Source organism: Dryobates pubescens, chromosome 7, assembly GCF_014839835.1.
Source record: "Dryobates pubescens isolate bDryPub1 chromosome 7, bDryPub1.pri, whole genome shotgun sequence".
Classification (NCBI taxonomy): Eukaryota; Metazoa; Chordata; class Aves; order Piciformes; family Picidae; genus Dryobates; species Dryobates pubescens.
This window is the reverse complement of record NC_071618.1, coordinates 43,494,759-43,635,724: the sequence shown is the minus strand read 5'-3', so window position 1 is coordinate 43,635,724 and position 140,966 is coordinate 43,494,759. Positions and strand designations below refer to the sequence as shown.

At 49.6% G+C, this 140,966-nt stretch overlaps 3 protein-coding genes across 3 annotated transcripts; 1 reads left to right on the top strand and 2 right to left on the bottom strand.

The window, feature by feature from the left end:
* Nucleotides 1-4,661: 4,661 nt before the first annotated feature.
* ARL11 (ADP ribosylation factor like GTPase 11) lies at nucleotides 4,662-5,348 on the bottom strand. Its single transcript, XM_009907100.2, has one exon. The coding sequence runs from the start codon at nucleotides 5,346-5,348 to the stop codon at nucleotides 4,743-4,745; it is 606 nt and encodes a 201-aa protein (XP_009905402.1). The 3' UTR covers nucleotides 4,662-4,742.
* A 10,628-nt stretch (nucleotides 5,349-15,976) lies between these two features.
* On the top strand, nucleotides 15,977-47,243 carry RCBTB1 (RCC1 and BTB domain containing protein 1). The gene is made up of 12 exons (XM_009907023.2): nucleotides 15,977-16,126; nucleotides 23,250-23,420; nucleotides 24,071-24,221; nucleotides 25,874-26,040; nucleotides 30,769-30,927; nucleotides 32,121-32,228; nucleotides 33,906-34,048; nucleotides 37,302-37,492; nucleotides 41,292-41,418; nucleotides 42,471-42,622; nucleotides 43,318-43,448; nucleotides 46,944-47,243. Exons 2-12 carry the CDS (start codon nucleotides 23,277-23,279, stop codon nucleotides 47,082-47,084), a joined length of 1,614 nt encoding a protein of 537 aa, XP_009905325.1. The 5' UTR covers nucleotides 15,977-16,126; nucleotides 23,250-23,276; the 3' UTR covers nucleotides 47,085-47,243.
* Nucleotides 47,244-51,578: 4,335 nt separating this feature from the next.
* Nucleotides 51,579-112,064, bottom strand: SETDB2 (SET domain bifurcated histone lysine methyltransferase 2). The gene is made up of 20 exons (XM_054162921.1): nucleotides 111,941-112,064; nucleotides 110,040-110,099; nucleotides 108,299-108,421; nucleotides 106,874-106,930; nucleotides 106,078-106,162; nucleotides 104,465-105,031; nucleotides 103,620-103,739; nucleotides 100,917-101,099; nucleotides 93,409-93,619; nucleotides 88,124-88,189; nucleotides 87,807-87,986; nucleotides 82,182-82,301; nucleotides 80,214-80,321; nucleotides 78,384-78,517; nucleotides 74,708-74,754; nucleotides 69,357-69,415; nucleotides 67,600-67,666; nucleotides 59,145-59,267; nucleotides 58,231-58,302; nucleotides 51,579-51,996 (listed from the first exon to the last, which is right to left on the bottom strand). The coding sequence occupies exons 1-20, from the start codon at nucleotides 111,954-111,956 to the stop codon at nucleotides 51,857-51,859; spliced, it is 2,538 nt and encodes an 845-aa protein (XP_054018896.1). The 5' UTR covers nucleotides 111,957-112,064; the 3' UTR covers nucleotides 51,579-51,856.
* Between the last annotated feature and the right edge of the window lie 28,902 nt (nucleotides 112,065-140,966).

Sequence of the window (140,966 nt, the reverse complement as noted above, 5' to 3'; positions counted from 1 at the left end):
ATGGCATCCTGGCCTGCATCAGGAACAGTGTGGCCAGCAGGAGCAGGGAAGTCATTGTGCCCCTGGACTCAGCACTGGTTAGGCCACACCTTGAGTCCTGTGTCCAGTTCTGGGCCCCTCAGTTTAGGAAAGATGTTGAGTTGCTGGAAGGTGTCCAGAGAAGGGCAACAAAGCTGGGGAGGGGTCTGGAGCACAGCCCTGTGAGGAGAGGCTGAGGGAGCTGGGGTTGCTTAGCCTGCAGAAGAGGAGGCTCAGGGGAGACCTTCTTGCTCTCTCCATGTCCCTGAAGGGAGGTTGTAGCCAGGTGGGGGTTGGTCTCTTCTCTCAGGCAACCAGCACCAGAACAAGAGGACACAGTCTCAAGCTGTGCCAGGGGAAGTTTGGGCTGGATGTCAAGAAGTTGTTCTTCCCAGCAAGAGAGATTGGCCATTGGGATGTGCTGCCCAGGGAGGTGGTGGAGTCACCATCCCTGGAGGTGTTTAGGAAGAGCCTGGATGAGGCACTTGGTGCCATGGTTTAGTTGATTAGATGGTGTTGGGTGCTAGGTTGGACTGGATGAACTCAAAGGTCTTTCCCAACCTGGTTAATTCTATTCTGTGTATTTCAGAAGCAACATCTAGAAAAGCCTCATTCCAGAACACAAGGGTGGTAAATCACATGCTGCCCCATGAGATGGGGTATTTTGCCAAATTACTGCTTCAGGGGAAGTGAGAACACTTTCAGTAACCAGGATGTTGCTTCACCAGTGTCAGGCATTCAGGCTTCCCACTGCCAAAACAACTCCTTCTTCTGTACCTCCTGCCTCACCATTTCAGTTTTTAATTGATGATACCTACTAAGGGGTGGTGGTTCCCTCTATTTGCTGCTATTTTTGCTCTTGAAAGGGCTTAAAAAACACTCACAGGCATTTAGTAACTGTGCCACCTTTGTGTCCTCTGTCACCAAGGCACCCACCTTGTTCAGCAGTAGGCACACTTTGCCTCTGGTGTTAGTTTTTCCTGCCATGTATTTGAAGAAGGGCTTTCTGTTATCCCTGACCTCCCATCCAAGGTTGAATTCCAAGGAGGCCTTAGCCTCCCTAGTTGCCTCCCTAAGAAGTTCTTTATAGAAAGAGAGATTGGCCATTGGGATGTGCTGCCCAGGGAGGTGGTGGAGTCACCATCCCTGGAGGTGTTTAGGAAGAGCCTGGATGAGGCACTTGGTGCCATGGTTTAGTTGATTAGATGGTGTTGGGTGATAGGTTGGACTTGATGATCTCTGAGGTCTTTTCCAACCTGGTCTGGTCTGGTCTGGTCTATATTCTGTTCTGTTCTGTTCTGTTCTGTTCTGTTCTATTCTATTCTATTCTATTCTATTCTAATATTCCTCCCAAGTGGCCTGCCCCTCCTTCCATGATCTGTAGACTCTCATCTTCCACTTGGCTTTGCTCAGCAGTTCTCTACTCAACCATGCAGGTCTCCTGGCTCTCTTTCTCGATTCCCTGCTGGTTGGAATGCTGTGATCTGGAGCTTGGAAGAAGTGGTCCTTGAATATTAACCAGCTACCATGTCCCCTTTGCCTTCTAGTACCTTGTTCCATGAGATTTCCCCTAGAAATTGCTTGACAAGGCCAGATTTCCCCTGCTGAAGTCCAAGGTTGTGATCCTGCTTGATGTTCTGTTCCTACCACACAAGATCCTGAACTCCACCATCACAACAGCCAAGGCTGCCCTCATCCTTCTCTGCTTCAACCAGACCCTCCTTGTTGGTGAGTACCAGGTCCAGTAACAGTATCACAGTACATTAGAGGTTGGAATGGACCTCCAGAGGTTATTGGGTCCAACCCCCCTGCCAAAGCTGGATCACTTAGGGTAGTCTGCACAGGAGTGCATCCAGGTGGGTTTTGAAAGTCTCCAGAGAAGAAGACTCCACACACTCCCTGGGGAGTCTGTTCCAGTGCTCCTTCACCCTCACTGTAAAGAAGTTTCTCCTCATGTTGAGCTGAAATCTTCTGTGTTCAAGCTTGAACCTGTTGTTTCTTGTCTTATTATTGCACACCACTGAAAAGAGCTTGCCCCCCTCCACTTGACACTCCCCCCTCAGATGTTTATACACATTGGTGAGATCTCCTCTCAGTCTTCTCTTCTCAAGACTAAACAGCCCCAGGTTTCTCAGCCTCTCTTCATAGGGGAGGTGCTCAAGTTCCCTAATCATCCTTGTGGCTCTCTCTTGGACTCTCTCCAGCAGGTCTCTGTCTCTCTTGAACTGGAGAGCCCATAACTGGACACAGTATTCCAGCATGGTCTCACCAGGGCAGAGCAGAGGGGCAGAAGAACCTCCCTAGAGCTGCTGGACACACTTGTCTTGATGCACCCCAGGATCCCATTGGCTCTCTTGGCCACAAGGGCACATTGTTGTCCCATGGAGAACTTGCTGTCCACCAGCACTCCAAGGTCTTTGTGGAGCTGCTTTCCAGCAGGGCAGCCCCTAGCCTGTACTGATGCCTGTTGTTAATCCTCCCCAGATGCAGGACCCTGCACTTGTCCTTATTGAACTTCTTGAGGTTCTCCTGCTCTTCTCCTAATTGGCTGCTCCACCATTTGCATCAATAAGTTATCACCAATGCACTGGAGGAACTTTCTGGACTGTGGCTGGCTGGCTGAGTCGGTATTCCAGCAAGTATCTGGTTGGTAAAAACCCCCATGAGAACCAGGGTCTGTGACTGCAAGGCTGCTGCCAGCTGCTATGAAATGTCTAGGTTTCTGAATTGTAACTCTGCAGAACAGAAGCTACACCTTCCTGTGTAGAGGAAGCCCTCAGGAACACAGGTCTTTCCAGTGGTAGGTTAAGCAGGACTGAGCAAGGACTGTCACTGCAACAAGGAACCTGGGTCATGAGCTGCCAAGAGCATTTGGCTGCCCTGGATGCAGGTGAGTGTGGAGAGCCCTTTGGTTACCAACCTGAATGTGCCCATAGGTGTCCATGGCTACCAATCATTGCCTGTAGTGTGGTCTCATCCAGTTTCAAAACATAGAATCAAGAAGGTTGGAAAAGACCTCAGAGATTAAGTCCAACCTAGCACCCAACACCTCAGGACTAACTAAACCGTGGCTTCAAGTGCCACATCCAGTCCCCTCTTGAACACCTCCAGGGATGGTGACTCCACCACCTCCCTGGGCAGCACATCCCAATGGCCAATCTCTCTTGCTGGGAAGAACTTTCTCCTCACCTCCAGCCTAAACCTCCCCTGGTGCAGCTTGAGACTGTGTCCTCTTGTTCTGGTGCTGCTTGCCTGAGGGAAGAGACCAACCCCCACCTGGCTACAACCTCCCTTCAGGGAGTTGGAGAGAGCAAGAAGGTCTCCCTTAAGCCTCCTCTTCTCCAGGCTAAGCAACCCCAGCTCCCTCAGCCTCTCCTCACAGGGCTGTGCTCCAGACCACTCCCCAGCTTTTCTGCCCTTCTCTGGACACCTTCAAGTGTCTCAATATCCTTCTTCAATTGAGGGGCCCAGAACTGGACACATCTGAGAAGTGGGGCTCTGTCTTTGCTGGTCAGACCACCACGAGGATATGCAGAGATACAGACTGGCCATGCAGATGTGTTTCCAAGCATCTAGAAGTCAGGCTGCATTACTTTATATTTAAATATAATCCAAGGAAAATGGGGTATGATTTTCACAAGATCAGTATTGGATAGAAACAATGAATGGAAAAGAAAGATCCAAACCAAGAAATGCAGAAATAAGCACATGAACATCCTTGAACCTTCATTACACCATCAAATCCTAACTGGTTTGAAGACTGTACCTGTAGATGCCAAACTATAACCAATGAGCTCCTGGCTATTCAAAGTCCTGTGCTTACACTGCTCCAGTTCAGCCACTATCCTTTAGCAGCTGCTGCTTTTTCAGCTGGTGAACATGGGAGAGAAGTGGTACAGGGCATGTTCAAACACCCCACTGTGAGGATCACTCTGTCAGGATAGCTGCATCTGGGCTAGCAGCCACAGAGAGATGAAAACCTCTTCTGTCCCAAACAGAAAGACTAGACAAGACTAGACTAGAATAGAATTAACCAGGTTGGAAAGGACCTTCGAGATCATCCAGTCCAACCTAGCACCCAACACCACCTAATCAACTAAACCATGGCACCAAGTGCCTCATCCAGGCTCTTCCTAAACACCTCCAGTGATGGTGACTCCACCACCTCCCTGGGCAGCACATTCCAATGGCCAATCTCTCTTGCTGGGAAGAATTTCTTCCTAACATCCCGCCTAAACCTCCCCTGGCACAGCTTGAGACTGTGTCCTCTTGTTCTGGTGCTGGTTGCCTGGGAGAAGAGACCAACCCCCACCTGGCTACAACCTCCCTTCAGGTAGTTGTAGCCAGCCATAAGGTCTCCCTGAGCCTCCTCTTCTCCAGGCTAAGTAACCCCAGCTCCCTCAGCCTCGCCTCACAGGGCTTGTGCACTTCTCTGTCACAATATATATTGCTGTGGCTAAAATCATCCCTGCAGAATGCAATGGACACAGACACAATGAATGAGCAGAGCCTGGTGACAGCAGTCCAAGATGCAGTCCAAGAGATGGGGCCAAAAATGCTCCAGGGTGGGAGTTCTGCTCAGGGTTCTTCCTGGTGGGTTTCAGTGAGGAGTGGCTGTGTGTTTGCCTGGTGCAACTCTGCTCCCTTTCAGGGGTACCTGGAGGCTGAGATCCTCTGCAACAAGTGGAGCTGGCAGCGATGAGTGGGCAGAGTCCGTTTCAGGTTCAGGTTTGCTCTGGAGCTTGCCTCCTCCCCGCTGCCCCTGTGAGGGGCTGCTCTTGGGGCGGGCAGCTCTGCCCCAGGTCTCGCAGCAGCTCTCCTAGGCTAGCCAGGGCTTCCTGCAGTCCCTGGCCGGTGTAAGCGCTGCACCCCTGGAGCACCCACCGGTGGTCCACCAGCCGCCCCTGCTGCAGCCGCTCCCCCAGCTCGGTGGGAGCCAGCGCTCCTGGAAGCTCCTGCTTGTTGGCCAGCAGCAGGACAGGGACGCCAGCCATGCTGGGGTGGCTCAGGGCTTCCTCCAGGGCTGCTGTCGCCTCCGGCAGCCGGGCCGTGTCTGCGCTGTCTAGCACGAAGATGAGGATGCTGATGTCTTCCAGGTAGTCGGGCCAGCTTGCCCGCAGGCTCACCTGGCCGCCAACGTCCCACAGGTTGAAGGGCAGGCGGCAGGGTGTTTGCAGAGACTCCACGTTGAAGCCCACCGTCGGGCAGGTCTCCACAGCCTGGCCTCTCTTCAGTTTGTACAGAATGGTGGACTTGCCAGCAAAGTCGAGCCCCAGCATGACAACTCGAGCATCTCTTTTGCGCTGGCCTTTGGAGATCAGCTTCCCCATCAAGATGCTGCCTCAAGCGTGGCACAAAAATTGCATCCAAGCCAAACCCCCCCCAAGCGAGCGTCGGTTCGCGTCAGTGAATCACAGCGTGCTCAGCCCTGCCTCTCCGAGACAGCACCTTAGGTCTGTTGAAGACAGACACAGGCAGCTTGCTTCTGCTTCTCCTCGTGGCTGAAGTGAGGCGAGAGCTGTTGTTCAGGAGGCGTGGAGCAGAGCCAGGGAGCGCCGCTCGGAACAACACTTGCTGTGCCCCAGCTCCGCTGCCGCTCGCTTCCAGTTGCATCTGCAACCCGAAGCGATTGGTGCAAAGGAGCAGAAACACTGTGCAGGAAGAGGTGGGGAGATGGTGGAGCAAGTTTCCTCCTCACCACGTAGAGCAATAAGTGAGCTCTTGTTCATTGGCTTCTGCAGGGGAAATCCACCCCCCAGCCGGACAGGAGAAGGAGGAACCTGGGTTTCAGAGCGGGGTTACTCTGGGAATGTGCTGAATCACAGCTTGAGGGTGTGGCTCTAAACATGGGCAACAAGACAACTGACAAGTTTCCTGCCAGTCTTATGGTAAAGGGTACAAACCCAATCTCTGTAGCATCAGCTTCCACGAGCTGCCACACAGACAGCAACGACAACAGCGTCAACAAATGCACGCAAAGCGTGGTTGGGGTTTCTTTGAGGTCTGGTTGAAATACAGCTACTCAAAAGGCCTTCCCTGGGGTGAAAATCTACAACAGTCTTCACATCAAAGTATTGACTGCACTATAACCTTTGTAAGTGAATGAAAGTCGGTTCTCTGTGGCTGAGTGGGGGGGGAAAAAAGTCCTTAAAAGAAGGAAAAAATGTTGAAGGAGACACCACCACTTGAGCTTTACACTCCAGAGGCAGAAATGTGCCTCTGAGACAGCTCACAGAGTCGCTTGTGCAAGAGCTGAAGGCAGCCAAGCACAGCCCCAGCAATGCCAGTGTTAGCCTTCTTTATTGGTTGGGGTTAGCTCCTAAAAGGCTGCTCAGAGGCAAGCAGAGCTGAACACAGCTGTAAACCGCCTGTCATGGCGTTAAAGCACAGCTGCGCTCCAGCTGCCTTTATTTGAGGCTAAAGAAGGACTTCCATGCACTCGCAGCAGGTAGAGTTTCCTCAGCAATAATCTCTGCCTAACACCTTTGTGTTGTAAGACAGCATTGCTGGGGGTGAAGCTCAGCAGGGACTGTCTGGTCAGTGACTAGGGAGCAGCATATTTCTTACCTCAGGGGTGAGGTGTGTCAATTTTCCCCTCTTTAAAAGAAAGGAAGATGAACGAGAAACAAAACTCTCTACAACTACCTGAAGGGGGGTTGTAGTGAGGCGGAGGTTGGTCTCTTCTCCCAGGCAACCAGTACCAGAACAAGAGGGCACAGTCTCAGGCTGTGCCAGGGGAGGTTTAGGCTGGAGGTTAGGAAGAAGTTCTACACAGAGAGAGTGATTGCCCATTGGAATGGGCTGCCTGAGGAGGTGGTGGGGTCGCCGGCGCTGGGGGTGTTCAGGGCGAGGCTTGACAGGGTGCTTGGTTGCATGGTTTAGTTGATTGGGTGGTGTCGGATGATAGGTTGGACACGATGATCTCGAAGGTCTCTTCCAACCTGGTTAATTCTATTCTATTCTATTCTAAAACACTGCATCCAGCCCAGACAGACTGCACAGGGTTGCAAAGGATTGCACAGGATTCTCCCAGACAACCTGTGACAGAATGAGAGGACACAGTCTCAAGGTAAGCCAGGGAAGGTTTAGGTTGGATGTTAGGAAGAAGTTCTTCCCAGCAAGAGAAACTGGCCATTGGGATGTGCTGCCCAGGGAGGTGGTGAAGTCACCATCCCTGGAGGAGACTGGATGGGGCGCTTGGTGCCATGGTTTAGTTGATCAGATGGTGTTGGGTGATAGGTTGGACTGGATGATCTCAAAGGTCCTTTCCAACCTGGTATATTCTGTATTCTGCTTCTGGAAAAGAAGAGAGAAAAAAAGAAAGCAAGAAAAAGAACTAAAGCCAGAATGAAGAACAGCACTAGGGCACAGTGTTACTGCAGACTGCATTCAGGGTTTCTGTGGCACAGAGCAGAGTAGTTAATGGGCAAATAGATGCCAGTGTGTGTATTTATATATGTATATGTATAAATGTATATACTTCTTTCCATTCTCCTCCCCTCTGTACTGAAGTGCAGCCTATCTTCTCCTCTTCCTACCAATCATTCTAAAGTTGGGGTGCAGACTGTGCCTACAGCGCCTGTTCCCCCCACGGCCACGTTATAAAAGCAGAGCCTTTCCAATACATAATACATGGGGAGCAATTGCAAGGCTGCTTGAGGAGGAATGAAAGGAAAGAAAGTAAAAGCAGATGAGATGAGCTCTGAGTGAGCCTGTTGCTGGAGCAAAGAGGCTGTCTGCTAAATAATTCAGGAATTGTGCTGAGAGACGAGCACAGCCCCTACTCCAGCTACATCTTACGTGGGCAGAACTAATGTTCCTGCCTTGTGTTTCACAGGGGCAAAGCCAGTGGCCACTAATTCCAGTTGCAATTTCACAGGATTCCAAGCTGGGGGCAGGAGTTGATCTGCTGGAGGGTAGAGAGGCTCTGCAGAGGGACCTCGACAGGCTGGGCAGATGGGCAGAGTCCAAGGGCAGGAGATTGAACACATCCAAGTGCCAGGTTCTGCACATTGGCCACAACAACCCCATGCAGTGCTACAGGCTGGGGTCAGAGTGGCTGGAGAGCAGCCAGGCAGAGAGGGACCTGGGGGTGCTGGTTGATGGTAGGCTGAACATGAGCCTGCAGTGTGCCCAGGCAGCTAAGAGGGCCAATGGCATCCTGGCCTGCATCAGGAACAGTGTGGCCAGCAGGAGCAGGGAGGTCATTCTGCCCCTGTACACTGCACTGGTTAGGCCGCACCTCGAGTACTGTGTCCAGTTCTGGGCCCCTCAGTTTAGGAAGGATGTTGACTTGCTGGAACGAGTCCAGAGAAGAGCAACAAAGTTGGTGAGGGGTTTGGAACATAAGCCCTACGAGGAGAGGCTGAGGGAGCTGGGGTTGCTTAGCCTGGAGAAGAGGAGACTCAGGGGTGACCTTATTACTCTCTACAACTACCTGAAGGGAGGTTGTAGACAGACGGATGTTGGTCTCTTCTCCCAGGCAAGCAGTACCAGAACAAGAGGACACAGTCTCAGGCTGCGCCAGGGGAGATTCAGGCTGGATGTTAGAAAAAAGTTCTATACAGAAAGAGTGATTGCACATTGGAATGGGCTGCCTGGGGAGGTGGTGGAGTCGCCATCACTGGAGGTTTTTAGGAGAAGACTTGACAGGGTGCTTGGTGCTGTGGGTTAGTTGCTTGGGCGGTGTTGGATTGGTTGATGGGTTGGACACGATGATCTTGAAGGTCTCTTCCAACCTGGTTTATTCTATGTATTCTATTCTATGTATTTGTGTCAGTTTCTTAGGCATGTTGTTCCCCTGTTTCCTAGGTATTCATCACAAAGCCTCCCTCCTCTCCATGTCCTAAATACTCCAGTAACTGGAATTTTGCCATAGTCAGCACATTCACTATCAAAGCACTGGGCTTACTCCATGGGACACAGGCAGGAAGAAGAATGAGACTTTAAACTGAAAGAAGGTAGATTTAGGGGGAAATCTTTTACAATAAAAGTGGCAAGACACTGGCAGAAGTTGCCCAGAGAAGTTGTGGGTGCCCCCTCACTGGAAGCATTCATGGCCAGGTTGCATGGGGTTTTGAGCAGCCTGATCTGGTGAAAGATATCCCTGCTGAAGGCAGAGGGGTTAGACTAGATGATCTTTAAAGGTTCCTTCCAATCCAAGCCATTGCATGACTCTATGATTCTGTGACCTGCAGCCTTTGGAGAACGAGCCAGTGGTTGATGGTTTCCTAAAGAGATCATGTCATCTCAGGGTTGGACCATGACACTTTGAGCATGGTTGTCAAGATAGTCTTCATGGCTGTGATGCCATACACCAAAACAGGGTGAGCTCTGAAACTTCTTGACCTTCCTGACCTGTCCTAATAGAACCACTCCCTTTTCTGAGACTGCTCATTACCTCCTGCTCTGATAGTTGATGTCTATCCCAGTTTAGTTGATACATCCATCTGTAGCACATACTCCATACATCCTGTTTTCATCTTAGAAACTAGTTAAAATGCAGCTTGAAAAGCCTTAGTATCCATTATTGCATTAATGTTTCCAGTTGAAAAGGAATAATAAATTCATAATAATACACCCCAAAAAGGCAAAAAATGAGTACAGTTACAAAAGTATCATAGAATCAATAAGGTTGGAAAAGACCTCAGAGAGCATCAAGTCCAACCTGACACCCAACACCTCAGGACTAAATAAACCATGGCACCAAGTGCCACCTCCAATCCCCTCTTGTACACCTCCAGGGATGGTGACTCCACCACCTCCCTGGGCAGCACATCCCAATGGCCAATCTCTCTTGCTGGGAAGAACTTTCTCCTCACTTCCAGCCTAAACTTCCCCTGGCACAGCTTGAGAATCTGTCCTCTTGTTCTGGTGCTGGTTGCCTGGGAGAAGAGACCAACCCTCACCTGGCTACAGCCTCCCTTCAGGGAGTTGTAGAGAGCAAGAAGGTTTTCCCTGAGCCTCCTCTTCTGCAGGCTAAGCAACCCCAGCTCCCTCAGCCTCTCCTCACAGGGCTGTGCTCCAAACCTCTCCCCAGCTTTGTTGCCCTTCTCTGTTATGTGTGCCAAAAAAAACAACCCCAAAACTACATTTACTCTGTCCTCTCACATATTGCAGTATTTGTTTAATGTATAAGCTTATAAAGCAAGGACTGGTTTTTGTTTGGTTGGTTGGTTACTGTTGCTTCTGTTGCTATCACAAGGAAGCCCTGCAGACGCTTAACTACACTGCCTACTCCCACTATGTGAAATATAGGTAATACCTTATCTGTTCCTTCTATGGGAAGTTAAAACTACAGCTTGGAGGTACACTGAGGAAGGTCCTATCTTCAGACTAGCCTGGATGTCGTGAGGTCTTGGGTGACAGGTTGGACTTGATGATCTTTGAGTTCTTTTCTAACCTTACTGATTCTATGATTCTTTGATTCGAAATTCTGCTTTGCAATATTGTTGCAGTTTGAGCTGGGTGCCCCCCTGGTGCATTCACTTCCTGTGTCCAGAAGTCCAGCCCAGAGGGATGGACACAGGAAATTGTGTATTCCCTACCATAATTCTTTGCACCACTATAAGATCCAGTGCGGGGTCTGGCACTCTCTCTTTCCTTCCCTCTCCGAGACTTGGTAACTGGGGGAGAGATCTCCCGGCCATGGGCCTGATTAGGCCCAAGGCCACAGGGGGATGGGCAGTCTCAGGCCTGGCCAGCTGAGACTAGCCCAGCAGAGGGAGGGGGAAGAAGGAGCCCTGGGGGTTTTGGATGCACCCTCAGGTGGGGATGGGATCTTTCTTTGTCACTGCGCTTTGGGTGTTCTGTAACATTCACTGCTTTCTATTTAAACTTTCATCACTTTTGCAATCCGTTTGCCTGAGTCGTTATTTCTGCCTGTGGTGGGGAGGGGATCTGCCCCAACCCATTACAAATATACAAACCCAGCTCCTCTTAAGGGACTTCCCCTCATTTCAGTTCCACAGGAAGAAATGGGATTACAATGACAATGTAAGCTTGGTGCTGAAAATGTGCTGTGTACAACTTGCCAAGTGGCAGAGCAACAGTGGAGCCTCACTCTTCACCCTCAGAGTCGAAGATTTTGGATGCAAGATTTTGTTTGGTTCTTTGCTCTTAGCTTTTGTCTTGGCTTACATGTTTGGGGCATTTTATAACATACATTAAATGTATTAAAAAAGATACCAGAAATTATCTCACAGCAAGAGAGATTGGCCATTGGGATGTGCTGCCCAGGGAGGTGGTGGAGTCACCATCCCTGGGGGTGTTTAGGATGAGCCTGGATGAGGCACTTGGTGCCGTGGTTTAGTTGATTAGATGGTGTTGGGTGATAGGTTGGACTTGATGAACTCAGAGGTCTTTTCCAACCTGCTTAATTCTAGTCCAGTCCAGTCTATTCTATCAACAAGAACAAAAACTACAAACTGATCTTTGCTACCTACCTGGTAAAGAGGCTTAAACCCAAGCAAATAATCGAACCCCTAAAACTAAAATAAACAAAGCCAAGCACCAAGTTGTGGCTGTTCAGAAACTGCATTTTACCTGGCTGGCCACCGAGTGTCACTCTCGCCCCGCACGTTTCTCACTGGAGAGCCTCTCTCCATGGGACTCAAACAGCCCCTGCCAAACCACACAGATCAGAGCTCCTGCTTGGATTAAGGGCAGGACTTCCCTCTGTGGAGCCCTCAGGCCTGTGGCACCCTTCTGCGGCTGGTTCGCTTTGAAACTGGTTTTGCCGAACAAGGGACCAGGGCTGTGGCTATGTTTTGTGTACCTGTTCTTTCACAACATAGAAAGCTGATGGTGAGGACTGCAGGACAGAAAGGCAATAAAATGCCTACTACTTGCAGGTGACATCTAGAATCATAGAATCAATAAGGTTGGAAAAGACCTCAGAGATCATCAAGTCCAACCTAGCACCCAACACCTCAGGACTAACTAAACCATGGCTTCAAGTGCCACATCCAATCCCCTCTTGAACACCTCCGGTGATGGTGACTCCACCACCTCCCTGGGCAGCACATGCCAATGGCTACCAACTCTTTCTGGGAAGAATTTTCTCCTCACCTCCAGCCTAAACCTCCCCTGGCACAGCTTGAGACTGTGTCCTCTTGTTCTGGTGCTGGTTGCCTGGGAGAAGAGACCAACCCCCACCTGGCTACAACCTCCCTTCAGGGAGTTGTAAAGAGCAAGAAGGTCTCCCCTTAGCCTCCTCTTCTCCAGGCTAAGCAACCCCAGCTCCCTCAGCCTCTCCTCATAGGACTTGTGCTTGAGACCTCTCCCCAGCCTCATTGCCCTTCTCTGGACACATTCAAGTGTCTCAATACCCTTCTTAAATTGAGGGGCCCAGAGCTGGACACAGGACTCAAGGTGTGGCCTAACCAGTGCTGAGTCCAGGGGCACAATGAGCTCCCTGCTCCTGCTGGGCCACACTATTCCTGATGCAGGCCAGCTCCAGATTATTGTCCTCTCAGATTTAGCTTGGATCATACCCCAGGTCTCTGCAGTTTGAATGAAAAGAGTTAGCCAAGGGATGGGAAAAATAACTCTGAATGAGGAGGAGAGAAACACTCTGAAGAGATTTCTTCTTTTACTATCCTTTAACAGGTCACTGAGAGCTGCCATCATGATTCTTCACTGTGGTCATGTGTGGAGCTGTAGATACAGAATGGACTTCAAAATCTACAATTGCCAAGACTATAAATTCTCCTGAGATTAGATTTATCTGTGGTTATACACACCTTCATTATCTCCAGCTTCAACAACCTATGCTTAGAAATGAAACTGCTGATTCAGGTTGCTGTAGGCTTTGGGGTGTAATTCCATGCCATGCTGTTGTCCATTTTGAATCTCAGATATTCCCAGCTTGAGAATAATGCTTCATTAGTCACCTGTTACTGTTATCAAAAGAGGTGCTGTCCTGGTCTGAGGCCAGGCAGATCTTCTCCTGCCCTTGAGAGGAGCGAAAGAATGACACTCACACCAAGGGATTGCAAAGTGGTGGAAAGTTTAAATGGAAAGCAGTAAGTGTTGTACAGAAGCTACAAAGCATAGTGGCAAGAGAGTCCCAAAGCTTAGAGAGGCCCCTACAGCACACCCCAAAAGCCTCCTGACACTTTCCCTTTCCCCACCTGAAGGTATACCCAAGACCCCCCAGGCCTCTTTCTTCCCCCCCTGCTTAGCCTATTTAAAGCTTTAATAGCATTTTCAGTCTCTCAGAGTTTTTTCCAGGACAGATGCAAGATTTCCTATCTCTTTTCCCTCTAGAAAAAGATGAGGAGGATTGCTTTTTGCTGTTGCTGGCTTTTGCAAAGAGCCAAACTGAAAGAAAAAAGCAATGAAACTACACAGTGCTAAGAGTACAAAATTACTTCTGCTCCACACAGAGCACTTTTAAAACTCTTTCAGCTGATTCTAAAGCTCAGGGGCAGTCTAAACTGCCTGCAACCACTGTTGAAGAATGCACTGCATGTGGCAAAAATGAATTAGTGCTAACTATTAAACTTAAATGCAGCTGGCTGGGTGCTTGTGTTCCAACACAACTACTAGGTTTCCACAGAATGTAACTAACACCAAGTCTGTTCTACTTTACTGAATGGGACCAAACTTCTGTTTGCACAGCTTCCCCTTTGCACTGTTTCCTAGCAATGCCAGGAAAGGCACTTGTCCTTGACAGATGATGCCTTTGCAGACACACAAACAACAGCTGACAATAAGTGTTGTGTATGTCCCCATTCTGGCTCTTTCAGAGCTTCCCATGGAGACTCTGATGACACTTGTCCACCTATCTTCTCATTTATGCCTTCTCTTTGTCTTGGCCCAGAATTTGCACAGCCTATTCAGCAGTCCCTTCCTGATGCCAGCTAAAGTCACTCAACAGCACAGTAAGCAGGAACTTGGCAGGGAAAAATCTCATTTTGCCCTGGACCTACTGCTGTGCTTTCCATGTCTCATATTCCAGGGGAGAATGTCTTCAGCATCATTGATTCCTTCTCAGAGCAACCCATCCAGACTTGATTCCTGGGTGCTGACATCGATGTTTCTTTCCCCCTTTTTATTCCTAAAATAGTTTTCTCCTAGATTTTACTACCCCTGAATCCAGAGTGACGCTTCCAGTGGGCTCTATGCTACTGCTTGGTTTCAGATTGATCAGCTCCTTACTTCTCTGTGCTTAGTACAAATCTCAGTTGCCTTCTGACCCTGTCCACAGCCAGGAAAAGAAGCAAATGCTAAGAAAAACGGAAGCTACTTCCTGGTAACACTGTGCAACAAAAGAGCTCTCTTGGGACTGCTGGTCTTCAATCTTCTCTTTCCTGGATCCGCCTCCACAGCGCTGTGTCCTGCTTGACCTGCAGGTACAGACGCCGAACTGGGAAGAGACAAGATTATGGCAATGCTAAACTCTTACCGAGTACTTATACACTGGCTAAACCCCTTTGAATCGAAAGCAGGCTTTATTGTGACTGTCAGAAGACCGCTAACGCAACCTCCAAGATGCAGCTGCTTTCAGACGTCTCTGGAGCCAGCCTGGAGTACATCCAGCGAGAGTCCTGCCGCAGCCCTGCGGGATTCCGTTTGGTTGCAGGCAGGGGTGGCTGCAGGGAACTTCGACGAGGACGCGGGGGCAGAACGGTGCCATCGGTCTGCCCCTGCCGCGACTCCGCCGTGCGAAGCCAGGCCGTGGAGCCGCTGGCCAGGCCCTGTCGGCCACGGCGTCCCGCCCCGAGGCCTCATGCGAGGGGGCGACGGGACAAGCCCCCGGGCGCGTTTCAGCGCCTGTGTGGACGCCAGCCGGGGCAGGGGAGCTGCGCCAGGAGAGAAGCCGCAGCTGAGGGCCTTGCGGTCAGCTGGGGGCAGCCTCGGCGGGCGGCACTGCCTCCCCAGCGCACGGGGAGGGCAGAGGCCACGCCAGCAGCGGCTCCGCCCTCTGGGCAGGCCAGAGGAGGGGATGGGGGGCGGGAAGAGGGGCAAGGGTAGGGGTGTCACCACGTGGCCCCGTTTACGGCGTCCAATAAGCGGTGAGGAAAGGGAGGGAGCGCCACCTACTGCCGGTGACGTCACGGCGCGCGCGAACGGTCAAGCGGGAGGCGGCCCTCCAGGGGCTGTGCGTCACGTGACGCAGTTCTCTGCCCCCCCCCCCCCCCCCCCCCCGCCCCCCTCCCTCCCTCGGCCTCGCCTCCTCCCGGGCTCGCCGCAGTCACGTGCGCGGGGCCGGCGCGCGCGCTGCGCCCTCCGCGCGCTCCCTCAGCCCTCTGACGCGCGGCGCGCGGCGCTCCCGACGGCCGTGCGGGCAGCGGCTCCAGCCAGCGTCCTTCGGAGGCAGCGGCAGCGCCCAGCCCGCCCGAGGACGCTGCCGCGGCTGGGTGAGGAGCGCTGGGCGCGGGTAGCTGCGTGTCCCCCGCTTCGCGCTGCGGGCTCCTCCCGCTCCTTGCGTTTCCGTTAGGCTTGCGGCTTGGCGTGGGCGGGAGCAGTCGGCAGGGGGAGCAGCTGGGCTGGGGGCACCGCTGAGACCCTGGTGAGGGCATGCGAGGCTGGGTGCTCTCCATCCCAAGGAGGAGAGGTCCTTCCCATCAGAAGGGGGCTCGGCTGGGGATCCGCACCGAGCGGCTTGGCGGAGCTTCCTCTTGGTCTGCCTGTGGATTTCTCCCCCGCAGCTGGAAGTGCCTCTTCCTGCTCGGCGTAGCTGAGTGCGCTGCTACAGTTGTTTGGGGGGTTGGTTTTGTTTGGGGTTTTTTTTTGCTGTTGTGGCTTTGTTTTGTGGCGTTTTGTTTTCTCTGATTCATGGGGGTCCGTTTCATCCTTGCCTTTGTTGTCAGCTGCCTGGGGACTGGCATCTGGCTTACCGACAAAAGAGCTCAATAAGGTTGGACTTGATCTCTGAGGTCTGTTCCATCCTTATTGATTCTATGATTCTCGGACTGTTTTCTTCTTCTTCTTCTTCTTCTTCACAGGGCTTTGTGAATAGCTTTTCTTCAGTTTTCCATACGGCTCTACGACATAAAATTAGTACATGAGTGTTTACTCTTTTAAAGGACCTTTCAGAGCTCCAGTTCGGACACTTTAAGTGAGCTCTTTGGGGAAGCACGTTGTCATCTGGTGGCTGAAGGTAAAAGGGACTTTAAGTCATTAAAGCTGGGGGAGGAGTTAGGAGGAAAAGATGCTAAACATCGGAGCACAACGTCTTTTAACAGTGTTTGGAAGAGGCAATAAGTATTTAGAGCCCCAACATGAGTGCTTTCCTTTGCTTATCTATATAGGTTTAGTAGTCATGAGGTCTTGGGTGACAGCTTGGACTTGATGATCTTTGAGCTCTTTTCCATTCTGTGAGTCTGTGTCTCAGACTGAAATACAGGTGTTGCTTTAGGAGGTATCTTTTCCTGAGTGAATTCATAAGTTTCAGTAATGGTTCTGTAATTACTGTCTTGTTATGGTTGGTGGATGATTGCATCCTGCTTTTGGGCATGCCTAAACCAGCTTTGTGTTCAATGGTATTCCTCTGTGTGGTGTGTTTTGCTTGCTTCTGTCTCTTTCAGTTGGATTCTCAAAGCAAATAGGTCTGGCTGCCAGTTCTTAGACCAGCAGGTTTCTCTTTTGCTCATAAAAGGCATCTGATAATAAATCCTGCAGGGGTTTGATCACAGATTTTGTCATAGAAATCTTGCCTCGTGTAAGGTCTAAGGAAAGTTAAGTTAAGGCATTGCAAGATCTTTTTGTTGGCAGGGGGAAAGCTGCAGAAATGCCACTTGGGTCATGCCTCTGATCAGTGTCAACAGTAGGTATTGTTCCCATGGTTTTTTTTTAGTGCTGGAATATGAGATTAAAAACCCAAAAGCTGAGGAAACATGGGGGAGATTGGTGTTATATCTAGAATGTGGGGTCTTTCTCTTGGTTGAGATGTACTTGAAAAGGGATCTAATGTGCTAGATAGCCCAGCTTTTGTGTTCTCAGGGCTGCTTATAGTTCTTGCAGGCAAATGGGAGAAATGAAGGCCTGAGCTTGCAGTTTCGTTTCTGTGTAAGTCTGCCCAGCTAGAATAAACTGCAACACTGGAGCCTGAGGAAAGAGTGAAGCAAACAACCATGTGATTGTATTCCCATTAGCCTTTGCAAATCAGGAGATAATCTTTGAGGAGCTAACTGTAGTTGTTTTGTTGCAGTGACAATTGGTGCTGTTTCCCTGGTAGGATGTTGTGTTAGGTGCTATTGTTCTCTGCAGCAAAGCTTTGTTTAGCTGAACTATAAACTCTGTGAAGCTTTGTCTAACATCATTTCACAAAACATTTTGTAAACACAGGTTGCAATTTTATTCTTATTGTTTTTTGTAGGTTATTTTCTTGGGGGGGGGTAAGGAAGGGATCCATGTTCACCTGCAAGCACTGCAGAGAGCTGGCCTGCACACTTGTTTAGAAAGCAAATTAGTGAAAAGGGAATGGAATGGAATGGAATGGAATGGAATGGAATAGAAAAGAATTAACCAGGTTGGAAGAGATCTTTGAGATCATCAAGTCCAACCTATCACCCAGCACCATCTAATCAACTAAACCATGGCACCAAGCACCCCATCCTGTCTCTTCCTAAACACCTCCAGTGATGGTGACTCCACCACCTCCCTGGGCAGCACATTCCAATGGCCAATCACCTTTCTATGAAGAACTTCTTCCTAACATCCAGCCTAAACCTCCCCTGGCACAGCTTGAGACTGTGTCCTCTTGTTCTGGTGGTGGTTGCCTGGGAGAAGAGACCAACCCCCACCTGGCTACAACCTCCCTTCAGGGAGTTGTAGAGAGCAAGAACGCCTCCTCTGAGCCTCCTCTTCTGCAGGCTAAGCAACCCCAGCTCCCTCAGCCTCTCCTCCCAGGGCTGTGCTCCAGACCCCTCCCCAGCTTTGTTGCCCTTCTCTGGACACCTTCCAGCAACTCAACATCTTTCCTAAACTGAGGGGCCCAGAACTGGACACTAGGACTAGGGAGGTTTAGGCTGGATGTTAGGAAGAAGTTCTTCCCAGCAAGAGAGATTGGCCATTGGGATGTGCTGCCCAGGGAGGTGGTGGAGTCACCATCCCTGGAGGTGTTTAGGAAGAGCCTGGATGAGGCACTTGGTTTAGTTGATCAGATGGTGCTGGGTGATAGGTTGGACTTGATGATCTCAAAGGTCTTTCCCAACCTGGTTTATTCTATTCTATTCTAAATGCTGAGCCCCAAGTTTGTGCTTATGACTTTCATACTAGTAATGAATTTGAAGTCTAAATGTTGTGTTAAGTGACAGATAATCCTTAGAAGGGCTGCTGCCCTGTTGCAGAGTGTTGTATGCAGAATGCACACAATGGCTTGAGAGGTGATGCATTGAGGCAGCTCTTGGTGTGCAGATTGAAGTAACTTCATTACCTTTGCCTCCATCTGTTCCATTTGCCACTGTGCTGCTCTTGCAAACTTTCAGTTAAGGTGCAGTGATTGCATAGTGGCAGGGGCCAGGCTTCTGTGCCATTATCAGGAAAAAGTAAACAATAACCTGAGCTCCCTTATTGATGCAGTAAAGGAAGGGAGAGTGAAGGACGCTGTTTCTTTGTGCCACTACTTGCAGTGACATGACTGAAGCTCCTGGAGCAGCCTTCCATAGCGAGGATTTGCCCAGGGGGCAGTCTGGCCACCTTTCCTCCCCATGATTAGACAAATACTACACAAGGATCAAGTTTGGAGTGTGGTTGGTGTGAGAGGTCTGCTGTTGATGGTGTCTGCTCATGTCTGGAAAGCCTTGTGTGCTTGAAAGCCTTTCTTTTATCTGCTGGTGTTAGTTTGTGTGACAAATGTACTGGGTTTGTGTGACAAGCTTTGAGGGGTGGGAGGGGGTTGCTGTAGTGGTGTAAGAAGCTGCAAGCAGCTTTCCCTGTGTCTGATAGAGCAAATGCCAGCCAGCTCCACAGCAGACCTGCAGCTGGCCAAGGCTGAGCCCTTCATCAGTGGTTGTGGTGCCTCTGTGATAACATATTTAAGAAAGAGAAAGCTCTGCATCTGTGTCCAGAAAGGAGTGAGAGTATGTGAGAAAGCAGCTCTGCAGACACCAAGGTCAAGGAAGAAGGAAGGGGAGGTGCTTCAGCCACTGGAGCAGAGAATCTCCTGCAGTCTGTGGTGAAGGCTGTGTGAGGCAGGCTGTCCCTCTGCATCCCCTGGAGGTTAACAGAGGAGCAGATCACCGTGAGCTTTTTGTTTGATTTTCTTTCCCCTGCCCAGCTGGGGAGGGGCAGTAATAGAGCAGCTTCAATGTACACCCAGCAGCCAGCCAGCCAAGATACCCAGCTGAGGTGTAGGAAAGGCAGCATAACTTGCATAGCTCTTGGAAGTGTTTGGAAAGGTTTTGTCAGAGAGGAGTGTTTAGCTGAGCCACACAGTAGTGGAAAGTAAGCCAAGTCGATTGAAGGCCTAGTGCAAAGATCAGGAAAGGAGGGGTAACTGGTTTTGTACTGGTTTTGTCTGGGCTAGAGTCAGTTTTCTTCACAGCAGGTGTTATGGGGCTGTGGTTTTTATTTGTGCTGAAAACACAGGCATGTTTTTGTTACTGCTGAGCAGTACACGGTCTGGTTCTCATAGCACCACACCAGCGAGTGGGCTGGGAGTGCACAAGAAGCTGGGAGGTGGCATGGCCAGGACAGCTGACCTCAGCTGACCACAGAGGTGCTCTGTACCATATGACATCGTGCTTAGCATATAAAGCTGGGGAAGAGGAAGAAGAAGGGCAGGGACATGCAGAGTGATGCCTTTTTTTCCTCCCAAGTAACTGTTATGCATGGTTGAGCCCTGCTTTCCTGGGGACACTCAGAATCATGGAATCACAGAATCAGGCAGGGTTGGAAGGGACCACAAGGATCATCCAGTTCCAACCCCTCTGCCATGGGCAGGGACACCCCACACTGGATCAGCCTGGCCAGAGCCTCATCCAGCCTGGGCTTAAACAGGGATGGGGCCTCAACCACCTCCCTGGACAACCCATTCCAGGGCTTCACCACTCTCCTGGGGAAGAACTTCCTCCTCACCTCCAGCCTCAATCTCCCCACCTCCAGCTTCATTCCATTCCCCCTAGTCCTACCTGAGATCCTGAGCAGTCCCTCCCCAGCCTTCTTGTAGCCCCCTTCAGATCCTGGAAGGCCACAATAAGGTCACCTGGGAGCCTTAAGGGACTCCTAATCACTGTGCTCAAAAGAACAAGTCAGTGCTCTCTCCTTTTAGTTGATTAACAGTGTCCCACGTTAAAACACTTGCCAAAGTGAGGTAACAAACTTCCCAGCTCACTAGCCTGAGTTGCTAATTGGACTAGAAATTAAGAAGGCTTGAGATGCATTCAGATCTGTTTAGCTGTGTAGAATGCTCAGTGGCCTTGGCATCAGGCAGGCTTTCAAAATCTCTTCTACAAAACAATGAATTATGGATGTGCAGTCTGGAGCCTGGATGTTTTCAAGGCCTGCTTCAAGTGTGAAACAGAGCAAAGTTAGGCTTTGAGTGAGAGAAGTGCCTGCAGAGCAGAGCTGGGTTTGTTGGAGCAAGCTTATGAAATCTGATAAGGAGACAGGTCTGGGGTTTGTCTGCATTGTTGGTACACAGGCTTGCAGTGAGACCTCAGCACTTCTGAAAACAAAACCAACCAGCCAGAAAAGCCCCCAAACAAACCAAAAACCCCAGCCAACCAAACCCCCCCTCAAAACAAAACCAAACCCCACCCAACCAACCCAACCCCCAGAACTGCTCTCCCAAAAACATCTGTGCTGAACAGCCTGTGTTTTAGCATAGACTGCTGGTCTTGAATTGCTTTTCTCTTCATAGTATTTTCATAGTATCAGTCAGGGTTGGAAGGGACCACAAGGATCATCCAGTTCCAACCCCCCTGCCATGGGCAGGGACACCCCACACTAGATCACCCTGGCCAGAGCCTCAGCCAGCCTGGGCTTAAACACCTCCAGGGATGGGGCCTCAACCACCTCCCTGGACAACCCATTCCAGGGCTTCACCACTCTCCTGGGGAAGAACTTCCTCCTCACCTCCAGCCTCAATCTCCCCACCTCCAGCTTCATTCCATTCCCCCTAGTCCTATCACTCCCTGAGAGCCTGAGCAGTCCCTCCCCAGCCTTCTTGTAGCCCCCTTCAGCTCCTGGAAGGCCACAATGAGGTCACCTGGGAGCCTTCTCTTCTCCAGACTGAACAGCCCCAACTCCTTCAGTCTGTCCTCACAGGAGAGGTGCTCCAGCCCTCTGCTCATCCTCGTGGCCCTTCTCTGGACACCTTCCAGCACCTCCAGATCCCTCTTGGAATAGGGGCTCCAGAACTGGAGGCAGGACTCCAGGTGGGGTCTCAGCAGAGCTGAGCAGAGGGGGAGAATCCCCTCCCTGGCCCTGCTGGCCACACTTCTCTTGCTGCAGCCCAGGCTCTGGTTGGCTTTCTGGGCTGCAAGTGCACACTGAGAGCTCCTGGTGAGCTTCTCCTCCCCCAGCACCCCCAAGGCTCTCTCCTCAGTGCTGCTTTCCAGCCAGTCCCTGCCCAGCCTGGATTTGTGCCTGGGGTTGCCTCCACCCAGCTGCAGGACCCTGCCCTTGGTCTTGTTGAACCTCCTGAGGTTGGCTTGTGCCCACCTCTCCAGCCTGTCCAGGTCCCTCTGGCTGGCATCCCTTCCCTCCAGCCTGTCTGCTGCACCACACAGCTTGGTGTCCTCAGCAAACTTGCTGAGGGTGCACTCATCTCTTGGTTGTCATCACAATGTTGAGAGCCAAGCATCCAAAGCAAAGGAAATAGGCTCTCCTGTGTTTTTACTCATGTCCCTACCTGATAGCCAGGCCTCATCCAGAAGAACCCTGACGTGAAAGCATCAGAGCAAATAAGGGGATGGGATAGGACTGGAGCAAACAAAGGAAAAGGAAAGAGCTGGATGCTGATGGGGAGGATGGCATCTGGAGAGAGACTACTTGTCTTACTCATTGAATGATTCCTTAGCCTTTGATTGATTGTTTTGGGGTTTATTTGGTTGGTCTTTTTGATGGTTTCCTGTGATTTGTGTGATGTCAGTGATCCTCTGTGAAATTCTCCTCCTGCTTTCTATATTTCACAAAGCCTTCTGGCATCCCTGAGCATGGATCATGGATTACGAGTGGCAGAATCCCTTCCGAGTGTGAGCAGCTTTTATGTGCAGGACTGAAGGCTTAGACAAGCTCTGCATGTTTGTGTGGAGTGTCAGCCTGGTTCTTGAGCTGGTGCAGTTGTCCTGAGGAGACTGGGAAGCAGGAGCATTGTGGAAGGATGGGGTGTGCACAGCTGTGTTCACTTGCAGGTGATGTCTAGACCCAGCCTGTTTCCAAGTAACTGATGATGACAATTTTACTGAATCACTTTGCCTCTGATGTGCTTCACTGCTTAATGTTACAAACACATGAATGGAGTGGAACAGGATAGGATGGAATAGGATAGGATGGAATAGGATAGGATGGAATAGGATAGGATGGAATAGGATAGGATGGAACAGGATAGGATGGAATAGAGTAGAGTAGAATAGAGTAGAGTAGAATAGAGTAGAGTAGAATAGAATAGGTTTAAGCAGGTTGGAAAAGACCTCAGAGATCATCAAGTCCAACCTATCACCCAGCACCATCTGATCAGCTAAACCATGGCACCAAGTGCCTCAGCCAGGCTCTTCTTAAACACCTCCAGGGATGGTGACTCCACCACCTCCCTGGGCAGCACATCCCAATGGCCAATCTCTCTTGCTGGGAAGAATTTCTTCCTCACCTCCAGCCTAAACCTCCCCTGGCACAGCTTGAGACTGTGTCCTCTTGTTCTGGTGCTGCTTGCCTGGGAGAAGAGACCAACCCCCACCTGGCTACAACCTCCCTTCAGGGAGTTGGAGATGGCAATGAGGTCTCCCCTGAGCCTCCTCTTCTGCAGGCTAAGCAACCCCAGCTCCCTCAGCCTCTCCTCACAGGGCTGTGCTCCAGACCCCTCCCCAGCTTTGTTGCCCTTCTCTGGACACATTTAAGTGTCTCAATATCCTTCTTAAACTGAGGGACCCAGGACTGCACACAGGACTCAAGGTGTGGCCTAACCAGGCTGAGTCCAGGGGCACAATGACTTCCCTGCTCCTGCTGGCCACACTGCTCCTGATGCAGGCCAGGATGCCTGGACACTATTTTGCTGCATGTTGATGAAAAGTGTATAAACAAACTTTCTAATAAACTTCTGGTGTGTTTTTTTTCCACAGCAATGCCATCTTACTGGTAGAAACATCATGACCCACAGCAGCATCATGGTGGATGTAGGCAAGTGGCCAATATTTACCTTGCTGTCCCCTCAGGAGATAGCATCCATTCGGAAAGCCTGCGTGTTTGGTACCTCAGCCAACGAAGCCATATACATTACCCACAGTGATGAGGTAAGGCTGCAGGACAGTGCAGCATGTGGTCTCCAGTCAGCTGCTTGCAGAGGCCACACTGAAGCCTTGTAAATGTGCAAGTTTAGGAAACTTGGCACGTGGCAAGGTGAGGGGGGGTTGCATGCACTTCTGAAGGCACTCAGGATTCAAATGGTGAAATTAAGAGCAAGGGTTCCAGGTATGAAGATTGAGAGGAGGTTATGCACCACACAGCTTGGTGTCATCAGCAGCCCTGCTGAGGGTGCACTCAATGCCACTGTCCCTGGCACCCACAAAGATGTTGAACAAGCCTGGTCCCAGGACTGATCCCTGAGGGACTCTGCTTGTCCCTGGCCTCCACTGGGACATGGAGCCATTGACAGCCACCCTTTGGGTGCAGCCATCAAGCCAGTTCTGTATCCATCTAGTGGATGGCTACACCTTCTGTATCCATCTAGTGGATCACCCATCACACCCATGTGTCACCAGCCTGGAGACCAGGATGTAGGGTGGGACAGTGTCGAAGGCTTTGCTCATCTCCAGGCAAATGACAGCAGTTGCTCAGAGTCCCTGGCAAAACTCTGTCCTGGCTTTATGGAGACCTGAACATTACCATCTTGGTGCATGCACAAGTTTAAATCACTTGAAATGAATATTCCTCTGTTTTCCAGGTGTTTGTTTTTGGGCTGAATTGCAGTAACTGTTTGGGAACAGGAGATAACCAGAGCACCATAGTACCAAAGAAATTAGAAGCCTTATGTGGAAAGAAGATTTCCAGCCTGAGTTATGGAAGTGGACCCCATGTTGTACTGTGCACTGAAGGTAGAAAATGCACATTTAGCACAGAAACAGCTTTTCAGTTCCACCTCCATTCAACCAGAATGGATTAAGGTGTCATTGCAGTGGGTTATGAACTGGGTGAGGTGCACTAAGAAATTCTCATCAGCCTTAAGTGGAACTAAATGTGTTCTCTAAGAGGTAAAGTCAGTTTTGACTTCCATTGTGTTGCAGCTGCAGGGTTTTACTCTTGTAATTTATACATAGAATACATAGAATACATAGAATACATAGAATAAACCAGGTTGGAAGAGACCTTCAAGATCACCGCGTCCAACCCATCAACCAATCCAACACCACCCAAACAACTAACCCACGGCACCAAGCACCCCATCAAGTCTCCTCCTGAACACCTCCAGTGATGGCGACTCCACCACCTCCCCAGGCAGCCCATTCCAATGTGCAATCACTCTTTCTGTATAGAACTTTTTCCTAACATCCAGCCTGAACCTCCCCTGGCGCAGCCTGAGACTGTGTCCTCTTGTTCTGGTACTGCTTGCCTGGGAGAAGAGACCAACATCCGTCTGTCCACAACCTCCCTTCAGGTAGTTGTAGAGAGTAATAAGGTCACCCCTGAGTCTCCTCTTCTCCAGGCTAAGCAACCCCAGCTCCCTCAGCCTCTCCTCGTAGGGCTTATGTTCCAAACCCCTCACCAGCTTTGTTGCTCTTCTCTGGACTCGTTCCAGCAAGTCAACCTCCTTCCTAAACTGAGGGGCCCAGAACTGGACACGGGACTCGAGGTGCGGCCTAACCAGTGCAGTGTACAGGGGCAGAATGACCTCCCTGCTCCTGCTGGCCACACTGTTCCTGATGCAGGCCAGGATGCCATTGGCCCTCTTAGCTGCCTGGGCACACTGCAGGCTCATGTTCAGTCTACCATCGACCAGCACCCCCAGGTCCCTCTCAGCCTGACTGCTCTCAGCCACTCTGACCCCAGCCTGTAGCTCTGCATGGGGTTGCTGTGGCCAATGTGCAGAACCCGGCACTTGGATTTGTTCAATCTCCTGCCCTTGGACTCTGCCCATCTGCCCAGCCTGTCGAGGTCCCTCTGCAGAGCCTCTCTACCCTCCAGCAGATCAACTCCTGCCCCCAGCTTGGTGTCGTCAGCAAATTTACTGATGATGGACTCAATGCCCTCGTCCAGATCATCAATAAAGATGTTAAAGAGCATGGGGCCCAGTACTGATCCCTGGGGCACACCACTGGTGCCTGGCTGCCAGCTGGCTGTGGCACCATTCACCACCACTCTCTGGGCTCAGCCTCCAGCCAGTTCCTAACCCATCTCAGTGTGCTCCCATCCAAGCCATGGGCTGACAGCTTGGCCAGGAGTTTGCTGTGGGGAACGGTGTCAAAGGCCTTGCTAAGGTCCAGGTAGACTCCATCCACAGGCCTGCTCAGTCTTACCTGTGCACCTTCAGGTATTTCCACAGCAAATCTAGAGGTTGTGCTGTGATCTGTTTATGTGAACTGCTTCAGTAGGAATGTGTGATTTCTCTTAGCATAGAGGTGATGCTTGCAACAGTTTCACCCTTTGCCCTCTCACTTTCCTGGTGCCACTTGCTGATTTCTTAGAGTTCTGTCTCAACCTCTGTGGCTTTTGCTGTGGCTTTGATCACAAACTTGACGTGTTTTTGCAGATGGTGAAGTGTATGCCTGGGGACACAATGGTTACAGCCAGCTTGGGAATGGCACAACCAACCAGGGCATTACTCCTGTTCAAGTTTGCACAAATCTGTTGGTAAAGAAAGTCGTGGAAGTCGCTTGTGGCTCTCATCACTCCATGGCGCTGGCCTTTGATGGGGATGTAAGTTGAAACCTCTTCAAATCTCTTAATCTCCTTCTTGAAGTGAATGCCACATGTGACCTTGCTAGTTCTTTCTCTGCAGTGGAGTTGCAACATAACCTTTCCTCTTGCTGCCTCAGACTGGGATGTCCTGTTCTTCAGAGCACACTTGAGAACAGCTCAGAAAAATCACTGCCTGCAAATCTCAACAAAAGGCCCTGACCAACCCAACCACATAAAGAAGGCAGTAAAACCCTGTGTCTTTCATTTCTTGGATGTCTCACAGGGAAGCTTGTGTCACTTACAGGTGGAAGAATGGTTTGTAAGGTGCACAGTGGAATGTTGTTACTGGCTTGCAGGAGTTGATCTGCTGGAGGGTAGAGAGGCTCTGCAGAGGGACCTCGACAGGCTGGACAGATGGGCAGAGTCCAAGGGCAGGAGATTGAACACATCCAAGTGCCAGGTTCTGCACATTGGCCACAACATCCCCATGCAGAGCTACAGGCTGGGGTCAGAGTGGCTGGAGAGCAGCTAGGCAGAAAGGGACCTGGGGGTGCTGGTTGATTGTAGGCTGAACATGAGCCTGCAGTGTGCCCAGGCATCCTGGCCTGCATCAGGAACAGTGTGGCCAGCAGGAGCAGGGAGGTCATTGTGCCCCTGTACACTGCACTGGTTAGGCCACACCTCGAGTACTGTGTCCAGTTCTGGGCCCCTCTCAGTTTAGGAAGGATGTTGACTTGCTGGAAGGTGTCCAGAGAAGGGCAACAAAGCTGGGGAGGGGTTTGGAGCACAGCCCTGTGAGGAGAGGCTGAGGGAGCTGGGGTTGCTTAGCCTGGAGAGGAGGAGGCTCAAGGGTGACCTTATTGCTCTCTACAACTACCTCAAGGGAGATTGTAGACAGGCTGAGGTTGGTCTCTTCTCCCAGGCAGCCAGCACCAGAACAAGAGGGCACAGTCTCAGGCTGCACCAGGAGAGGTTTAGGTTGGATGTTTGGTAGAAGTTCTACACAGAGAGAGTGATTGCCCTTTGGAATGGGCTGCCTGGGGAGGTGGTGGAGTCACCATCACTGGAGGTGTTCAGGAGGAGACTTGATGGGGTGCTTGGTGCCATGGGTTAGTTGTTTAGGTGGTGTTGGATTGGCTGATGGGTTGGACACATGGTCTTGAAGGTCTCTCCCAGCCTGGTGTATTCTACTCTATTCTTTTTACTAAGGGGTATATTGAGTTGTTTGTATTTGCTGGTTAGTGCTTAGTCTGTTTCTTGCTGTCTTCATGATTTCCACACTGCTATTATGAAAGAATGTTGCTCTGCACACCTCTAAATACCTTTGTGTGTAGCTAATGGCAGATTTGGTTTATATCCAAGCCTGCTTTGTGCTGTTTGTTTCCATGGCTTGAGGCTGTGTGCCATGGGAAGCATGTACAATTAGTTTCCAGTTAGTCAGATTTGACCAATTTGTGTGTATCTGATTTGAGTTGCATGTTACTGCGTGGGGGAAAGCCTGGATTCTGCCCTGCTTCTGCAAAAGAAGAGTTGTCATATTAAAACCTTCTGTAAGGAGAAAGTTCTTCACAGAGAGAGATGTTGGCCACTGGAATGTGCTGCCCAGGGAGGTGGTGGAGCCACCACCACTGCAGGTGTTCCAAAGGGGATTGGACGTGGCACGTGGAGCCATGGTTTAGTTAGCCATGAGGTGTTGGGTGACAGGTTGGGCTTGATGGTCTCTGAGGTCTTTTCCAACCTGATTGATTCTATAAAATGGAATGAAAATGGATACCACAATGAAAAATGGATACTACAGTGCTTTCCATCCTGATAATGTGAACAGGCCTGTGTTATGCTTCAGCAGGGAGTCATAATACCACAGGCTGGATGTTAGCAAGAAGTTCTTCATAGAAAGAGAGATTGGCCATTGGGATGTGCTGCCCTGGGGGGTGGTGGAGTCACCATGCCTGGAGGGGTTTAAGAAGAGATTGGATGAGGCACTTGGTGCCATGGTTTAGTTGATTAGATGGTGTTGGGTGATAGGTTGGACTTGATGATATCAAAGGTCTTTTCCAACCTGGTTAATTCAATTCAATTCTATTCTATTCTATTCTATTCTATTCTATTCTATTCTATTCTATTCTATTCTATTCTATTCTATTCTATTCTTTCCTATTCCTATTCCTATTCCTATTCCTATTCCTATTCCTATTCTATTCTATCCTATTCCTATTCTATTCTATTCTATTCTATTCTATTCTATTCTATTCTATTCTATTCTATTCTATTCTTTCCTATTCCTATTCCTATTCTATTCTATCCTATTCTATTCTATTCTATTCTATTCTATTCTATTCTATTCTATTCTATTCTATTCTATTCTCTGAGCCCACACTTAGGGAAGGTCTTAATGTTGTCATGTTTAGCTTGGTTGAACTCAACATCTTGCTGCCTGTGTGGGAAGGAGAGGCTGTTCATGTATTAAACCAGTGCCCAGCTGCTGCGTGTTAGCTGCCTGTCATGGTCATGCTGGCTCTTGTGATAAATGCCATGTGCTTCAAACCTCAATGGAAGCAGAGATGTTTCTTTGTGTTCCTCATGGATATATGCAGCTTGCTGGCCATTGTGGCTGGTTAATGTACTGTAAATCCATCCCTAGTGTACTCCCCAGTAGCTTACTCTCTTTGTGCTCTGGGATTTTGTCTCTAGCAGGATCAATAATGCTAAAAGCAGCAAAATTGTGTTAAGCAGAGCTTTATTTGCAGCAAGATTGGCCTGCAAAATAACATTGTGATGGTATATCTGGAGTTGAAGGGAGGCATTGAAGTTGGAAGCATTCATGGAAGTGCTTGGCATAATTGTTTTACACAGTGGGCTCAGTGTCATTTTAATGCAGTGCAATGTTAGAGAGAGAGAATAATAGACTTTAAAGGACCACAGACATTTGTGCTTCTCAGGGAGAGGGAACTGATTAGCTCTTTGGCATTTTGGTTACCTTCTGAGGTTTTCTACCTTAATTTCTCTGTGCTACTGAAATTAAGATATTTTATAGAGCATCTCCAAATATTCAGTGGGAGTCAAAGACCAGGACAACACAAGTAACAAAAAAGTACAGGACCAATGCTTCCTTTTGCTCATGTTGGGCAGAGAAAAATGTGTTGTGTTGGCTTGAGGGTTTTTTTGGTGGGGGGGGAGGTGTTTTGTTTCAAACAGCTGACTTTTGGTCAGGGATGAACAGAATGTACAGACTCTCCATTAGGGTATCTATCAGTGTGCTGTTAGTGGCTAGCATGGCTGTGGCTGGGTTGTCCAAGAAGACAAACTTTTGAACTGGGTGAAGCATCAGGGGGTAGGGTAGGGTAGGGTAGGGTAGGATAGGATAGGGTAGGGTAGGGTAGGATAGGATAGGATAGGATAGGATAGGATAGGATAGGATAGGATAGGATAGGATAGGATAGGATAGGATAGGATAGGATAGGATAGGATGGAAGAGAAGAGAAAGGAGAAGAGAGAGGAGAGGAGAGGAGAGGAGAGGAGAGGAGAGGAGAGGAGAGGAGAGGAGAGGAGACCTTCAAGATCATCAAGTCCAACCTATCACCCAACACCATCTAATCAACTAAACCATGGCACCAAGCAGCCCATCCAGTCTCCCCTTAACCACCTCCAGTGCTGGTGACTCCAGAATGAACTACCAGAAACATTTTTGTGCCAAACTGGGGGTGTGTATGCACATAACAAAAACTGAGAACACAAAAGTAGAAATATTCTTTACAGCCAACTACTTCCCTGTCTTCTGGACATCTAAATGAAAGGAGGCAGAGTTTTTTTGGTTTATTATTATCATCAGTTTGCTTCTGGCAAACCTGAGCTGTCAGAGATGGTGCTCTTTTTTTTTTGCTCAATACCATTATATAAGAAGGTTTTGCTGCTTTGGAGCAGCATCTTCTTTCTTTCAGGTGGTGGAGTCACCATCATTGGAGGTGTTCAGGAGGAGACTTGATAGGGTGCTTGGTGCCATGGGTTAGTTGTTTAGGTGGTGTTGGATTGGTTGATGGGTTGGACACGATGATCTTGAAGGTCTCTTCCAACCTGGTCTGGTCTATTCTATTCTATTCTATTCTATTCTATCCTGTTCTGTTCTGTTCTGTTCTATTCTATAGCTGTTCTGTTCTATTGCTATTCAAAGGTACAAGGAAGGTAGGATGAGTGTTCAGCTACAACCTGGTTTAGAGTTCTAGGAAGAAAGCTGATTAGCTATAAACTAGGGAGCTCAGCATCTTTGGGAAAGAAATGACATCATAGTATCACAGAATCACCAAGGTTGGAAGACAGCTCAAAGATCATCAAGTCCAACCTGTCACCACAGACCTCATGACCAGACCATGGCACCAAGTGCCACGTCCAATCCCCTCTTGAACCCCTCCAGGGAAGGTGACATCCTGGCCTGTATTCCTGTTCCCAATACCCTGAGAGTATTAAGACAGCCCAGCACTGTGCTCTTTGTCTTATGGTTTAACATAATTAATATGGAAGTGTTTGCCTTTTGTTTCCTACTGTAGTCAGGTGCTCTGATGCTGTAGCAAGCAGCTGTACCATGTGCTGTGTTCATATTTGCCTGATCAGCCCTTTTTTTCTGTGTTGAAAATGAATTTAAAGCATTTTAGCTTCTTAAGCACTGATGTTGGCTATAGCTGGATTAGCATTTCTTACCATGACTGTTATTATGGCTTCTAATGCAGTTTGTTTGTTTGTTTCTATGGACAGCTGTATGCTTGGGGCTATAACAACTGTGGTCAAGTTGGATCTGGATCTACAGCAAACCAGCCAACTCCTCGTAGAGTTTCCAACTGTCTGCAGGGGAAAGTGGTAGTTGGCATTGCTTGTGGTCAGACCTCCTCCATGGCTGTAGTGAACAATGGTGAGGTAAGCTTTGCTGCATTCTTCTGCTCTGTTCCCCATCCCTGGGAGGTTAATGTCTGAACATGGAGAAGTGTTGACATGGAGTGCTCAAGTTGCAGAATTGGACTGGTAGAGTTGTATCAGAGTTACTGATAACTTCTGTGAGATCACTTAGTAATTAACTGGAGGTGGTGGCTTACAAGCATCCCTTCTTATGGCAGAGACTGTGCTGGGAGATAATTCTTGCTGAGTCTCCAGCTGCAAGAATTCACACAGCTGTGTGAAGCATGTCTGTCTCCATGTTTCAGTGGGGTGCTCAACACATGTCTTAGTTAGATTTTTGGAAAGTGAGCCCCATTAAACATTTGTTCTGCAAGAATACACTGATTGATATGGGTTCCTAAACACACTGCTTAAGTGCCAGCAGCAAAACCAAACCAAGCTGTCAAGCATTTCCCTAGTGTTGCACAGCTGCTTCCTTTCGTCCAAGTTTATGGTGTTGTCTTGTCTCCAGGTACGAGCTGTAACCTAGATTTTACCACATTTCACTAATCTGACTACTTTTAACCAAGCATTTTCTGCTTGGTTAGGCCACACCTTGAGTCCTCTGTCCAGTTCTAGGCCCCTCAGGTCAGGAAAGATGTTGAGTTGCTGGAAGATGTCCAGAGAAGGGCAACAAAGCTGGGGAGGGGTTTGGAGCACAGCCCTGTGAGGAGAGGCTGAGGGAGCTGGGGTTGCTTAGCCTGGAGAAGAGGAGGCTCAGGGGAGACCTTCTTGCTCTCTACAGCTACCTGAAGGGAGGCTGTAGCCAGGTGGGGGTTGGTCTCTTCTCCCAGGCAACCAGCACCAGAACAAGAGGACACAGTCTCAAGCTGTGCCAGGGGAGGTTTAGGCTCAAGGTGAGGAGAAAGTTCTTCCCAGAAATAGAGATTGGCCATTGGGATGTGCTGCCCAGGGAGGTGGTGGAGTCACTGTCCCTGGAGGTGTTAAAGAGGGGACTGGATGTGGCACTTGAAGCCATGGTTTGGTTAGTCCTGAGGTGTAGGGTGCTAGGTTGGACTGGATGATCTCTGAGGCCTTTCCCAACCTTATTCCTTCTCTGAAATAGCATACTTTCTTAATAAGATTTACTTTTTGACTTGTGCTTGATGCTAAGTCTTAAGTGCTCTACACATCTGGAGAGGAGTGGCTTAATTTTGTTTTCCTTTTGCACTCAGGTTTATGGCTGGGGTTACAATGGTAATGGGCAGCTAGGACTTGGGAACAACGGCAATCAGCTAACACCCTGCAGAGTGGCAGCCTTACATGGGGTGTGTGTGCTCCAGGTATGTCTAACACAGAAATGAAACTGCAGTTGTATTCATGTGGTCAGCATCTGCTGAAGCTGTAGCTTTAGGATCTTACATCTACTTCCAGACTTCACAGTCCCAATACTGAGCTTCTTTAGCTCTTGTAAATGATATTAGGCTTGTAAAAGGTGCAGTTCAACTGTAAGATGCTTACCTTGGTAAATATTCTGATTGAGTTTAGGCAGGCTGGTGTAACTACAACTGAACTGTGCTTTGGTCACAAATGACATCTTGGTTACAAAGCTGAATGAATTCAATGCACTAGGCAAAGCCAAGAACTGAAGGGGAGTTCAAAATTGTTCTAATTAGCCCTGGAGAAGTGAGTGGAGAAGATAAAATGAGAGTCACGGCTGTGGGTTTGGCTGGTTGGTGTTAGAGGTTTGTTAGGTGGATAGTTTTTAGGTGGATAGTTTTTAGGTGGATAGTTTTTAGGTGGATAGTTTTTAGGTGGATAGTTTTTAGGGTGATAGTTTTTAGGTGGATAGTTTTTAGGTGGATAGTTTTTAGGGTGATAGTTTTTAGGGTGATAGTTTTTAGGTGGATAGTTTTTAGGGTGATAGTTTTTAGGTGGATAGTTTTTAGGTGGATAGTTTTTAGGCTGATAGTTTTTAGGTGGATAGTTTTTAGGGGGATAGTTTTTAGGGGGATAGTTTTTAGGGGGATAGTTTTTAGGGGGATAGTTTTTAGGGGGATAGTTTTTAGGGGGATAGTTTTTAGGGGGATAGTTTTTAGGCGGATAGTTTTTAGGTGGATAGTTTTTAGGTTAATAGCTTTTTCCCACCTGAGAACAAAATCAAAATGGGGGTTTTCCTGGGGTTTTAATAAGGTTGTGTGGAGTTTCTTGTGGTAACCTGAGGTAGAAAGGTGTTGGCTGCTGAATGGCAGCTCTCATAGTTTCTGTAGTACTCAAACCAGCAAACTCTGAACGTGTTTGAGAGTTGCAAGGCGTGATGACGAAATTCATTGTTCTTTGCATGGAGGATTTTCAGCTGAAAGCACACAAAGGCCTGGGCAACTTTTGCTAGGGATGCAGAACATTATTTGAGAGCAATCAACACTAACTTAACAAAGTTAATTACCTTTGTTAATTACCATTAACAAAGTTAAACACCCTGGAGGTGTTTGAGCCCAGGCTGGACGAGGATCTGGCCAGCCTGATCTAGTGTGAGGTGTCCCTGCCCATGGCAGGGGGGGTTGGAACTGGATGATCCTTGTGGTCCCTTCCAACCCTGACTGATACTATGATACTATAAAGTTGGGACTTTCCCAGGCCCTACAGATAGTGTATTTAGTGTTACCTCTAACTACTGAGAAACAGCACACTGTAGTGAAGAATGCCTGAGGTATTTAACATCAGCTAGAGTAAGGTGATGAAGAATGCCTGAGGTATTTAACATCAGCTAGAGTAAGGTGATGAAGAGGGCCTGAGGTATTTAACATCAGCTAGAGTAAGGTGATGAAGAGGGCCTGAGGTATTTAACATCAGCTAGAGTAAGGTGATGAAGAGGGCCTGAGGTATTTAACATCAGCTAGAGTAAGGTGATGAGGAATGCCTGAGGTATTTAACATCAGCCATAGCCAGGTAATATGTGGGATGGTTTTGTGCCTCACCTCTGTTTTGTTTGGTGGTAACCCTCATGCATTTGCTTACAGATTGCCTGTGGCTATGCGCACACGCTAGCACTAACAGATGAGGGTTTGCTCTATGCCTGGGGAGCTAACACTTATGGGCAGCTGGGAACTGGCAATAAGAGTAACCAGCTCAGTCCGGTGCAGATCATGATGGAAAAAGAAAGGTAATCTTGCTGAAGCTGTTTCTGGATTGATAAGTGTGTGTCATGCAGTCTCCAGCACTGGAAGCCTGTGTGTGTAGGCATTGCTGAATTGTTTTTCTCTTGTTAATGTTAAGAGCATAAGAAAGGATGGTAAGTTCTTGTTTGCTGCAGAGTGAGTGCTTTCCCATGTCTGTAATGGTTACTGAATGTGAATATACTTTGTGTGTAGCTGGTTCTGAAAGATGGTGAGTGTTATGCTGTTCTGAATGTGAGGCCTTTGATTCTGAATTTGGAGCTAGGAAATGGGTGAGCCAAGCTTTGAAACTGTGTCAAGGCCTACACTGGAGAGAAGAAAAACAGTTTAAAAAGAAAAGGTGAGGAAGGAAGCATCACCTTTGTAAGAAGTGACATGTAAGGAAAGAAAAACCCAAACATTTTCTGAAAGGCTGATAATAGCCTTCCAAGTGCAGGCCAGTGATGAGAGGAATCCCTCAGGCATCGGTGCTGGGACCAGGCTTGTTCAACAGCTTTGTGGGTGCCATGGGCAGTGGCACTGAGTGCACCCTCAGCAAGTTTGCTGAGGACACCAAGCTGTGTGGTGCAGCAGACAGGCTGGAGGGAAGGGATCCATCCAGAGGGACCTGGACAGGCTGGAGAGGTGGGCACAAGCCAACCTCAGGAGGTTCAACATGACCAAGTGCAGGGTCCTGCAGCTGGGTGGAGGCAATCCCAGGCACAAATCCAGGCTGGGCAGTGAGTGGCTGGAAAGCAGCCCTGAAGAAAAGGACTTGGGGGTGCTGGTGAATGAGAAGCTCAACAGGAGCCAGCAGTGAGCACTTGCAGCCCAGAAAGCCAACCAGATCCTAGGCTGCATCAAGGGAAGCACAGCCAGCAGGTGCTGTGGTGAGACCCCACCTGGAGTACTGCATCCAGTTCTGGAGTCCCTATTACAGGAAGGATCTGGAGGTGCTGGAAGGTGCTCAGGAAGGGCCATGAGGATGAGCAGAGGGCTGGAGCTGCTCTGCTCTGAGGACAGACTGAGGGAGTTGGGGCTGTTCAGTCTGGAGAAGATGGCTCTGAGGAGACCTTATTGTGGCCTTCCAGGATCTGAAGGTGGCCTGCAGAAAAGCTGGGGAGGGTCTTTTAAGGCTGTCAGTTAGTGATAGGACTGGGGAGAATGAAGCAAAACTAGAAGTGGGGAGATTCAGATTGGATGTCAGGAAGAAGTTCTTCACCATGAGGGTGGCGAGAGACTGGCAGAGGTTGCCCAGGGAGGTGGTGGAAGCCTCATCCCTGGAGGTGTTTAAGGCCAGGCTGGATGTGGCTGTGAGCAACCTGATGCAGTGTGAGGTGTCCCTGCCCATGGCAGGGGGCTTGGAACTAGATGATCCCTGAGGTCCCTTCCAACCCTAACAATTCTATGAGTCTAATAACCAAGCCTGCAAACAGAGCTGCATTTGCAAGTTTGCTGGAGCTGAGGGCAGGCAGTGCCACTTTTACTGCTATTACCACTTAGTAGCCTGCAGTTTCATAGTTTCCTGCTCTCATGAAAGAGTAACACCAAGTCTTGTCCACTGCATTTCAGCACCCTTCTCATTTGCATATTTGGGATGACTCTTCTGTTCTTTACCTGCAAACCTGGACCTCAGTCCCATTCCCTGGGCCCCTGTGTATCCCTACAGCTTAATGTACCTCAGTTTGGAAACCTCTTAAGTCTATAAACCTCTTAACCTGTAAATCTCTTAATATGTAATCTCCTCTTAACTGGGAGAGGCTTGAGGTTTAGATTTCTCCTCCATTTCTGAACTGTCTGGGAAGTCATTCCTCTCTTTTTGCCTATTTTTCACACTTAATAGCTGCACAGGGCTGAGATGATATAAAAATGGGTGGGGGGAAAAGGAGAAACCACTGAGGTGAGGCTGACCTGTTTGGGAGGAAACTGACACAAGCAAAGCAAAAGTAAATGTCCTTAAAGCTGCTGAAAGAGAAATGTGTGTGTTTGCAAATACAACTTTGTCTCCTGAGTGATTTAGTTCTTGAGAGAACTAAGGGCAGCTGCTGCATTTAGAGTTGTATCTGAGCTCAAGCAGAGGATTATAATGATATTGATTGTTTCTGTGTTTCACTTTGAAATAGTTCTTGCACTTGAATTTTACAGGCTGGGTGTTTAAAAAAAGCTTTTTTGCCTAAAAAGCTAAGTTTTCATGCATGTTGTTATGTAAAGGAGCAGACATTCTGCTGTGTATGTTCTCAGATTGCTTGGAAGGATACTCACTTGTCCCAGCTGATCTGTTTCTGGCACAAAAGCAAGAAACCCTCTGCTGCGTTTTTAGCATGGAGAATAAACAGGAAAGCACAGCTTTCATGTTGACCTCATGCTGGAACTTCCTCTGGTATTTGCATATTCTGTGAACTGAGACCCTGGAAGTACCCTGCTTCTTTTAATGGAAGTAGGATAGGATAGGGTAGGGTAGGATAGGATAGGATAGGATAGGATAGGATAGGATAGGATAGGATAGGATAGGATAGGATAGAGTAGAATAGAATAGAACAGAACAGAATTAACCAGGCTGGAAGAGACCTCTGAGATCATCAAGTCCAACCTATCACCCAGCACCATCTAATCAACCAAACCATAGCACCAAGCACCCCAGCCAGTCTCTTCCTAAACACCTCCAGTGATGGTGACTCCACCACCTCCCTGGGCAGCACATCCCAATGGCCAATCTCTCTCTCTATGAAGAATTTCTTCCTAACATCCAGCCTGAACCTCCCCTGGCACAGCTTGAGACTGTGTCCTCTTGTTCTGGTGCTGGTTGCCTGGGAGAAGAGACCAAGCCCCACCTGGCTACAACCTCCCTTCAGGTAGTTGCAGAGAGCAGTAAGTTCTCCCCTGAGCCTCCTCTTCTCCATGCTGAGCAATCCCAGCTCCCTCAGCCTCTCTTCTCGGTTCTTGTAATGTTTCAGCTAGCGAGATAGGGATTGTCTGAGCAGTGGGAGAATTCCTATTCCTATTCCTATTCCTATTCCTATTCCTACTCCTATTCCTATTCCTACTCCTACTCCTACTCCTATTCCTATTCCTACTCCTACTCTATGCTATTCTAATACCTGATTGCAACAGACTCTCCAAGCACTCTGCAAATGTCATTCAGCGTCACGTGCACGCAAGACGAAGCAGTACAGCGATGTAGATGCACAGCGTGTTTGGTTGTTATTTTGATGAGGCCTTGGGAAAGTCATTTTATTCTGTACCCTTGTCTTCTGTTTGCAGGGTTGTGGAGATAGCAGCCTGCCACTCAGCTCACACATCAGCTGCCAAGACCCAGAGCGGCCAGGTGTACATGTGGGGCCAGTGCCGCGGGCAGTCGGTGATCCTGCCCCACCTGACGCACTTCGCCTGCACGGACGACGTGTTCGCTTGCTTCGCTACCCCTGCTGTCATGTGGCGTCTCCTCTCAGTAGGTGAGAGCAAGGTCCAGTGTAGCAGCTGGGGCTGTAATCTCTGTGTGCTGGCCTGCATCAGGAACAGTGTGGCCAGCAGGAGCAGGGAGGTCATTCTGCCCCTGTACACTGCACTGGTTAGGCCTCACCTCGAGTCCTGTGTCCAGTTCTGGGCCCCGCAGTTTAGGAAGGAGGTTGACTTGCTGGAGCATGTCCAGAGAAGAGCAACAAAGCTGGGGAGGGGTTTGGAGCACAGCCCTGTGAGGAGAGGCTGAGGGAGCTGGGGTTGCTTAGCCTGGAGAAGAGGAGGCTCAGGGGAGACCTTCTTGCTGTCTACAACTACCTGAAGGGAGGTTGTAGACAGACGGATGTTGGTCTCTTCTCCCAGGTGGCCAGCACCAGAACAAGAGGACACAGTCTCAGGCTGTGCCAGGGGAGGTTCAGGTTGGATGTTAGGAAAAAGTTCTACACAGAGAGAGTGATTGCCCATTGGAATGGGCTGCCTGGGGAGGTGGTGGAGTCACCATCACTGGAGGTGTTCAGGAGGAGACTTGATGGGGTGCTTGGTGCCATGGGTTAGTTGTTTGGGTGGTGTTGGATTGGTTGATAGGTTGGACACGATGATCTTGAAGGTCTCTTCCAACCTGGTGTATTCTATGTATATATTCTATGTATATTCTATGTACCTTTGTGGTGATCAGTACAGAGTTCTGCTCCTGTGGCAGGATGGTTCTTGCTTTAAGGACAAGCAATGACTAAATCTAGTCCTTTTACCTAGGGTTTTTCCCTTCTTGTTAAGAAAGCAGGCTGCTTCAGCAGCTAAGAAGAGGCTGAACTAGATTGGTATGTTTACCATTGTACATCTGGAGAGAGCCCTGTTTTCCCATTGCACTGAGTGGTGTGTATTTCCTATATTTTGATGGAATAGAGTAGAATAGAATTAACCAGGTTGGAAAAGACCTCTGAGATCATCAAGTCCAACCTATCACCCAACCCCATCTCATCAACTAAACCATGGCACCAAGTGCCTCATCCAGTCTCTTCCTAAACACCTCCAGGGATGGTGACTCCACCTCCTCCCTGGGCAGCACATTCCAATGGCCAATCTCTCTTGCTGGGAAGAACTTCTTCCTCACCTCCAGCCTAAACCTCCCCTGGCACAGCTTGAGACTGTGTCCTCTTGTTCTGCTGCTGGTTGCCTGGGAGAAGAGACCAACCCCCACCTGGCTACAACCTCTCTTCAGGTAGTTGTAGAGAGCAAGGAGGTCTCCCCTGAGCCTCCTCTTCTCCAGGAGAAAGTTCTTCCCAGAAAGAGGAATTTGCCATTGGGATGTGCTGCCCAGGGAGGTGGTGGAGTCACCATCCCTGGAGGTGTTCAAGAGGGGATTGGACGTGGCACTTGGAGCCATGGTTTAGTTAGTCCTGAGGTGCTGGGTGCTAGGTTGGACTTGATGATCTCTCAGGTCTTTTCCAACCTTATTGATTCTATGATTCTTTTACTAAAGACAGAGATTAGCCTGAAGTGATCTGCTTCTGAATAAATCCTTGTCTTGTTTCATCCCACTGTCTCCATGCTCTAGTCTCTGTGATAGGTGTTAGTCTTGCCCTCTAGAGTGGTCTGATGGTTTTCCAGGTCTGTTGCCTATTGCTAGTAGTGGAGGGTATTTGAAAGACATCTCCCCAGTTTAAGTACCTTTCAAGCTCTTGATTTTTATGCTGTCTTTGCAAAGTGAGTGGAACAAGAGATGTGAGTTTTGTACCTGCATTTTAATTCCTCTTATGCCTGTGGGAGTTCTTCCCCTCTTACTCTCAGAATTCTACTTACTGAATATTGATTCAAAAGCATTAATTTGGGGGGCACTTGCAGTGTCCATTTTCCCTTCTCTGTCTTTTTCCCTTTGTACAGCTTTGAACCCTCTCTTTGTCCTTTTTATGTGTGTGTTTGTTTGTTTTGTTGCATGTTTTGTCTTGGTGAGGGCTAACTCCTCATGAAGGTGGTTGTCCTACTTCCAGTTATGATTGCTCTGCCAAAACAAGCCAACACAAGACTCGATCACTCAGGATTGGCTGTGGGGAAGTAGAAATCTGCAGGCTTTTTTTAAGGCAAGAATGTAAGGCATTTGGAGGGAAAGTTGATCTGCTGCATAGCTCCAGTTAAGCTGATGGCCTAGAAAACAAAATCACATGAGCAAATGGATGGGGATTAGAGCGTGGTTTAACTAGCCCTGATGAGAGACAGGTTGTGTGAATGATCCATGCATTAGAGAAGCCTTTTGTGGCACAAACAGGACATGCCTGTGACAGCAGCTTGTTAGAGCAGTGTGCTTTTTTAAGTGCCAACTGATTCAGCTGTCTGTAATGGTGAAGAGTAATTCCTGGGTTGTATATGGATGACCAACGTGTGGGCCTGTGGGACACAGGAGCCATCCTGTTCCAGTGGAAATCCCTTTCTTTTCCATACCTTGCTGCTTAGAAGCCAGGTGTTTTGAAACACCCTTTAGAGGTGCAACAACAGAAGCTTCACATAGTGGGTTACATGAAATTCTTTAAAACCTCAGAGCTCTTACTTCACCAGAAGCCTTAGCCTGCTTCTGCTGCCAGCCTTGTAAGACTTCCAGAGGCACAGAATGGGACCTCTGTAGGACCAGTGCCATAGCCTTTAATACAAAGAACTGCCAAAGAGCTGTGATATCTCATCTTTAATCCACTTCTGAAACTGCTAAGGTCCTGTGTCCTTGTTTGTACCAACCCCACATGATCTACTGTCTCTCATCTTCATCAGCACTGCTGTTGGATTTTGTGTTGTCCTAACTGACTAACAACCTGGTGTGAGTGATGTCGGTGAGCCCTGGCAAAGACCTCAGTCATACAACCTGCAGGCTATACCCAGTCTGCCAGCACAAGAAAGGGGCCAGCTGCTGAGATGCTTCCTTTTTCTTTAGGCTCAGATCACACTGTGGCTGAAGTACTGTACACTGTGTCTCAGGTGAGTTGCAGCTGAGGCTGTAGACTCACTCCCATTACCTGGAGACCAGTCAGCAGGTCGAGGTTGCAGACCTGAGCTGAGCCAGCACTAGTGCTGGCAGTTTCACAGGTGGTGCCCAGGAGGAGCATGAGAAAGGAACTTCTCTAGGTACTCTCCTTGGTGCTCTGCTACCTTTGTGCAGTGAGCTGAATCACACAGAATCAGAGAGTGTTATAGGTTGGAAGGGATCTCCAGAGATCATCCAGTCCAAGCCCTCTGCCAAAGCAGGATCACCCAGGGTAGTCCACGCAGGAATGCAGCTGGGTGGGTTTTGAAAGTCCCCAGAGAAAGAGACTCCACAGCCCCACTGTGCAGCCTGTTCCAGTGCTCTGTCACCCTCACTGTAAAGAAGTTTCTCCTTATGTTGTGGTGAATCCTCTGTGTTCAAGTTTGCATCCATTGTGCCCTGTCTTATTACTGCACACCCCCAAAAAGGGCTGGGCCCTCTCCACTTGGCACTCACCCCTCAGATATTTATAGACTCCTCTCTCAGTCTTCTCAAGACTGAGAGAGGTTTCTCAGTCTGTCTTCACAGGGGCCATGCTGAAGTCCCCTAATCATCCCTGTGGCTCATCCTTGTGAAATGGGAACCACTGCTGCCTTTGGCTTTTGTAGAGCCAACAGGAAAGGGTGTTGGATGAATTCATTCTTACCACTTTGCCATTTAAGCCAACAGAGCTGCCCCATTCTCTTTGGCATGCTCTTAGCTGATCTGCTAGCCTTAGTTACTGATGTGTGTGTTCCATTTAAGATGTTTAATCCAGTTGGAATTGTTTGTTTGTTTTGAAACTGCAGAGCATGAGGACTTTTTAACGGTGGCAGAGTCCCTGAAGAAAGAGTTTGACAGTCCTGAAACCTCAGACCTGAAGTTCCGTGTGGATGGGAAATACATCCACGTCCACAAAGCTGTCCTGAAGATCAGGTAGTGATCATGTTTCACAGCTCTTCTTTCTACAGAATAACCTTGTAGTGTCACACCTCAAGGGGGAAGGAGAAAGTGAAAGATAGGGAGGAAGCCCTCAACCTGTACTATGCAGCATCTGAGTATCCACAGCCACTTTGAATGGGCTGTGAAAGGAGCTGGATCAAAAGTCGTGGCTTAAAATGGTCCATGTCCAGTTTTCACCAAGCCTACCCAGGGTAGGATCTTCTGTTAAGTGTCTGATTGCAATGTACACACAGATGTTTCTGCAGCACAGCTCAAATGAAGAGCTTTATCTTTCTGCCTAAGGATAATGCTGCCCACAGTATTGGAAACTGGGATGTGGACCACTGGCTGTGATGGGGTTTGGCAAAATCATAGTATCATAGTATCAGTCAGGGTTGGAAGGGACCACAAGGATCATCCAGTTCCAACCCCCTTGCTATGGACAGGGACACCCCACACTAAGACCAGGCTGGATGAGGCTCTGGCCAGCCTGATCTAAACACTTCCAGGGCTGGGGCCTCAACCACCTCCGTGGACAACCCATTCCAGGGCTTCACCACTCTCCTGGGGAAGAACTTCCTCCTCACCTCCAGCCTCAATCTCCCCACCTCCAGCTTCATTCCATTCCCCCTAGTCCTATCACTGTCTGAGATCCTGAGCAGTCCCTCCCCAGCCTTCTTGTAGGCCCCTTTCAGATCCTGGAAGGCCACAATGAGGTCACCTGGGAGCCTTCTCTTCTCCAGACTGAACAGCCCCAACTCCTTCAGTCTGTCCTCACAGGAGAGCTGCTCCAGCCCTCTGCTCATCCTCGTGGCCCTTCTCTGGACCCCTTCCAGCACCTCCAGATCCCTCTTGGAATAGGGGCTCCAGAACTGGAGGCAGGACTCCAGGTGGGGTCTCCCCAGAGCTGAGCAGAGGGGGAGAGTTACATATATTATATACCTGTGACTGTTGCAGAGTGCCCCAGGAAAGTATTGCAGGAGGGCTGGGATGTAGCATTCATGTGTTCATATAACGGTGTGCCAGATGATGTCTTTGTCTCTTAGGTGTGAACACTTCAGAACCATGTTCCAGTCATACTGGAATGAGGATATGAAGGAAGTGATAGAAATAGACCAGTTTTCCTACCCTGTGTATCGTGCCTTTCTTGAGTACCTGTACACAGACAGTGTTGACCTCCCGCCGGAAGATGCAATAGGTACTGCTTACAGTCCAGCTGTGTCACAGAGCAGCACCCAAAAGCTGAGGTGGGGACCCAGAAGAAGTCTGTTAGTACAGGCTTCCAGTCTAGCCTGCAGTGCATTTTACTGCTGATTGATGAAGCTGTCATTAAAATAGCTGTTGTGGCAAACTACAGCAGAAGTGTTGCCTAGAAGTAAGCTCTGGGCAGTGTTTTCCATCTTGGGAGAGAAACTCTTTCTGTGGGTTGCAATGCTTGCATATTTTTCCTACACTGAGTCTGTTCTTGTTTATAATATCCAAGAGGATAATAGGATAATATGCAAGAATCCCTGCAGGTCTAATAGGGGAAACTTGGCCAGCAAAGTGCAAGCTGTAATCCAAGCAGGGCTTTTTCCAAGGGCAGCCTTTGCTCGTGCTGTGGCACTCGTTCTGTGGCAGCAGCACCACTTGCAAGCAGTTAGCTATGCAGCTCCATGGAAGAGCTTGCCTGTCTGCAGAGATTAAGATGATTGCAGCATGAGGTATTAAGAGGCCTCTCTTCCTGTGTAATGGTGAAATACATTTCTCTGAGTAGCAACCTGCTTGCATTGTTGCATGTCACAGAGCACTGCACGTAGAACCCAGCTGCAGTCTGTGCTCCAGGAGCACAGAGTGCTGTTGAAGGACCAGAGGCTGCTAAAACAGGCTAATAAGATGCTCTTTGAATTGCAGGGCTTTTGGACCTGGCTACTTCATACTGTGAAAACAGACTGAAAAAACTCTGTCAGCACATTATCAAGAGAGGAATTACTGTGGAAAATGCATTTTCATTGCTCTCTGCTGCTGTCAGATACGATGCAGAGGTAAACTTCTACACTTCAGTGCCTTAAATAGTTGGCTGCTTTCTGACAGACTGTGGAGAAAAAGTAGCCCTTTGTGTTCTCATACAGGCTCTCACTTACTAGCAGATAATACTGGTGCCCACTTCTAGAGGTTTAGAATGTTGGACTGTGTTTGCCATGAGAGGTAAATAGACCTTTTTGGAGGGGGTTTCCCCACAAACCAGTACTGGGAAGGTGATATCTAAAGATTACTTTAGTCCCAGGCTGAGACTTGGTGTCTGTAAATGTTTGCCTTGCTTGGTTTCATGGTAAAAGGTTATGATGCTTTGCCAAGCTTCATGAATTCCTGTTTCTGTGGAGGTGAAAGAAAAACAAAGGTAACAAAAAGCTCCTGAAAGATGCAAACACTAACTCTGAAATGAGGGTTTCATTGCAAAACAAACCCCATAGCATTATGGAAAGCAGTCTCATCAGCCCTGAGCTGATCATCTGTAAGGTTGTGTGTGGTGTGCAGTGCCACAGGATGGTAGGTTTGAGAGTTGAGTGCACTTGAGGTGGGGTTTTTGTGGTTGGCAGGCTGGTTTTCTGTTGGCTGGTTTTGGTCTGTTTTGGCTACACTACACTTCCAGTCTCTATGGTATGCTAATGCAGTGGCAGGATAGGGCCAGGGGAGGCTTGAGGTGAGGAGAAAGTTCTTCACAGAGTAATTGGCCATTGGAATGTGCTGCCCAGGGAGGTGGTGGAGTCACCATCCCTAGAGGTGTTCAAACAAGGACTGGATGTGGCACTTGGAGCCATGGTTCAGTTAGTCCTGAGGTGTTGGGTGACAGGTTGGACTTGATGATCTCTGAGTCTTTTCCAACCTGATGGATTCTATGATTCTGTGACCTGCTTTGTGGTCCTGATAAATGTTGAAGACAAGCCATGTGTGAGAAGAGGGGCAGGCAAGTGAAACTTCTGTGCTGTGCAGTGTCTGGCCTTACTGCTAGGTCTCTAACCTGCTGCTTTGGGAACTAATGGGGAAGTGCTCCTGGCTTGGCTTGGGCTGTGTGTATGTGGCACAGTATCTGTGCACCATGTCTGCAGCTTGGTGTTTGGTTAGCTTTTAACTTGCTGCTTATGCTTGCAAAGCAACTTTCATCGACTCAATAAGGTTGGAAAAGACCTCAAAGATAATCAAGTCCAACCTGTCACCCAAGACCTCATCACCACTAAGCCATGGCACCAGTTTTGGCTCTCAGTAAATCAGCTTAGTGTTTTTCCTTCTATTTAATATCCAGAAATGGGCATACAGGAGCCCTAACGTGTTCCAGAGCCCTGCAGTGTGCTTGTTTGATGCACTTTTACCCAAAGGGCTGTGTTAGTGCCTGAGTTGTGGCTTCAGCTCTACTGTGAGTACCAATTTCTTTGGTGGGAGTTAATGGGAAACAGGAAGATTTCCAGGGTTTAGCCTTTGAAGATTGTTTGCTGGTGGGTCTTCAGTGTGTGCATCTAAAGGGTGGGGGAAAGCCAGTTCCTATGCCTTGGCTATACCTCACTAGCTAAACAGAACTAGAAATAGTTAGACCTCTAGGCATGAGTAGAGTAGAGTAGAGTAGAATAGAATAGACCAGACCAGGTTGGAAAAGACCTTTGAGATCATCAAGTCCAACCTCTCACCCAGCACCATCTAATCAACTCAACCATGGCACCAAGTGCCCCATCCAGTCTCTTCCTAACCACCTCCAGGGATGGTGACTCCACCACCTCCCTGGGCAGCACATTCCAATGGCCAATCTCTCTTGCTGGGAAGAATTTCTTCCACGTGCCACCTCCAGTAGCTCACTTGAAGGACTGTGCCTCTGGAAGGCAGCAGTTAAAACAAGCTGCTTCACCAGTTTAAAGTACCTTCAGTACCTGACCATCTCCTGTCCTTTCTTTTGGTGACTGAGCTGAAGTGCCTGCAGTTAGGCCAGCTCTGTCTTTGTAGTGTAGCATTCCAACTAATAACTGGATGTACTTTGTGCCTTTATTCACTGCAGTCCATAGTCAATCTAGATTGCTGGGAGTGCCTCCACTGCAGAGCAAACTCAGCCTTTGTTCACTCAGAACTGAAAAATCATCCAGAGTTACTGACCAGTACTATTTCTGTTTGTTGTATGGAACTTGGACTATGATTTAAAGCAAACAAGCAAATAAAGCAGTGCCAAATGTTGTCACATTTTGTTTTGTTTGGAATTTTGTTTCAAGCAGTGGTTTGTTGTGTTTCTTAAGAGCAAAAAGCAAAGCAAGCCATCAGTGTTCAGTTCTAATGAGCTTGTCTCTCTTTGTTGCACAGATGCCACACAAGCCAAGATCTGCAGCTTCAGAAAGCCTGGCTTTAGGGCCAGGATGTGTTTAATATTGTTGCTGGGTCAAGAGCTCTCACTGGCACACAGTTGCTCTAGCTCTCAGTATTGACCTTAAGTGAAAAGCATTGAGTATTAATCAGTCTTTCAACACCTCAGGTGGCTTAAAGAGCTCTGCAGATTGGTTGTGCTTCACTGCAGTGCCCAGTGCTGCTGAGCAGCTGAGGAAGGCTGTGCCCTCTCCTAAGTGCTAGGCTACCAACTTAGAATACAGAAAGGAGAAGGAGCAGGCAGTTGCTGTTCTGTAAGGGCTGCAGCAGCCTCCTTAGGGCAGCTTAGATCTGCACTACAAAGAGTCAATTTCCTCCTCGAAAGAGGAGCTGGGAACAAACAGTCCGAGTGGGAAGCATCCTGTGGTCAGCCTTACCTTGACAGTGCCTGTGTCTTGTTTTTTTAGTCATCCCTTCCCTGTGACATCATGGGGGTGCAATGATGACTGTGAGGCTTTCCTAATCATTGCATGGAAAGCACTTCCAAAGAGGCTCAGATACCTGCAGGAATTACTGTGCTGCACTGTGCTGCAGTACTTTGTGACTCCTTCTGGGGACCCCTGTGTAACACTGTGTGTAACACTGAGCCTGTTGAAGGCCTTCTGCCTAAGCTTTGCTTTAAAGCTACCCAGTTGGCACACACTTGCATTGGGTGTGATGGTGTGCAACTTCCAGGCTTTGGCTCAGACCTTAACAAAGCAGCAGGTCAAGCTACCTTGCATGCAGGGTTTGTATTATGGAACAAACCAGCTGCATTTCCTAACTCCACACAGCCTTCGGGGTGTCATCACTTGCAGTGGGTGTTCCTAGCTGGCAGTGAACGCAGCTGAACCTCCAGTGGAAACCCTTCCTCTGTATGTATTGCTCAGAACAGCTGCTTTTTGGTGACTGCAGCTGTGCAGTAGGAACCAATTGTGATTACTTTCCCCCCCCTGGTAACCATCTGGCATGGGTAGAATCCTTCCCTCTGTGTGGGGGGGGGGAGGGGAGGGACGTTGAACGCCGTTGGGTCAGTGTGTGTGTGCCAAGTTCTCTGCCAGAAATAAAGCACAGCCAGGAATTTGTGGCTGCATGTGTGTGTCAGTGATGAAAGCAGAGGTGGGGTTGTTTTCATTGAATTTTGTTTCTTTTCTGTCTAGGACTTAGAGGAGTTCTGCTTTAAGTTTTGTGTCAACCACTTGACGGAGGTGACGCAAACCACAGCGTTCTGGCAGATGGACGGGCCCCTGCTAAAGGAATTCATTGCTAAAGCCAGTAAATGTGGAGCCTTTAAGAACTGAGATGAGGCTGTAAGTTACAGGGGCTGGTAGGGGGGGGTTGCAGGTACAGTAGGGCTGTCACAATCGTACTGGCAAAAGCAAGTGTCACCTGGTCTCTATCAGAAGATGTGGAAAGGCCACAGTGAAAACAAACATCTTGTCTGCTCGAGGGTGAAGTGGTGTGAGAATGGGAGGCAAAGCATCAGCTTGCTTCCAGCAAACCTGGATGGGGGAACCAGCTCCACATTTCAGGTGGAGAGAGGACACACTGCAGTGTGCAAAGGATGCCAGCTGGTGGCCAGGACTTGTCTTTTTAGCTTAGGAAATCTTGGTTCTAGCACCACCTGTTAATGTTTTCTGTTTACTTCGGGGGGTTGGAGAATAGTCTGACCTGAGCCACTGAATCATGTCACCTAAATCATGAGCTCCCTGTGATTATAGGGAGGCAAATGGCATGGATATCTCACTGCAGTTGCATGGCTGTGAAGGAAATTGGCCATTTGCTGTGTGTAATTCACCAAGTGTAGGCAGGGTGCAAAAATAACACATCCTTGCCTAAGCAAGGAGCTCTGAAGAAAGGGGTGGCAAGCAAACCCAACTGGGAGTAAATCTTCATGTCTGAATATACTTCAAGTTGTAAGATGTGCTGTGTGTAATCTGTTCAAGCATATTCATCATGGCTAATGGAGAAAATGCCCTCTTCACTGACTGCAGATGCCGTTGGTTCCCTTGGAGGGGAAGGGATGCACTGCTCTGAGAGTGAGGGGTTTGCTGCTTCTCAATGTTGTTAAAATTCAAAGCACATGTAATAAATGTCACTTTTTGTATACCTGCTCACTAGCAAACTTCTTTGGGCTCTTGAGAAAGTCACAGGCTGTAGATGTTGAGCACAGCATGCAAGGTGCTGTATAAAAACCAAACAGCAACCCACCCACCACCAAACAAAGCCCAAACCAACCCAGCCCTACAGATTATGTATTACTGAGTCTTACTCATTTCAGTGTGCTTGACAAATACACATGGGCTCAACAGAGCACAGAATTAACCAGGTTGGAAGAGACCTTCAAGATCATCGTGTCCAACCTATCATCCAACACCACCCAATCAACTAACCCATGGCACCAAGCACCCCATCAAGTCTCCTCCTGATCACCTCCAGTGATGCTGACTCCACGACCCCCCTGGGCAGCACATTCCAATGGCCAATCTCTCTTTCTGTGTAGAATTTCTTCCTAACCTCCAGCCTAAACTTCCCCTGGTGCAGCTTGAGACTGTGTCCTCTTGTTCTGGTGCTGGTTGCCTGGGAGAAAAGACCAACCCCCAGCTGGCTACAACCTCCCTTCAGGGAGTTGTAGAGAGCAAGAAGGTCTCCCCTGAGCCTCCTCTTCTCCAGGCTAAGCAACCCCAGCTCCCTCAGCCTCTCCTCACAGGGCTGTGCTCCAGACCTCTCCCCAGCTTTGTTGCCCTTCTCTGGACACCTTCCAGCAAGTGAACCTCCTTCCTAACCTGAGGGGCCCAGAACTGGACACAGGACTCAAGGTGTGGCCTAACCAGTGCTGAGTCCAGGGGCAGAATGAGAGAGCCATTGGAATGTGCTGCCCAGGGAGGTGGTGGAGTCCCCATCCCTGGAGGTGTTCAGGAGGGGACTGGATGTGGCACTTGGTGCCGTGGTCTAGTCAGGAGGTCTGTGGCAACAGGTTGGACTTGATGATCTTTGAGGTCTCTTCCAACCTTGGTGATACTGTGATACTGCTGGCCACACTGTTCCTCAGTTCCAGCAAAGAACAAACCTATGTGCAGGCACTGATTTAGCCCCTGGTCATTCCCATCTGTGGATTTGGGTTTCTTTCTCTGAGTCATCCCTCTGTGACTGCAGCCTTGCAGCAGGTCAGTACAGCCACACACACCTGCTCCTTGTATTGGGTCTTCAGCTGAGAACCTGGAACTTGAAGTATTAGGTTTAACTGCAGGTCTAATTTGGTCTCTAGGTCTGGCAAAGCCTGGAATTTAGTCCTGGTGATTGAGGCCAGGGAGCACAGCATTAGGAGGTCAGCCTGGGATGGTCTGCCAAAACACTTCCAAACGTGTCATCAGTGTTTCTGATCACCAGCCTGGCTTCTGCTGCAAGCTCTGGGCTAAAGGGCTAGCTTGGCAGGGATGCCTGAACAGAAATGGTCAGGACTTGTCCTCAAAGCTTCTCTGAAGCTTTTCAGTCATGCAGTTTGTTGCTGCACAGAAACAGAGCTCATGGGAGCCTTTATGCCTTTCCCATGACAGCAGAGTTGCATTTCTTTGTTCCCTCACAACAGGATAACCCATGCTCCATGTCAATAGTTTTGGGTTAGGTGGGAGTTTTCTAGGCTGAATGACTGAGTGGCATGTGAGTCCTTGGCTCAGGCAGTAAACTGGTTGTGTTTCTGGTCCTGCACAGCCAGCAGGCCTGAGCTGTGTAATCAGGTAAAAATACTAGTGGTGTGTTCTGGGGGCAAAGCTAACAGCTCTGCCCCAAGATCTGAGGCTCTGGAAGCTGGTGTTCAGTGCTTGCTTATCTCCACCTTCATACAGGACAATCTCAAGCTATGAATAGTCAGGGAGAGTACAGCTGCTTTAAGAGGCTGGGGCTGCATCCTCTCATGAGCTGGGTCTGATGTTGATTAGGAGAGTGGCTGAGGCAAGGTGTGGTAAATGGTGCAAAGATGCTGCAGCAGCTGATCTGTAACCACAAGAAAAGAGGGCTATCAGGAGTAGCCAACATGGATGTACCCAGGGGAGATCTTGGGTGACTAAGCTGATCACCTATGAAACCATGACCAAATGGGTCATGAGGGCAGAGCAGTGGCTGTCATACACCTTGCCTTCAGTGAGGCTTCTGATACTGTCTCCCATAACAGCCTCGTGCAAGAGCTCAGGAGATGTGGCACAGAGGGCTGCTCTGTCAGGTGGGTTGGAAAGTGGCTCCACAACAGAGTTCAGAGGGTTGTCAGCAGTGGCACAGAGTCAACTTGGAGGCCTGTGGTGTTCCCCAGGGATCAGGACTGGGTCCAGTTTTGTTCAAGGTCTTTATCAGCAATCTGGATGAGGGCATTGAGTGTACCCTCAGCAAGTTTGCTGCTGATACAAAACTGGGGGGTGGCTGACACCCCACTGGGCTGTGCTGCCATCCAATGAGACCTGGACAGGCTGAGAGCTGGCTGCAGGCAAACCTCAAGTAGTACAATAAGGACAAGTGCAGGGTCCTGCATCTGGGGAGGAATAACAACAGGCACCAGTACAGGCTAGGGGCTGCCCTGCTGGAAAGCAGCTCCACAGAGAAAGACCTTGGAGTGTGGTGGGCAGCAGGTTCTCCATGGGACAACAATGTGCCCTTGTGGCCAAGAGAGCCAATGGGATCCTGGGGTGCATCAAGACAAGTGTGTCCAGCAGCTCTAGGGAGGTTCTTCTGCCCCTCTGCTCTGCCCTGGTGAGTATTGAGGAGTACCTGGAGTACTGTGTCCAGTTTTGGGCTCCCCAGTTCAAGAGACAGGGATCTGCTGGAGAGAGCCCAACAGAGCCACAAGGATGATTATGGAGCTCGAGCACCTCCCCTCTGAAGAGAGGCTGAGAGCCCTGGGGCTGTTTGGTCTTGAGAAGGCTGAGAGGGGTTCTGATCAGTGTCTCTAAACAGCTGAGGGGTGGGTGTCAAGTGGAGGGGGCCAAGCTGTTTTCAGTGATGCACAGTAATAAGACAGGGCACAATGGATGCAATCTTGAACACAGATTTCAGCTCACCATGAGGAGAAACTTCTTTGCAGTGAGGGTGACAGAGCCCTGGAGCAGGCTGCCCAGGGGGGTTGTGGAGTCTCCTTCTCTGGAGACTTTCCAGACCCACCTGGCTGCACTCCTGTGCAGACTACCCTGGGTGATCCTGGTTGTGGCAGGGGGGGATTGGACCCAGTGATCTCTGGAGGTGCCTTCCACCCTCTGACATTCTGTGCTTGTGTGTGACAGCACACTGCCTCCTCCCCCCTGCCCTGGGCACCAGTGCTGCCAGTGAGCAGGACCAAAGCAGAGGGCTTTAAGAAAGTGATGCATTTTGGTAACTTAGCCTTTTGCAGCTAAACAATGCTCTTTGTTTTTTGTATTCAAACAATTCTGCTAGGACAAAACACAGGTGAGTGGTATCATTTCTTAATGGAGAAAGGAAGATACAGTCCCCTGTTTGATCCATTTTACACGCTGCCTAGAGTGTGATGCTCAACCACGGCTGGTCTGCCTGCAAACACTGTTTCATCACTGCCACTACAGCAGAACTGGTGACCCCTGAAGCAGTCACTCAGGAACCACCACCACCAGAAGACATTCCTCTGCATACTTCAGAAGCCTTCTGGATTAAGTGCAAGCTCTGCTGATTTATCTTCTTTGGAAAGCCAAAGCAGCAGTGTGGTCCTTGAAACACCACTGTCTGGGTGGAGGCAGTGAAGCAGCTACCAGCCAGTCAGAAAAGTGCTGCCATGGTTAAACTGACTGTGGCAAGTGTCCTGTGGCCGTTCACGCTCCCTGACCTTGGAGAAGGAAGCCTTGCTGAGCATTATAGGGACAAGCCCCAAGTGGTGGAGGACACTCACTGATCCATGATTAAACCTGAAGGGACAACTTACAGTTATTGCAGCTGTGAGGTATAAAAAGGAGTAGGACAGCCAGTCCTTGCTTGTGTCCTTGTCTTGGCAGGGGAGGAGAGGAATTACTGAAGACATCAACCAGCTGTGCTCTATGGTTTCTATCATTAGAAGACATTGACACCGTTACAGGAAGGGTTATTCAGACACCGTGCTCGAGGTACTGGCACTGCTCTCTGGGGGAGGAAGGACGACCTCCTTCAAGTCCTGCAGTAGCTCAATCTTGTTATCCAGACTTTTTCTGCTTTCCAGAAGTTCCTGGATTTTCAGCTCTGCTCCTGTTAGGAAAGAAGAAAGGGATAAAAGCTTTTATTCATATGCAACTACCAGCGATTCAAAAGCCAGCTTACATATTGATTCACTCTGCAGAGGCTACCACTGCTTGCTTTAACCCACAAGAGCATCTCTGCCTTTCTGATGGGAGGTCTTTAGTGTTACACCCTGCATGTTTGGTCTCCTCCTGAAGAGATGGGCTGTGTGGTGTGGGAAGGAGACCAGGTGCAATATCAAAGAGTCAAACACAAAGCAGTAGCCTTGCACACTCTGTTCAGCCATGTGCTGTGACCTGAAAGTAGCACAGGATCCATGGAAACCATCACAGCAGATGTGAGAATCATAGAATCAACCAGGCTGGAAAAGACCTCAGAGATCATCAAGTCCAACCTATTACCTAACACCTCCTGACAACTAAACCATGGCTTCAAGTGCTACATCCAATCCCCCCCTTGAACACCTCCAGGGCCAGGGATGGTGACTCCACCACCTCCCTGGGCAGCACATCCCAATGGCCAATCTCTCTTGCTGGGAAGAACTTTTTCCTCACCTCGAGTCTAAACCTGGCACAGCTTGAGACTGTGTCCTCTTGTTCTGGTGCTGGTTGCCTGGGAGAAGAGACCAACCCCCACCTGGCTGCAACCTCCCTTCAGGTAGTTAAGAGAGCAAGAAGGTCTCCCCTGAGCCTCCTCTTCTCCAGGCTAAGATGTTTTGACAGCACATCCTGTCCTTTGCAAACGAGGTACCCCCCCTGCCTGCCTGTGTTTCTGCTTCCCTTGGCTGCATACACCTTCCACATGTCCCAGACTGTTGCAGTGGCTGAGACCTCGCTAAGAGGCCTCGCTAGAATTCAGAAGCATTGCCGCAGCCTTGCACTGCTAACTGCAAGCTTTAGATGGAGCCCTTGCATTGGTCACAGAGCACCAGGGGTGTCTGTGACCTCTGAGCAGTGTAGTGAGCCGATTTCCTCACAGCGGGTGGGACCACAAGAGTTTGAGTTAAAGGACAAGCTGTTGATGGTTTTTCTTTTCCCAAACCTGAATGTGGTGTTTGCTTTTCGTTGTGGGGGGGAGGGAAGACATTGAAGGAGAGCTCCAAAGTTGCAGTGGGTGGAGTGGGGGAAATAGCTCCAGCCATTTACTCCTGTTCATTCTGAACTGCAGAGCCTGAACCATCCTGTCTTGGTTTAAGGAGCAAGACAGCATCTTACCACCACCAGGGAGCAAAAGAAAATGCTCCCACAGACTTGTATTCAAAGACATATAGAGACCACAGACTGTATCCATCCAGAATACACAATGTAGAAATCCATACTGTCTACTGCACACCAAGAAAAACCTCCCCCCCCCATCCATGCCTGAATACTCAAGGCCTTAGTGCTCTTTTCTCCTCCCCCCCTCCCAATACATCTCCTACATTAGGCCCCAAAAGGCCAGCATTGTGTATGCCTCTGGCCTTCTGCCTCCCTCCTGCTGCAGCTTCTTGGTGCAGAAAACCCTTTGCTGCTGCTGTTGTGTGTGCAGGGGGGAGGCTGTGTGCAGGGGGAGGGTTGTGTGTGGGTGGGAGGCTGTGTGCAGCATCCTGGCCTGCATCAGGAACAGTGTGGCCAGCAGGAGCAGGGAGGTCATTGTGCCCTGTGCTCAGCACTGGTCAGGCCACACCTTGAGTCCTGTGCCCAGTTCTGGGCCCCTCAGTTTGAGAAAGATGTTGAGCTGCTGGAAGGTGTCCAGAGAAGGGCAACAAAGCTGGGGAGGGGTCTGGAGCACAGCCCTGTGAGGAGAGGCTGAGGGAGCTGGGGTTGCTTAGCCTGCAGAAGAGGAGGCTCAGGGGAGACCTTCTTGCTCTCTGCAACTACCTGAAGGGAGGTTGGAGCCAGGTGGGGGTTGGTCTTGTCTCCCAGGCAGCCTGTGTCAGAACAAGAGGACACAGTCTCAAGCTGTGCCAGGGGAGGTTTAGGCTGGATGTTAGGAAGAAGTACTTCACAGGAAGAGAGATTGGCCATTGGAATGTGCTGCCCAGGGAGGTGGTGGAGTCACCATCAGTGGAAGTGTTTAGGAAGAGCCTGGACGGGGTGCTTGGTGCCATGGTTTAGTTGATCAGATGCTGTTGGGTGCTAGGTTGGACTCCATCTCAAAGGTCTTTCCCAACCTGGTTAATTCTATTCTGTTCTATAAGGCTTAAGGCCAGCCACCCACATCAAGCCCCAGCCCAACATATCAGACACAAGACTATGTGGCAAATTATATTGGCCCTTTGGAACCCTCTCATGGGGAAGCTACAGTCCAGCAGCAAGTTTCAGGCTGACACATGGCCATGGCTACCAGGCCTGCCACAGGAGCTCAACCAATTGAAGCTCTGAAGCAATGGTTCAGCATCCTACCTATGCCTGATTGTAGCCAGAGTGACAATGAATCACTTCACAGCAACCACAGTGCAAGACTGGGCACAAGAAGAAGGAATCAGAAGGGTGTTGCATAGCCCTGTGTTACCCTCAGGCTCATGGGGCAGTGGAGCAATGGTCTGATTAAAAGACACGCTGATGTCTCAAGACACAGCTGGCACCAGCACTTTTCACTGTCAGCAGCTGATGGGGAACATATGGAACCCCCCAAATACAAGCAGTTTGTCCCATGGAACCAGTAATGGGCACTGGCCATGCCCCAGCTGCACAAAGCAGTAAGTCCCTACCACAAATAGAGGGGAACCAAGCTGTGCTCATGAAGTCACCATCCACTGGCATTGTGCCCATGATGCTGGCAAACCCTAGAGGCTTACAGGCCTGAGGAGCCTCGGCTGGGCATGAGACAACACACCACATGAAGTGTTTGGTGGCCAGGCTCCACTTTCTAAGTGTGAAGCCTGGTTTCTCTGAGGCCAGCTCTTTGTCTCCTTACAGAACAGAGACCACCTTGAAGCTTTGTTGGTAGCAACAGAGTCAGAAGCTAAGGCACTGAAGATTGACCCTGAAGAGTGAGATGAATTTGCATCAGGGGGTGGCGATGCAGACCACCACCACGGACCCTGAACGTCTGTGACTTCAGGCAAGGCACTCAGAGCAAGTGCTGCTCTGCCAGGATTGAAGTGGGGATGAAGAGGTTGGGGGATGTTGATCGTGATGGGCATTGTCTGGGCATTACAGCAGCTCATTAAGCATCTTGCACACAAAGTCCTAGGTTAAGATTGTTCTTGAGTCCAGTCTGGGAAATGATGACTGACAATGAGCATGAAACCTCACTGGGACTGTACCCCTTTTAACTTTGGAGGCACGGGGTGACTGCCCACCCCTTGCAGGAGCCCAGTCAAGTTATGACTGTGGTCACCAGGGGGATGGTGGCAGATTCAATCAGCCACCTCCTCCCCTGCCGCACTGGCAGACAGCGGTGCCCTGCCCTGTCCCAGGCTGCATGCTGAGGCCAGGTGCAGTAAGGCCAAGCCCCATGGTGAGAAGCAAGAAAGGGAACCAGCCAGGAAGATCATCTTAGCCTTCTTTTGTCAGCTTGCAGTGCTCTCTAGTGACTGTGATCACACCTTCAAACTCGACTGGGAAGGGGAAGACAGAGTACTGCAGAGGGTTTGACCCCATTGCTTTTGTGCTCTCTCCACGTGGAAGCAGTTTCCAGCAGGCAGGAGAAATCTCCCTGCTGAAAGGGGAATGCAAAGAGAAATCTCAGCCCTCTGCAAGACAGCTTTTGGGGAGCATAGTGCTGGGTGCCCAGGGGAGACTCTCTGCCTTCTCTCAATTGAGTGCCCAGGGAGTTTTGGTTCCCTTTCCACCTGCTGCAGTACTCTGGGTCATTTCTCAGCTGCCCAGTGGCAACAGAATTCCTCAACCAACAAACCAAATTTGTAGTTTTTATTACAGATCTACTGGTAAATAAAAGCCAAGTTTCTTTTTATAACTCTCCTGGTTGCTCTGGCTCCTTCATAACAGGGTGACCTACAGATGGCAGAGAAGAGGTGGTTAATTTCCCTCCCCCCCCTGCAGTGTCACTCCTAACCAGCACGGGTTTCATTTCCTTTGCAGAGGCTCATTTTAAAGGCTCCTCTTTGATCAGTTTTGGAAACAGCCTCGAGGTGTTTCTGTCCCAGGTGACTGGGAACTGGCCAATGTGGTCCCCATCCACAAGAAGGGACGGATGGAGGAACCTGGAAACTCCAGGCCTGGCAGCCTGACCTCAGTGCCAGGGGAAGTGATGGAGCAGATTATCCTGGAGGCAATAACTGCACCTGAAGGATGGCCAAGGGCTCAGGTCCAGCCAACATGGATTTAGGAAGGGCAGGTCCTGCCTCTCCAACCTGATCTCCTTCTATGATCAGGTGACTGTCTGGTGGATGTGGGGAGGCCTGTGGATGTAGTCTATCTGGACTTCAGCAAGGCCTTTGACACCGTCCCCCACAGTAAACTGCTGGCTAAGCTGTCAGCCCCTGGCTTGGACAGCAGCTCTCTGAGCTGGGTTAGGAACAGGCTGGAGGCTGAGCCCAGAGAGTGGTGGTGAATGGTGCCACAGCCAGCTGGCAGCCAGGCACCAGTGGCGTCCCCCAGGGATCAGTGCTGGGCCCCATCCTCTTTAACATCTTCATTGATGATTTGGATGAGGGGGTTGAGTCAGTCATCAGCAAGTTTGCAGATGACACCAAGTTGGGAGCAGATGTTGGTCAGTTAGAGGGAAGAAGGGCTCTGCAGAGGGACCTTGACCGACTGGACAGATGGGCAGAGTCCAACAGGATGGCATTCAACAAGGCCAAGTGCCAGGTGCTGCACTTTGGTCACAGCAACCCCATGCAGAGCTACAGGCTGGGGTCAGAGTGGCTGAGAGCTGCCAAACAGAGAGGGACCTGGGGGTGATGATTGACACCCGCCTAAACATGAGCCAGCAGTGTGCCCAGGTGGCCAAGAGGGCCAAGGGCATCCTGGCCTGTATTAGGAATAGTGTGGCCAGCAGGAGCAGGGAAGTCATTGTGCCCCTGGACTCTGCACTGGTTAGGCCACACCTTGAGTCCTGTGTCCAGTTCTGGGCCCCTCAGGTTAAGAAGGACATTGAGACACTTGAATGTGTCCAGAGAAGGGCAACAAGGCTGGGGAGAGGCCTTGAGCACAGCCCTGTGAGGAGAGGCTGAGGGAGCTGGGGTTGCTTAGCCTGGAGAAGAGAAGGATCAGAGGTGACCTCATTGCCCTCTACAACTACCTGAAAGGTGGCTGTAGACAGGAAGGGGTTGGTCTCTTCTCCCAGGCAACCAGCACCAGAACAAGGGGACACAGTCTCAAGCTGTGCCAGGGGAGGTTTAGACTCGAGGTGAGGAAAAAGTTCTTCACTGAGCGAGTCGTTCGCCGTGGGGATGTGCTGCCCAGGGAGGTGGTGGAGTCACCGTCCCTGGAGGTGTTCAAGGGGAGATTGGACGTGGCACTTGGAGCCATGGTCTAGTCGTGAGGTCTGTTGGGACAGGTTGGACTTGATGATCCTTGGGGTCTCTTCCAACCTTGGTTATACTGTGAGACTGTGAGACTGTGATACTGTTACTGACCTTGACATTAAAAGCAGGCCGATGGTATCAGAAAAGATGAACCTCAGCATCAGCCAATTAAACCCCATTTCCCTTTTCACAGGGATAAAGTGAATCAGGAGTTAGAGCACGGGTGCTGTTAGGCAAGTCTCCCTCATGATGCCTCAGCATTGACCTTGTTTATAACAGCTGAGGCTGGAGTCCAAGCCCCAGAGCCTCTTTCCACACTGCTGCTCCTAAGCAACTGCTCCTGCCTTCATTTTCATGTCCCTCCAAGCATGCTCAGCTTGTTCTCCAAAGCACTCCACAACTGCCACTGGGGTCCAGGTAAGCTCTGCTCAGTGTTTAATGCTCTTCATGGAAACACAGCATCTGGTCTGAACGGCGGTCGTCAGACAGCGGCGAAGCTGCGCTGCAGGCAAACTGCTGAAGGGAGGCTGGAGAACAGGACACAGCCTGCAGAAACAGGAGAGGAGAGCACCCTCGTGGAGAGGGAAGCTCCTGCTCCCTGGGGCAGAGACCTTTTGGTCTTTTAAAGCTGTGTGACTGGGACTTGCCTCCCCGTTCAGGCCAGCCAGATTTGACTCTCTGCATGTCTAAAGATCCAGGCAGCAACGGCTTTAACTCAACTGTTTACATGATGCTGAGCAAAAACCCTCCTTGGGATGTCCATTTTCCACAGCCATGTTACCCAAACCCATGCCAAGTGCCAGTGCTGGGTGGCTGTTCTGACCTACCTGAATGAACATTGGTGAGGATGTTCTCAAAGAGGCCGCAGTCGAAGAGCGACGTCACTGTCGCCTCATACTCTGCAGGAGAAGGGAATTGGACTTGAAATACTCAAGAGCCAAGGGTTACAGAGCCCTGCTGTTAACATCAACCTGGGAAGTACTGCAAAACAGTAATTACTTTCAGAATGCACAATTAACCAGGTTGGAAAAGATCTCTGAGACTTAATGATCCAAATAAAACCTCAGAGTTTTCTTCAGGCCCTCTCTCCAGTGCCTGGGAGAAGAGGTCAGGCTAAGGACAGACTGAAGGAGCTGGGGCTGTTCAGTCTGGAGAAGAGAAGGCTCCCAGGTGACCTCATTGTGGCCTTCCAGTAGCTGAAGGGGGCTCCAAGAAGGCTGGGGAGGGACTGCTCAGGATCTCAGGGAGTGATAGGACTAGGGGGAATGGAATGAAGCTGGAGGTGGGGAGATTGAGGCTGGAGGTGAGGAGGAAGTTCTTCCCCAGGAGAGTGGTGAAGCCCTGGAATGGGTTGTCCAGGGAGGTGGTTGAGGCCCCATCCCTGGAGGTGTTTAAGCCCAGGCTGGCTGAGGCTGTGGCCAGGCTGATCTAGTGTGGGGTGTCCCTGCCCATGGCAGGGGGGCTGGAACTAGCTGATCCTTGTGGTCCCTTCCAACCTTGCCTGATTCTATGACTCTCGAGTCCACTGTGCTTACACCAGCAGGTGAAAGGTGGCTTCAAAAATGCCAAGTCAGAAGGCCTTAATGCTGAGTCGGCAGAGGTACAGCAAAAAATACTCTCCAGCTGCTGAGCAGCTGCAGAAGTAAAGACACAACCCAGCTATCTGGCAGGACAGGAGTGACCACAGCCAAGTGCCTGCCACTCAGATCAGCATTCCTGCTCTAAGACCCCATCTCCATACCTGTTTCTGAAGTGTTGTCATCCATCAGTTTTTCCTGTGCCAGGTGAAGGGTGTCCAGCATCTCTTCAAAGATGTCATCCAGCAGCCCAGCTTGCTTGCATTTCCTAACAAAGTCTATCTGAACTGTTAAAACAGAAAACCACACTCTCACACAGAAGGTCCCTGCAAAGTGAGCCTCCCTGGCTTGCTTCAGAGCCCAGGACTTAGGCTCAAGTGCCCCTTCCAGTAACAAGTGCTTGGGCAAATCCCTGGTGCCCCCAGCCACCTACTCAGCTCCTTTCAGTGGCAACAACAATGCAGTCAGGCAAACACAAGCAGGTGCTGGGGGTACAATTGCCTCAGCTCTAGAGCTGGCTTCTTTCACCAAAAGCCAAGGACCAGCCCTACAGCCTCTCAACAGCCCCTTGCACAGGACAGCAAGTGATTTGTCTCTGGTTCTGTGGTGTGGTTGTTGGTTTGGGTTGCTTCAGTTGGGGTTTTTGGATGTGGGTTGGTTTTTTCCTGGGTTGTTTGTTGTTGTTCATTATTTAATTCCACTCCTCAGGACCACACCATGGACCTGGGCAGGCCACAGGACAAAAAGCAGTGCAAGAGGTGAATAGTATTGATTAGGAGAGTTCAGGCTACTTTTATTGCTAGTAAGCCTGGTGTGAAGCTTGTTTATTGCAGCCCATCTTACAGATCTGCTTTGTCAGACCTGGATTCCAAGGGAAACAGCTACCTAATGTGTCCTCATCTCAGAGCAGCTGGTATCAAAGTATCAGTCAGGGTTGGAAGGGACCACAAGGATCAGCCAGTTCCAACCCCCCTGCCATGGGCAGGGACACCCCACACTAGATCAGGCTGGCCAGAGCCTCAGCCAGCCTGGGCTTAAACACCTCCAGGGATGGGGCCCCAACCACCTCCCTGGACAACCCATTCCAGGGCTTCACCACTCTCCTGGGGAAGAACTTCCTCCTCACCTCCAGCCTCAATCTCCCCACCTCCAGCTTCATTCCATTCCCCCTAGTCCTATCACTGCCTGAGATCCTGAGCAGTCCCTCCCCAGCCTTCTTGTAGCCCCCTTCAGATACTGGAAGGCCACAATGAGGTCACCTGGGAGCCTTCTCTTCTCCAGACTGAACAGCCCCAACTCCTTCAGTCTGTCCTCACAGGAGAGGTGCTCCAGCCCTCTGCTCATCCTCCTGGCCCTTCTCTGGACACCTTCCAGCACCTCCAGATCCCTCTTGGAATAGGGGCTCCAGAACTGGAGGCAGGACTCCAGGTGGGGTCTCAGCAGAGCTGAGCAGAGGGGGAGAATCCCCTCCCTTGCCCTGCTGGCCACACTTCTCTTGCTGCAGCCCAGGCTCTGGTTGGCTTTCCGGGCTGCAAGTGCACACTGAGAGCTCCTGGTGAGCTTCTCCTCCCCCAGCACCCCCAAGTCTCTCTCCTCAGGGCTGCTTTCCAGCCAGTCCCTGCCCAGCCTGGATTTGTGCCTGGGATTGCCTCCACCCAGCTGCAGGACCCTGCCCTTGGTCTTGTTGAACCTCCTGAGGTTGGCTTGTGCCCACCTCTCCAGCCTGTCCAGGTCCCTCTGGATGGATCCCTTCCCTCCAGCCTGTCTGCTGCACCACACAGCTTGGTGTCCTCAGCAAACCTGCTGAGGCTGCACTCAATGCCACTGTCCATGGCACCCACAAAGATGCTGAACAAGCCTGGTCCCAGGACTGATCCCTGAGGGACTCTGCTTGTCCCTGGCCTGCACTGGGACATGGAGCCATTGACAGCCACTCTTTGGGTGCAGCCATCAAGCCAGTTCTGTATCCATCTAGTGGTCACCCATCACACCCATGTGTCACCAGCCTGGAGACCAGGATGTGGGGTGGGACAGTGCCAAAGGCTTTGCTCAGGGCCAGGTAAAGGACATCAGTTGCTCACCCCTCATCTTTACTGTTGTCACCTGTTCAGAGAAGGCCACCAGGTTTGTCAGGCAGGGTTTGCCCTTGGTGAGGCCATGCTGACTGTTCCCAACAGCAACAGCTTTCAGCAAGATCAATTTATCAGGCTGTGCAAAAGGAAAGAGCTGTCAGACAGCTCACAGGAACCTGCCAGCCTGCATTATGAGCCATGCTTCATTTTACTGGAGGCCAGCCATGTCCCTTCCCTTCCACCACAGGCCCCACAGCTGTGCCAGGATATTTTCCAAGCTCCTTGTTTCTTTACAGCTGTAGTGAAAGTCCACCAGAAGCCTCAGGCAGTCACTTTTTTGTACCAATACCATGCCCACACACCAAGCACAGCCACAGGGGAGTGAACAATCACCACCAAGTCTTCCAAACTTCCAAGCAACAGCATAACCCTGACAAGCAATTGCAGCAGGGCCTTTAGGGCAGTATGAGAACTGCAGAACTGGGTCCAGTGGTTGAGTTCACTGCTGCAATGTCATACTTACACAGTACAATACTATGCTGTGTGAGGCACCCTGTGTACACCTAGGGTTCAAAAGATAAAGACAAGCTGTGGTGGCAGCAGTACCAGCATTTAGTGAGCCCAACTCCTACCCAGTGAGCTCCTGTTCAAGGTGTGCTGAAGTCCTCTCTCACTGCTGGGTTACTGCTCAACCTCCCTCACAGCACCTGCTCTGCTAACCCAGCTCCAGAGTTCCACCTGACAGAACTGCTTCCCTCCCCTTAAAGAGATGTTGAGAGCACAAGGTGTGGGGCACAAGGAGAGTGAGGTGTGGGGCACAAGGAGAGTGAGGTGTGGGGCACAAGGAGAGTGAGGTGTGGGGCACAAGGAGAGTGAGGTGAGGGGCACAAGGAGAGTGAGGTGTGGGGCACAAGGAGAGTGAGGTGTGGGGCACAAGGAGAGTGAGGTGAGGGCACAAGGAGAGTGAGGTGTGGGGCACAAGGAGAGTGAGGTGTGGGGCACAAGGAGAGTGAGGTGTGGGGCACAAGGAGAGTGAGGTGAGGGCACAAGGAGAGTGAGGTGTGGGGCACAAGCAGAGTGAGATGTGGGGCACAAGGAGAGTGAGATGAGGGCACAAGGAGAGTGAGGTGTGGGGCACAAGGAGAGTGAGGTGAGGGGCACAAGGAGAGTGAGGTGTGGGGCACAAGGAGAGTGAGGTGAGGGGCACAAGGAGAGTGAGGTGTGGGGCACAAGGAGAGTGAGGTGTGGGGCACAAGGAGAGTGAGGTGTGGGGCACAAGGAGAGTGAGGTGAGGGGCACAAGGAGAGTGAGGTGTGGGGCACAAGGAGAGTGAGGTGAGGGGCACAAGGAGAGTGAGGTGAGGGCACAAGGAGAGTGAGATGAGGGCACAAGGAGAGTGAGGTGTGGGGCACAAGGAGAGTGAGGTGTGGGGCACAAGGAGAGTGAGGTGAGGGCACAAGGAGAGTGAGGTGTGGGGCACAAGGAGAGTGAGGTGTGGGGCACAAGGAGAGTGAGGTGAGGGCACAAGGAGAGTGAGGTGTGGGGCACAAGGAGAGTGAGGTGTGGGGCACAAGGAGAGTGAGGTGAGGGGCACAAGGAGAGTGAGGTGTGGGGCACAAGGAGAGTGAGGTGAGGGGCACAAGGAGAGTGAGGTGTGGGGCACAAGGAGAGTGAGGTGTGGGCACAAGGAGAGTGAGGTGTGGGGCACAAGGAGAGTGAGGTGAGGGCACAAGGAGAGTGAGGTGTGGGGCACAAGGAGAGTGAGGTGAGGGGCACAAGGAGAGTGAGGTGTGGGGCACAAGGAGAGTGAGGTGAGGGGCACAAGGAGAGTGAGGTGTGGGGCACAAGGAGAGTGAGGTGAGGGCACAAGGAGAGTGAGGTGAGGGCACAAGGAGAGTGAGATGAGGGCACAAGGAGAGTGAGGTGTGGGCACAAGGAGAGTGAGGTGAGGGGCACAAGGAGAGTGAGGTGAGGGACACAAGGAGAGTGAGGTGTGGGGCACAAGGAGAGTGAGGTGTGGGGCACAAGGAGAGTGAGGTGAGGGGCACAAGGAGAGTGAGGTGTGGGCACAAGGAGAGTGAGATGATGGGGCACAAGGAGAGTGAGATGAGGGGCACAAGGAGAGTGAGGTGTGGGGCACAAGGAGAGTGAGGTGTGGGGCACAAGGAGAGTGAGGTGAGGGGCACAAGGAGAGTGAGGTGTGGGGCACAAGGAGAGTGAGGTGAGGGCACAAGGAGAGTGAGGTGTGGGGCACAAGGAGAGTGAGGTGTGGGGCACAAGGAGAGTGAGGTGTGGGGCACAAGGAGAGTGAGGTGTGGGGCACAAGGAGAGTGAGGTGAGGGCACAAGGAGAGTGAGGTGTGGGGCACAAGGAGAGTGAGGTGAGGGGCACAAGGAGAGTGAGGTGGGGCACAAGGAGAGTGAGGTGAGGGCACAAGGAGAGTGAGGTGAGGGGCACAAGGAGAGTGAGGTGTGGGGCACAAGGAGAGTGAGATGAGGGCACAAGGAGAGTGAGGTGTGGGGCACAAGGAGAGTGAGGTGTGGGCACAAGGAGAGTGAGGTGAGGGCACAAGGAGAGTGAGGTGAGGGCACAAGGAGAGTGAGATGAGGGCACAAGGAGAGTGAGGTGTGGGGCACAAGGAGAGTGAGGTGTGGGGCACAAGGAGAGTGAGGTGAGGGGCACAAGGAGAGTGAGGTGTAGGGGCACAAGGAGAGTGAGGTGAGGGGCACAAGGAGAGTGAGGTGTGGGGCACAAGGAGAGTGAGGTGTGGGGCACAAGGAGAGTGAGGTGAGGGGCACAAGGAGAGTGAGGTGAGGGCACAAGGAGAGTGAGGTGTGGGGCACAAGGAGAGTGAGGTGAGGGCACAAGGAGAGTGAGGTGAGGGGGCACAAGGAGAGTGAGGTGTGGGGCACAAGGAGAGTGAGGTGTGAGGGCACAAGGAGAGTGAGGTGTGGGGCACAAGGAGAGTGAGGTGAGGGCACAAGGAGAGTGAGGTGTGGGGCACAAGGAGAGTGAGGTGAGGGGCACAAGGAGAGTGAGGTGTGGGGCACAAGGAGAGTGAGGTGAGGGGCACAAGGAGAGTGAGGTGTGGGGCACAAGGAGAGTGAGGTGTGGGGCACAAGGAGAGTGAGGTGAGGGCACAAGGAGAGTGAGGTGTGGGGCACAAGGAGAGTGAGGTGTGGGGCACAAGGAGAGTGAGGTGTGGGGCACAAGGAGAGTGAGGTGAGGGGCACAAGGAGAGTGAGGTGTGGGGCACAAGGAGAGTGAGGTGTGGGGCACAAGGAGAGTGAGGTGAGGGGCACAAGGAGAGTGAGGTGAGGGGCACAAGGAGAGTGAGGTGTGGGGCACAAGGAGAGTGAGGTGTGGGGCACAAGGAGAGTGAGGTGAGGGCACAAGGAGAGTGAGGTGAGGGCACAAGGAGAGTGAGGTGAGGGCACAAGGAGAGTGAGATGAGGGCACAAGGAGAGTGAGATGAGGGCACAAGGAGAGTGAGGTGTGGGGCACAAGGAGAGTGAGGTGAGGGGCACAAGGAGAGTGAGGTGAGGGCACAAGGAGAGTGAGGTGTGGGGCACAAGGAGAGTGAGGTGAGGGGCACAAGGAGAGTGAGGTGTGGGGCACAAGGAGAGTGAGATGTGGGGCACAAGGAGAGTGAGGTGAGGGCACAAGGAGAGTGAGGTGTGGGGCACAAGGAGAGTGAGGTGTGGGGCACAAGGAGAGTGAGGTGAGGGGCACAAGGAGAGTGAGGTGAGGGCACAAGGAGAGTGAGGTGAGGGGCACAAGGAGAGTGAGGTGTGGGGCACAAGGAGAGTGAGGTGTGGGGCACAAGGAGAGTGAGGTGTGGGGCACAAGGAGAGTGAGGTGAGGGGCACAAGGAGAGTGAGGTGTGGGGCACAAGGAGAGTGAGATGAGGGCACAAGGAGAGTGAGGTGAGGGCACAAGGAGAGTGAGGTGAGGGCACAAGGAGAGTGAGATGAGGGCACAAGGAGAGTGAGGTGAGGGCACAAGGAGAGTGAGGTGAGGGCACAAGGAGAGCTGAGGATGATGGGCACAAGGAGAGTGAGGTGAGGGGCACAAGGAGAGGTGAGGTGAGGGGCACAAGGGAGAGTGAAGATGTGAGGGGCACAAGGAGAGTGAGGATGAGGGCACAAGGAGAGTGAGGTGAGGGCAACAAGGAGAGTGAGGTGAGGGGCACAAGGAGAGTGAGGTGAGGGCACAAGGAGAGTGAGGTGAGGGGCACAAGGAGAGTGAGGTGTGGGGCACAAGGAGAGTGAGGTGAGGGGCACAAGGAGAGTGAGGTGAGGGCACAAGGAGAGTGAGGTGAGGGCACAAGGAGAGTGAGGTGTGGGCACAAGGAGAGTGAGGTGAGGGGCACAAGGAGAGTGAGGTGAGGGGCACAAGGAGAGTGAGGTGAGGGGCACAAGGAGAGTGAGGTGTGGGGCACAAGGAGAGTGAGGTGTGGGGCACAAGGAGAGTGAGGTGAGGGCACAAGGAGAGTGAGATGAGGGCACAAGGAGAGTGAGGTGTGGGGCACAAGGAGAGTGAGGTGAGGGGCACAAGGAGAGTGAGGTGTGGGGCACAAGGAGAGTGAGGTGAGGGCACAAGGAGAGTGAGGTGTGGGGCACAAGGAGAGTGAGGTGTGGGGCACAAGGAGAGTGAGATGTGGGGCACAAGGAGAGTGAGATGAGGGCACAAGTAGAGTGAGGTGTGGGGCACAAGGAGAGTGAGGTGTGGGGCACAAGGAGAGTGAGGTGTGGGGCACAAGGAGAGTGAGGTGAGGGGCACAAGGAGAGTGAGGTGTGGGGCACAAGGAGAGTGAGGTGAGGGGCACAAGGAGAGTGAGGTGTGGGGCACAAGGAGAGTGAGGTGAGGGGCACAAGGAGAGTGAGGTGTGGGGCACAAGGAGAGTGAGGTGTGGGGCACAAGGAGAGTGAGATGAGGGCACAAGGAGAGTGAGGTGAGGGCACAAGGAGAGTGAGGTGAGGGGCACAAGGAGAGTGAGGTGTGGGGCACAAGGAGAGTGAGGTGTGGGGCACAAGGAGAGTGAGGTGAGGGCACAAGGAGAGTGAGGTGAGGGCACAAGGAGAGTGAGGTGTGGGGCACAAGGAGAGTGAGGTGAGGGCACAAGGAGAGTGAGGTGAGGGCACAAGGAGAGTGAGGTGAGGGCACAAGGAGAGTGAGGTGTGGGGCACAAGGAGAGTGGGGTGTGGGGCACAAGGAGAGGGAGGTGAGGGGCACAAGGAGAGTGAGATGAGGGCACAAGGAGAGTGAGGTGAGGGGCACAAGGAGAGTGAGGTGAGGGGCACAAGGAGAGTGAGATGAGGGCACAAGGAGAGTGAGGTGAGGGCACAAGGAGAGTGAGGTGAGGGGCACAAGGAGAGTGAGGTGTGGGGCACAAGGAGAGTGAGGTGAGGGGCACAAGGAGAGTGAGGTGAGGGGCACAAGGAGAGTGAGGTGAGGGGCACAAGGAGAGTGAGATGAGGGGCACAAGGAGAGTGAGGTGAGGGCACAAGGAGAGTGAGGTGAGGGGCACAAGGAGAGTGAGGTGAGGGCACAAGGAGAGTGAGGTGAGGGCACAAGGAGAGTGAGGTGTGGGGCACAAGGAGAGTGAGGTGTGGGGCACAAGGAGAGTGAGGTGAGGGCACAAGGAGAGTGAGGTGTGGGGCACAAGGAGAGTGAGGTGTGGGGCACAAGGAGAGTGAGGTGTGGGGCACAAGGAGAGGGAGGTGAGGGGCACAAGGAGAGTGAGATGAGGGCACAAGGAGAGTGAGGTGAGGGGCACAAGGAGAGTGAGATGAGGGCACAAGGAGAGTGAGGTGAGGGGCACAAGGAGAGTGAGGTGAGGGGCACAAGGAGAGTGAGATGAGGGGCACAAGGAGAGTGAGGTGAGGGCACAAGGAGAGTGAGGTGAGGGGCACAAGGAGAGTGAGGTGAGGGCACAAGGAGAGTGAGGTGAGGGCACAAGGAGAGTGAGGTGAGGGGCACAAGGAGAGTGAGGTGAGGGCACAAGGAGAGTGAGGTGAGGGGCACAAGGAGAGTGAGGTGAGGGGCACAAGGAGAGTGAGGTGAGGGCACAAGGAGAGTGAGGTGAGGGGCACAAGGAGAGTGAGGTGAGGGGCACAAGGAGAGTGAGATGAGGGGCACAAGGAGAGTGAGGTGTGGGGCACAAGGGAGGACTGATTCCCTTTCAAATCTAACTGCACTGATATTGAGGAGGGGGTCAGGTAGGGGCACCACTCTTTGCTGGAGGCACAGAGCTGCACACAGCAGCCAGCCAGAGCAGGGGCATTCCCAGGTGGATTCAGCAGCTCACAGCACACACCAAGCCTCAGCCAAAAGCACAGAGATCTGTTTGCTGCACAACTATTAGACCTGCACAGCCACTCTGCAAGCCAGACTTCTGCTCCTTGCCAGAGCCTGGGGAGCCACTCTTCTCAGGAGAATACCACAGGAACATCTGCAGCACCACTGCTATCAGGCATCTCCTAGCTCTGTCCCTCAACACAACAGAGCACAGCACCTCTTAGCTGTTCTAGCCAGGGAGCCATACCTTGATGCCTGTTGTTTTTCCTCTTCAGTATTCGTAAACTGCTTTCTTCTGCTGTCTCCTCTGTGCCCTGCAAGGAGACCAAAACAGCACAGCTGTACATCCTGCTGGCACTTAGGGCTTTGTTCTCATTATTTTACCTCTGGATTAGTAGAAAGGTGAAAAGCCCCTGTATTTCTGTGCAGTGTGCCCAGGTGGCCAAGAAGGCCAATGGCATCCTGGCCTGCATCAGGAACAGTGTGGCCAGCAGGAGCAGGGAGGTCATTGTGCCCCTGGACTCAGCACTGGTCAGGCCACACCTTGAGTCCTGTGTCCAGTTCTGGGCCCCTCAGTTTAGGAAAGATGTTGAGTTGCTGGAAGGTGCCCAGAGAAGGGCAACAAAGCTGGGGAGGGGTCTGGAGCACAGCCCTGGGAGGAGAGGCTGAGGGAGCTGGGGTTGCTTAGCCTGCAGAAGAGGAGGCTCAGGGGAGACCTTCTTGCTCTCTGCAACTCCCTGAAGGGAGGCTGTAGCCAGGTGGGGGTTGGTCTCTTCTCCCAGGCCACCAGAACAAGAGGACACAATCTCAAGCTGTGCCAGGGGAGGTTTAGGCTGGATGTTAGGAAGAAATGCTTCCCAGCAAGAGAGATTGGCCATTGTAATGTGCTGCCTGGGGAGGTGGTGGAGTCCCCATCCCTGGAGGTGTTTAGGAAGAGCCTGGATGAGGCCCTTGGTGCCATGGTTTAGTTGATTAGGTGGTGCTGGGTCACAGGTTGGACTTTATTCTCAGGATGTGGGAAAGGCAGAAGTTTTTCCCAAGGAAACTTAGATGGTAACTCTTACAGAATGGAGAAATCCTTCCCCCCACCAAAGGCCAATGGAGTTCCTCTGCATACTTCCATGGAGCCAAGAGAATAACCTCAAAACTTAAAGTAAGATAACCAAATCTATTTCCCTCTCTAAACAGATCTAGCTTTTCTATCCCATCTTCTAAACCAACTGCCCCAGCAGAGTGATGCTCTGCTTGACAGCTCCCCAGCCCTCAGGATGCCATCTTCACCAGCAGAACTGACAAGTGCCTGCTCTGCAATGGAAATCTGCCACACTTCCCATGTGCACAGGCTCACAAACAAGGAAGCACTAGTTTGAAAGGCCAAGTGGGTTGAGGTTTCCCATCACATTAATTCAGCATCCATCAAAAGCATTTTTAATGGAAGCTTTGCCAAGCCCTAAGCAAATCTGAGGGCCATACTACCTCCAAAGAAGAGAAGCCTCCAAAGGGAAGCTCTTTCTGCTCATGTGAGGAGGAAGTTCTTCCCCAGGAGAGTGGTGAAGCCCTGGAATGGGTTGTGCAGGGAGGTGGTTGGGGCCCCATCCCTGGAGGTGTTTAAGCCCAGGCTGGCTGAGGCTGTGGCCAGCCTGCTCTAGTGTGGGGTGTCCCTGCCCATGGCAGGGGGGTTGGAACTGATCCTTGTGGTCCCTTCCAACCCTGACTGACACTATGATGCTGTGTCAAGATCAAAGCCACTGAGTCAGTGTGGTTTGTAAGTTCTCCCTGCATTTGTGCCACATTACCTGAAGGCAGCACTGGCTCTGCCTGAGGCAGGCCCAGAGGCTGCTTTGACAGAGTGACAAGATCAAAACAAAGCAGCTGTGATGGAAAAGTTACTGCTTCTGTGAGGAGGTCTCTTTCTGAATCCAATGTCAAACTATTGCACTGAATGAGCCCTCTGCCACAGCAGATGGGGGTTGCTGCTTTAGAGCTACTTAAACTCAGACTTACCATTTGTGTTGTGAGGGAGGCACAATTCAGTGTGTGTCGTCTTCTCTTGTTAGCTGCACCTGTGACTCAAGAAGCAAAGCAACACATGCATCAGACTAACAAGCCCACAGCACTCAAACTCCCTCTTGTCCCAAGGAGCTACAGCACTGAGGCACTTTGGGTGTCAAGGCAAGAGCATTCCAGCTTCTCCCCCAAACACCTGACAGCTCAGGGGGATCCACATCACTCCCACTGAGGCAGGTTTAGGCTGTGCCTTTAAAATGCAGCTGCAGGAAAGTAGGCAAACACAAACCCTTCCCTGGTGGGTGTGAAAAGGAAACCAGGAGATTGTTCTGAACTAGTTCACTGGACAAAGTGTGTGGGATGGACACAGCTGTACCCTAACAGTCTTTCACACTGCACTTTTCCCATTCCTTTTCTTTTCTCCTGTGGGTTTAGCTGCTTTCTGCCTCACTCAGGAGAGAGAACCTGCTTCTGGCTGGCCTTGGAGACAAGACTAACATTCCTTTTCTTCTGTTGCAAGGTGGGGGGGAGTGGAGCAGCTTCCCTGCTTCTCTGGGAACCCAGAGGGGGGCTACAGGGGGGCTTTTCTGTGCTGTTTTCTGCTTGTAAATACCTGTAGCACACTGTAACTCCTGCCTATTTTGTACACATTCATTGCATTCCATTGTAGAGTGTAGATTTTGCTTGTGAATACAGCTTCCATTTGCTTCCAACTGGGTGAGTTAATGGGATGGGAAACTTCAACCCACCACACCTATGCCAGAATAACTGCAGGTGGGAACCACTGGCAAGAACTGCAGATCACTGCAGTGTTAGGGATATCACTGAGCCTCTTAAACTCAGTGTAAAGCAAATCCCAGTTTCTAACACAAGGCTCTCTGGTTGTGGCAGAGTGGATTTAATCTCCCCAGCAGCAGCACTGCCTCTAGGTGGTAGAAACTTCAGGCACATTGATGAATGGCAACTGCTTGCTCTTCATTCAATTCTTATGTTAATAGAGCCTCAGGGGTGTAAAATGTAAGGCTACCTTAAGAACTGGTTTGGGTAGCCCACAGACACACAAATGGCATTTAGGTTTTCCACTGATCCTCCTGGGAAACCTCCAGAAGCAATTTGAGTGTTAGTACTATTTATGCCATGAAGTGTCTCTCCTGCTGGGGTGTGGTATCTCCTCAAACATGTCTGCTTTCACTCTGTCCTTCCCATCAGCATGTGCCAGCCTCTCTCCAACATCTGAACTGGCAGCTGCTGAAAACAGCTGCAGCACCACAAAGAGGGAAGGACAACTCTGGCAAAGAGGTCAGTGGCAAGAGCAGAGAAAGCTACAGGATGCAACCACCCGCCAAACCCCCAGGGTTTTAAACACAGTGGAGTTATGTGGCCCTGTCCTGGTTTCAGCTGCAATAAGCTTCATTTTCTTCCTAGTAGCTGGTCCAGTGCTGTGTTTTGTACTTAGTGTGAGAGTTTGTACTTAGTTATGAGCCAGCAGTGTGCCCAGGTGGCCAAGAGGGCCAAGGGCATCCTGGCCTGCATTAGGAAGAGTGTGGCCAGGAGGAGCAGGGAAGTCATTGTGCCCCTGGACTCTGCACTGGTTAGGCCACACCTTGAGTACTGTGTCCAGTTCTGGGCCCCTCAGTTTAAGAAGGACATTGAGACACTTGAATGTGTCCAGAGAAGGGCAATGAGGCTGGGGAGGGGTCTGGAGCACAGCCCTGTGAGGAGAGGCTGAGGGAGCTGGGGTTGCTTAGCCTGGAGAAGAGGAGGATCAGGGGTGACCTCATTGCCCTCTACAACTCCCTGAAAGGTGGTTGTAGACAGGAAGGGGTTGGTCTCTTCTCCCAGGCAACCAGCACCAGAACAAGAGGACACAGTCTCAAGCTGTGCCAGGGGAGGTTTAGACTCGAGGTGAGGAGAAAGTTCTTCACTGAGAGAGTCGTTCGTCATTGGGATGTGCTGCCCAGGGAGGTGGTGGAGTCCCCATCCCTGGAGGTGTTCAAGAGGGGATTGGATGTGGCACTTGGTGCCATGGTCTGGTCATGAGGTCTGTGGAGACAGGTTGGACTTGATGATCTTTGAGGTCTCTTCCACCCTTGGTGATAGTGTGATAGTGTAAAACTGTTGAATACACACTGATGGTTTAGCTGTCACTGAGCAGTGCTGACAGTAAGTCAAGGACTTTGCAGCTCCTCATACTGCCCTGCCAGTGGAAACTGATGGACACAGGAGGCTGGGAGCAGACAAAGCAAGGACAGCTGACCCACATGCACCAAAAGCATATTCCAAGTCATATGACATCATGCCCAGGAGATAAACTGTAGGACCTTGGCCAGGAGACAGCAGTGCCTGGGAGGTGGCTGGGCACTGGTCAGTGAGTGGTGAGCAATTGTGAATCACTTGGGCTGTGTGTTCTAACTTTGTAACTACTATTGTTGCTATTTTATCATCATCATCATCATCATTCTCTTCCTTGGCTGTCCTGTTAAGACTGTCTGTATCTTAATGACTTTTACTTTCCTCCCCACCTCTCCAATTCTCTCCCCCATCTCAGTGGGTGGGGGGAATAAGCAAGAAGCTGCCTGGTGCTTCGCTGCCAGCCAAGGTTAAGCCATGGCAGCCCCCTTCCCATTTAACTCCACAGCCTCTGGGCAGCACTCAGGAAGGTCTTTCCTGTCAGAAATCAGCCTCACTAAGAGCAATGAGGAGCTACTATTGGTACAGGAAGGCTCTTGAAACAAGTTGGGGCTTTGGGTACTGGTGCTTGTGTTTTTCCTGGCCTCATTTGGAGCAGCTCAGGAGACACTGGTGCAGGCACAAAGTGTTTCTTGCTGTCTACCACAACATCTTTGACTTGTGGCAGCATCTTCTCACCCTTTCCTGATGCCTGCTTTAGGGATGCCTTACAAAACAAGAAGGCCACAGTCTGAAGAGCAGCCAACTCTTCTTGCTCCCCACAGTGTTCTTTCTCTGTTCTGTTTGTCAGCCTTTGCTCTGGGCACCTCCAACATCTCCAGTTAAGCAGGGGCTGGAGCCTGATTTCGAGTGCAAACCTCTCTCCCATCCCTGCTGCAGAGTTGCAAGGAGAGCTCTTGGCCCCTAAGGCACCCCATCCCCTTGCAACTGCACAGCAGAGCCCTGGCAATTCAGCACAGGAATGTTTCCTGGACTGAGAACAAGGGGTTGTTCCTTGAGCTCATTTTCTCCAAGCTACCATGGAAAACAGGCCTGGAGAGGAAGCCTTTCTGTACAAGCTCCTGCTCCTCCAGAGCCCAGCACCGGCTCAGCCTGCACCAGGGCAACAGCTGAGCTGCTTCAACCAAGATGGATCTTAGAAGTCAAAACTCTACCATGGAACCACAGCACTTCCATCCCAGCCCATCTCCCTCCCTGCCCTGTGCAGACCAGCACATGCAGCCATGGCAGGTGTCCTCTGCCTGCCCAGATGGGCCAGAACTGGGCCATAGCACCTGCTGCTTCAGCCAGCTCACCAGCACTCCTGCCCGTTCTGAGTCACTCTGAGAGCTACTCAGAGGCAGAAGATATTGGGCTGGGGGAACCAAGTGTCATTTACCTAACTCTCACAACTGCCCCCCACTTCCTGGGGTGCATCTGCTCTCTCAGACAGAGGTGGGAGAAGCACACTGAGGAGGCAAGGCAGACACTGCCAGCAGAACCCACTTGCCCCTCATAAACAGAGAGACTACAAATTAAGTGACTCCAGAGGTGACCTTCCAGGGAAGAGACTATGCATTGTATATGTAGCACTTGAAGGCACCAAGACCTTCAGCCTCCTAATATTTAAGCCTTCCTTATGAAGGAGGTGGTCTACAGGGGTGGACCTAATGCCTTACACTCCTATCTTAAACAGGAAACAAAGCAACCCTTGCCTAGTAGGCAGGAGACTACTCAGGACCACAGAGAGATCCAACAGCCTGACAACTGTTAAGAGCACAGAACTCATTTGAGTCCCCTGTACAAGAAGGGAATGGCAGGACTCAGAACTGAGGGTAAACTAAAAGCAAAACTACCCTGGTTAGTGAACCATAGCAATACCAGCTGTTAAAGAGACTGTCTGGTCTGTTCTGAGTTCCAGGCTGGTTCTAAGACTAGAAGTTTAAACAATAAATCACCTAACCCACTCCTGGTGTGGCATCAGGGTAGAGCCAGGCTGTCAAGATTAGCCACACTTCACTGGGAGCACACCACTAATGGCAAGCCAGCAGTGCTCACAGTCTGACTAGGCTGAACTTCAAAGTGAAGGCCAGCCCAGGACCCACTCTGTTCTGAGTAAGAACATCTGCATTAGGTTCACAAAGTCACAGCACTGGTTAATTCAATGAGATTCCTGACTACCTGAATCAACCAGGGCCAGGACAGTCAAAGGAAGCTGTGTTTCTGTAACAAAGGAAGCAATCCCTTAACAGGGGTTGTACAACCCTTTTGTTAGGCTCAACAGAGCTCTTTGGGATCCTTCAGGAGGAAAGGCCCTGCTGCTACCAGTGAATACACAAGATGAAAATGGGAATGCTGCAACAAAGCTGGAGAGGGGTCTGGAGCACAAGCCTAGGAGGAGAGGCTGAGGGAGCTGGGGTTGCTTAGCCTGGAGGGAAGGAAGCTCAGGAGAGACCTTCTTGCTGTCTACAGCTACCCGAAGGGAGGTTGTAGCCAGGTGAGGGTTGGTCTCTTCTCCCAGGCAAGCAGCATCAGAACAAGAGGACACAGTCTCAGGCTGCACCAGGGGAGGTTTAGGCTGGATGTTAGGAAGAAATTCTTCACAGAGAGAGAGCTTGGTCATTGGAATGTGCTGCCCAGGGAGGTGGTGGAGTCACCATCCCTGGAAGTATTTAGGAAGAGCCTGGATGAGGCACTTGGTGCCATGGTTTAGTTGATGAGATGGTGTTGGGTGATAGGTTGGACTCAATGATCTCCAAGGTCTTTTCCAACCTGGTTAATTCTATTCTGTATCTACCAACAAAAATCCCAAAGTGCCCACTCCTGTACCAGCACTCTCTGCTCATCAAGTGAAAGCCTGTGCACCCCTCATGAGCATGGATTTGACAAGCTGCTTAAGCCTACCTGCATGCACAGAGTCAGAGTAATTCCATGAAAGGTCAGCTCCATAATGTTTTGAGTCAGCTCTGAGGGAGATTTGGGGAAGACCAAATACAGACACTTCCTACTTCATCAAAAAAGTCCTCTTGACTTTTGTGCATACCCATGGATCTCAACCTAACCACTCCTGGAAGGTTAGAAATCCACCATTCAGTACAGAGGTGGAGCAACTTTTTGGTTCAGATGAGTTATTGACTGCAAAACACATGAAACCAAGGAAGCCATTAAAAGAAACTCACCATAGTTATTGGTCCTATTGCCTGGGTCATGTTTTGGGCAGAACACTCTAAAATGCAAGTTCAATTTTAAGAGAAAGAGAACAAGTATTAATAAAGAGGTAAAGAGAGTCACACTGATGGATTTTCACAGAGGGTTTCCCCTCTTCTCATCAAACAAACTGAAAAACACTTAGAAAAAGTTACCAGGATTTTTTTGCTCCCCATCACCCACCTAGGAAAGCACCTCCTGTAAAGTCACACACACACACAAGCTTATGTCTTGACTTTCAGAGCTTCAGGGGCCTCTCAACATCTCTGAATAGAATAGACCAGGTTGGAAGAGACCTTCAGGATCATGGCATCCAACCCATCAACCAATCCAACACCACCTAAACAACTAACCCATGGCACCAAGCACCCCATCAAGTCTCCTCCTGAACACCTCCAGTGATGGTGACTCCACCACCTCCCTGGGTAGCACATCCCAATGGGCAATCACTCTCTCTGTGTAGAACTTCCTCCTAACCTCCAGCCTAAACCTCCCCTGGCGCAGCCTGAGACTGTGTCCTCTTGTTCTGGTGCTGGCTGCCTGGGAGAAGAGATCAACCTCTGCCTGTCTACAGCCTCCCTTCAGGGAGTTGTAGAGAGTGATAAAGTCACCCCTGAGGCTCCTCTTCTCCAGGCTAAGCAACCCCAGCTCCCTCAGCCTCTCCTCACAGGGCTGTGCTCCAAACCCCTCACCAACTTCATTGCCCTTCTCTAGACACCTTCCAGCAAGTCAACCTCCTTCCTAAACTGAGGGGCCCAGAACTGGACACAGGACTCAAGGTGTGGCCTAACCAGTGCAGTGTACAGGGGCAGAATGACCTCCCTGCTCCTGCTGGCTACAGTGTTCTTGATGCAGGCATCTGGAGTCCTGTGTTCAGTTCTGGGCCCATCAGTTTAGGAAAGATGTTGAGCTGCTGGAAGATGTCCAGAGAAGGGCAACAAAGCTGGGGAGGGGTTTGGAGCACAGCCCTGTGAGGAGAGGCTGAGGGAGCTGGAGTTGCTTAGCCTGCAGAAGAGGAGGCTCAGGGGAGACCTTCTTGCTCTCTACAACTTCCTGAAGGGAGGTTGTAGGCAGGTGGGGGTTGGTCTCTTCTCCCAGGCACCTGGCACCAGAACAAGAGGACACAGTCTCAAGCTGTGCCAGGGGAGGTTTAGGCTGGAGGTTAGGAAGAAGTTCTTCCCAGAAAGAGAGATTGGCCATTGGGATGTGCTGCCCAGGGAGGTGGTGGAGTCACCATCACTGGAAGTGTTTAGGAAGAGCCTGGATGAGGCACTTGGTGCCATGGTTTAGTTGATTAGGTGGTGTTGGGTGCTAGGTTGGACTGGATGATCTCTGAGGTCTTTTCCAACCTGGTTAATTCTATTCTATTCTACTCTTACTAGCAGCCACTTCCATAGCAGTGTAGCCTTTCCCTCTTTTCCTTTTCAGCTCTGTGTTTTGATCATTACTGCTCATCATCACAAAGATGGCAACTCAGAATTAAAAGCCTGCCACCTCTCCCTCTGAGGAACTGCCTCTTTGGATACACCTCTCTGGGAGTTCTATTTCAAGCAAGGCTGTCAATCCACATCCACTGTTTTCCAAGCCTTGTTTGCCTTTTCTCCAGTAATTTCAGGCTACCTACACATGTTGTGTTTCATTTACACTGTGCCATAGTCTTTGGGCTCAAATCCCTGAAACCTGCCTCACCATCTTTCTCTAAGCCAGGCCTTATTCATCTCCAATACAGGCTGCTATAGATTCTTGTACTTCTGTATAGGGCAAGCAACTAGTCTCACATGGTGACTTAATAGAAGGCATTTATAAAGGTCCCTCTTCCAAAGCTCTACAGTGACCAGCTCAGAAAACCACCAAATCAAGCTATATATTCAACCACCTCTTTACCAGTTTGTATCTAGACTGTTACCAGTCCTGTTCATTTCATAACATCTTGATTTCAGCCTTCTCCAGCCTAAGGTATCCTTCCTAAAGCTACAATGAGAGCCACTTACTCTGATCACAGAGAATTTCCCCTCAGCCCAGCTGCATACTTTGATGAGCTCTGCCAAAGATGTTATAAGCATTATCTAAACATATCTGCACTACACAGCTGGGCTTGCAGACATGCAGAAAGATGCATGCACATTGGACAGAGAGCCCTGCTGAAGCATCCAGGAGTGCAAGTGTCCTGACACTGATGGTGTTTTGTCTGATCTAGTGTGGGGTGTCCCTGCCCATGGCAGGGGGGTTGGAACTAGATGATCCTTGCGGTCCCTTCCAACCCTGACTGACACTATGACACAAAAGGACCCACCCTCCACTGCTGTGCCTGTCCAGCTCTTCCTGAAGGAAGCAGATGAATGTGGTAGAGCATCTAATCATAACTATTGCCTGGGATTTCTCTGACCTTTCACAGAAATGGAAATCAGGGCTTTCTGCACCTGAAGCTACTCTAACTTCAGCATTTCAAAAGGTCTCTGCAGTCAGAGGTTCTCTGGCCCTTTGCCTGCATCCTACAAACAACTCATTTTATCTAGCAACAGCAACACAGGCAGCCCAAGGGCAGCAGATGGCAGGACTAGCACAATAAGGTCTAAAATTCACTTAGCCTCATTGTGCTGACTCTAGTCAGATACTTGAAATATAAAGTCTCTGGCAGGAACACAAAACTTTCTGCTAGCATGTGGAGATAATACAAGAATTTGCCCAATATAAACAGATCCAGAAGTGCTACAGACTGCTCTGTGCTCAGATCACATTTAATGGAGCTTCTGAAGCAACAAAACCTGAGCATTTGAGCTACATTAATAACCATTTGGTCCCTGAAGACCAGCTAGATAACCAGTAAGGACTTCTCTTCTCAGTTTTGGCCTAGTGATCACTCAGGTGTGTTGCAGGCTCAAACACTGAATAGATTCCTTCCAAATGCTGCGATGTTTTCCTGTGAAAGGAAAACACTTCCCTGTTGCTTATGAACAGAGGATCAAGCATCACTTGAGAGGAGAATGGTGAGAGGTTTGGAGCACAAGCCCTGTGAGGAGAGGCTGAGTGAGCTAAGGTTGCTTAGCCTGGAGAAGAGGAGGCTCAGGGGAGACCTTCTTGCTCTCTACAACTACCTGAAGGGAGGTTGTAGCCAGGTGGGGGTTGGTCTCTTCTCCCAGGTAATCAGCACCAGAACAAGAGGACACAGTCTCAAGCTGTGCCAGGGGAGGTTTAGGCTGGATGTCAGGAAGAAATTCTTCACAGAAAGTCACCATCATTGGAGGTGTTTAGGAGGAGACTTGATAGGGTGCTTGGTTTAGTTCATTAGATGGTGTTGGATGATAGGTTGGACAGGATGGTCTTGAAGGTCTCTTCCAACCTGGTCTATTCTGTTCTATTCTAATTAAGAGAGATTGGCCACTGGAATGTGCTGTCCAGGAAGGTGGTAGAGTCACCATCCCTGGAGGTGTTTAGGAAGAGCCTGGCTGAGGCACTTGGTGCCATGGTTCAGTTGATGAGATGGTGTTGGGTGACAGGTTGGACTGGATGATCTCTGAGGTCTTTTAAGTCTATTCTATTTGTAGAAAAAACCACACCTTTAAAAGACACACAATTTAAAAGCCTGTGCTCCTGACACCACCACCAAAAGCTTGACAGTGATCAGTTGGAACACAGTGGGTTCAATACCTGTAGATTCCCTTTGCCTGGTCGGTCTCTATGGCGGCATCGTCGCAGAGCGCACAGAAGTAGTGGTAACTGCGGCGGCAGGCTCGCTCCTCACAGCCCACCGTGGCTCCCTTCTTGCGACAGAAGCTGCACACCTAGGACAGGGGGAGGGGCAGCAGCTCAGCATTACACACACCCACTGTTAAAGAGGTTGAGAATAGAACAGACCACGTTGGAAGAGACCTTCCAGACCATGTGTCCAACCCATCAACCAATCCAACACCACCTAAACAACTAACCCATGGCACCAAGCACCCCCTCAAGTCTTCTCCTGAACACCTCCAGTGATGGTGACTCCACCACCTCCCCAGGCAGCCCATTCCAATGGGCAATCACTCTCTCTGTGTAGAACTTCTTCCTAACCTCCAGCCTAAACCTGCCCTGGCACAGCTTGAGACTGTATCCTCTTGTTCTGGTGCTGGCTGCCTGGGAGAAGAGGCCAACCCCCACCTGCCTACAACCTCCCTTCAGGAAGTTGTAGAGAGCAAGAAGGTCTCCCCTGAGCCTCCTCTTCTGCAGGCTAAGCAACCCCAGCTCCCTCAGCCTCTCCTCTCAGGGCTGTGTTCCAAGCCCCTCACCAACTTCATTGCTCTTCCCTGCACATGCTCCAGCAAGTCAACCTCCTTCCTAAACTGAGGGGCCCAGAACTGGACACAGGACTCAAGGTGTGGCCTAACCAGTGCAGTGTACAGGGGCAGAATGACCTCCCTGCTCCTGCTGGCCACACTGTTCCTGATGCAGGCCAGGATGCCATTGGCCCTCTTGGCAAACAAAAAAAAAGGTTTCCAGAGAAATCCAGCCCACAGGAGGCTGGACAAGCCTGTAGGGGCTGGACAAGATACTACAGACAGCCATATTTATCCCATCCCATTTGCCTGCACATGCTACATGTGGGTAGGCCACACCTTGAGTCCTGGGCCCAGAACTGGGCCCCTCAATTTAAGAAGGATATTGAGACACTGGAACATGTCCAGAGAAGGGCAACGAGGCTGGGGAGAGGTCTGGAGCACAGCCCTGTGAGGAGAGGCTGAGGGAGCTGGGGTTGCTTAGCCTGCAGAAGAGGAGGCTCAGGGGAGACCTTCTTGCTCTCTACAACTCCCTGAAGGGAGGTTGTAGCCAGGTGAGGGTTGGTCTCTTCTCCCAGGCAACCAGCACCAGAAGAGGACACAGTCTCAAGCTGCACCAGGGGAGGTTTAGGCTGGATGTCAGGAAGAAGTTCTTCACTGAGCGAGTCGTTCGTCATTGGGATGTGCTGCCCAGGGAGGTGGTGGGGTCGCCGTCCCTGGAGGTGTTCAAGGGGAGATTGGACGTGGCACTTGGTGCCATGGTCTAGTCGTGAGGTCTGTTGGGACAGGTTGGACTTGATCCTTGGGGTCTCTTCCAACCTTAGTTATACTGTGACACTGTGATAGAAAGAGAGATTGGCCATTGGAATGTGCTGCCCAGGGAGGGGTTGGAGTCACCATCCCTGGAGGTGTTCAAGAGGGGACTGGACGTGGCACTTGAAGCCATGGTTTAGTTAGTCCTGAGGTGTTGAATGACAGATTGGACTTGATGATCTCGGAGATCTTTTCCAACCTTACTGATTGTATGGTATGAAACACAGCAATAAAAGCCCAACACATTTTAATACAAGATTAACCACATATAAAGTCAGATCAGTGTTTCTATCTCTTAGTAGATCAGAAGGACCAAGCAGTCCTCTGCATTTCTTTCCAGCACACAATAGGCCAGGCAGCCTTCAGTACGCTGGGACAAGCCCAGGTGCAGATCCAGAAAGTCAGTCCTTACCAGCCGCCTTCCTCTCTTGAGTTCTTTCAACACTGATGCCACATCAAACCTTATGTCCAGGTTCTCTGGGTTGTACTCTTCAGTTTCCACAAATCCTGAGGAAAATAACTAAAGAAAGAGGTGACATTAAGAATTAGAAGAGAAATTCAGTCACCAGTGCAGAAAAGACAAGAGTACACCTTCTCCACAAGGTGCTCAAGAGGGGCTTGGATGTGGCACTTGGTGCCATGGTTTAGTCATGGGCTCTGTGGTGATGAGTTGGACTCGATGACCTTTGAGGTCTCCTCCAACCTTGGTGAGTCTGTGATTTAATTCTTGCACCTGTCCTACCTGAGAGGTAAAGCTGATTTTTCTCTCTGTTTTTAGGATGTTTCACCTGCAATGAGCAAGCTGTGCTTAAACCTTTCCCTTGTCAAAAGAACTTACCCTGTCTGTAGAGCAGATTTCACATGATCTGAATGTGAACTAAGAAAAGAGAAGGCGAGAAAGTGAATTTAATCAGTGTGAGTGAAGGAAGTCTCAAAGTCCAGGCTGCACAAAGTGAGGAGGAGAAGCTCTTCAGCTGGAGGACCTCCACACTTTCCCAGGCAACCACCAACAGAACAAGAAGACAGAGTCTCAAGCTGTGCCTGGGGAGGTTTAGGCTGGATGCCAGGAAGAAGTTCTTCCCAGAAAGAGAGATTGGCCATTGGGATGTGCTGCCCAGGGAGGTGGTGGAGTCACCAGCACTGGAGGTGTTTAGGAAGAGACTGGATGGGGTGCTTGGTGCCATGGTTTAGTTGATCAGATGGTGTTGGGTGACAGGTTGGACTCCATGATCTTTTCCACCCTGGTTAATTCTATTCTATCACACAACTAAAGGAAAGAGCTGATACACAGGCACAAACATTCAGGGAGGGGCAGCTGCCTGCTACCAAGAGCACCTCTGCTATCAACAAACTGCATAACTACAGGACACACACATGTATGTATGTAGGTATCCATTATACATACAGGACATATATAAGTGTGCATATATATAGTTACATATATAGGATATGTATTTACAGCTGCTGTCCAAGAAGCTTGACAGCTATCTTGGCATGGATCAAGAAGTTGTGAACTTCAGGCAAACTTTGCTCATTGTAATAGAGAAACACACCTCCTGGCCAAAAGCTACCCACCTCCAAGGCAGACCATGCCTCAGACACTCAAGACTCTCCTCCCTGGGCATGCATGGGAGCCTCACTTGAGAAAGGCAGAGACTGGCAGAGAAGCATGGGCAGGGTGTGTTGCACAGCATAAAAGAGGGCTTCTTAGCAACTGAGCTTCAGAAGCTTTCCCCACCAAGGACCATGATGAGCAGAAGATAGGCAGCAGGACCCTGCCTGGAGCTGGGACCATAAGGATGCCCTGGACCACTGGTGGTAGCTACCAGACTCTCTCCTCTCTTTACCTTACTTCTCTCCTTTGCCTGTCACCCTTTCTACCTATTGCACACCACTTTATGGGCAAAACAACAAAGCTTCAATGTTTGATGGAAGCAAACCCCCTTTGCACTTCAAGATCAGAGCAAACAAACCATCATGTGTCCACTGAGCGGACTGTGACACAGGCACAGCCTTGCTACAAGTGATGTTAGTATTTCCCTGCAGAGGGTTACATAACTGCACACATTTCTGTGGTGTGAGTAGCCTCATTCAACTTGGGGTCTGAAGATAATCTGTTCTGCTATTAGCCTGCATGCACGTCTAGAACTACTGACCAGCAACAGACACACAAAAGCACCATGGACCCAACTGTGCAGCCAAGTCCTCTTCCTCTCAAAACTCTGGCTAAGCCCTGCTGCTTTTCATACCTTTTCAATCTAATGTAAGTTTGCTGGTTCAACTTTTTAATTCAGACACTCAAAACCAGACAATCAGTGGAAACTTCCCCTTCAGCCCTTCTCCATTCCTCTCAGGCACCAGCCAACCAAGAGCCACTCACCAGACAGTTCTGATGTGCTGCAATATTTCGGTCCTTGGCAACATACATCACAGAACCAGACTCCCCATCTGGGCAAAATGCACATGTTCTTCTCACCATCTTTGCCATTATCTGGAAAACCTAGAGCAGAAAAACTGGGACAAAACACAAGGCAGTTAATACAACTATCACACACCAAGCAGGAGGAATTGCTCTCTAACTGCTCCTTCACCTACATGCCCTGAACCTTGGTGCTTCTATCCTCCAGAAACTACTGGCAGCAAATGCAAAGCCTGCTCTGGGGCTGGCAGTGGGGTGGAAATCAGCTCTGGCAAGCTCCAGCAGTTGCCACTAACTAAAGAGAGATTGGCCATTGGAATGTGCTGCCCAGGGAGGTGGTGGAGTCACCATCCCTGGAGGTGTTTAGGAAGAGCCTGGATGAGGCACTTGGTGCCATGGTTTAGTTGCTCAGATGGTGTTGGGGGATAGGTTGGACTTCATGATCTCAAAGGTCTTTTCCAACCTGGTTAATTCTATTCTATTCTAACAAGTTATAAGGGGTAATAAAAGAGTTTTCAAGCTTGCTCAGCAACACCTGCTCCAACAATAGGCCCAAGAGCAGGCCATCAAGTCATGCCCTAGACTGGAAACCCCTTTTATTTGGGGGGGGGTCAATCATAACAGTGCTTTCTTTAAGCTAGATCTGCCACATGGGGGTATCCAAGTCAACCAAAGAGAAAAAACTGTCCCCACACTTCTCCAGTCACTCAGGAGTTCACAAAAAAATAAGGAAGAAACAAGCACTCCTACTGTAAAAAGGATATAGAAAGAAGCACAGGAAAAGGGGGTGCAAGACACAGTCACAGTGAGATTTGAACATTCTCTCTCAATGAAGTGGAGCACTAACATGAGTGAGGATTTTCACTACACCGTGGGATTTGCTCTTTTTCTGGCCATATCCAATCAAATCTTAATTGCTCATCTTCACACAGTCTCTCTCCTCCCCCAGCAGCTGCAAAACCAAGGTTAGCTAGCTACTTCACAGAACAGTCTCAATGCTTCTGGATAAGCCTTCACCCTCACTCTTTGCTCACAGATTAGAGCATGATACCACACATTAGTAGCAGTAGTTTTACTTTGTCTGTGGCTTCTGTTCAAGTCCACTGCAGGTATCTTCAACAACTTCCCACTCCTACAAGATGTGATACGTCAAACTGCTCTTTGCTGGAGATGTCACCTCTGACAGCACAAACTCTGTAGTACAAAGGTAAGAAAAGTCTGCTCTTACTTTCAAGAAATAAGAAGAGTTGAAGTGAACTTATTCTAGTGAGAGAGAGGCAGCAAGATGCAAGTACAAAACATCTAGGAAATCTCACAGTTCAACCAATCCCACAATCTTTCTGTGGCTTTCCAACAGCCAGCCTCTGGTTTCATTCATGCTCATATCCCTTCCATAAAACAGAGCAGGCAGTCTCAGGTGAGAACACCAGGGTGTCCTCTGGATCTCTTGGAACTGAGAATTTATTTAATTCTCAGCAGCAAGCTGCTTTGCCTCCACACACATCCAGGTTCCTCCCCCCGCTCCCCATCCTTCTACCTCTAGCAAGCAAGGCAGGGTAGGGACTAATTCCCAATACCCACCTATATCATGACTATCAGATCAGTCTCAGAGCTTAAACATTGAATAAATATGACAGAAACAAACAGAAATACAAAAGAAAACAAAGGCAAAGAGAAATTAAAAGCAGAATGAGCTAAAGTTTGCATTGTCTAGAACTCAGGAAGAGTTCTCTGCAGCAAGCTAACACCTGGAATTGATGCAGATACCTAGGCCCTGCTCAGGCCTGATCAGAAGATAGAGCTCTAGAAACCTTTTGAGGAAGAGACTAAAGGTGGAGTGTATAGTCCCTGGTGTTCTCCCAGGCTCAAGAGAAATCCTGGCCTGGGGGTTACTCCAGTGCCTTTGCAGGAACACTGAAGCAGTAGGACAGCTCTTGGCTGTTCCTCACTGCAGAAGCAGCCAGGCTGCAGCCACTGCCCTGTTTAGCTCAGCATCCCACAGGAGCACTGCTTCAGCCCTTTGCCCTTCCCTAGCTTTCTGCTGCAGATTACTGTCAGGAAAAGGTTACTGACCTAAATGGGGCAATGGATCTGGCTGGCTTCTCTCAAGTGAGGAGAGGAGAGACTAAGGCCAAGGTTCCAGTTTAACAGCGTAATCACATCTTGACTAAAAAGCTCCTTGCTTTCACAGGGCTTAAGACCACCACTCAGAGACTCCATTTGACACTCCAGAACCTGACAAGGCAAGAAAATATTGTTCCTTACTCAGCTCCTCCAGTAACACTTGTGACAACACAGACCCGCTCTACTGTCCCTACTTCCAGCTGATGAAACTGAAACCATTTAACTGCTCCTCACACAGAAGCTGCTCCACATCTTTGCCCTGTCTTGTCAGGCACTTCTCCACTCCTGCTATGTTCCCAGAAGGGCAAACAAGCTTCCAAAGGCTGGGCTACTGTTCACAGAGTTACAACAGCACCCTGTGTTGTTCTTTTAATAACTCTAAATATTTCAACAACACTTCAGAATGTTTCTGAGCACAGGACTGATACTTTCCTAGAACTACCTATTATAGCCCCCCCAGAGCTTTTGCCTAAGCAGTTACCAGGCAGGACATCAGCATTATGGTGGTTGCTCTGACACATGCATCATTTTCACCTGCTATGTTATAGTCAAATGACTCGCTGTCACCAAGTCCTTCTGCAGCTCTTCACAGCCAGCTTTCATTTTCACTGCCACAGAAGCAGACCACAGGAACCTAAGGCAACTAAATCATCTGCAACAGCCCTTCCACCGCCCTCTGCTAATGGCAGGGCAAACACAGCTGCAAAACAGAAGACAAAGAGAAGCAGGTGAGGGGAAGAAAGTGTCATCACGTGCCCCTGTCTGCTTCTTCAGTATCTGTGCTCTTTTTCTACCAGAACACTGGGCTCTGTTTTTTCAACAGCAACGAAATGGGAAGGGAGGAAACGAAACAGAAAGTAAACCAGGACATGAACCTCATTGTAAGTGTGCAGGGACAGTGCCAATTGCAAACACCTCTTGCTGAAACATGACCAGTTTGGCTGTGCATTTCCTCTACAGAGCCAATTCTGAAAGCATCCCTGCTTGTAAATACACACATTTTATACAGCAGGAAACTAAGGCACAGAATGCCACTCTGCACATCCATAGGAGAGTATGGAAGAGAACTCAAGTTGTCTGGCTTCCTGTGTGCCACTGAAACCCACTGCCACAGCTCCTGCCCTCCTCTTCACTCCAGTACTTGGAGCACAGCCCTGTGAAGAGAGGCTGAAGGAGCTGGGGTTGTTTAGCCTGGAGAAGAGGAGGCTCAGGGCAGACCTTCTTGCTCTCTACAACTACCTGAAGGGAGGTTGGAGCCAGGTGGGGGTTGGTCTCTTCTCCCAGGCAACCAGCACAAGAGGACAGTCTCAAGCTGTGGCAGGAGAGGTTTAGGCTGGATGTTAGGAAGAAGTTCTTCATAGAGAGAGTGATTGGCCATTGGAATGTGCTGCCCAGGGAGGTGGTGGAATCACCATCACTGGAGGTGTTTAGGAGGAGACTGGATGGGGTGCTTGGTGCCATGGTTGAGTTGATTAGATGGTGTTGGGTGGTAGGTTGGACTCAATGATCTCAAAGGTCACTTCCAACCTGGTTCATTCTATTCTATACTGAAGGATTTGATCTATTGAAGCAGTGAGACAGAAGGAATCTCATTACCTTACACTCACTGTGTCCTCCACTAGCACTTTGTGAGGAAAGAAGCACTGTTGGTCCTATCTTAGCTGGCCAAGGTACACAAGCCCACCCCCCTAAACTCATCCAAGCTCCCCTGAGTAATCAGCAGCATAAACACATCCAGGCTTTGCAAGGTTTTAATAAGAAAACCAAAGAAATCTGTCTTTCTGATCATCTTTCACTTGCTACAGGGGAAGACTATTTTAAGGCTTTTAAAAAATGAATTTCTTTTAGAAAGGCAGCTTCAAGGGATGACTCTTAACTGAAGGGCTCCTCATTAGATCTTAACTCCTGTCCTCAGAATCATAGAATGCCTGAAGCTAGAAGGGACCTTTGAAGATCATCTAGTCCAACCTCCCTGCCACTGGTCCAGGCAGCTTTGACTAGATCAGACCGCTCAAAGTCCCATCCAAACTGACCTAAGACACATCCACAGCTTCTCTGGGCAAGCTGTGCCAGGGTCTCACCACTCTCAACATAAAATAAATAAATTCCTTCCTTATGTCCAATCTAAACCAATCCTCTTTCACTGTAAAGCCATTGCCCCTTGTCCTGTCACAACAGGACCTGAGAAAAAGTCTCAGTCTGTGTTATGACCCACCTCTGTATATTGAAAGGCCATATAAGTTCTCCCCTGAGCCTCCTGGTTTCCAGGCTGAACAATCTCAACTCTTTTAGTCTTCCTTCAGAGGAAGCTTTCTGACCATTCTCACGGCCCATCTCTGGACACTGATAGGTCTGTGTCTGGTCTGTACTGGGGCCCCCACAGCTGGATGCAATACTCCAGGTGGGAGATGTCTGAACTTACATTGTTAGAGGTTCTCAATCACTCCCTGATAGTATTCCTAGAGTAACACCTTGCCCTCTACCAACATGCTGCTTCCAGCATCGTAGCCTGGAGAAGAGAAGGATCAGAGGTGACCTCACTGCCCTCTACAACTACCTGAAAGGTGGTTGTAGACAGGAGGGGGTTGGTCTCTTCTCCCAGGCAACCAGCACCAGAACAAGGGGACACAGTCTCAAGCTGTGCCAGGGGAGGTTTAGACTCAAGGTGAGGAAAAAGTTCTTCACTGAGCGAGTCATTCATCATTGGGATGTGCTGCCCAGGGAGGTGGTGGAGTCGCCGTCCCTGGAGGTGTTCAAGGGGAGATTGGACGTGGCACTTGGTGCCATGATCTAGTTGTGAGGTCTGTTGGGACAGGTTGGACTTGATGATCCTTGGGGTCTCTTCCAACCTTAGTTACTGTGATACTGTAAACAAAGCAGTATCATTGTTAAGAGACTTACGCTTCCTGCCTCGCTAAAACTACTACATGTCACACAGCAGAACTTGGAGGAACAAGGAAGTTGATCGAGCCTACACCTAGACACTGAGGCAGAGCTGGAATGAGGCCTGCTGAGATGATGCCCTCCCTCAGGCTCTAATGCTTCAAGGCCTAGCAGGGCGAGTTGTGATCTAGTGACTCAGTCTTGAGTCTTCTGGGTCGGCCCGGAGTCTCCCAGGGGTGGCTCTGTCTGAGCGTCCTCGCATGGAGGCCCGGTGGCGGGAGACCTCCGTGACAGCGGCCACCATTTCTGAGGGAAATGCGGCGGCGGCGCAGCCCCTCCCCCAGCCCCTCTCTCCTCCAGCCCCTTCCTCCCCCGAACTCCAGCCGGGCCCATTTATCGAGACGCCGGGCGGGGAGACGAAGCCTAGGGTGGCTTCAGCTCCTCCTTCGCCGGTCCCGCAGCGAGACTTACCGAGGCGCGGTAAGCCCACCCGCGCCCTCACGGCCCGGCCCGGCCCGCTCCCGCCGCCACTTCCGCTGTCGTCCCTGCTCCTTCCCCCCTGCCCCTCAGCTCCCGCACGCGGAAGCAGGCGTGGCCGCCGCCGACCCCGCGCAGCGCGCAGGCGCCCGGGTCAGGGGGAGCGGGGCTCCGATTGGTGCCTCCTCCTCGCCGCTGATTGGCTGCGGGACCGGCGCGGAGAGGAGCGGGGCGTCGGGGCGCGCCGCCGCCTGTCACGTGGTAGGGGGGATGCGCCGCCGCCTGTCACGTGGTAGGGGGGATGCGCCGCCGCCAGCCCCGCTGGCGTGCCGGGGGGTAGGGGACCGGCGTTTTGCTGCCCATGTCCAGCGCTGCCCGCGGCCGCTGCCAGGCAGCCATTTCCAAAGGGATTTCCTCACGAGGAAGGGAACATCTTGCACCTTCTCCTTGTCTCCGTTCAGTTTTTGCATGTCCCTTAACCAGGACTGGGACGGCAGGAGAGGAGCCCGATGTGAGGGGGAGGGAGGCCATACAGGTGCCCACCATGGGGCTGGCAGGGTGACATCTGACTGAGCAGCTGATTCAAGAGCTGGACAAGATGCTAGGTGTCCCACAACAATCATCTTTCACTCACTCAGTCTCTCCATGGTGAAGGTGGCAGCCACAGCGCACTGCCTTCATAGCCAGCCTTAGTGGTGCTCACCCAGCACATGAAGGACTTCTTTGTATCTCTCTGTACTGCTGGAGACTCCTCAGGAGCCACAGACCCCTGAGGCCCCAGAGCAACTCAGGGTAAAGGAGTTTGTCTTGGTTCATAGAACTGAGTTAGGGATCAGTTAAACAATCTGGACATCCATGAATCCACATATCCTGCTGAAATGCACCCACAGGTGCTGAGGAAACTGGTGGAAGTCATTGCTGTGTGACTGACCATCATCTTTGGTAAGTTGTGGGCAACAGGACAGGTGCCTGAGGACTGGAGGAAAGCAAATGCCACCCCAGTCTTCAAAAAGGGTAAGAAAGAGGACCCTGGTAATTATAGACCAGTCAGCCTCACCTCCACCCCCAGAAAGGTGATGGAGCAACTCATTGGCACTGTCTCAAGGCATATCAAGAATAGGAGGATCATTAGGAGCAGTCAACATGTTTTTACCAAGGTGAAATCATGTTTTACCAACCTGATAGCCTTTTGAGGCTGTAACCAGGTGGATAGATGATGGTAGAGCAGTGGATGTAGTTTATCTTGATTTCAGTAAAGCACCTGACACCACCTCCCACAGCATCCTCACAGCTAAACTGAGGCAGTGTGGTCTGCATGATCAGGTAGTGAGGTGGACTGGGAACTGAAGGAAAGAAGTCAGAGAGTTGTGGACAGTGGGATGGAGTCTAGCTGGAGACCTGTATCTAGTGGAGTCCCCCAGGGATCAGGACTGGGACCAGTACTATTCAGTATATTCATCACTAACCTGGATGAGGGAACAGAGTACACTGTTAGCACGTTTGCTGATGACACACAACTCAGAGGAGGGGATGACACACCAGAGGGCTGTGCAAAACCTGGACAGGCTGCAGAGCTGGCCAGGGAGAAATTGAATGAAATATAACAAGGGCAGGTGCAGAGTCTTGCACCTGGGAAAGAACAACCCCATGTATCAGTGTGAGTTGGGGACTGACCTGTTGGAGAGTGCTGTAGGAAAAAGGGACCAGGGGTAGGAGGGTCCTGGTGGACAGAAGGATGGAAATGTGCTCCTGGGGCCAAGAAGGCCAATGGCATCCTGGGGCACATTAGAAGGGGTATGGTTAATAGGTTGAGAGAGATTCTCCTCTTCCTCTGCTCTGGTGAGGCCACATGTGGAATATTGTCTCCAGTTCTAGGCCACTCAGTTCCAGGACAGGGAACTGAAAGAGTCCAGTACAGAGCCACAAAGATAATTAAGGGAGTGGGATATCTCCCTTATGAGAAAAGGCTGAGGGAGCTGGGGCTCTTGGGCTTGGGGAAGAGGAGAGGTGTTTATAAGTATGTAAAGGGTTAGCACCAGGAGGATGCAGCCAGGCTTTCCTTAGTGATGTCCCAGGATAGGACAAGGGGCAATGGGTGCAAGTGGAGCACAGGAGGTGCCACTTAAACCTACAGAAAAACTTCTTCACTGTGAGGGTGACAGAACACTGGAACAGGCTGCCCAGAGAGGTTGTGGAGTCTCCTTATCTGAAGACATTCAAAACCCCCCAGACACATTCTTGTGTGACCTACTCTGGCAGGGAGGTTGCACTGGATGATCTTTTGAGGCCCCTTCCAACCCCTAGCATTCTGTGAATAAACTGAATTGCTGTGCTTGTCCCACACTGTACTTTATGGCACTGAAGTGAGGCACACTCAAGGCCTGTGTGCATCACAAACATGGAGAGGAATGCAACCCAACACAATTCCAGTCCTTTCTCTCCTGCAGCAGTGGGACTTGCATGGTTCACCCTACAGCATGAGCACAGCTCTGCAAGGGTTCCAGTTAATCTCATCTCTGTTCAAGAGGACCTGTCCCATTGGAGCCATCAGGCTTAGGTATATTGGAATGATTCTTAGCCCCCAGAACAAGCAGACTTGCATTCATAAGGGTTTCCAGAAAACTGAGTTCTGCTAGCTCAGCACTATGGAAGGACACAGAAAACATCAATTAACTGGTGCCACATGGGTGTGATGGGTGACCACTAGATGGATACAGAACTGGCTTGATGGCCAAAAAGTGGCTGTCCATGGGTCCATGTCCCAGTGGAGGCCAGGGACAAGCAGAGTCCCTCAGGGATCAGTCCTGGGACCAGGCTTGTTCAACATCTCTGTGGGTGCCAGGGACAGTGGCATTGAGTGCACCCTCAGCAAGTTTGCTGAGGACACCAAGCTGTGTGGTGCAGCAGACAGGCTGGAGGGAAGGGATCCATCCAGAGGGACCTGGACAGGCTGGAGAGGTGGGCACAAGCCAACCTCAGGAGGTTCAACAAGACCAAGGGCAGGGTCCTGCAGCTGGTTGGAGGCAATCCAGGCACAAATGCAGGCTGGGCAGGGACTGGCTGGAAAGCAGCCCTGAGGAGAGAGCCTTGGGGGTGCTGGGGGAGGAGAAGCTCACCAGGAGCTCTCAGTGTGCACTTGCAGCCCGGAAAGCCAAGCAGAGCCTGGGCTGCAGCAAGAGAAGTGTGGCCAGCAGGGCAAGGGAGGGGATTCTCCCCCTCTGCTCAGCTCTGCTGAGACCCCACCTGGAGTCCTGCCTCCAGTTCTGGAGCCCCTATTCCAAGAGGGATCTGGAGGTGCTGGAAGGTGTCCAGAGAAGGGCCACGAGGATGAGCAGAGGGCTGGAGCAGCTCTCCTGTGAGGACAGACTGAAGGAGTTGGGGCTGTTCAGTCTGGAGAAGAGAAGGCTCCCAGGTGACCTCATTGTGGCCTTCCAGGAGCTGAAGGGGGCTCCAAGAAGGCTGGGGAGGGACTGCTCAGGATGTCAGGGAGTGCTAGGACTAGGGGGAATGGAATGAAGCTGGAGGTGGGGAGGAAGTTCTTCCCCAGGAGAGTGGTGAAGCCCTGGAATGGGTTGTGCAGGGAGGTGGTTGAGGCCCCTGGACACCTGGAGGTGTTTGAGCCCAGGCTGGATGAGGCTCTGGCCAGGCTGATCTAGTGTGGGGTGTCCCTGCCCATGGCAGGGGGGTTGGAACTAGATGATCCTTGTGGTCCCCTCCAACCCTGACTGATACTATGATACTAAGTGTTGGTCTGGTATCACTCAGGTCAGTCCTGCAGTTGGCACAGAAGCACCAATTCTTTCTGTGTACTCTGAAAAAGGCTGGAGGGGGAAATCCAGGAGCACAGCAATTCCCTGGGAAACATTTGGTGCCTGTTGTTACAACAAAAGACAAAGAGTTCCAGTTCTGCCAAGTAGAAAAGTGACATTTAAATAGACATTTACAAAATAATCAGGTGAAAGGCATTTGAGTTTAATGCAGCTAGCACCACTGACTGAAGCTCACTGCTCACTGTTTAGTAGCCCCTTCCAGCACATCCCTCTGCAGGTACCAGACATGGTGACAGTAGGGAAGCCTTGCCTACAAGGTTTTCTTCCTGCACTTCTGAGCGCCGCAGTGGCAGGAGATCTCTGTCCCTGGCATGCTTCCAGCTTCATAACCATAATCCCAGGTGAGTTCTGTTCCAGCTTTCACAAGCCTAAGGAATAAAACACTCAGTCAATTTCTTTGAACTCTGGGAAAGAGCACTGTGCTTACATTTGGTCCCCAGTCGCACACATACAAAGCCCAAAACTTCAGGGGGCAGCTTGTCAGGAGAGAACCAAGTGCCTCTGGCACACACGTGCTGCTTTGCCTAGCAGAGCTGTGGGGAGTGCAAACACCCACACCTCAGAGGAGAAACAAACAGCTGAGAAATGTGAAGGGGTCTGAGCCTAAACAACCTGCTCTACCTCTGAGGCTAAATCTAGGAAACAAGAAGAAAGCAACAACAGAAAAGAGAAACCCCCAAAGTGGATACAACCAATTGAGAACACACCCGCTTCTGTTCATTTGTATCATGCACAGTGCATCACTGAGGTTTGAACAGCTCTCTAGATGCACTGGTGATGAAGACTATCATGTTTGAGCTGACTAACTGTGTTTCAATGACATTGCACTCTGTGCACAAAGCCTAAGACTCAGAATTAAGCACACACTCCTCAGGAACCAGCTTCTCTAACAGTACACAGAAGATCGGGGATCAGTGCTGGGCCCCATCCTCTTTAACATCTCCATTGACGATCTGGATGAGGGGGTTGAGTCAGTCATCAGCAACTTTGCAGATGACAGCAAGTTAGGAGCAGATGTTGGTCAGTTAGAGGGTAGAAAGGCTCTGCAGAGGGACCTCGACCTACTGGACAGATGGGCAGAGTCCAACAGGATGGCATTCAACAAGGCCAAGTGCCAGGGGCTGCACTTTGGCCACAGCAACCCCATGCACAGCTACAGGCTGGGGTCAGAGTGGCTGAGAGCTGCCAAACAGAGAGGGACCTGGGGGTGCTGATTGACAGCTGCCTAAACATGAGCCAGCAGTGTGCCCAGGTGGCCAAGAAGGCCAATGGCATCCTGGCCTGCATTAGGAACAGTGTGGCCAGCAGGAGCAGGGAGGTCATTGTGCCCCTGGACTCTGCATTGGTTAGGCCACACCTTGAGTCCTGTGTCCATTTCTGGGCCCCTCAGTTTAAGAAGGACATTGAGACACTTGAATGTGTCCAGAGAAGGGCAACGAGGCTGGGGAGGGGTCTGGACCACAGCCCTGTGAGGAGAAGCTGAGGGGGCTGGGATTGTTTAGCCTGGAGAAGAGGAGGCTCAGGGAAGACCTTCTTGCTGTCTACAGCTACCTGAAGGGAGGTTGTAGCCAGGTGGGGGTTGGTCTCTTCTCCCAGGCAGCCAGCACCAGAACAAGAGGACACAGTCTCAAGCTGCACCAGGGGAAGTTTAGGCTGGAGGTAAGGAGAAAGTTCTTCCCTTCCCTTCTTCCCCAAATACCTTCTGCTGATCATGATTACCTCTCTCCACTGGCTTCAATCCCCATTACACGTTTCTTTACAGAGTACCTGAGCAAGACAGACTAGCTAAACCAAAATCTTTTCCTGGTGAATTTCAAAATGTTGCCTTCACAGTTCTTGGAAGCCCTCCTCAGTGCAGGCCACAGCAGCTGTGCCAGTGCAGGCCACAGCGGCTGCGCCAGCGCGGGCCACAGCGGCTGCGCCAGCGCGGGCCACAGCGGCTGCGCCAGCGCGGGCCACAGCGGCTGCGCCAGTGCGGGCCACAGCGGCTGCGCCAGCGCGGGCCACAGCGGCTGCGCCAGTGCAGGCCACAGCAGCTGCGCCAGTGCGGGCCACAGCGGCTGCGCCAGCGCGGGCTGGGCAACCCTGTGCAAGGTTGCACAGAGGGTCAGTGTTCCCTGGGGTCACTTTGTCTGGAACATATTCTCTCCTCTCTACAGTAACTTTCCAGCTAATACTCCTGGTGTCACATACATCAGTTAGCTTCATGTACACAATTTGTCTTCCCTCTCTTGGGAGAAGCTGCTGCATTCCTGTGTCTCGCTGGCACCAGCTCTCTCTATCTCCCTTTCTGTCATCCCCTAATGGAAAGCCTGTATCCTTTGCTTTCAGAGCAAGTTTTGACCTCTTAGTGTCCTAATGCCACCTCCCCAGGACATGTTGGGCTACATAAATTCCTGCTTCTCTTGATAGCTGTGATGAGAAGGCCTGAAGCCAGTTTGGCTCACAAAGTGCCTCATCCTTAAGACCCTGAAGGGTCCAATCCTGCCCTATGGAAGCCAGACACAACACTGGGATCAGTGAATCTCTGCTTTCAGAATGACTATGCTGAGTGAAGCCTGGTTTTCCACTGAAGATTATCACTCCAGTGGGCACATCAGAATTAAGCTTTTCCACTTTACATTTCAGTGCAGAACTGAAGAAAAACTCCTTAGTGGTAATCAACAGCTGCATCCCTTCAGTCTTTGTGCACAGTGAGGTCACCAATAACAAGGCAGTTTTATGGTTCTATAACCTAAGCATCTGCCCCTCCTTCACACAATTATTTCTCAGTAACTAAGCACTGCTTCTCCTCCTAGTGTCCTGAATGAAGAGCATCAGAATTCCAGAACTCCACCTGTTTGTGAAGAACGCCACCCACGGGAAGCTTCTGTTGTGAGTCTCTACAAACACGCTCTGTGCAAAGAGGTTTGGGCAGCAGCTGTGCTGTAAAACAGAATATTTGGCTTAGAAAAGGTCAAACACCTCATCACTGGCTGGAGAATCCACTTTGTGTCAGGTATGTATCAACATTTTCACTGATGATCTGGACGAGGGGATGGAGTCCACCATCAGTAAATTTGCAGATGACAGCAAGTTGGGAGCAGGAGTTGATCTGTTAGAGGGCAGAAGGGCCCTGCAGAGGGACCTTGCCAGGCTGGACAGAGGGGCAGAATCCAACAAGATGGCATTCAACAAGTCCAAGTGCCAGGTGCTGCACTTTGGTCACAACAACCCCAAGCAGCAATACAGGCTGGGGTCAGAGTGGCTGGAGAGCAGCCAGGCAGAAAGGGACCTGGGGGTACTGGTTGAGAGTAGGCTGAACATGAGCCTGCAGTGTGCCCAGGTGGCCAAGAAGGCAAATGGCATCCTGGCCTGTATCAGGAATAGTGTGGCCAGCAGGAGCAGGGAAGTCATTGTGCCCCTGGACTCTGCATTGGTTAGGCCACACCTTGAGTCCTGTGTCCAGTTCTGGGCCCCTCAGTTTAAGAAGGACATTGAGACACTTGAAGGTGTCCAGAGAAGGGCAACAAGGCTGGGGAGAGGCCTTGAGCACAGCCCTGTGAGGAGAGGCTGAGGGAGCTGGGGTTGTTTAGCCTGGAGAAGAGAAGGCTCAGGGGAGACCTTCTTGCTCTCTACAACTCCCGGAAGGGAGGTTGTAGCCAGGTGGGGGTTGGTCTCTTCTCCCAGGCAACCAGCACCAGAACAAGAGGACACAGTCTTACACTGTGCCAGGGGAAGTTTAGGTTCAAGGTGAGGACAAATTTCTTCCCAGCAAGAGAGACTGGCCATTGGGATGTGCTGCCCAGGGAGGTGGTGGAGTCACCATCCCTGGAGGTGTTCAAGGGGGGGATAGGACATGCCCTTGAAGCCATGGTTTACTTAGTCATGAGTTGTTGGGTGCTAGGTTGGACTTGATCTCTGAGGTCTTTTCCAACCTTACTGATTCTGCAGGGAGCAGCACACAGCCTGCCCTGTTGTGTGCCTGCCACATGCATGGGTTTTGTACAAGAGCTTTCTGTTTTGTTTTACCTAAGCTAAGACAACTAAGAGAAAGATGCAACTTTTTACTTACATTAAGAAAACGAGCCACATTGCCTTCTTTTGTGGCATCCAGTGCATAAAGAGTCTCTTGGCTGGTGTTCTGCAGAAGCATCCTGTCCTCATCGGGCTCCTCCCAAGCGGCGGCGTGTTTCGACCGCCTGTGATTTTCCTCTTTGCAGTCAGTTTTTAGGGGTACATTTTTGGATGGCCTCACAACCCATTTGCCATCCAGCACAGCTGACTTGCCACAGTCACCACCCTGCAGAGACAGACTCTTTCTTTTGCATTCTGCTTCAGCAGATTCAGTTCTTCCAGCTTCTATCAGGTGTTCTTCCTTCTCCTGCTGATGGGATTCTGTCGATGCACATGGAAGTTATTTTTCCAACACCATTTTAAAGCCAAAGCATTTCCTTTGTTTGGCTCTGAGCTCTTATCCACCCACCCTTCATTCTCCAAAATGTACACAGCTTCCTTGGTATCCACAAGCCTGTAACACAACTGCCCTTCTCCAGGCCTCTCTCAACCCTCCCACAAATGGCCATTCCTTGCTGTGATGCCTAAAACACTTGCTCAAGCCTATGGTGAGAGACAGAGTCTCCCAAGGCTTCTAAAATCCCACACCAGATTTATTTCCTCCACACAGCTTTTTAATCACCATTCTCCACATTAATTCTTGAGAGAATCACACACTTGTAATTAAGACAGAAACAAGATGCATGTGCCAATAAGATCAGTTTCACACTGTCTCTCCCAACTTGAGGTCCTCCCACCCCTGCATCACCTCCTGTTCAGTTTTCCTTGACTGGAACATCTGCTGGGTGTGACACAGTAAGATTTGCATGCCTGACTTTCCCACAGTTGCACTGTACTTGAGAAGCTGCTCCTAGGACTGCCTAAACATGTCCCAAGATCAACTCTCCAGACACAAGAGTGCCCCGTGCCAGTTAATGCACTGCACTACGCAGGGCAGCAGTATTTTGTTCTGCTGATCTCTCTTAAGACAGCTTAAGCATTATGTAGGCATCATTCTACTCTGGGAACAGGCACCCCCCCAAAGATCAGTTTCTACATTTTAATTCCATCACCTGCTGGGCCATAACTGTACTAAGAGTGCAGTATTTACAGCTCTGCAAACCTACTTTCTTTTCCTTCCTTTGTTCCGCTGGTTAGCTTTGCTTTGCTTGACTGATGACTCTGAGCACTGTTATCCTCATCTGAGCTGGCACTGTGCACCACTGGATCTATTTCCTTCAAACAGAATAAAAGACAATGAAAAGGCTGTGATGTGCTGTTGCTGTATGCAACTCTGGGTCAACACAGGACAGCAAGTGGCTTTGGGGGCTCCAGGGTTGCATTTTCAAACCTACTGTAAAGTATGGCTGTGGCCAAGCTTCAAATGTTCATACAGTCACTGAAATACAACATTTACCTTACTTTCAAATTATCCTTCAGAAAAGCCCAGAAGGAGCCCCCCTCTCAACAGAACATTTAAATAAGTGCTTAAGTGCCAACAGTTTCACCAGCATTTTAACACTGTGTAAGTTGCTGAACCAAAGCCCAAAGAGTTTTAACAGAAGGAGATGCAGCAGGATTTCCCATGTCCCACCACAGAAAGGCAAGTAAGTTATGGGAGCTCCAGAACAGACAGCATGGCCAAATGTTAGCATGGACACCCCACATGCATTTCTGAAGTGCAGTGAAACCCCCCAGAGTAAGTTCACCCCAATCTCCCTCCTCTGCATGTGTTTGGAGGCAGCACTTCACACCCAGGGCAGCTTCAATTCTCCAAGCTGTGCCAACCACATGACAAAAATGCATCCAACTTCTGAGATTTTCTTCTCTCCCTGCTATGTTATTCTTTGGACAAATACCTGGCTCCCTAACCCTGCAATTAGTTACAACAGGGGGTGAAGGGGAAGAATAGTTTCTTAAGATTCCCAGGGCTGGGGTGTAAGTGAAGGGTGGAGAAGGGGAATGCTGTACGAACAGTTCGTGCTGGTCTCAGGGAACATGTGGAAGGACTGATAATGGAGAATGGATGCTTCCAGCATGCCAGCTTAGCTCAGTGTGACACAAGCTCATGAAGGTCATTATAACTATTTAAATGTCTAAGTTCAAAAGGTCAAAATTAACATATCTATTCAACTCAGCAAAAAATTAGTACATTAAAGCCATTTACTCTTACTACCATTTCAAGCTGGTGGTCACAAAAAGCAACTCGTCTAGTTCCAGGGCTTCTTCTGCTTGTGATACTTGAATTGCTTGGATGAACTCTGTACAGAAAGGTCACAAGAAAATGATAGAAGACAGACCCACAGGCAACTCTCACAACACACACACTCTAGCTCATAAAGAACAGACCAGGCCACACAGCAGGAACAGAAAAAGCTCAAGCACAAAGGAATCTCACACCTTCACAGCAGAAGGTTCAGGAAGGACAGAAAACAGTGCTTGGCATATACACTCAAAACACCTAAAATCATACTCATTTGGATTATGCCTGAGTGCAGTAGGAAAAAAAAGCAGCTTTGAAACTAATCATCTGTACCACATCTAGCAATAAGCAACATCTCCACAGCTCTCACTCCATAAAATGTCCAACACGTGCCTTGATGGTTCTTCGTGTCAAGAAGTCGTCTTTGGGCTACTGATAACAGCAACAAATGCTACTCTTCCAGGCTTTCTTAAGATTTAAAGCCCTCTGTAAATCCAACAGGTGCAGTAGCCACAAGAAATTGTGACATTTACCTGCCTGTCCTTATAAAGGCAGCCCATGTGGGTGAATGCCATTATCATGCTTAGCACAGTCTCTCTTTCTGTGAAGGATTTCTTCCTAACATCCAGCCTAAACCTCCCCTGGCACAGCTGGAGACTGTGTCCTCTTGTTCTGTTGGTGGTTGCCTGGGAGAAGAGGCCAACCCCTACCTGGCTACAACCTTCCTTCAGTCCTCTCAAAGGTTTCTCAGCCCAGCTGGACTGTCATTTCTTGAGGCAGAATTAACAGGGTTAAAAGTGAGCTGTTGTCAGCCTCCTAATGGGAAAGGTTAAGACTCCTACCACAAAAGGATCTGTTACAAAGAACAAGAGGTTTAGAGCAAAGGGTAAGACAGTTAGTGGTTAATTTGTTACCAAACCCTTCATCAAACCAGTCAGGTAGCTTTAAATCATTTATCTCAAGTATCTTTTATTGTCTTTCAAATTAGCATAGTGAATAATGCCCTGAACAGGTTAAGCACACCCAGAGCACAAGGCCTATGAGAAGGGGCTGAGGGAGCTGGGGTTGCTTAGCCTGCAGAAGAGGAAGCTCAGGGGAGACCTTCTTACTCTCTACAAGTGCCTGACAAGAGGCTGTAGCCAGGTGGGGGTTGGTCTTTTCTCCCAGGCAATCAGCACCAGAACAAGAGGACACAGCCTCAAGCTGTGCCAGGGGAGGTTTAGGCTGGATGTGAGGAAGAAATTCTTCATAGAGAGAGAGATTGGCCATTGGAATGTGCTGCCCAGGGAGGTGGTGGAGTCACCATCACTGGAGGTGTTTAGGAAGAGCCTGGATGAGGCACTTGGTGCCCTGGTTTAGTTGATTAGATGGTGTTGGGTACTAGGTTGGACTGGATGATCTCAAAGGTCTTTTCCAACCTGGTTAATTCTATTCTAGAAGACAATTCCCAGAAAATGCCAAGTGTCAAATCAATAGGAAGTAAAATCAATACAGAGACAAAAAGATTCTGTTCTACTAGAAGAAATAATCAGGAATTAACCAAAAAAGGTTGAGAAAGTGAAAAACACCACCCTCAGCTGAGGGCATTCAGTTCTACTCTAAAGTTTTATAAAGTACTCTGTAGAACAGCAGACTACTGACTTTGTTACATTTACATTTGCTTTGGGAAACTTACAGGATTGACTTTTTCTTGTTATCCACTGACTGAGACAAAGACTCCTCCTTCTCAAGACTGTCACTTTTGCCAGTTTGCTCTGGCTCAGTTACAGAGTCTGAAGGACCAGCCTCAAATTTCCTTTTTTTGGAAGGAAAGCCATGGCCTCTGTCATTCACAGCATGCTTCTCTTTCAGTTCTTGAGCAGTGTCTCCCAATACTTGACCTTCAGCTTTGCTCATTATTCTGCCTGGAAGGAAACAAAAGGCTTGTTTGTTTGTTTGCTAAGATGGGTGATACCCACCACAGCACCCCAGACTTACACTGTGAGAAACACAAGAACATTATTTGGGAAAGCAAAATAAGAAGAGGCTTACACTGAAGGAAGACTAGCCCCAGCACAGGATGCACAAACCTGTGTGGGAAAAATCAGCAGTCTGAGACAGGCTTTGCTCCAGAACATTTTGACTGCTTGTCTGGCACCATCAGGCTGTGGAGTTCTTCAAGGCTCTCTGTCTGCTTGATCATCTTGGGAGTTAAGGTTACACTGACTCACTTCTTTTCCACCCTTACATTTCACTCTTTGCTGGAGGGAAGGGAGGCCATCCAGAGGGACCTGGACAGGCTGGAGAGGTGGGCACAAGCCAACCTCAGGAGGTTCAACAACACCAAGGGCAGGGTCCTGCAGCTGGGTGGAGGCAATCCCAGGCACAAATCCAGGCTGGGCAGGGACTGGCTGGAAAGCAGCCCTGAGGAGAGAGCCTTGGGGGTGCTGGGGGAGGAGAAGCTCACCAGGAGCTCTCAGTGTGCACTTGCAGCCTGGAAAGCCAGCCAGAGCCTGGGCTGCAGCAAGAGAAGTGTGGCCAGCAGGGCAAGGGAGGGGATTCTCCCCCTCTGCTCAGCTCTGCTGAGACCCCACCTGGAGTCCTGCCTCCAGTTCTGGAGCCCCTATTCCAAGAGGGATCTGGAGGTGCTGGAAGGTGTCCAGAGAAGGGCCACGATGATGAGCAGAGGGCTGGAGCACCTCTCCTGTGAGGACAGACTGAAGGAGTTGGGGCTGTTCAGTCTGGAGAAGAGAAGGCTCCCAGGTGACCTCATTGTGGCTTTCCAGGATCTGAAGGGGGCTACAAGAAGGCTGGGGAGGGACTGCTCAGGATCTCAGGTAGTGATAGGACTAGGGGGAATGGAATGAAGCTGGAGGTGGGGAGATTCAGGCTGGAGGTGAGGAGGAAGTTCTTCCCCATGAGAGTGGTGAAGCCCTGGAATGGGTTGTCCAGGGAGGTGGTTGGGGCCCCATCCCTGGAGGTGTTTAAGCCCAGGCTGGATGAGGCTCTGGCCAGGCTGATCTAGTGTGGGGTGTCCCTGCCCATGGCAGGGGGGTTGGAACTGTGGTTGGATCCTTGTGGTCCCTTCCAACCCTGACTGATACTATGGTACTATGATAATTCAGGGCACAGGCCACAGGAGAGGGAGCATTATATATACACCTTCACCTTCTGTTACCTGAGTAAGTACAAACAAAGGTCCCCTTGTCGATGTCATCTAGGCAGCGGACGCCCCAGCCTTTCTTCTCTGTGTTGAACACTTGCAACCTGACTTGAATGCCATGCTGCACAACTCTGTTCTGACACATCATCTTGTCACACCCACACAACACACTACACTCATAAATTCTGTCAAGAAGCAGCAAAACAAAACACAGTGTCAAAGAATGCATTCCCAAACCAAATTTGCCATTAGTACTTTCCTTCCAGAGCATTAATGAAGCAGATGACTGGGGAAGATAAAGACACTGGCTCTGAGTCTCATGGTATTCTTGACTACTGGCTCCTCAATCTTATGAGCCTATCAGCCTGATTTTGGTGTATGCAGGCAAGAAAATACAAATGCCACCTTTCTGTTTTCCATGAGTCAGTCAAAGGTGCAGAAATCCATGGCAGTACCTCATTCTACCCTGGAACAGATTTTAGCCAAGGCAGCCTGTGTTCTGCCTGGGCCTCCCTGCAGCTGTCATCAGTTCTGCATTGAACAAAATATTTCTACAACAACTCACAATTGTGCCTTTCCCTCCCCTCCCCCCACTGTTTGCTTCTAGTTTCATTAGCAGCTTTAATTCTGTATGCCAACCATAAACACCACACAGTGACGAGGGACTGAAAGAGGCTCCTAAAATCCAAGGTTCAGCCCTTGGCTACTGCAGAAAGCTACCTCACACAGATGCTGACTTGCTGGAACGTGTCCAGAGGAGAGCAACAAGGTTGGTGAGGGGCTTGGAACACAAGCCCTATAAGGAGAGGCTGAGGGAGCTGGGGTTGCTTAGCCTGGAGAGGAGGAGGCTCAGGAGAGACCTTCTTGCTGTCTACAACTCCCTGAAGGGAGGTTGTAGCCAGGTGGGGGTTGGTCTCTCCTCCCAGGCAACCAGCACCAGAACAAGAGGACACAGTCTCAAGCTGCACCAGGGGAGGTTTAGGCTGGAGGTTAGGAGGAAGTTCTACACAGAGAGAGTGATTGCCCATTGGAATGTGCTGCCCAGGGAGGTGGTGGAGTCACCATCACTGGAGGCGTTTAGGAGGAGACTTGATGGGGTGCTTGGTTGCATGGTTTAGTTGATTAGGTAGGGTGGATGCAATGATCTTGAAGATCTCTTCCAACCTGGTCTATTCTATTCTATCTGAAGGTTTTTGGCACCTTCCCTAGGCCACACATTAATCCATGAGAAAGGAAAAAGGGAAAGGGCACACTTGCAGCACTGGGATGGCTTTGGAGATTCTCAGAAGAAACTCACATCACCAAGCCTGGCAACAGCAGCTGGCAGATACTTCTGTGGGACTCTGGTCCCACAGAGAAAATGAGTGGACAAGATACAGGGCAAAACTCAAGGGTGGCTACTGCTACCCACTTCTCTGGTTGATATACACTGTGATGGTCTTATGAGAGATGACCTTCCCTTGTGGCAGGCTTCCTTGCCCTCTCCCTTCTTCCTTTTGCATGCCAGAACCAATGAGTACAGGGGCCAGATACAGCCAGAGCTCCTGCATCAACTGTATTACTCTTCACACTGTTCCTGGACCTTGAAACAAGCTGCAGTACAAAAGCATGTTTTTTCCTCCCCTTAATCAAGTCACATGCATTATTCTTTATCACCCTGCCCTGTCAGTAAAATTGTCACAAAGAACAGAGGAGAACAGAGGAGAACAGAGGAGAACAGAGGAGAACAGAGGAGAACAGAGGAGAACAGAGGAGAACAGAGGAGAACAGAGGAGAACAGAGGAGAACAGAGGAGAACAGAGGAGAACAGAGGAGAACAGAGGAGAACAGAGGAGAACAGAGGAGAACAGAGGAGAACAGAGGAGAACAGAGGAGAACAGAGGAGAACAGAGGAGAACAGAGGAGAACAGAGGAGAACAGAGGAGAACAGAGGAGAACAGAGGAGAACAGAGGAGAACAGAGGAGAACAGAGGAGAACAGAGGAGAACAGAGGAGAACAGAGGAGAACAGAGGAGAACAGAGGAGAACAGAGGAGAACAGAGGAGAACAGAGGAGAACAGAGGAGAACAGAGGAGAACAGAGGAGAACAGAGGAGAACAGAGGAGAACAGAGGAGAACAGAGGAGAACAGAGGAGAACAGAGGAGAACAGAGGAGAACAGAGGAGAACAGAGGAGAACAGAGGAGAACAGAGGAGAACAGAGGAGAACAGAGGAGAACAGAGGAGAACAGAGGAGAACAGAGGAGAACAGAGGAGAACAGAGGAGAACAGAGGAGAACAGAGGAGAACAGAGGAGAACAGAGGAGAACAGAGGAGAACAGAGGAGAACAGAGGAGAACAGAGGAGAACAGAGGAGAACAGAGGAGAACAGAGGAGAACAGAGGAGAACAGAGGAGAACAGAGGAGAACAGAGGAGAACAGAGGAGAACAGAGGAGAACAGAGGAGAACAGAGGAGAACAGAGGAGAACAGAGGAGAACAGAGGAGAACAGAGGAGAACAGAGGAGAACAGAGGAGAACAGAGGAGAACAGAGGAGAACAGAGGAGAACAGAGGAGAACAGAGGAGAACAGAGGAGAACAGAGGAACAGGTTGGAAGAGTTTCAGTAATCCAGAAACTGGGGAAGGGGGTTAGGCCTGTAGCACTTAACACTACAGGAGTAAAATAAGAGCATATAAATGACAGTTAATAGCTTGGTCTTTCTTACCCAGAAGGCACAGGTCCCTCCAGTCTTTTGTAACTGTATCCCTGGGATGTTTTACTGCTTGGAGGTAGAGAAATTTTACTACAGCCTCTTGCAGTTAGCTGTAGGCATGCACATTTTGACCTGGAAAGTAACAGTGAAACAAATTCATTGGGTAAGTATCTGGAATAAGAGGAGCTGTACCATAACAGTTCTTCCCTTTTCTCTTCTCTTCTGATCTCTGGCTGCTTTTGCTTTGCTCAGGAGGGATAACCTGCGTGCTTTTGGCTGGCCTTGGCTAAGTCTAACTTCTCTGCTCCTTTCTCTTGTCCCTTTTGTACAGGGGGGTAAGGGAGGGAGAAGCTTCCCCTGGGCCTTGGTCAGGGGAGTCCTTGTACTGTTTGTTAACTGTAGATATCTGTGAATATTGTAAATCCTGTGTATTTTGTACATGGCCATTGCATTCCATTGCAGAGTGTAGATTTTGCCTGTAAATACAGCTTCATTTGCTCCTAACTGAGTTGGTCTGGCAAAGTTAATGCTGTGGGGAAACTTCAACCCACCACACCACCCCAACCTCATTCTTCCATCAAGCTCCTTAAAAGGTAGATAGATCCAGATGTCTGAAGTACAACAGTCTCTTCCTAAACAGCTCCAGCGAGGCCCTTGGTGCCATGGTTGAGTTGATCAGATGCTGTTGGGTGATGGGTTGGACTGGATGATCTCTGAGGTCTTTCCCAACCTGGTTAATGCTATTGTATTCTATTGGTCTGTTGTTATTTGGCACTGTGCACCCCTGTGCCAACACCACCACCCTGCTATCCAGGCACCACGCATCACTCTGTCTGGGGTCAGCTTCATCCACCTACCTATCAATGCAGCCATCTGTGCAGTTGCACGAAGCCAGAAACACGCTGGAGAGGTTGTTGAGGCAGTACCCGCGCGGCCAGGAGGCCCGCCGGTACTTGAAGTAGGGCAACCTGGCGCGGTCCAGGTCGTTGGAGAAGGAAATGGGCACAACCTCAGCCCCGTTGCTGATGTCAAACTCAAAGACCAGGGGCTCGGGGCTCCCGGCGCTCCTGCCCAGCAGTACGTAGGTGTTGAAGGAGAAGTGATCGACGAACAGGAAGTTGCAGCCTGTCTGGAACAAGTAATTGCGCACCTCCCCGAAGCTCCTCAGGCTGCGGCCGCAGGGGGCTTTGTAGGTGACGTCCAGGGGTTTGGAGAGGCAGTCTGCCTTGGCGTGGCGCCTCTGAAAGGCACACAGCATGGGGATCTGCAGGGGGTTCTCCCCCTTGAAGGAGCCTGCTGCCCTGCTGGCCAGACAGGCTCTGGAGCACTGATGGTTCCGGTACGACAGGTTCGAAGGGGAATCCTGCGGTTTACCAGGCTCTTCTTCGCTCCCGGGATCTGCTTTTGCCATCTCCTCCTTTCTGCTGTTGGGAATGAAGAAAGAAATGCAATTAAGAAGGTGAGGAAGTCAGTCATGAAAAAAAAATAGCAGCCTCTTAGATAAGCAGCAAAACACTCAGGCTTTTAGTGGTTCAATGTTATTAGCACAGGAAAGAAACAGCCCATTGCCAGAAGGCCAAGGGTTTCACTGAGTAACTGCTTGCATGTGTTAGAGTAGCATAGGGTAGGACAGGACAGGATACAATAGGACAGGGTAGGATAGGACAGGACAGAGTAGGATAGGACAGGACAGAATAGGATAGGACAGGACAGAATAGGATAGGACAGGACAGGTTGGAAAAGACCTTTGAGATCATCAAGTCCAACCTATCACCCAACACCATCTAATCAACTAACCCATGGCACCAAGTGCCCCATCCAGTCTCTTCTTAAACACCTCCAGTGATGGTGACTCCACCACCTCCCTGGGCAGCACATTCCAATGGCAAATCACACTTTCTGGGAAGAATTTCTTCCTAACATCCAGCCTAAACCACCCCCATGGCACAGCTTGAGACTGTGTCCTCTTGTTCTGGTGCTGGTTGCCTGGGAGAAGAGACCAGCAGTAAGGGTTGGAGCACAGCCCTATGAGGAGGGGCTGAGGGAGCTGGGGTTGCTTAGCCTGCAGAAGAGGAGGCTCAGGGGAGACCTCATTGCTCTCTACAACTCCCTGAAGGGAGGTTGTAGCCAGGTGGGGGTTGGTCTCTTCTCCCAGCTAACCAGCACTAGAACAAGAGGACACAGTCTCAAGCTATGCCAGGGGAGGTTTAGGCTTGAAGTGAGGAGAAAGTTCTTCCCAGAGTGATTGGCCATTGGAATGTGCTGCCCAGGGAGGTGGAGTCACTGTCCCTGGAGGTGTTCAAGAGGGGACTGGATGTGGCACTTTGAAGCCATGGTTTAGTTAGTCCTGAGGTGTTGGGTGCTAGGTTGGACTTGATCATCTCTGAGGTCTTTTCCAACATAATTGATTGTATGATTCTAAGAATGAATGTCAAACAAAGAACTGGAAGAAACTGTGAGATGCACTGACCTATGAGAACCTTCAGCAGAGTGTGCAGTGTTGTCCCCTGTGAGATGCTGTGCCTCTATGCCATCTTCATCAAACACATCACTGACTGAAAAGAAATGAATGGAAGAAAAAACTTCAGCAACCCAGGTTGCAGTTTGTAATGGAGCTTCAGAGTTACTAAAGAGGTAACTGCCAAAATGCCTTCAACCCAGTGACTTGCTATGAACTAGAGTTAATGAAGGGCATGCTAGCAAGTGTCCACTAAAAAGAGAAGCTGCTTTTTGTAACTCACACTCAAGTCAGGTGCTTGCATATAGGTGAGTGACTAGCTGACACATAACACACGCTCTTGCACTTTGGCTCCAATTCTTCCTTTCCTTCCCCTTCCCCCAAGAGGGTAAATTCAGGTGTGCACTGACAAACTTGACCATGCAGAGATGCATCAGGGAGGTTTGCTGTTTTCACAGACCACCAGGAGATTTGCACAGGGAAATCCTTCATGTGCATGGAGACAGACAAGCATTTGAAACACACGCAGATTCCTCCTCATTATCTGAGGTAAAATGATGTCAGGGTATTACAGCTAGTGGAGCCACACACCAGACTACTCTGCTTACTAGTTCAAACTCTCTTCCCAGGTGAGAGTCCACAGTCCAGCACCTGAGGGACCTAATCATTACATTTTTTTTACCTTGTAATGCTAACAGGCTTCTTAGATCCATTTTAGTGAGTTCAGTGAAAGGAAATAAGCTCCTGGTGAGTAAAACATGGCAAATTAAATCCATGCACCAAATAAATCAAATGGAGATGCACATACCATTGAAGAGATCACCCAGATTAGCTTCATTCACCAGTGTCCAGGCCTGCCAGCACTCTATGCAAAGAAAAAAAACCCAAAACAAAAGAGAGATGAAGTGTAATTTAAGATAACAGGGACAATGGCAACAGGGAAAACAAAGTGCAAGTCCTCCAGAGATGCTTGGTTCCTTGGTATGCCAACCTGGAGCACTGCAAGACTGAAACCACTGGAAACCTTTTGCACCAGAGTCCTTAACAGACACATCTACAAATTACAACAAACTTACAACTCCTGTTGGTAGTCACAAATCAGCATTGGAGATCCTCCACCTTTTGGAAAGCTGCTGGAATGGTTCCAAACACACCCAAAGCAGCAGCCTCCAGTGACAGCAACACCTGGACACAACTCAGGGTAAATGTCTCTCTTTCCACTGACATCAGATCAGTCATCTTCCACCTAAGAAGGGCTGGATCTTGGCAGACCAAATTAATGCTACTGCCACTGGTAGAAATGGCCTTCAGATAGCATGAACATAAAGAGACCAACCTTGCATGGGGGGATGGGATGGGATGGGATGGGATGGGATGGGATGGGATGGGATGGGATGGGATGGGATGGGATCAGCTTGGTTGGAAAAGACCTTAGAGACCATCAAGTCCAACCTATCACCCAACCCCATGTAATCAACTAAACCATGGCACCAAGTGCCTCATCCAAGCTCTTCCTAAACACCTCCAGTGATGGTGACTCCATCCCTTCCCTCCAGCGTGTCTGCTGCTCCTAATGCTTCAATTTAGATCAGTCTCCAGCATTAAATGCTACTTATATGACTATAATCCCACCCCAAACCCATTCTGTTCACTGCTCTCACCCTGCAAGGCTGAAACTTCTGGTGACAAACCAAATACCAGGCACTGCAGAGCTTTCAGTACTTATGAACAAGCATTTCAGTTTCATTTGCTTAAGAGCCACACTGTTTGACAAAGTGCCTAGGTAAAATGAGAAAATGGCAAAGCACACCCCAATCAGTGTTTTTAAGGACTAATATTAGAGTTTTCATCATGCACCTTTTAGGCTCAAGGTGAGAAGAAAGTTCTTCCCAGCAAGAGAGATTGGCCATTGGGATGTGCTGCCCAGGGAGGTGGTGGAGTCCCCATCCCTGGAGGTGTTTAAGAGGAGACTGGATGAGGCAGTTGGTGCCATGGTTTAGTTGATGAGATGGTGTTGGGTGACAGGTTGGACTTGATGATCTCTGAGGTCTTTTCCAAGCTTATTGATTCTATGATTGTACAGTAGCTATATTTTTTAAAGTGCTTTAAAATGCCAACTACCACATAAACTAAATTTGGAGAGATCTGAACTGTGGCAGTTATCAGCCAGCCCAATACACAGCAGGCCACAGATGCCTTGCAGTCCAGCATAACCATTACAAGGATTTCAAACCTTGGTGTGTGGCAGTTCCATTCTTGATCTTTTGCTTCAGCAACAGCAGCACATTTTGCACCTGTTCAAATATGATGTCCACTCTTCTATCCCCCAGCTGTGTCCAAAAGGTCTTCAGATTACCTGTAATGCAAATTGCTGTTTACAAGTCCATGCAGCTTCCAGGGAATCTACACCCACAAGCAGCTCCTAGCTAACCTCTTGAAAAAGCAATACTGAAAGTTCCCCCAGGGATCAGTGCTGGGCCCCATGCTCTTTACTATCTGTAATGATGACCTGGATGAAGGGCATTGAGTCCATCATCAGTAAGTTTGCAGATGACACCAGGCTGGGGGCAGGAGTTGATCTGCTGGAGGGTAGAGAGGCTCTGCAGAGGGACCTGGCCAGGCTGGACAGATGGGCAGAGTCCAAGGGCAGGAGGCTGAACACATCCAAGTGCCAGGTTCTGCACATTGGCCACAGCAACCCCATGCAGAGCTACAGGCTGGGGTCAGAGTGGCTGGAGAGCAGCCAGCCAGAAAGGGACCTGGGGGTACTGGTTGTCAGGAGCTGAACATGAGCCAGCAGTGTGCCCTGGTGGCCAAGAAGGCCAATGGCATCCTGGCTTGCATCAGGAACAGTGTGGCCAGCATCAGGAGGGAGGTCACTATGCCCCTGTACTCAGCACTGGTTAGGCCACACCTTGAGTCCTGTGTCCAGTTCTGGGCCCCTCAGTTTAGGAAAGATGTTGAGTTGCTGGAAGGTGTCCAGAGAAGGGCAACAAAGCTGGGGAGGGGTCTGGAGCACAGCCCTGTGAGGAGAGGCTGAGGGAGCTGGGGTTGCTTAGCCTGAAGGAGGCTCAGGGGAGACCTCCTTGCTGTCTAAAACTGCCCAAAGGGAGGTTGTAGGCAGGTGGGGGTTGGTCTCTTCTCCCAGGCAACCAGCACCAGAACAGGAGGACACAGTCTCAATCTGTGCCAGGGGAGGTTTAGGCTGGATGTGAGGAAGAAGTCCTTCCCAGAAAGAGAGCTTGGCCATTGGAATGTGCTGCCCAGGGAGGTGGTGGAGTCACCATCCCTGGAGGTGTTTAAGAATAGCCTGAATGAGGCACTTGGTGCCATGGTTTAGTTGATTAGGTGGTGTTGGGTGATAGGTTGGACTCGATGATCTCAAAGGTCTTTTCCAACCTGGTTAATTCTACTCTACTCTAAATGGAAATAAAACATATGCCACACTACATGTAGTGATCAAACTGCTCATTCACCTTGGAACTGCTTCCCCAATCTCCATGCTGCAGTGCCCCAAAACTCTAGAAGCAAAAACTTGGTTTGGCCTGGAGAAGCAAAGGTGGCACATGAAGTCCATCATTTAATTCTCATTTCAGGACAGACAGGTGTCCACATCACCAATCTCCACACTGTTAATGCTGCTCCTGCCCACCCCAGTCAGGAGGAGGGGAATAAGCAGATACAGGGCTCCTCAGGCCAACTACCAGAAAAAAATCCTTGGGTGTTTCCTATAAAGGGTCTGTAGTGCTGCTGGCTAACATCTTACATATGCATCAGCCAAGCAAGGCACAACTGTTGTCTTCTGGTTATCATTTTCACACCAGAAGTGGTGCCAAAAATACATACTGCCTTCCCCTTTCCCTCCATAAATCCACACTGTACTAGTTGATCAGATGGTGTTGGGTGACAGGTTGGACTTGATGATCTTGAAGGTCTCTTCCAACCTGGTTAATTCTATTCTATTCTATTCATACCTTCAATCCTGTCCTCCCTGGAATGGGCAAGGTCCTCCACTTCCAAATAGTCCCACAGTGCTGCAAGAATGACCATGGAAAGCAAGAGGTCAGGTGAGAAATGAAAACTGGTTGTAGCTACTTATTGTTCCAAACTGTATATGAGTAAATACTACAGCAGCCATCACTGAGCACAGCCTGAGAAAACTGTCATCCTCCTTTCCAAGAGTCATTGTACCATCATAGAATCAGTCAGGGTTGGAAGGGAACACAAGGATCATCTAGTTCCAACCCCCCTGCCATGGGCAGGGACACCCCACACTAGATCAGGCTGGCCAGAGCCTCATCCAGCCTGGGCTTAAACACCTCCAGGGATGGGGCCCCAACCACCTCCCTGGACAACCCATTCCAGGGCTTCACCACTCTCCTGGGGAAGAACTTCCTCCTCACCTCCAGCCTCAATCTCCCCACCTCCAGCTTCATTCCATTGTCCTCCCATGTCTCCTCCAGACCTAGCTAAAAATCACTCAAATGAAATAAGCCATGTAAGGAAGTTGTATTTGCAGAGGACATTTCTTATTATTCCTCAAGTATGGAACTCTCAGGAGATGAAGCCATAGTTTCCAGCATTTTCAGCTGATCCTACATATTTTTCACTGCCTATTATGTAGCAGTCTCAAGTTGCACCAGGGGAGGTTTAGGCTCAAGGAGAGGAAGAAGTTCTTCCCAGAAAGAGAGATTGGCCATTGGGATGTGCTGCCCAGGGAGGTGGTGGAGTCACCATCCCTGGAGGTGTTTCAGAAGTGTCTGGATGAATTAGAATTAACCAGGTTGGAAAAGACCTCTGAGATCATCAAGTCCAACCTATCCCTGGAGGTGTTCAAAACCAGGATTGGATGTGGCACTTGAAGCCATGGTTTAGTTAGTCATGAGGTGTTGGGTGCTAGGTTGGACTGGCTGATCTCTGAGGTCTTTCCCAACCTTATTGATTCTATGATTCCTCTTCTTTTTATTTTTAAAGCTGTCAGTACAGCAGTACCAGGAATAAAACTGATTTATGTAGGAAAAAAAATGAAGGCTTTTTAGGTAAACAAGGTAAAAAAAATAAACAAACTACTGAATCTGCTTCTCAACAAATGCAAGCTAAAGCAAGTCATCTCCACTCTAACAGCACTCTGGTGATATAAGGCAGCACTCCTTGACAACGTGGGAAACAGCCAACTTCTGACTGCCACCCCTCACAGCAGAGGCAAAGCACACCTGACTTCTAAAGCTAGCTCCTTACTCTGCAACTGAAAAAACTCTTCCCAGAAATTTCATTTGATTGACTGGGAAAAGAGGTTAAATGGAAACTGTGGATGCTTAGAGAAGTTTCTCAACAAGAAGCCCCTATTCCAAGAGGGATCTGGAGGTGCTGGAAGGTGTTCAGAGAAGGGCCACGAGGATGAGCAGAGGGCTGGAGCACCTCTCCTGTGAGGACAGACTGAAGGAGTTGGGGCTGTTCAGTCTGGAGAAGAGAAGGCTCCCAGGTGACCTCATTGTGGCCTTCCAGTAGCTGAAGGGGACTACAAGAAGGCTGGGGAGGGACTGCTCAGGATGTCAGGGAGTGATAGGACTAGGGGGAATGGAATGAAGCTGGAGGTGGGGAGATTCAGGCTGGAGGTGAGGAGGAAGTTCTTCCCCAGGAGAGTGGTGAAGCCCTGGAATGGGTTGTCCAGGGAGGTGGTTGGGGCCCTGTCCCTGGAGGTGTTTAAGCCCAGGCTGGATGAGGCTCTGGCCAGCCTGATCTAGTGTGGGGTGCCCCTGCCCATGGCAGGGGGGTTGGAACTGGCTGATCCCTGTGGTCCCTTCAAACCCTGATACTATGATACTAAGATCTGCCTAATGACTGCTCAAAACAGTCAAGCTTTTTTGAAGCTTACTTCTTTTCTCTTCCATCTTCTGAGGCGGCTGCCTGCAGGGCTGTCACACTCCCTGAAGTATCGCTAGAGCCGAGTCCAGCTCAGGTCGGCAACGGTGCGTTGTTCTCCCCGTCCTCCAGCAGCACCGCGGGCTCAGGGCGGGGGCCTGGAGACCGGAGCCGGGCCGCCGGTCAGGCCGGGAGCGCCGCAGCGGCGGACAGCGGCTTGCTCGCGGCGGACATGCAGTGCACCTGCGGCGGGGAAGAGCCTCTCGTGGGGGCGAGCCTCGGGTCAGGGGCCACCCTGGGCTCGCTCTGGGACACTCGCACACTACTCGAGGCCTCGCCCTAGCACCTTCCTGCCGCCTCTAGCCAACATCTCTCATCTGACCTAGAGACTGAGAGAAAAATTAAAGTCATGCGGCGCCGACAAAGAGCGACACGACCCCCTCGCTCCCTCCCTCCCTGTTCTCTCAGGGGTGTGCTTCCCGGGCTGGAGAGATCAATGGGCTACGGCCTAGGGGCGGTCGGGACGCTCCCTCCCGTCGGGTGACAGCTCCCACACAGCTCCGCACCCGGCATTATTCACCACCACAAAGCCAGAGAGCCTTGCTGGGTGACGGCGCGGCCACAGCAAAGCCCTGCCGGCCGCCCTCTTCCTCGTTCGCCCCCGAGCCCCGTTTAACGGTACCTGTGGGCGTCGCAGGGCCAGGCCCGGCCGCGCCGCGCTCCCCCGCGCACCCAAGCGCGCTCCGCGGCCGCGACCGCACGCTGCACCAGCGCTGGTGGCCGCCAGGGGGCGCGGCCCCACCACCAGCGAGGCCAGCCCTCCGCCTTCTCTCCACGCCGGGCGAGGGCGAGAGCACATGCGCACAGACTGCGGCCCGCCCCTGCGGCACAGGAGCCCCTGGTAGGCACCGCAGGCAGGCGAATCCTTATTGATTGGACGACGAACCTTTCGAGTTACAACTACGCCAGGGTCTTTCTCCTATCTATGCTCAAGGCGGGGCCGGGCCGCAGGAAGCGAATGGCTGTACGCAGGAGGTGGGTCGTTACGTAAGGACGCAACGCCGTTCTTTGTTGCTATTGGCTGCGGTGGGGGGGCGCTACGCGCGGCGCTGGCCAATGGGGCTGCGCTCGAGCGGGGACGGGGTGGGTGTGGCGCAGGGGAGGCAGTGCGGGCGCGGGGGAGGGCGGGAGGCGCCAGCTGCCTCTGCCGTGCGGGGGCGCAGGCGCGGCCGTAAGCCCCTCGGTGGCGGTGGTCACCCCCGTACGGCTTGGGGACTGTGGGAGTGCTGCTGCACAGCACTGCCCGGTCGGGGAGGGCGAGGAGCAAGGTCCGGGTTAGGCAGCTGGCCTGCTAGAGTGGGTGTTAGGCTGCAGGAATAGCCCGGCGGCTGTTCGGGGCCTGGTGGGGCCTACCTGGCCTGAGGTACTAGGGGATGCGGTGTTAGTGTGTAGCTTGGGGTAGGTGCAGAGTGAGGCAACCCGCGCTGCTTCCCCACACCTGTGGGGCTTCCCACAGCTGGCATAGAGGCTAGGCAGTCCCTAGGCCCCTGTAGGAAAGTTGTCTAAGGTAAAGGGGTCCTGGGAGCTGGTTGAGCTCGGTGGGGCTGAGCACGGAGATGGGGGACAGGGTAGAATAAACGTTACTGAGAGGCATTTGATCCTCTTGTTTCAGGCCAGCAAGTTAAGATATTTGGAGGTTAGATTTAGCTATGGAGGAATGCTGTGTTTACATGGCTTAGAGCCCTGGTCAGACCCTAGATCCTCCTAAAGATTTTGATGTCCATCTGCTTTGCACTTTATAAAACCTCTTAAATGTTTTTGTAAGCATGCTTACATTGCTGCCTGTCTGAAGTGCACTGCTTAGCCCATGAGCACTGCCTAACTCGAGAGAGAAAAGACATCTAACAGTAGTGGGAACAGGGTGGCTGTGCATTACTGGTATGCAGAATTAGAATAGAATAAACCAGGTTGGAGGAGACCTCAGAGATCGTCATGTCCAACCTATAACCCAACACCATCTATTCAACTAAACCATGGCACCAAGCACCCCATCCAGTCTCCTCCTAAATACCTCCAGTGACAGTGACTCCATCAGTGACTCTTCCTAACATCCAGCCTAAACCTCCCCTGGCACAGCTTGAGACTGTGTCCTCTTGTTCTGGTGCTGGTTGCCTGGGAGACGAGACCAACCCCCACCTCGCTACAACCTCCCTTCAGGGAGTTGGAGAGAGCAAGAAGGTCTCCCCTGAGCCTCCTCTTCTCCAGGCTAAGCAACCCCAGCTCCCTCAGCCTCTCCTCACAGGGCTGTGCTCCAAACCCCTCCCCAGCTTTGTTGCCCTTCTCTGGACACCTTCCAGCAACTCAACATCTTTCCTAACCTGAGTAGCCCAGAACTGGACACAGGACTCAAGGTGTGGCCTAACCAGTGCTGAGTACAGGGGCATAGTGACATCCCTGCTCCTGCTGGCCACACTGTTCCTGATGCAAGCCAGGATGCCATTGGCCTTCTTGGCCACCTGGGCACACTGCTGCCTCATGTTCAGGACATATCAACCAGCATCCCCAGGTCCCTTTCTGCCTGGCTGCTCTCCAGCCACTCTGACCCCAGCCTGTAGCTCTGCCTGGGGTTGCTGTGGCCAATGTGCAGAACCTGGCACTTGGATGTGTTCAATCTCCTGCCCTTGGACTCTGCCCACCTCTCCAGCCTGTTGAGGTCCCTCTGCAGAGCCTCTCCTACCCTCTAACAGATCAATTCCTGCCTCCAGCCTGGTGTCATCTGCAAATTTACTGCTGATGGACTCAATCCCCTCGTCCAGGTCATCAATAAAGATACTGAACAGGCTGGGGCCCAGCACTGATCCCTGGGGCACACCACTGGTGCCTGGCTGCCAGCTGGATGTGGCACCATTCACCACCACTCTCTGGGCTCAGCCTCCAGCCAGTTCCTAACCCAGCTCAGAGAGCTGCTGTCCAAGCCAGGGGCTGACAGCTTGGCCAGGAGTCTGCCATGGGGGATGGTGTCAAAGGCATTGCTGGAGTCCAGGTAGACTCCATCCACAGCCTGCCCCACATCCACCAGGCACTCACCTGGGCATAGAAGGAGATCAGGTTGGTCAGGCAGGACCTGCCCTTCCTCAATCCATGCTCCCTGGGCCTGATCCCTTGGCCATCCTGTAAGTGCTGAGTGACTCCACTCAAGATGACCTGTTCCATAACCTTGCCTGGCACTGAGGTCAGGCTGCCAGGCCTGGAGTTTGCAGGTTCCTCCATCTGAGCCTTCTTGTGGATGGGCACCACGCTGGCCAGCTTCCAGTCTTCTGGGACCTCTCCAGTGAGCCAGGACTGGTGGGAAACGATGGAGAGAGGCTTGGCCAGCTCATCTGCCAGCTCTCTCAGCACCCTAGTTATTTCAAAATACTACTTCCTTGTATACTTTTCCTTCCTTAAGTGCCTCCTAAATGGCCTTCTGTGTTTACCCACGTGCTTTGACACCATGTGCTAAGCAATCAGTAATATGGAGGTGATCCAGCAATCTCATCAAGAATGAGTATTGTTACCTAATTATATTTATGGTCAGACACCAGGCTTCTGTGTGTCTGCTTGCCTGATATGATCAAGGTGATGGTTTCACTGGGCTTTTGTGATGATGAAGTTGGCATGGCCTTCATGGTCATGGCCAGCAAATGAGCCTTTTTTTGAGCAATAACTAATGGAAACATAAGTGCTAGGAATCTGACCATGATGATGGGTTTTCTTGGAATCAGTCAGTGGCATGATCCTGCAGCACTGAGGAGAGGCAGCCCTTTGGCTCTGAGCAGGCTGCTGGAGCTTATTCCATCTGCCATAGCAGCATGGCACTCAGTTTCACCTGGCACTTGTCAGTGGGCACGCACTGCTGAGGTTCACAGTGGTCAATCACAACAAGAACCACCCTGAGAAAGGAGAGTGGGGGAGTGCTGACGCTGTCCTTGGAGGCTAATGCAAGGAATCTACTGAAATGAAATGTAGGAATGACTGAAATCTGACTTTTGGATTCATGCCTATGTAAATGTGCTTTAGGTCAGTGGGACTGGAAATGCAGTTTTGCATATGTTGGGAAGTGCATGTAGACATGCAGTGAAGAGGTAACACTGCTGTTACCTGCTCTCAAAAGCTTTCAGTAGCAGCTGGGAGCAGTGGAAGAACCTGGAAGCACATGAAGGCATGCCTCAGGGGAAAGAGAAATTAGTAATTTATTTTGCTTGTTATCTGAAACAAAAGGAATGGGAAGTATGTCTTAAACAGAAGTTAATGACTGTAAGGAAGCAGTCTTGAAGCATACCTGAGTTTCCTTGGGTTTGCTTTGGTGTAGAACTGCAAGGCAGGCTTCCTGCAGCATAGCAGCAAATTCTGCCAGTGAGAATCGTAGAGTCAATAAGGTTGGGAAAGACCTCAGAGATCAGCAAGTCCAACCTAGCACCCAACACCTCAGGACTAACTAAACCATGGCTTCAAGTGCCACCTCCAATCTCCCCTTGAACACCTCCAGGGATGGTGACTCCACCACCTCCCTGGGCAGCACATTCCAATGGCCAATTCCTCTTTCTGGGAAGAACTTTCTCCTCACCTTGAGCCTAAACCTACTCTGGCACAACTTGAGACTGTGTCCTCCTGTTGTGGTGCTGGTTGCCTGGGAGAAGAGACCAACCCCCACCTATCCATAACCTCCCTTCAGGTAGTTGTAGAGAGCAAGGAGGTCTCCCCTGAGCCTCCTCTTCTTCAGGCTAAGCAACCCCAGCTCCCTCAGCCTCTCCTCATAGGGCTTGTGCTTGAGACTGTGAACTCAGTTCTTCCCAACCTTGTTAGGTGGCAGAAGCTCACAGCCTGTGCTGATCTGACATCCCAGTAACCCGCCCCAGCAGCGTGAGCTTCTTGGGGCTTTGTGGTCTAGAGCTGGCTTGACTGACTACACTGAGAGGTGAGGACAACTTGTTCCACTTGCTTACATATTTGGTAGCACCTTTGTTAGGGTGAGAATGAAAGGGCTGACTGTCCTGGTGAATGGTGCTGTTGACCGAGTTGCTGAATTGTGCTTTTGTGTCACATAGTTCTGGTCATATTTAGAGACTTCAGATGAACAGTTGCATAGATGGGCAGACCACAAATGGCTGCTTGGAGTGGGAGGGGATGAAGCTGGTCCAAAAGGAACTATCTCATCCAGTTCTCCAGGGGTGTTTTTATCATCTTGGAAGTAGGAACTCGGGTGTTTCCTCACACGGCTTGGGTAAGGTACAGAGGCACCAGCCAGGCTTCAGAAAATAGCAAAGCAGTCAAAGCCATAGACTTGGGAAAGAAATGAGCATTTGGGAGATGTTTTACAACTCTCACTCAGCTTTTTGTCCTTTTCTGTTGGGACTGGCTCACTGGCTCTTTGTTTTACTGACTTAATTCATGTAAAGCAGCTACATGTCAACTGAGTCCTTCTACCAGCTCCTCCTCTCTCAGACCCTCCCTGTTATTCTTGGTGATTTAACTTGCTCACTCACAGATAAGTCTGCACAACTCACTCATTCAAAATGCAGTTTTAACACCATGTTCTCTTTAATTGCATTCTTTGGTTTTAGCACAGTGTATACATTGTGCCTTCTATTTTTATATGTCTAATCTCTCTTGATTAAAATGACAGATCAGAGAACAGGGCAATTGTACACATAGGTCATTGCTTCTGTACAGAATGTGCTCAGTAGGCTGTCCTTTGGTTTTGCTGTCACACACTCAGGAAAACACTAATATTCTCTGTAGGTATGTTGCTTGCTAATTGGACTTACCCCAGCCTATGTAGAGGCTCTCAGGATGTTTTGTTCCTGTGTTTTGTAATCCTATTCCTGTTGTAGCTCTGTTAGGTTTTAATTAGGTTGTTTGAATATTAATTTTTCCAGCTATTAAAGATTTAGGGTTTCTGAGAAGCCTGTCAAATAGTTTTGGTTTACCTGTGCTGTCAGCACATTTGCATTCCTGGCCACTAAAAGTCAACAAATTGTCTGAGAAGTGGGGCTTATAAAATCATAAACTGTTATGGTCCTAAGGGAGTCTTAAAACACAGGCAGAGACTAGCTATGGAAAGGAAAGGGAAAAATTGTGTCACTGTTTAAACAATAGACTTCTTTCATGTGGAGGACCTAGATGTCCATTAATTACCAACTGGCTTGAGGGTTTTGGAGTCAGGCCCAATATTGCTGAAGCTCTTAACCATCCACTAGCTGGCTTACCCTTCAAGTTTGCATTTGAAGGCTGGTAATTTAATGGAGTTCATCTTTATAGACTGCTTATGCAGTAGCTTTCAGCTGTAGTTTCAGTGCTCATTGCCAATGTAGGTGCCAAACAATTGCATGAATGCAGAAAGCAAGGACTGCTTTAAATTATTAGATAATGTCAGACCAAGTTGAGCAGCTTGTGTTGTCTTTGCTGTGCCACAGCCCCACTGCACTATGCTGATCAAGACCTAAAACTGCATCCTCTAAATTTGGATTACTTATAGAATCATAGAATCAATAAGGTTGGAAAAGACCTCAGAGATCAGCAAGTCCAACCTAGCACCCAGCACCTCCTGACTAACTAAACCATGGCTTCAAAGCGCCACATCCAATCCCCTCTTGAACGCCTCCAGTGATGGACTCCACCACCTCCCTGGGCAGCACATTCCAATGGCCAATTCCTCTTTCTGGAAAGAACTTTCTCCTCACCTTGAGCTTAAATCTACTCTGGCACAGCCTGAGATGGTGTCCTCTTGTTCTGGTGCTGGTTACCTGGGAGAAGAGACCAACCCCCACCTGGCTACAACCTCCCTTCAGGGAGCTGGAGACAGCAAGGAGGTCTCCCCTGAGCCTCCTCTTCTGCAGGCTAAGCAACCCCAGCTCCCTCAGCCTCTCCTCACAGGGCTGTGCTCCAGACCTCTCCCCAGCTTTGTTGCCCTTCTTTGGACATGCTCAGGGGTCTCAATATCCTTCTTAAATTGAGGAGCCCAGAACTGGACACAGGACTCAAGGTGTGGCCTAACCAGTGCTGAGTCCAGGGGCACAATGCCTTTCCTGCTCCTGCTGGCCACACTCTTCCTGATGCAGGCCAGGATGCCATTGGCCTTCTTGGCCACCTGGGCACACTGCTGGCTCATGTTCAGCCTACTCTAAACCTGTCCCCCCAGGTCCCTTTCTGCCTGGCTGCTCTCCAGCCACTGGGTCCCCAGCCTGTAGCACTTATTCCTCTTGCAAGAGACAATTGAGGTGGAAAAAAGTACTGTTGCATAATTGAGCATTGAAATGTAGGGACAGCTGAGTGGCAGCTGTTGGGTTGGGCAATGTTAACTTTCCCACATCAGTCTAGCTCAGAGGCATTTGTAAATGTGTACCTACACATTTATTGCAACAAAGGATACAATTCATTCATTCTTAAGCGTGTGAGGGAAGGTGTGTGGGACTTTTAAAGTAAGGGCACTGGAAATTACTGAATGCAGAGAGATCAAACCTCTGTGGAAAATTACTTCACTTCAAAAACTCCTGAATGCAGAGAAATTAAATCTATGTGGCAAACCAGTTCACTTCCAGCAGCTGTAGTGTGTCCAGCAACAGGTAACATTCAGCTCGTTGTTATGCCTTTGCTGCACATCAGGAGGGAGGCACAGCTGTATCAGTTTTCCCTCCCCAAGTGCACCTTTTAATTCTGTATTCTTGCTTCCTGCAGTTCATCTGCAGCCAGGCAGCTGTCCTTCACTTCTGTGAATAAGCAAAGAACTACCAATTCATGGGGATGGTTCACTGCCTTCCAGAGAAGGGCAACAAAGCTGGGGAGGGGTTTGGAACACAAACCCTGTGAGGAAAGGCTGAGGGAGCTGGGGTTGCTTAGCCTGCAGAAGAGGAGGCTCAGGGGAGACCTTCTTGTCTTTTCCAGCCTGGTTAATCCTATTGAGAGAGTGATTGCCCTTTGGAATGGGCTGCCTGGGGAGGTGGTGGAGTCACCATCACTGGAGGTGTTCAGGAGGAGACTTGATAGGGTGCTTGGTGCCATGGGTTAGTTGTTTAGGTAGGTTGGATTGGTTGATGGGTTGGACATGATGATCTTGAAGGTCTCTTCCAACCTGGTCTGGTCCTATTCTATTCTATTCCTATTCCTTTTCCTATTCCTTTTCCTATTCCTTTTCCTATTCCTTTCTATTCCATTCCATTCCATTCCATTCCATTCCATTCCATTCCATTCTAGTCCTTCCTATCCTATCCTATCCTATCCTATCCTATCCTATCCTATCCTATCCTATCCTATCCTATCCCATTCCATTCCATTCCATTCCATTCCTTTCTATTCTATTTCTTCCTATCCTATCCTATCCTATCCTATCCTATCCTATCCTATCCTATCCTATCCTATCCTATCCTATCCTATCCCATTCCATTCCATTCCATTCCATTCCAGACAATTAACAGAGAACAGGTGTTATAAAATCCCTAGGACATCAGTTAGGTTAAGGGTTTGATTTGGTGTATACAATCAACCTACTCCTAAAATGTGCCTGAAAATGTTACATCTGATGAAGAATCATTGAATTCAGATAAAATTCTGTGATGTTCAGTTGCTGGATGTTTGTTTGCAAGAAAAACCCCAGCCTCCAATGAACACATAGTTGAGGGAAATGCAAAATCTTTTCTGGCAGGTTTATCTAGGCCATGTAGAGTAGAAATTGTGACAACTGTTGGCATGGCCTCATGTCTTTGATTGCATTAAAGAGCACATTAAAGACACTTCTGAAAGATGGACTCAAACCTTTGGGAAGTTAATCACTATGAAAAGAGGCTGGAGGCATCTTGAGGATGAGTCCATGTCTGAAAACCCAGCACTGCAGGGTGTTGAGGGCACCAGGCAGTGGACAGGACGTTCCCTGTAGGTTAGTACCTGCCAAGAGCTGATAGTAGTTGAATATACAGAATTGAGAATGGGAGATTTCCTTACCAGTATTATTGACCTCACTTCTGGAGTATAATCAGGTTTGATAGATTCACTTGAAGACATATTTTGAAATCAAAGTCAGTATAGAGTAGAAGAGAAGAAGAGAAGAGAAGAGAAGAGAAGAGAAGAGAAGAGAAGAGAAGAGAAGAGAAGAGAAGAGAAAAGAGAAGAGAAGAGAAGAGAAGAGAAGAGAAGAGAAGAGAAGAGAAGAGAAGAGAAGAGAAGAGAAGAGAAGTGAAGTGGAGTGGAGTGGAGTAGAATAGAATTGAATCAATAAGGTTGGAAAAGACCTCAAAGATCATCAAATCCAATCTGTCACCCAAGACCTCATGACTACAACTGCAATTATTGGTTGTAGATGTTGTAAATATCATAGAATCAATAAGGTTGGAAAAGACCTCAGAAATCATCAAGTCCAACCTGTCACCCAACACCTCATGACTAACTAAACCATGGCTTCAAGTGCCACATCCAGTCCCCTCTTGAACACCTCCAGGGATGGTGACTCCACCACCTCCTTGGGCAGCACATCCCAATGGCCAATAACTCTTTCTGGGAAGAACTTTCTCCTCACCTCCAGCCTAAACCTCCCCTGGCACAGCTTGAGGCTGTGTCCTCTTGTACTTCTCATGTCTGAGCTGATACAGCTTAAGGCTATTTTTCTTTCTTTTCTCATTTGTGAGGGCATGAATGTTACTCTCAGTGCTGATCATTACTTTTTCTTTAATTGGGACAGTTGCAGTCTCTTACCCTTCAGAAGTACAGATTTTGATGGCAGATGAAGTTATGTTGTGTATACACACTGAAAAACCACACACATAGGAGAAAAAGAATCAGTTGCTTCCATAGGAAGAGAGCAGATAGCAGACTACCATTAGCATTTCCTGAACTGTTTCCAGAGGGCATGACAGTGTTTGTAAGTATAGATCTGTGTATGCTGTGTAATAAAGGAACTGTCAGATTTCATTCAGAGAGGTGTGTAGAGGAGTGATGTTTGCCAAGAAGATTTCCAGCAGTATATTTAACCTGATAAAACCTATGGATCTAGAGCTCCCCATTTATGTCATAGAATAGAATTAACCAGGTTGGAAAAGACCTTGGAGATCATCAAGTCCAACCTATCACCCAGCACCATCTAATCAACTAAACCATGGCACCAAGTGCCGCATCCAGGCTCTTCTTAAACACTTCCAGGGATGGTGACTCCACCACCTCCCTGGGCAGCACATCCCAATGGCAAATCTCTCTTGCTGGGAAGAACTTCTTCCCAACATCCAGCCTAAACCTCCTCTGGCACAGCTTGAGACTGTGTCCTCTTGTTCTGTCACAGGTTGTCTGGGAGAAGAGACCAACCCCCACCTGGCTACAACCTCCCTTCAGGGAGTTGGAGAGAGCAAGAAGGTCTCCCCTGAGCCTCCTCTTCTCCAGGCTAAGCAACCCCAGCTCCCTCAGCCTCTCCTCACAGGGCTGTGCTCCAAACCCCTCCCCAGCTTTGTTGCCCTTCTCTGGACACCTTCCAGCAACTCAACATCTTTCCTATACTGAGGAGCCCAGAGCTGGACACAGGACTCCAGGTGTGGCCTAACCAGTGCTGAGTACAACTCTTTAAAGAGCTGCACTCTGTCTTACAAACTGCTCAGGAGATTTTACCGATCCTATTATTTACATGTACATCACTCCAGCAATCACACATTAGCACTGTCCTCTCTTCCACAAACCCTTTATGTATTGAATACTTCCTGTACACACCACTGTCTTTAAGTTTTACTCCTTTCGAAGGCATCCATCAGCTTCATCCTTAGAGACAGTCAGCTAAATTGAATCCCTTTTCTTGCACATTCCCACTCCCAAACAGGAATTATCTAAGCAGAAGGTTACTAAAGCCCTAACAGCTGGAAACTACAAGAGATTAAAATTTTATGCAGGCTCTAAAAAGCCACTTATGAAATGTTAATTGTATCCCTTATCTACTGTTTTACGTCCCAACATAAACCACAGTTAAGAACCATACCTGCACTCCCACTTTGATGAGTGGAGGAACAGAGTACTCATGACATCTGGTGTTTTACCTGTGGCTGTATGCAAAAAAACCAACCCCTAGTCCTCCAAAATGATTAACTCTCTGAAGAATTGAGCAGGTTTGTTTAACACAATTAAAGTCTTCATTACTCCAAACTGTTTTTATCCCATCTCTGTATGGTCAACCACTTCAGTGGCCACTTTTGTTTCTTTACAGAATCCACAGAATTAAAAATGTGAATCATAGAATCAATAAGGTTGGAAGAGACCTCAAAGATCAAGTCCAACCTGTCACCCAACACCTCATGACTTCAAGTGCCACATCCAATCCCCTCCTGAACACCTCCAGGGATGGTGACTCCACCACCTCCCTGGGCAGCACATTCCAACGGCTAACAACTCTCTCTGTGAAGAACTTTCTCCTCACCTCCAGCCTAAATTTCTCCTGGCACAGCTTGAGACTGTGTCCTCTTGTTCTGGTGCTGGTTGCCTGGGAGAGGAGACCAACCCCCACTTGGCTACAACATCCCTTCAGGTAGTTGTAGAGAGCAAGAAGGTCTCCCCTGAGCCTCCTCTTCTGCAGGCTAAGCAACCCCAGCTCCCTCAGCCTCTCCTCTTAGGGCTTGTGCTCAAGGCCTCTCACCAGCCTCGTTGCCCTTCTCTGGACACTAAATGAAAGCTCTTTTCAGAGCTTTTCAGGAGTAATGGAACTTCATCAAGCAATTTTCTTAATGGTTGGCTTAAGTCAGTAAGACAGCATGGAGTACAGAATGTCAAGACATCTCCTTCCAACACTCTCACATGAAAAGCCTGTATGTTCCCTACGACTTCCATGATGGTGAAAGACCTCAAACAGATTTTAAAATTCCCAGTAGTGCTCAAAGCTAAACTCTGCATTAGTGCTGGGTTGTACACATTGGTCACAACAACCCCAGGCAGTGCTACAGGCTGGGGGCAGAGTGGCTGGGAGCAGCCAGGCAGAAAGGGACCTGGGGGGACAGGTTGAGAGTAGGCTGAACACGAGCCAGCAGTGTGCCCAGGTGGCCAAGAAGGCCAATGGCATCCTGGCCTGCATCAGGAAGAGTGTGGCCAGCAGGAGCAGGGAAATCATTCTGCCCCTGCACTCAGCACTTCTTAGGCCACACCTTGAATCCTGTGTCCAGTTCTGGGCTCCTCAGTTTAAGAAGGATATTGAGACACTTGAAGGTGTCCAGAGAAGGGCAATGAGGCTGGGGAGAGGTCTGGAGCACAGCCCTCTTTACATTAAATAAAGTGGGAAGGAAAAGGCAGTCTGTACTTAAAAGCACTAGAAGGAGCCAGGAGGAAGAAGAGGAGAAAACAGCTGGAAAACACGTTTGCATTGTTAGGAATAGCTTTCACCAAGCATCCATTTAAATCCTCTTGCTTCCTCCAGCTAAAGTGCAGCCACAGGTTGGCCACTGCCCCTGGCTGCCCTCTGGTTCCCCACACTTCACAAAAGAAATTTCAGTTTTCTAGTCCTGAGAGGGACACCAAAAGCTCTGCTGCTTTTTAAATGACCACAGGGAAAATCTCCTGCTGCCCAGTGGAGATGGTCCCCCTTATTTTTCTTCTGGCCTTGTTTTGTGTTTGGATAAGCAGCCAAGTCTTAATTTGCCTTTCTGTGCTGGTGGCTCCGTTCTGACCTTGTCTCCCTCTGAGATTATATGAGGGAGAAGGGAAGTGGGGATGCTGGTGTCTGCTTGTGTTCAGAACCGATTGGATGAAAGAGAGTTTTTATGGCAGCGATCTGGAGTGTCCACGCTGCTCTCCCAGGGGGTCTGAGAAAAGCACAAGCTTGTAGAGTAGCCTAGAAGCACAAAGTGACTGTAAAATCCCTCATTTTATGAGGTTTTAGAAGCAGTGTTTGGCACAGTAGTTACACTGCTTTGTTGGAGAGCTAAATGCCTTGAGTTAAAGTGTAACAGCTTTACGATGCAGATAATGTAAGTCATTTGCTTTTCATTTCCCTCCAATCTGCTGAGCTGCCGTAATGTTGGTAGGTGTAGGGTGAAAACCGAGAGTGGGGATGCTCTCTAGCTTTCAGGGGCTGGTGAGTGGGGAATCTTTTCAGTATTCTGAAGTTTCTTCCCTTGACATAGTGTTGGGTGATAGGTTGGACTCGATGATCTTGAAGGTCTTTTCCAACCTGGTTAATTCTATTCTATTCTATTCTATTCTATTCTATTCTATTCTATCCCATTCCATTCCATTCCAATTCTCTCCTCTCCTCTCCCCTCCCCTCCCCTCCCCTCCGAACCGCTCCTCTCCTCTCTGAACCTCTCCTCTCCTCTCCTCTCTGAACCTCTCCTCTCCTCTCTGAACCTCTCCTCTCCTCTCCTCTCTGAACCTCTCCTCTCCTCTCTGAACCTCTCTGAACCTCTCCTCTCTGAACCTTTCCTCTCCTCTCCTCTCTGAACCTCTCCTCTCCTCTCTGAACCTCTCCTCTCCTCTCCTCTCTGAACCTCTCCTCTCCTCTCTGAACCTCTCCTCTCCTCTCTGAACCTCTCCTCTCCTCTCTGAACCTCTCTGAACCTCTCCTCTCTGAACCTTTCCTCTCCTCTCCTCTCCTCTCTGAACCTCTCCTCTCCTCTCTGAACCTCTCCCCTCCTCTCCTCTCCTCTCCTCTCCTCTCCTCTCCTCTCCTCTCCGAACCTCTCCGAACCTCTCCGAACCTCTCCTCTCCTCTCCGAACCTCTCCTCTCCTCTCCGAACCTCTCCTCTCCTCTCCGAACCTCTCCTCTCCGAACCTCTCCTCTCCTCTCTGAACCTCTCCTCTCCTCTCTTCTCCTCTCCTCTCTTCTCCTCTCCTCTCTGAACCTCTCCCCTTCCCTTCCCTTCCCTTCCCTTCCCTTCCCTTCCCTTCCCTTCCCTTCCCTTCCCTTCCCTTCCCTTCCCTTCCCTTCCCTTCCCTTCCCTTCCCTTCCCTTCCCTTCCCTTCCCTTCCCTTCCCTTCCCTTCCCTTCCCAGTATCACACAAACAAGCCTGTTGCTGCAGAGAGCTGAGTTTTGATGGCTTGGGGCCTTGGCTCTGAGCAATTTGGAGGGAAGGAATTTTTTTTATTACTATTTTAATGAATAATTTATTAATTACTATTAATAATAACCTGCGTAGAGTGTTGGCATGCTGAAAGTCATCTCGGAGGGGGTGAATAAATGAGCAGAATTAATGTGTATGTACTGCATGTTTATCATCTGCTCTAATTTGTTGCCAATTTATAGTCATGGTTCAAATTCCCTAATTTCTCTTTTCCACTTCAGAAAAAACAAATGGAAAGAGCAGGAATAATGGACTGGGGTTTTCTTCCTGTGGTCCCCAGTAGATGGAATGATTTTAAGTTACAAAAGCAAGGGCAATCATATCTCAAAAGCACTCTAACCATGCTTTAGCCTGAGGACTCTGCTTACTTCAAAGGAAACAAAGGTAATGGAATTTAAATACGTGTCTCCTGGAGGCCTGTAGCAGTGCACAGAGATTTGGTTGGTTGGTTGGGTTTTGGTGTGGTTTTGGGTTTCCCCCTCAGTGTACTTTGAGACTATAAAGAACTAGAGATGACAATTTTCATTCCATTTCTATGAAATGGAAATGAAATGGAATGAAAATGGTCATCTATAATTAGAATAGAATAGAATAGAATAGAATAGAATAGAATAGAATAGAATAGAATAGAATAGAACAGAATAGGAGTAGAATAGAGTAGAGTAGAGTAGAGTAGAGTAGAATAGAATAGAATAGAATAGAATAGAATAGAATAGAATAGAATAGAATAGAATAGAATTAACCAGGTTGGAAAAGACCTCAGAGATCATCAAGTCCAACCTATCACCCAGCACCATCTAATCAACTAAACCATGGCACCAAGTGCCTCATCCAGTCCCCTCTTGAACATCTCCAGGGACAGTGACTCCACCACCTCCCTGGGCAGCACATTCCAATGGCCAATCTCTCTTGCTGGGAAGAACTTTCTCCTCACCTCCAGCCTAAACCTCCCCTGGCACAGCTTGAGACTGTGTCCTCTTGTTCTGGTGCTGGTTTCCTGGGAGAAGAGGCCAACCCCCACCTGGCTACAACCTCCCTTCAGGGAGCTGGAGAGAGCAAGAAGGTCTCCCCTGAGCCTCCTCTTCTGCAGGCTAAGCAACCCCAGCTCCCTCAGCCTCTCCTCACAGGGCTGTGCTCCAGACCCCTCCCCAGCTTTGTTGCCCTTCTCTGGACACCTTCCAGCAACTCAACATCTTTCCTAAACTGACGGCCCCAGAACTGGACACAGGACTCAAGGTGTGGCCTGCTGAGCACAGGGGCAGAATGAGTTCCCTGCTCCTGCTGGCCACACTGTTCCTGATGCAGGCCAGGATGCCACTGGCCTTCTTGGCCACCTGGGCACACTGCTGGCTCATATTCAGCCTACACTCAACCAGTACCCCCAGGTCCTTTTCTACCTGGCGGCTCTCCAACCACTCTGCCCCCAGCCTGTAGCACTGCCTGGGGTTGTTGTGGCCAGTGTGCAGCACCTGGCACTTGGACTTGTTGAATGCCATCCTATGATGCAGTTTCTCTCAGGAGAGCTGGAGGAAAAGAAGTTATTCTCTTTAAAAACACATGATGGAAATGAATGAAATGGCATACTTCAGTGTTGGTGTGGCCTTAGGAAAAGCCAGTACCTTCAGTGGCAGCTCAAGGGCAGAGTTTTGATCATTTGACTTTTGCTATGATGTTTACCCAAATGCTGCAGTGTCTGATAAGAAAGGAAGGGCCAGCCCCAGCATGGGTGTAAGGTGATGCAGGGCACAGTGTTCCTTTCCTCAGGACTCCCTTGGTAAGGAACCACGCTGGGACAGAACAAGGTGCCCATGAAATGATGCCCAGTGCCAGTTTTTCCCCAGAGCCCTTCTTCTCGTCCAGTGTTACCTTGTGCTGGTTGTCCATGTACCTGCTAAGCTTTCTTGAGAAAGATGCTGCTTTGGAGGGTGCTTTGTCCTGCCCTGAGCTTTACATCCACAGCAACCCTTGCTGAGCTGTCTCTGGAGGTGGCCTAGAGAGGAAACCTGACCACTGGTGTTTAATGTGAAGCCTTTAATCCTTTAATATTTCACTACAGGTTTGGAGCAGGAATTGCCACTTGGTGTCACTTGTTGCAGTGCTTTTGGGCCCAGTGGGAGCAGCACTCGTGCCTGATACCAGTTCTGTTTGTGACAGTCCAAAAACATGGTGCTGTTTTGGTGTCTGTCAGGTGAAGCATGAGCACAAACAGTGGCACACTTCACAGAGAGGTGGGGAGAATAAATCTGCTGCTCTGAAGTTGGTTTGGTGCCTCCCATGAACACCCAAGAGCAAAGGCAGGGAAGCTGAGGGAGCAGGGATGACTTCTGCCTCCCTGAACTCAGGAGGAGGGGACAAGAGGTGAAATCTCCCTGCAAGCCTAGTGAGCTCAGCAGAAATACATGCTGAGCTCTCATCCCTGCTCTGGGGCTCAGCTGAGATCTGGGTGAGGTTGGGATTTAAATCCCACCCTGCTGGGTCTGCAGTGGCTGGTAAAGCATCCTGCTTTCCTTGCTCTCAGTGCCTGTTGGACAGATGGGGTGAGGGAAAGACACTTGCCATTCCGTAGTGCTTGCTGAGCAGTAGCTGCCAAGGGAGAAAAGTGAAGCATTAACAATGTCTGCAATTCCATTCTGATGCATTTATCTGCTTGATAGATTGTATGATTGTGGCTTCCCCCTGCCTCCATCACTAGAAAAAAAATACTTTGGGCTAATCTTCTTCTTCAGTGCAAGTTAAATTTTGCTTAGAGCACACTGCAGGGGCTGAGTTTTTTTCCCCCCTCCAGAATTACTGTAGAAAAGTATTTGGATCTTTATGTTGCACAGGCAAGCAGGAAGCAGCTTAACTCTGGCTTCTCTGGGCAGGACTCTGCTGAAAGACATGGTCCACGTTGCTGTTATGATTATCTTGCGACAGCAGCTCGCCGTTGGGCTCCCTCATTTGCATCCTCAGCAGGATGACAAGGTGAATAATTTAATTGCAGCAGCCTCTGCCACGTGATGGTGCAAGGACCCATCAGGATGCCTCCCCGGCACCCACAGACTTCGGAGGGGAATGGAAACTTACAGAAGTGATGTGAAATCCTCGCATCCCCTCCCTTAACCCCGGAGCAACCTCTCGGGGGAGCGGTCGCGTCCTCCTTTGCTTTTCCACGCGTTCCTCTGACGTGGAGCCTGGGGGGTGCGTGTGAGCCTGCGAGCAAGACGAGCGAGGGAGTGGGAAGCGCGGGGGGGCACGGGGGAGGGAAAATGCACACCCGCTCACGGAGCTAGTGGGAGCGGGAACGGCGAGGAGCCGGAGCGAGGCCAGGAGTCCGGCCACGGGCGGCGGGGAGTGGAAATTTACAGCTGCTTGTGAGCGCCTGGGCGTGTGGAAGCGATCCTTTCTGCTCACGCTTTCCCAGAGGCTGCCGGCGGCTCGGCAGAAGAGCAGGACGCGGAGTCGCGGGGTCCCCTGTCCCTGCCACGTGTCGCTCATCAGCGGTGGGGAAGAGAGCAGAATTAAATGGAAGATAACTGAAGGTGGCCGCTGGCAGCGCGGGCTGCGGGGAGGAGGCTGAGCTGTCTTCAGCACCTGGCCATGGGGCTGCGCAGGGCTGCCTAGGAGCCCCCCACCTTTCTGCACGCAGTAAGTGTCAGCCAAAATTCTATCCTCCCAGCGACAGAAAGTGCAATGATTTCGCCGAACTTTTCCTTTTCCCAGTTGGCACCAGCCTTTTCGCAATCGCCCGCTTGCCTCCTGCTTCTCGGTAGTTACGGCGTTAGCTTTTTATAGCTTCGTAAACTGTGTTACCAGGAGTGGCTTTTTAAAGCAGGCAACCCTAAACAATACTCCTCCTGTTACATAAGGCGCTGGCTCTGCGAGCGAGGGCTCTGTGTCCATGGAATATCTCTGGAAATGGCTTTATTTACAGTGTGGTTTCCAAAAATAAAATATCTGCAATATATCATTTCTCTTGCTCCTCTCCACCGGCTGCCTGCAGCTGCGGGCTGGCTCTGGGGATGCAGAGGAATGAGACCACGGCCACTTGCATAAGGCAGCAGAGACGCTTAGGGATGAAGGGAAGCTGAGCTCATGTGGATTGTCACAAGAAACGGCGGGTGTAAATTAACCGTCTCGTTATTTGCAGGCAGTAAGTCTTGGCAACCTGAAATGCTAACTCTGCTCATGAAGTCCTTATCAAGGCAGAACTTTCATTATGCTTAAGGGAAGGGTTTTTTTTTTTGGGGGGGGGGGGTTGTTTGGTTGTTGGTTGTTTTTTTTTTCAGAGCAAAGACTCTTTCTTGGGCTAATATCAGCAGGAAAGCGAAATTGCTGCTATAGAAAGACGATTTTAATGTGCTATGAAGCTATTGAAAGTAACAAGAGTGGGCTGGCTAAGAGTGTGGTCTGGTGAATGCTGTGTAGAGAGGTAACTTTCAGTAATATTAAACAAAAGGCAAAAATAGTATCCCATGTTCCTCACTAATGGATTCAGAGGAAGTCCTATTCCCTCTTGGCTGCTGCCTATGTCATTTAAATTATATTACTGGTTTCCACTGCTTCTTACAGTTATTATTACTACTAGCCCTGGAAATTGAACTTGGTTTCCCTTTTACTTAAGTACATGAAAAGCTACTAAAGGCTGTTCTGTTAGAATTGTGTGCACTTCAGAGGCATTAGCTAGGAGACCTCTTTCTGCATGACTGATCTTGTGGGGGTTTTGTTGTAGACTACAGTTAGTCATGGAACTGAATTCTTAACTTTCTTTTTAGGTTTGGAAGACCTTCGTGGTGGGAAATGGAAATAGGCATCCCAGATATTCCTAACTCATCAACCCTGCCAACTGGGTGCCTGTAAAACCTGATTTCTTACAGTTCTGGTTTTAGTCAATGTGAAGTAATAGCCTGCTGCTTCTAGCTGGTTCATTAACATGAGTGGGAGAGCCTGTGTAATTCTGTCGTACAGAGGTGACCGATGCTGGTGTGAGCGTAGGGCCACAGGGTGTTAACTTCTGCATGGGTTCAGAATCTGAATGTTACCTGGCACTGCAAAGTGCTAATGCTGAATAATGCTAACAACAACAACAACAGCAGTAGAAGGTGTGGAGAAGACTTGCTGCAATGAAAGGACTCTAGGCAGCAAAGTCGAACACTCAAAGAGTTCCTAATGTTACTTCTGGCATTAATCCACGCCGGAGTATTCTGTTCTCTGTCTCCTACTCAGGATACTTTCATTAAGCTTGTATCATCACACATTTACACTCCTTTCTCATCATCACTGCCTCATTTTGGGCTTGACTGCTGAACACACAAGCTACAGCATGTGTTCCAGCAGTCCTATCTTCTCTAATCTTCGTCCACCCCCTTCTTCCCCTCTAGTGCTGGTACAGCTCTTTGTAGGACTGTGGGGAGAACTGGACTAGAAACCCATGTGACCTTTTTTTTTCTCCAGCAGACTATTTTTGGTTAACCCGAGTCAGTTCTCTGACAGGGCTCACCACATGGCCCTGCAAACAGCTGTACCTCTCCAACAGAACTTCAGGGATGTGAATAGATGTGGAGCAGGGTGACACTGTCACGGAATTAAGTGTTTGTCAAACTGTGGCCTCAGTGACCACATAGCTGTTTGGTGCTTCACTTTGTCCCCTGTCTTTGGTGAGAGGCTACACAGGCTTTTTGGTTTTCAATGAATGGGCATTCAAGCACTCAAGTAAAAATACAATTACTAATTTCTTTGAGTGCTTCCATGGAGCTGCACCACAGTGCTTGAGTGAAGCATCACTGCAGATGCCTTCAGTTTCATAACAGCATTGGACAACTATGTGATACCACTATTCTCATCCTGTAGAGGCAATCAGTGTTTTGTGTGTTCAGGTGAAGTTTCAGCCAATATCCACATTCACTCCAGGTAATGCAACAAGCAGAATAGAAAAGAATAGAATAGAATAGAATTAACCAGGTTGGAAAAGACCTTTGAGATCATCAAGTCCAACCTATCACCCAACACCATCTAATCAACTAAACCATGGCACCAAGTGCCTCATCCAGTCTCTTCCTAAACACCTCCAGTGATGGTGACTCCACCACCTCCCTGGGCAGCACATTCCAATCGCCAGTCTCTCTTGCTGGGAAGAAATTCTTCCTAACATCCAGCCTAAACCTCCCCTGGCACAGCTTGAGACCGTGTCCTCTTGTTCTGGTGCTGGTTGCCTGGGAGAAGAGACCAACCCCCACCTGGCTACAACCTCCCTTCAGGGAGCTGTAGAGAGCAAGGTCTGTCCTGAGCCTCCTCTTCTGCAGGCTAAGCAAGCCCAGCTCCCTCAGTCTCTCTCAGAGGGCTTGTGCTCCAAACCCCCTCACCATCCTTGTTGCTGGTTATGAGTTAGTGAGGTGTTTTGGTTCTGATCAGTAAGTTGATGAAGGTTAGGAACTAAAACAAGACAGATGTCTGATTCTTGAAGAAAAATTTTCCACTCATTCATTTTTGAAGACCAAGTGGTGTGTCCAGAGGAGTGTCTGAAAAGTGCATAGATGGGTTTACATCCTCTCTCCCATTCTTGTGTTCCTGGGCAGGGGGAAGCAGTTGGTAGGGAGCTTCTTAACTGCATTAATCCATAGTGGGATGGCTGATGGATAGAGTGATGCTGCTGTCAGTATTTTCCCTTCATTGCACTTACAAGCTCAGCTGCACTGCAGCCTTTTGAGAAAGGATGTGATTAAGAGCACAGGAATTGGGGGAAAGCGCCTCTAAATGGAACTGGATCTCTTATTGTACTTGATAGCTGTATTAAAGAGCTCAACTTGCACTATTTTGGGGGTTTTGATACATCACCCCTTTATGAGCAGCTAAACTGGCAGAAGAGGATACTTTGAGGAGTGATAAAGCATAGACTTTGGTGTCAACTGATCCAAGTTTCATTCCTGACACAGTCACTCTGTTGTGGCTTTGGGTGAGTCTCATAATCCTGTGCCTCAGCCACCTGTGGGGTCAATTCACTGCTTTACTTTGTGTGATTTTTTTTTCCCCTTTTTTTTCCCCTCCCCCCCCCCTTTATTTTTTCCTTATTTTCTCCTTATTTTTCCTTGTTTTGTCCTTTAGTTTTTCCTTATTTTCTCCTTTAGGTTTCCTTATTTTCTCCTTTAGTTTCTCCTTATTTTCTCCTTTAGTTTTCTTTATTTTCTCCTTTATTTTTTCCTTATTTTTCCTTGTTTTCTCCTTTAGTTTTTCCTTGTTTTCTCCTTTAGTTTTTCTTTGTTTTCCCCTTTAGTTTTCCTTGTTTTCTCCTTTAGTTTTCCTTATTTTCTCCTTTAGTTTCTTCTTATTTTCTCCTTTAGTTTCTCCTTATTTTCTCCTTTAGTTTTCTTTATTTTCTCCTTTATTTTTTCCTTATTTTTCCTTGTTTTCTCCTTTAGTTTTTCCTTATTTTCTCCTTTAGTTTTCCTTGTTTTCTCCTTTAGTTTTCCTTATTTTCTCCTTTAGTTTTTCCTTGTTTTCTCCTTTAGTTTTTCCTTGTTTTCTCCTTTAGTTTTTCCTTGTTTTCTCCTTTAGTTTTCCTTATTTTCTCCTTTAGTTTCTCCTTATTTTCTCCTTTAGTTTTCTTTATTTTCTCCTTTATTTTTTCCTTATTTTTCCTTGTTTTCTCCTTTAGTTTTTCCTTGTTTTCTCCTTTAGTTTTTCCTTATTTTCTCCTTTAGTTTTCCTTGTTTTCTCCTTTAGTTTTCCTTATTTTCTCCTTTAGTTTTTCCTTGTTTTCTCCTTTAGTTTTCCTTGTTTTCTCCTTTAGTTTTTCCTTGTTTTCTCCTTTAGTTTTCCTTGTTTTCTCCTTTAGTTTTCCTTGTTTTCTTCTTTAGTTTTTCCTTATTTTTCCTTATTTTCTCCTTTAGTTTTCCTTGTTTTCTCCTTTATTTTTTCCTTATTATCTCCTAATTTTTTTCCTTATTTTCTCCTCATTTTTTTCCTTTATTTTTCCTTGGTTTTCATATTTTTCCTATCCCCCCTTCCCCCCCTTTTCCCTCCCTTTCCCCCCTCCCTTTTCCCTCCCTTTCCCCCCCTTTTCCCTACCTTTTTCCCTCTTCCCCCCCTTTTTCCTTATTTTTCAAATTTTTCCTTAATTTTTCTTTCCCCCCCTTATTTCCCCCCCTTATTTCCCCCCTTATTTCCCCCTTATTTTCCCCCTTATTTCCCCTTATTTTCCCCCTTATTTTTCCCCTTATTTTTCCCCTTATTTCCCCCCTATTTTTCCCCCTTATTTTCCCCCTTATTTTCCCCCTTTTTTCCCCCCCTTATTTTCCCCCCTTATTTTTTACCCCTCATTTCCCCCCTCATTTTTTCCCTTATTATTTTCCCTTAATTTAATTTTTTGTCCCTATATTTTCTGTCCTTATTTTTTTTTGTCCTTAATTTTTTTCTGCCTCAGACAGAAACAGCCAAACACTTCGAAAGTGGTGCTGTAAAACTGACACTTAGCTAAAATAAAATCAGTGCCATATTTTTTTTTTCCCCCCAAACAAACACAGAATTATATTCCTTGAAAGTATTTTTGTAACAGCAGGGCTCATAAAATGTGCTGGACGCTGCAGCTCTGGCAGCTGCAATGTGCTTTTAATATTGGTAGCAGCAGCAGGCATTGGAAACCACCATTCCTTCTACAGCACTGTCCCCATGACCAAGCAAGAGGCCCTTCAAGGCTGAGAGAGTCAGTCCAGTGAGACAGAGCTGTGTACTTCCTCAGACTCATAAAGTCCTCATAAGAGTACTGGTTGAGTACCATCATGGCAATGAAATGCTTCATCCCTGATTATATATTCAGGAGTGTCCACAGTCTGTTTCTGCTTTTATAAAAACATATGTTGAACAACCATTAGATGGAAAAAGATTTCCTAGAAAGTAGGGAAGAAAGGGGCTCATTCAGCTCCCCTTGCTGCCAGGCAGTGGTGTCAAAACTGTCTGAAGAGATGCTCTGTAGTGTTCCTGGTAGAGCAGAGCCTTTCAATAATCTCAAAGCTCCCGTGGTTGGAAACCTTTCCATTTTCAGCTTCAGTTTATTCATCAGCAGTTTATAGCCATTTGCTGCTGCAGGAATGAAGTGTTCCTGCTATTTGAGCTGAAACAACTTCTTTGGCTTACCTTAATTTCTGTTCTGAGCTTACTGAGGCAAGCACTTTTAGTCTCCTAGACATGCTCACCTTCCCGTCTCTCTAGCCAGCCCGGGGTTCTTCTCTGCACCTGCTCCAATCTCTCTCTTGATTTTGTTTGGCTGAAGGTGTTCAGGATTGTGTGCAATGTCCTGTATGAAGTTCCATCGAGACCTTGTACAAAGATCTGAATACTTTTGTATTTCTTAAGTAATGAGGTTTGTGTTTGTCTCTCCTGCCTGTAAAATATGAGTGTAGTCACCAGGTGTCTTTGTCATTTCTCATTTTGGGTGCCATGGTTTAGTTGATTAGGTGGTGTTGGATGATAGGTTGGATGTGATGATCTTGAAGGTCTCTTCCAACCTGGTCTATTCCTATTCCTATTCCTATTCCTATTCCTATTCCTATTCCTATTCCTATTCCTATTCCTATTCCTATTCCTATTCCTATTCCTATTCCTTTCTATTCTATTCTATTCTATTCTATTCTATTCTATTCTATTCTATTCTATTCTATTCTATTCTATTCTATTCTATTCTATTCTATTCTATTCTATTCTATTCTATTCTATTCATTGGAAGTCCTCAGCTTTAAGCAGAGCTTCATAGAATGGTTTGGGTTGGAAGGGGCTTCTAAAAGGGCATCTAGTCCAATCCCCTGCCATGAACAGGGGCATCTTCAACTAGATCAGGTTGCTCAGAGCTCCATCCAACCTGATGGGCCCGGCTGCCATCCACCCTGGGTTGCTAAGAGAGCTGGCTGATGTTGTTGTGAGCTGCCCTCCATAATCAATGAGAAGTTATGGAGATCAGGAGACATCCCTGAAGACTGGAAGAAGGCTAATGTCACCCCCATCTACAAGAAGGGTTTCAGGAAGGACTCAGGTAATTATAGACCCATTAGGTTTGTTCAGCCTTGAGAAAGGAAGGCTCAGGGAGAGACCTCATTACCATATACCGGTATATAAAGGGCAGCTCCAGGAGGATGGACGCTCTCTTTTTACAGAGTCACATGGAAAAGACAAGGGGTAATGGGTGCAAGGTAATTCTGGGGAGATTCTGTTGGACTGCAGAAGAAAAAATTTCACAGTGAGAACAGTTAGACACTGGAGTAGTCTCCCAGGGGAAGTAGTGGATTCCTCTGGCTAGGCCAGTTTTAAGACTCAGCTTGATGGGGTGCTGGGCCATCTCATTTAAACTACCTTATCACCTAGAAAGGTTGGATCCTTGACCTTACAACATGGAGTCTGTGATCTCTTCCAAAGATGGGACATACACAATTCCTGTTGTCTGTTCTGCTGTTCAATATATTCTGACACCATCTACTCTTCATTTTTGTCTCATTTTTCTTTATTCCAGTCCTCTTCTGTGTTGGTAACATCTTCCTCTTTTGAAACACCACAATTTTGGGGTACACTCTTAGTTCCTATGCCTCTTCAAATACAGTTCCATCCCTAAATTGCTCCTACCCTCTCAGACAATCAGTCTCCTGGTCAAAGTGTGGGATGAAGAAGAAACAGAGTTCCAGCCATGAAGAACTGAAGAGAACAGATGGACCAGGTCAGCAAAAGCTGTCTGCTCCACAGCTTCTCTTCACACAAGTACATTGCACCTTGCTGGCATGGAAAATCTTGCTAAGGAAATGCAGAAAGGCAATTAGGGACCTGAGCCCACTTATATCTGATCAAGCTGTTGAAAGGCAAGATAAGAAATCCCAAAGTTCTTTGTAGTGCTCATAATGGCAGAAAGAAGGTGGGTTTTTTTAGTGGACCCATTTGAGTAACAGTTAAGAAGCAGCCACAAGAAGGATTAAGCCAAGGTATATCAGTGATTCTAGCCTCTAACAATAGCCAGGTAGAATAGAATTAACCAGGTTGGAAAAGACCTTTGAGGTCATTGAGTCCAACCTATCACCCAACACCATCTGATCAACTAAACCATGGCACCAAGTGCCTCATCCAGTCTCTTCCTAAACACCTCCAGTGATGGTGACTCCACCACCTCCCTGGGCAGCACATTCCAATGGCCAATGTCTCTTGCTGTGAAGAACTTTCTCCTCACCTCCAGCCTGGCACAGCTTGAGACTGTGTCCTCTTGTTCTGGTGCTGGTTGGCTGGGAGAAGAGACCAACCCCCACCTGGCTACAACCTCCCTTCAAGGAGTTGTAGAGAGCAAGAAGGTCTCCCCTGAGCCTCCTCTTCTGCAGGCTAAGCAACCCCAGCTCCCTCAGCCTCTCCTCATAGGGCTGTGCTCCAGACCTCTCACCACCTCTTACATCATTCTCCTTCCACTTGTTTATTTTCTACTATATTCAATTTATTGTATTTCCATGTTAGGTTCATGAGTTCTGATGTGTTTCATCTGTCAAAACATATATGCAGAAGGGGTTATAGTGTGAGCTACCTTTGGTAAGGCTGTGTTGCATTCTTTTCAGTTGCCATTCATCTTTGTAGTTCAGTTATTTTTAGGCTGGTTTATTGAGAAAGTGATGCTTCTGTGGTCACACTCTCCATCTCTTGCCCTACTTCTCTTCCCAACCTTTGAGCTTACTGGCCAGTTTCAAGCCTTCTTGACAGAGGACTAGATGCCTGAAAAAATGGAGTTCCAAAAACTGGGGGCAAAGGGGAAGATAATGTAAGGAGTAGAGCCTCTATCAAAGAGAAGACCTTCCCAGGAAATCTTAGAGAGCAGAGAGCTGATCCAAAGAGGACAGGGCTGCAATGCTCAGCTGTGTTCAGAGCTTGAGTGAGAGCTCATGCTTTCTTTGATGCTGGAGAATCCAGTCATGAGGAGCAGAGCTGGAGGAGTGCCTTATGGAGTAGTCAGACTAAGGAGTACAGCTCCCAGCTATCACCAAAATGACTTCACTCCAGTTTACTTCCACCTGTAATGTGAGTACCGTGTGCCCCTTATGAGGTTGCTGCATGGAGATGCAAAAGGGCTGCCAGTAAGCAGGGCTGCTGAAGTTGCCAACTGCCAGTATGCATTTTCTGAAGTAATGCCTCAGCTTTTGCCAGGTACTTATGGGTTTCAAACTGTATTCTGAAGCATTCTTAGATCCACATCGAGGGCTTTCCCCCTCTGTCTCTCCCTGCTTGCATACAGTGGGTGCTTTGCTTTGTTTCTGAGACAGGAAATGAAGCAAAGCAAAGGCTTGTCTCTGTTCAGCCGAGGGATGAACTAACCAAGTTTCTTGAGTCCCTTCCTGTCCTGCTACTGGGGACTCTGCTGCTGCAGTTAGGACACTGGCAGTGTATGAAGTGAAGAGGAATGGGTTTTTATCACTGAGCAGCGCTGTGGTGACTTGGTGGTGAGACTGAAACCATCCAGTGGCAAAGTGCTAGCCTGGCTGTTGGAGTTTTGCAGCAGAATTAGTGATTATTTAAATATGGACAACATACTCTCCACAGGTATGTAGGTTGCTTTTTTTTTTAGGAGGAAATGTGTTTTTTTTTCTAATTCCTAGTCAACATTTCAGTAACTTCACTGTCTCCAGGGATGGGGCCTCAATCACCTCCCTGGGCAACCTGTTCCAGCATTCCACCACCCTCATAGTAAAGAATTTGTTCCTAACATCCAATCTAAATCTGCTCTTCACTGGTTTGAAACTATGGCCTCTTGTCCTATCACTACAGACCTTTGTAAACAGCCTCTCTCCACCCTTCTTGAAGGCCCCCTTCATGTACTGGAAGGCTGTTCATTAGGTTTCCCTGGAGCTTTTTCTTCTCCAGTCTGAGCCACCCCAGCTCCCTCAGCCTGTCTTTGCAGGGGAGGTGTTTTAACACACCAGGACCTCTATCTCAGGAGTTCTTCAGTTTAAAAACTAAGTTATTTCCCCCTTTGCTTTTCCTTGTGTTGGAAAAGAGGAAGATGACAGGATAACTTCACAATATGAATAAAGCTACTCCACCTTGGTTGAAAATACTTCTCTGAAATGCAACGTCCCTCTTAAGCACCTGGTCTCAGACTCTTTCTCTTGTATCATCACATCATCATGCTGTGCCTTCATGGGTAATAAAAATGTGCAGAGTCAAGTCCTTCTTGAAGTGTGTTGTAAATTATCAATCTTCTAATTGCAGCTTGTGTAGGATTAGGGGATGCTTGGCTCTTGCTAGCAGTGTTTAAACAAGTCTGCTGCATAATACCAGCATCCCAGTGTTTTGCAGCGCTTGTGTGTGGTTGGATGTGCCCAGGTGAGGTGGTTGGTAGTATACTCTCTCTTCAGTCTTGCACCTTGTCAGTGTGGTGGGTTGAAGTTTCCCCCAGCATTAACTTTAGCCAGACTAACTCAGTTGGAAGCAAAAAACTACACTCCACAATGGAATGCAATGAATATGTACAGAATATACAGGATGGTTGGTCTCTTCTCCCAGGCAAACCAGCACCAGAACAAGAGGACACAGTCTCAAGCTGCACCAGGGGAGGTTTAGGCTGGATGTTAGGAAGAAGTTCTTCACAGAAAGAGAGATTGGCCATTGGAATGTGCTGCCCAGGGAGGTGGTGGAGTCACCATCACTGGAGGTGTTTAAGAAGAGACTGGATGGGGCATTTAGTGCCATGGTTTAGTTGATCAGATGGTGTTGGGTGATAGGTTGGACTTGATGATCTCAAAGGTCTTTTCCAACCTGGTTAATTCTGTTCTGCTCTATTCTATTCTGCTCTATTCTATTCTATTCTGTTCTGTTCTGTTCTATTCTATTCTATTCTATTCTATTCTATTCTGTTCTGTTCTATTCTGTTCTGTTCTGTTCTATTCTATTCCTGTTCTAATTTAAGAGAAGAATGTATATTAATTGTATGTATGTATGTAATAGAATGTATATTCATTCCATAGGATAGTTGGTGCTTAGTAACACATGGATATATGGCACAAAGGGGGTCACACTTCCTGATGGACTCTCTAGTGTCGGTGGTACCAACAAAGCACAAGAGGAATGGGTTCTTTGGGATCACTGGTGAAATGTTACACCCTGCTGTCTTCCTCTTTATATTGTATTGTGTTTGTTTCATTCTCTCCTTTAAAATGTCTTGTGTAAAGCTTTTGTTTCAATTGTGGCAGTTGAAGAAGAGTGGGAGGTTGAATTGGTCCGTGTGCATATTCATGTTTGCACAACCAGTCTTGCAAATGTGTGTGTAGGGATAGCGATGGTTGCCTTTTGCTGTGGGGAGAGATGGAAGCTGGAGATCATTTTTGCTCTCTTGTTTATTTTTCACCTCTTCTTTGATATTGTACAAACTGGAATGCAGTCCAGAATGGTGCTGGGCACTCCCTAAAAAGTGGTGCTGCCCTGACCAGAACATATTAGCCATCTGTAGCCTGTCCATTGACTTCAGTTTGTTTTTGCTTTGAACCCTCAGCAGAGCCCACAGGTATTTACAGTTCAATGCTGTGTAGAATCAGAAATGGAGCTACTTGGTTTCTTTCATGTATGAGTGCTGTGATGTGGCATTTGCCACCATTTGGAGGAAGAATGTTTTAAATTAAACAACACAATAATCATTCAAATGCTCAGCCCTTCATTTAAATGCCATGAGAACACTTGTGTCCGCATTTGGGCTTGATCCTCTGTTCCTTACTTAATCCAGGCAACACAAGTGAGATCCGACCCCCAGATTCTTGAGTTCTGTCAGAGAGAGGGGATAGCTTAAACTGCTTCACCTCAGGAAGCTTTAGGCTGAAAAAGAAAAGCAGCTAAAGAAGGAGGAGCTATGGTGGAGATGCTGGAATCTTATCTCGCAGTGCTTTAAACAAAGGACACTTCTTCTATGCTGGCGCCTACGGTTAGTTATCTGCATCATGGTGAAGCCAGTCAGGTTTGGCAGAAACCCTTATCAGAAGTCTAGTGGAGCCTGCTAGATATGCAGTGTCCAGAA

Excerpts from the sequence above, each read along its gene's own strand:
- SETDB2 (XM_054162921.1), bottom strand. Across the intron at positions 101,100-103,619 it reads GAGGGACCTGTGCCTTCTGG|AATTTATGAGTGTAGTGTGT; the intron begins GTAAGAAAGACC and ends GCTTCTTGACAG. Across the intron at positions 80,322-82,181 it reads CAGCACATCAGAACTGTCTG|TTATTTTCCTCAGGATTTGT; the intron begins GTGAGTGGCTCT and ends CTCTTTCTTTAG.
- ARL11 (XM_009907100.2), bottom strand. The coding sequence starts at position 5,348 with ATGGGGAAGCTGATCTCCAAAGGCCAGCGCAAAAGAGATGCTCGAGTT.
- RCBTB1 (XM_009907023.2), top strand. The coding sequence starts at position 23,277 with ATGACCCACAGCAGCATCATGGTGGATGTAGGCAAGTGGCCAATATTT. Across the intron at positions 24,222-25,873 it reads TGTTGTACTGTGCACTGAAG|ATGGTGAAGTGTATGCCTGG; the intron begins GTAGAAAATGCA and ends GTGTTTTTGCAG. Across the intron at positions 34,049-37,301 it reads ATCATGATGGAAAAAGAAAG|GGTTGTGGAGATAGCAGCCT; the intron begins GTAATCTTGCTG and ends TTCTGTTTGCAG.